This window comes from Narcine bancroftii, chromosome 12 (genome assembly GCF_036971445.1).
Source record: "Narcine bancroftii isolate sNarBan1 chromosome 12, sNarBan1.hap1, whole genome shotgun sequence".
NCBI classification, from domain to species: domain Eukaryota; kingdom Metazoa; phylum Chordata; class Chondrichthyes; order Torpediniformes; family Narcinidae; genus Narcine; species Narcine bancroftii.
This window is the reverse complement of record NC_091480.1, coordinates 52,273,800-52,417,978: the sequence shown is the minus strand read 5'-3', so window position 1 is coordinate 52,417,978 and position 144,179 is coordinate 52,273,800. Positions and strand designations below refer to the sequence as shown.

At 43.2% G+C, this 144,179-nt stretch overlaps 2 protein-coding genes across 7 annotated transcripts in view; both read left to right on the top strand.

Annotated features, from left to right (window-relative positions):
- LOC138746852 (receptor tyrosine-protein kinase erbB-4-like) overlaps positions 1-16,514 on the top strand; it is a 198,603-nt gene extending 182,089 nt beyond the window's left edge. For 3 of the 6 annotated variants that reach the window (XM_069905407.1, XM_069905408.1, XM_069905409.1), the window contains exons 23-28: positions 524-670; positions 2,686-2,783; positions 6,911-7,072; positions 9,642-9,704; positions 10,697-10,982; positions 12,582-16,514. In XM_069905407.1, coding sequence (XP_069761508.1) covers positions 524-670; positions 2,686-2,783; positions 6,911-7,072; positions 9,642-9,704; positions 10,697-10,982; positions 12,582-12,871 — 1,046 coding nt within the window. In that variant the 3' untranslated portion in view covers positions 12,872-16,514. Of the gene's footprint in view, positions 1-523; positions 671-2,685; positions 2,784-3,274; positions 4,085-6,910; positions 7,073-8,530; positions 8,643-9,641; positions 9,705-10,696; positions 11,024-12,581 lie in introns of those variants that run through there. The other 3 variants (XM_069905410.1, XM_069905411.1, XM_069905412.1) reach the window with 3 other exon arrangements.
- A 33,717-nt stretch (positions 16,515-50,231) lies between these two features.
- LOC138746803 (proliferation-associated protein 2G4-like) lies at positions 50,232-106,727 on the top strand. The gene is made up of 13 exons (XM_069905265.1): positions 50,232-50,357; positions 61,358-61,486; positions 73,564-73,669; positions 77,445-77,514; positions 85,843-85,935; positions 88,337-88,400; positions 92,206-92,284; positions 94,386-94,464; positions 95,351-95,484; positions 95,678-95,772; positions 97,086-97,213; positions 101,705-101,764; positions 105,733-106,727. Exons 1-13 carry the CDS (start codon positions 50,273-50,275, stop codon positions 105,796-105,798), a joined length of 1,188 nt encoding a protein of 395 aa, XP_069761366.1. The 5' UTR covers positions 50,232-50,272; the 3' UTR covers positions 105,799-106,727.
- Positions 106,728-144,179: the final 37,452 nt, after the last annotated feature.

Genomic DNA, 144,179 nt, shown 5'->3' with positions numbered 1-144,179 from the left:
TGTTTTTACGACAATCTCCACGTTCGGCAGACTTCTATGACCGTCACTCAGTGGAACGTTGCAGGACATGAATATTATTAATACAAGACACACAGCTTTTTTTTTAACCACGACTCCTACAAAGATTTGCCATCCTTACAAACAGGCATTGTCATAGGCTGCTGAGGACTGCCTCCTGATTGGATGCATTTTCTCCTATTTGTGGTGCATGAGGACCTTGAATATGCAACATTGTTGGGGCACCTACAGGGGCCAATTGAGGATATGGTACAAGTCATTAAGGGTTTTATCCTATACATGTTCTTTGCGCATTTCCAACTGTAAATGCTGCACATCTCCTAATGGTTCCAATTCAGATAAAAACATATATTCGTTCCGGGTATTTTATAACATGACTTTGTTTTACAGCTAATCATGTCTAATTGTTTAGCCTCTTCCAGTAGTCAATGAAGAATGTTGTTTGTGAGAGTTTTCTTGAGCTTGAACTGACTTTCAGTTTTGAAATACTGTGTACTCTTTGCAGGAGTCACCATATGGGAGCTGATGACGTTTGGCAATAAACCGTATGAGGGCATTGCTGTTCGTGAGATCCCCGGTCTCTTGGAGAAAGGCGAACGCTTGCCACAGCCTCAGATCTGTACCATTGACGTGTACATGGTGATGGTGAAATGTAAGTGTATGACTAAAAATGCTTGCTGGATGTTAAAAGGATTTAAAAAGAGTTAATCCGAGGGAATAAAATCAATGGGCCTACTTTTAAAATGGAGCTTGGCTTTGGAATATAATTTTGTAACTGATTAAATAACAGAGTGAATGGAGCTTCAGCTTATTCTATCATAGATTGTGACCTGTGTGACAGAGTATATAGATATGTGTTTGGGAGATAAATTGGGAAAGGTTTGTTAGAGTAGGTCACATACAAACACTTTAAAGCAGATCTGATTTGAAATACTGGAGCTCTGCCCCAAGCTAGACATATCAGCTACACAGCCTTTGCAAGAGCTTTGAAGAGTGCTCAACAGACTTCACTGATGTATTGTTGTTTATGAAAAGGCAACAGATGAAAGATCTTGTCGGAGCTGCAGATTGTTTGGAAAGGAACTTGCTGTTCTAAGAGGATCATGTGGCTTCGCAAGCATAGAGGGTCAAACAGGCTTTTTCTGTGTGTGTGTGAGAGAGAGAGAGATCAGTTCTACAGTTTTACAGTCAGGAGCAAGGCAAGCTGGCAAGCTTGTGGAAAGCCCCATTTGGAGACGGATTGTGAGTTCTTAATTCAGCCTGGTCAAAGCCCTTGTGGTTCATGCAAGAGGAGAGGACTGGCTGCATAATGTTTCACTTGGAATAAGAGAAACAAAAAAGAACTCTGTGGTGACCTGAAAGACAGAGGTTATCATCTGGAAAACCCTGAGGGGGCAAATTTCATCAGCAAGACACTGGAGTGGCTGATTAAAAAGGAACAACAAATCTCTCTCTGAAAACCGACAAGAACCTTCCTGAGCGGTAACCATTTACCTTTCAAGAACCAAAGCCTGGTGAACTTTATAAATGTTAAATTCTGTGCAGAGTATAAGAATTTCCTGCAATCAGTGAACTTGGAGGAATGAGAAGTGAGAGTGGACTGTGAATCAAAGAACTTTTCTGAACTTGAACACACATTACATACATGTGGACTTAGAATTAGAAGGGGGTCAAGTTAGGTTAGTTAAGTCGATAGTGATAAGTTAAAGTTAATTCTGTTATAATGTTTAAAGATAATTAAAAGCAACTTTTGTTTAAGTAACTATTTGCTGCTGGGTTTTGGGGTCCTCTGGGCTCTCGTAACACATGTCACTTGGAAATGCACAGAATACATGACAACTGCGTTATATGACCCTAACTGACAGCTTCAGTTGTCTTCTATTGTCTGCAATTCCCAAAAAAACATGGTAGCATCAAAAAGATTCTCCCATCGAGCCATAGAATGGGATAAAAAGACATAATTGCATGGTGAAGCAGGTTGATTTGAAAGAGCACCTTTAAAGAAGAAACAGAGATTTAGAGAGGGAAATCCAGAATTCAGAGTATTGTCAGCTGGAAGTAGTGGTATTATAGTGATCGAATTTTTATCTGTCAACACTAAATAAATGAAATGCTTGTTTTCAAAAGGTTTGCTTCCTGAAAGAAATTGGAAATTATGTTAGACATCTTCAGCCTGAACACAAAGATAATTTCAGATTTTCCGTATCACGTAGGAAGTTAGAGAAACATAACACATGCTAAATTCAATAAAAATTAATTTAATTGCATAATGATGGAGATGCTTTGGGTTGGTTCAACTGACCCAAGATTGTTTTGCCGCTGATTTTCATTTGTACTCAGCATCTGATGCCTCTCGTGTCAGTGTCCAACATTGACGAATTCCAGTTGCCCTGATACCATTTTATATCTTGGCACATCCATCCAGATGTGAATGTCTTAAACAGAAAACATAATATTAATTTCAAAATGCCTTGAGTAAAATTCCATGCACCATCTGTCTTTTCCCTCGCCCCTTAGATCTTTGAACTTCAGACTTTAAGGCCTTTGCTAAGATTCATAAAGATTGATGCTTTCCTGAATTATTTGCAAGCAAGAATCTATCTTCTATGGTCTCAATATACCAACAGGATGTGACAATATGTGATTGTCTTGATTTTTCTAAAACAGGCTGGATGATCGATGAAGACAGTCGGCCAACTTTCAAAGAACTCGGTGCAGAATTTTCTCGCATGGCCCGGGATCCAGCCAGATATTTGGTCATTGAGGTTTGTTCTTGTGGTGTTTCTTAAGAACGTTGAACTATGTTTGAGAACAGAAATATGAACATTGAGGAACTCCGGAAATGGAATTGGCCAAGGGACAGGCCATTTGAGCCAGTCAGTCGACTTGCACTCTGCTGGAGCTTTCCCTCCTCTAGCTCCTACCACCAATGTCTTCCAATCTCTCAATTCATCTCATTTCTCAGTTAATCTCTATATACTAAATATATAATTTTCCTATATTCTGATGAATTAATAGTATCATTTCCTTACTTGACTGTGCCCCAGTTCAAGATTATTTTGTTGTCATGTCATAAAACAGAAAATGTGATATAACACGAAATTTCCTTCAGTCTACTGTAAGGCAGACAAAAATTCACCATCAGCAGAAATTTCCCAGTGCCCCTTATAGCCAGAGAAAGAGAAGTAAATAAGTAAATGACAGTCCCCCCCAGGGCCACTGAATGTTAATTGCTTTGCCTCTGGTGTTCCCACAGCCTCTGTAGTGCACAGTCTTCAGTCTAAACCATCAGCGATCCGAGCCTCAGGTGTGCACCTCAGACATGACCATGAAGCCTCCAGCACCCTCTTGCATCTCGGGTCCGATACCTGACACCCCCTTCAGGCAGACTCCAGCAGTCTGCAGCCTGGTGGTGCGAGTCCTTTGACTGCAGACGCAAGCGGCCTGCGTGGGGTCCTACCTCGGGTCACCAACATCCTTGCTGGTGTTGGTTATTCCATTTTTAAGTTGATTAATACATCTCCTCTATGTGCCCGTCACTCACTACTACAATTTAAAATTGTGCATAGAACGTATGTCAAAAGTTGAATTAACTTGTATTTATGCTAATATTAGCTCTCTTTGTGACAGATGTAAGAATGAGGATGGTTCATTAATCAATGTTCTGATCTTATTGGACCCTGGTCAAATATTGGGAAGAGGTTTTCTGTACTTTCTCAATAATCATTAATGCAAACTTAACACCAGATCCGTTAATAGCCTTGTTTGGGATGGTTGAACAGAAGGTGGCGAAATTGTCTTCATCTCAACGTTTGCTTCCCTTTTTGCGAGACGGGTAATTTTGATCGGATGGAAAAATGCTGTCCTGCCCGCTCGTCATCCGTGGGCAAAATAAGATGTTCAACAAGTGTTTTAAATGTACATTTTTCTAATCTCTGGGGCTCCTTTTGGAATAACTCTCATAGCCTTTAATGGGAATGATAATTATGTGATTCTCGTGGATTGAGTCTCTTATTTTTACGAGTAGTGTTCTTTTTCTTTACATTGCCATGCAACTTTGGAATAGTTTAGGGCTTGAATTATATATAATTATATTTTTAACTTTTCTTTCTCTTTTTTTAATATATCCTTGAATCAATATGTTGCATAGGTAAAAAAAATTGTTCGCGTGTTTGCTTACTTTGTAACAGTTGTATCAATGCTATGAATCATTCTTTTTTCTGTATGTATGAATTATATAAAAACCATAAAAATCCTTTTTTTAAAACTTTATTCGTTCAAAATACAGATAAGTAACATATATAATAATAAACTAAACATGAACGATATATATTTTATATATATATATTATATATGTATATATGAAAGAAAAAAGAAAAGAAAATAACCCCCCCCCCCCTTTCAGCAAACTCTCCTAAGGAGAGCCATAAAGAAAGAAAAAGAAAAATTAAGCATATATATTAAGATCTAATCAATGTAAATCAAAATGTAAATATTCTGAATATAACAACCACTTATTAATAAAAAAAACTATAGTTATCACGCGAAACATACATATGTGATTTTTTCCATTATTAAACAATATTTCATCTCATTATGCCATCTATTAACATCAATCATATTCTTATCTTTCCACGTACTAACAATACATTTTTTTGCTACAGTTAATGCTAAATATACAAAAGCAAGTTGAAATTTATCTAATCCCAGACATTTCAAAGGTTGCAAACTACCCAATAAAAATACTGTTGGATCTAAAAGTATCTTAATCTTGTACAGATATTTCAGAAACAATTTTCTTCCAAAATTATTGTATATATATATATATACATAACCAAACCATGTGAAAAAAAGTTCCAACAGCATTACCACTTCTAAAACACAGATCTGATTCATGAAAACCATATTAAAAAAGCGACATAAATTTTTCTCTTTCTTAATATATGCCAAAATGCATTTACGCTTAATCGGTGTGTTTAAACCTCGAACATTAAAAGTAGCAAACCTCAACTTTGACATATCCACTAATTTTACTAAGAACTAATGATATCTATATATAAAAACTCAAAGTAGGCTCTCCAATAGGAGAAAAATAAACCATAAAATAAAAATTAAAAAAAAAGATAAAGTTAAAAAAAAAACAAAAAAAACTACCAAAAGGTAGTAAGCCCTAAACCAAACTTGGGTGTGGATCACCCACCAGTGGCTGATGACTAATAGAACATAGACCAAATCTCTCCCTTCCCAGCCAAACAAAAAATAACAAGATATCATCATGACATAAAAATAAAGTAAAAATAAGTAAGTTCTTCTATTCATCCAAGAGATTCCAAACTCGACGACCCCATTTCAGGAGAAATTAGACTCTTTCCATTCCCATTTCTCCCATTCTACCATTTCTTCCATTTCCAGAACAACCAAATTTTTCTTTAGGAGACAATGGTGGACTACGTCTTGGTCCCCGTACATCTGGCAACGAATCAGCAAAAATCATTGCTTCACGCTCATTTTCAAAAAACCGAGATTGAAAGTATCCACAAAACTCCTTCAACACTGCCGGAAAACGAAAAGTAGACTTATGGCCTTTACGCCACAGAACTTCTTTAACTGGATTAAATCGACGCCGATGCTGAATAACCTCTTGACTCAAATCGGGATTTTAAAAAACTCTACTATTCTGAATCATTAACGGAGCTTGTCATTGTCTAGCATTTTGCACTGCTAGACGAAGTATTGTTTCTCTGTCCAAATAATTTAAGCATCGAATTATCACGGGTCTCGGTGAATGATCAGGCGGAGGCCTTCTTCTGAATGCTCTGAGCTCTTTCCAATACCAAGCCTCCAGAGAAAAATTCTTGACCCAATATTTATGGGATCCATTCTGTAAAAAAACGAAGAGGATCTTTATACCTTCCGGCAAACCAACAATCTTCACATTGTTTCTTCTACTTTGATTTTCCAAATAATCTACTTTTCTCTATAACTCCTTCTCACGTTCTCGCAATTCTTTAATGGATTTTTCCACCTCCATCACTTTTTCTGTATTAGAGGCCACTTGCTGTTTACATTCCAAAAAAACAGACTGAAATTTTAAAAAATCTTCAGAAAATACTTCCATTCGTGTATTAACTGTAATGAATTCTGACCTCATACTATCTTTAATTTGAGCTAACTCTTGCAATATCGGCTGAGTAACGGTACTTAACAGGTTAACTTGTAGTTCAGAAAGCCCCAACCCTGTTTTATTTAACATAGTGTCAGAACCAGATAACTGCGCTCCTGCTGCAGCTCAACAGCAGGCATTTTAACAGTTTTACTGCGTGTTTGAACTCTCAATGACGACACCCTGACTTCCTCAGGGGGTTGATGCTAGTCTCCCCTCACAACTCACTGTTGTTTCAAGAACTCACGGATAAGATCAAGCTCTTCAGATTGAAGTACTGCCTGAGTGGTTTCTGCGAGCTCCGTCTGCCGTTGGCAGACTGCCAGAATCAGGATCCACTTCTTGGAAACACGCACTTTCTTCCTGAGAACGAATAATTACCGAGATATCCTTCTCCTGGTGAGCAGTAATCATTTTTTTTTCAGCTGCAGTTTTTCCAGGCTCTAAATCTTCAACGCTCCGAAAATGTAGTTTCTTCTGTACTTGAGGTTTAATCTTTTTGCCATTAGTGGCCATAACAACTCCTTAATACTTTAAACTAAGTTTTTAAAAAGTTTAAACTTAAAAACAAAAAGTTAAAGACGGGTTCTTAAAAGTCTGGCCAGAGACGTCGAGATTACACGTCGGCTCTACGCCATCTTGCCACGCCCCCACCATAAAAATCTTAAAAAAGAAATTAATGTTGATAGACTGCCAGTTGTATGTCTGATTTTCTGAATCTTCCTTTAGGGTGATGATAGGGTAAACAACACGCATGTTGGTGACCAAAGGAACCTACATGAATATGAGGAAGACCTCATGGATTATGATGAGCTAGATGAAGATATGATGGGAACGACATTGGAAAATCCGCCATCTGGTGGAGTAAGACTGAGGATTGAATCAAGCAGGGTATGAAGTGGATGAATGCAAACCAAGGGTTTTGTGCCAAGAAGAAATCACTTGGTGACAGTTACGGTAGTTCCCTTCCATTTTGCACAAGGCACCTGATGAATGTTTGTTTTTTTTAAACCTTTTTTTGTCTATTAAATGTAAAATTATGAAAGAGACAGATAAGAGAGATAGGAAAGTTGTTTCCACTGTTCTAGACTAGCACTTGGGGACACCGCCTCAAGATTCAGGAGACGTAGATATAAGATGGAGAATATTTGAGACCCAAATGGACAGAGTTTTGCCTAGTAGAGGAATTGAGGATTATTTGGGGGAATTGAGGATTATTGGTGGGGGGGGGGGGAGGGTGGTAGGTAGGTACACAGGTGGAGTGAGTCCACAGCCAGATCAGCCATGATCTTATTGAACTTGGAAGCTCAATGTTTTCATACATGTATTTTTTGCTCAATGGATGAGGGAGAAGAGAGTGTGACTGGCGTGGGCCCTTTAACATATTAGCAATTAATATATTTAACATGTTACTGTGTGTGAATATTGTAGTGACAGTAGATTCATCTGTTCAGCTTCCCCTTGCTCTCTGATCATATGAGTAGAGGGGAGGCAGGGGAACTACTTGCAAGTGCTTTGTTGGTTATTCCAGAATTGGCTGGGATCTTGGCACCTGAATTGATGCCCGAAGTTAGATATATATGAACCCCACACATAATAATCTAAAATAACATACTGTACAATTGTTCCCGCACTAAATGCTGAGCAGCACAGTTAGTGCAACACTGCTACAGCGCCAGCGACCCAGGTTCGAATCCGATGCTGTCTGCAAAGAGTTTGTATGTTCTCCCTATGTCTGCATGGGTTTCCTCCCACCATTCAAAACAAACGGTCGTAGGTGTAATTTGTAATAACAGGGCCTGTTGCTATGCTGTACATCTAAAATTAAAATTATAAACAAAGAACATGGTGGCAGCTCCTTCTGGTCTACGAGCCCGTGCCGCCAAACATAGAAACATAGAAGATAGGAGTAGGTCATTCGGCCCTTCGAGCCTGCTCCGCCATTCAATGAGATCATGGCTGATCTTAAAGTTCAGTACCCCGTCCCCTCCTTCTCTCCGTAACCCCTAATTCCCTTATACTGAAGAAATATATCTATTTCCCTCTTAAATATATTCAATGAACTTGCATATACTGCTCTCTGTAGCAATGAATTCCACAGATTCACCACCCTCTGGGAAAAGAAATTCCTTCTAATCTCGGTCCTAAATGGTTTGCCTATTATCCTCGAACCATGGCCCCGGGTTCTGGACTCCCCCACCATTGGAAACATCCCTTCCGCATCCATTCTGTCTAGTCCTGCCAGAATTTTGTATGTCTCTATGAGATCCCCTCGCAATCTTCTAAACTCCAGCGAGTACAATCCCAAATTGCGCAATCTTTCCTCATAAGTTATTCCTGCCATTCCAGGTATCAGCCTGGTGAATCGCCCTCCATTGCAAGAACATCCTTCCTCAGATAAGGCGACCAAAACTGCACACAATACTCCAGGTGTAGTCTCACCAAGGCTCTGTACAGCTGCAGTAAGGTATCCTTATTCCTATACTCAAACCCTCTTGATATGAAGGCCACATACCATTTGCCTTTTTAACCGCCTGCTGTACCTGCATGCTCGCCTTCAGTGACTGGTGCACAAGGTCTCTCTGCACTTCCCCATCTCCCAATCTATTGCCATTCAAATTGTAATCTGCCCTCTGGTTTGTATTACCAAAGTGGATAACCTCACATTTATCCACATTGTAGTGCATTTGCCATGTATCTGCCCAGTCCCCAAATTTATCCAAATCACACTGGAGCTTCCTGACCCCCTCTTCAATGCACACAACCCCTCCTAGCTTAGTGTCGTCTGCAAATTTGGAGATATTACATCCAATCCCCTAATCTAGATCATTAATGTAAATTGTGAACAGCTGGGGTCCCAGTACAGATTCCTGTGGCACCCCACTGGTCACCACCTGCCACTCAGAAAATGAGCCGTTTATCCCAACTCTGTCTTCTATCTGCCAGCCAGTTCTCAATCCACATCAATACCTTGCCCCCAATCCCATGAGCCTTGATTTTGCATGCCAGTCGTTTATGTGGGACCTTATCAAAGGCCTTTTGGAAATCCAGGTACACCACATCCACTGGCTCTCCCCCATCTATTTCACCTGTCACTATCTCAAAGAATTCCAATAGATTTGTCAAGCCAAAATACATCAATTAACCTACAACCAGCATGCATTTTGTAAGGAGTGGGAGGAAACCGGAGCCCCCGGGGAAAACCCACGCAGGCACAGGGAGAAGGTACAAACAGTCCTTACAGACAGCGTGGGATTCGAACTCAGGACCCGATAGCTGATGCTGTAAAGGCATTGCACTAACCTCTAGCCAACCGTGCTACCCCGTTTGTCTAATTTAATTTAAAATGTGAATAACAGTTGAATTTCAAACCATTTGTCTACTAATATCCCAAATGGGCTTCTAACTCGAGAATTCTTGATCAGTGTCCTTACAAATGCAGTTTTTCTCTCCTTTGCAGACCAACAGTTTGCCAACTGGGTACATGCCAATGAATGGGATTGGTCCAGATGGCTCTCGGCAGGTAGGCACAAAATTAGTTCTATTTGGAGATGTTGACAACAGCAGCAAATTTATCATTTTTTTTATAGCACAAGAAACAAAATTTTTTTTTGAGCAGCAAGCGCAAAGTAATATTACTTTTTTAAAAAGCAAATTCCCCTCTTTCCGTACTTAGTTGTGGGCATCAAATAGTTGATCAGTATATAATGCGGGAAAGGACCATTTAATTGATTTGTGCAATGATTCAGCTCAAAGGGGTGGCACGGTTAGCACAATGTTGTTACAGCGCCAGGGACTTTGGTTCGAATCCCGCACTGTCTGTAAGGAGTTTGTACGTTCTCCCCGTGTCTGTGTGGGCTTTCCCCCAGGGGCTCCAGTTTCCGTCCACCATTTGAAATGTATACAAGTTGGCCTCTTGGGGGGCTTTTATGCACTCCAACACTGAACCATGATCCTATCCTGCAGGGTTTTGGCAGCAATGTGAAAAATGTCATGGCAATATTTGAGTTTCATTACAGAGCTCAAATGCTGCAGATGCTGGATCTTGAGCAGACAAACAATTGCTGCAGGAATTTAGCAGGTCAACCAACCTTTGCCTGCATTTGAGTTTCATGTTCAGAAAGAAAGTCTGCAGATGCTGGGGCCGATTGCAATACTCAAATGTACCGGATAAACTTGGGTCACGCAACATTCATAGGAAGTAAAGGGTGATCAGCATTTCAGCCCTTTGTCAGGAATGTGACCTCAGGCCCAAAATGTTGATTGCCTTTTACTTTCTATGGATGCTGTGTGACCTGCTGAGTTTCTCCAGCACTTTTTATGTATTGACCTAAATTTCAGCAGCTGCAGAATTTCTATGCCATAGGTGCTCTGTAGTTAGTTAGGAATTACATTTTTTTTAAACAGATCTCATGGCCAGTGAATTGAGACTCTGAGGGAAAACCCAATAAATGTGGTGGGAAAAAATGTCAATACGCTCATGAAGTGACTTGTAACAAAGTGTTCATCTGTTAGACTGGGATGAAAAATGGAGACTTGGGATCGAAGCGCTCACTGAGGATACGGAATGAGTCGACGACGCGAACTATCTCTGAGTCATCAGAGGGTCGAGGTACAGCTTCCTCACTTGATCTGTATGAAGAAATATCTTTGAATGGAACCCTGCAGCTCCGTGGCCACCGCTCGCGAGACAGCAGTGCTCGTTTCTCCAATGGCACAAACATGATGATTTCCCCGTCTGATGAAGCAGAGGTGGATGTTAATGGATATGTGATACCAGAGCAGAAAAACATTACCGTTGGTGAGAAGCAAATCGACCCTGCTTAGATTTTGATGACAAAAGTAAAAATGAAATTTTGAAAATATAACCTTTCCAATAGAAGTAACTAAATTACCTTAATGAATCTGGTATGATTTGTGCATTTGAATGTCTGAGTTCAACTAGAGCACATAACCTATTCTGACAATCTATGACAGTTCTTCCCAAGTGACTGCAACTTGGATATGTGCCTGTAGGATCAGAAATTAAACCTACTTAATCTGTTGGATCCCATGGTGCTTTGAGACGAGCAAGACTTAACTTTTAACTTAATATCTTTGTCAACAGTACCAGGAACAAAATAAATTGCTATTTATCTAATTTTAAAATTGTGGGATTATCTGGGCCACAATTGGCTGTCCTATTTGCCAAAATAACAGTGGTAAAAACACGGAAATGCTGGCAGAACCTAGCCAGTCTTGCAGCATCCATAGCAGGTCAAGATATATTACTGACGTTTCAAGCCTGAACCCTTCTTCAAGGTATAAGCAAAGAACAGAAAGGCGTCAGAATAAAGACTGAAGACTGGCAGGGGGAGGAGGTCCGGACCAATAAAAGTTGTTAATTGGATATAATAGATTAAGGAATAATATAAATCCTTAAGAAGGGCTCAGGCCCGAAATGTAATTCTCTATCTTTACCTCCTGTGGACGCTGCGAGTCCAGCTGAATTCCTCCAGCATTTCTGTGATTTTACTACAATCACAGCGTCTGCAGACTTTCGTGTTTCACTCTTAAATAACAATGGTAACTGTGCTGTTGAAGGAATTAATTGGCTGTAAAGTGCATGCAGAATATGATAAATATACAATTAAGTGACAGAACAAGTTTGTGCTTGTAAATCGCACATTCATTTTGCTACTTAAGTATGCTTGATAAAATCATAATGCAGCATTGTAGCCCCATCTAATAGTTCAGGGTGTTAAGTACAATCATGTCTGGTCGAATAAGACCAAAAGCTAGACCCAGTTTCACTCCTAGGTCTATTCTGAGTTGCTTTGTTTGTCCCAGGACAGTTCAGAGGATAGATGTGTGTGTAAGAGAGAGTTGGGGACATACAAAATAATGCTCGGCTGTGCAGCCTATCTGTTAGGACTATCTGAGACTAAGGAATTTATTTATTTCAGATTTATTCTCAGAATATATACAGGACATCACATACAACCCTGAGATTCCTTTTCCTGCAGGTGCGACAGAATTTCCACTTATTGGCAGTGCCAAAAAAAACAGTACACAATGTAAACAAATAAAGAAATGTAAACAAACTGCGCAATACAGAATAATAATAATAAAAATCAATAAAGTGCACAAGTCAGTCTTTAAATGAGTCCCTGATGGAGTTTGTCGTTGAGGAGTCTGATGGTGGAGGGGGAGCAGCTGTTCCTGAACCTGGTGGTGCGAATCTTGTGGCACCTACACCTCATTCCTGATGGCAGCAGTGAGAACAGAGTGTGTGCTGGGTGGGGTGGATCCTTGATGATTGAACCCAAATACAAATCAGACAGCTAAGAAATAAAGATAAAATCTCACAGCATCTTGCGATCTTTCTAGTGACTTACAAATGTTTGTGCTTTGCTTGCAGAGAACCTGAAATCTGCCAATGATGAAGACCCCTTAAGCAGTAAGGTTGGTGTGGACGGTACCCAGTCACCTGACAATCAGAAGGAATTGAACTTGAAACCAAGTGATCACCAGGAATATGAGTACATGAACAAACGAGCCTACCTCAACGGCTGTGTGAGCATTGTGCAGAACCCAGAATACCTGGATGACAGTACTGTGTTTGTTACTGAGGATGAGATTCACGCCTTTGATAATCCAGACTACTGGCACAACAGCCTGCCAGCAAAGTCAGAAATGAAACGGACATAGAGGATCAACTTCCGGGTTCTATCCAGATCATTCGCAACTCAACAAGCGAAGAGTTGATTTCTGAACTTTGGAAGGTGTGGGGAGGGTGGGGGGTTAGGGTGAGAATGGGTGACCCTAAATTTCAAAATCAGCAGACTGACAATCCAAATGGAGGGAATGACTGGTTTACTGATGCCTCTGTGTGTGTCATCCAATTTGTGTCAGTCATGATAAATACACGCACTCGCAGAATGAAGCACTCTCAAATCCTGCCACTGATGTCCAGTTCAAAGGAGGGAGGGAATGATGTAATGCCATGCCTTTTCAGCAGTAACTGTTTTGTGCTGTTCCTTCAAAGCAAAATACAAGAAGGACCTAGGTATCTCTATGGAAATGTCCCTTGAAAGGAATTAGTGTGCTGTATCTTACGCATGGAGTTTTAGTATTGGATGTGCAAGATATTTTGGGAAGGATGCAGAGAATGCAAAACAAAACTAGGAATGCAAAGGTCATTGCCTTTATGGATTACATCTTTGTACCATTGATTGCAATGGTGCAACAGCTCAAATCTCTATATTTCTAATGATTGCAACAGCTGAAGAATTGCCAATTACACTGTGTTAATGAACAAGGAAAATGTAACATAAAAGGGTACACTGATTCAGGTAGTATATTCAAGTAGGAAGAATGAAGAATGATTTTATTTCACCTTGACAAGATTTGATTTGAGACATGAAGATTAAAAGACTCGAATTGGCTTGTTCATCTGACTCAGAGGTGAACATGAGTAATTTGGTTTTCAAGGCAGCTAATGGATTGTGATAAGAGGTTAATGCCTAGAAATTGGATGTCAATATTCTTATTTATGTAACTACTTTGTGGAATTGTGTTTGTTTTAAAGTGCTCCACTCCAAAATCTAATTTCTCAAAATCTTGCATTACCAGCATGCACAGAGAGAGAGATAATTCAAAGAACTTGGTTCAATCACTACCATGTATGGGATAAAGAGAGGGAAACATCAAGAGGCAGTCCTAGGACAGAGGGGAATATTATTCAAAAGTTGTGCAGAGGGGTAGTATAGAAAGAAGCATCTCACCCTCAACCCTAGTCTTGAGTAGTGACTTTGCTCAACTTCTAGTTCGGGTAATTTCTGACTGGAATAGGCTGAGCCGATTAGCTATGCAAAGCTGGAAGGAAAAATGTTTTCAGGGAAGTTTCAAATTAACATTACAATAAAATATTCTGAAAGTGAAGGCCACAAAAAGGGAAAGGAGATCAGGATCCATTAAATCCATAAATGGTTTTGATGCTTTGAGTATTGATGAACCAAAACTTAGCCTGAGTGACCACAAAATAAACACCATTCAGACACCACTCTGTGGTAAATTATAGGTGGGAAGAAGTACAAATTTGCATCTTTAATGACTTACCTTGATCTCTCAAATATGTACATAGATTTGGGATTTTTTTTGTGAGTCAGTAGTTCTCATTGAAGTTCGTGTTTGGAAAATTGGAATTGCATCTTCAATTATGTTCTTTGTTTAGCACTGAGTTTCAAAGTAACTCACTAATGGAAGCCACCATGATATCATATTGTGCAACTACTTCCTCATCACCCCACCAACCAAACAAAACATCCTTTATTGTTGCAACTAATACCATGAGGAAGTGTAGTAAGAGAAATTCTTTGTTTTATCTGTATATAAATGCCAAACCAGGATACTTGAACATAATGTGTGATCAGTGTTTTGACTGATTACAAATGCATTGATTTGAGGACCTATTGTGGGTATTTGTGGAATTTCATAAATTAAGTTCTATACTGTATTATGCTTTCATGTCTTTCTCAAATAAAGCAGCAGCAAAGAGTTTGAGCCCAATAATTTCAGACTCCTTTTGGCGTTACTTCCTACAAATTCCCCCAAAAATTTAGTGATCAAATTTAGTACTAACCAAGGAGTCTTTGATATTCTCATATGTGTACATATATTTATCCCTTTTTGTTGAGACTGTGGGGTATGGTTTCCTCTGATATGTACACTGACCATTCTTCATTTGAAAAAGGGAATGATTATTTATGGACTTCTCACTTTTTTTTCCCTGTGTGGAGGAGGGAAAGACTGGTTGCAGGAAGGGGTTTTCACCCAATAGAAATAAGCACTGATAAACCTGGCATGTGTCCTTCTCCACTTGCCAGCCAGAGCTGCTGAGATCAGCTGATTTAGATTTGGCTCTTGTGCTTTGAATGACTTGGAGCTTCAACAATTGGGGGAGCAGTGATTGCAAGTCATACAACCTAGAAATCTATTTGAATAGTGCAACATTTTTGTGCACCACTGTAATAAGTGTGCAAAACCCCAGAATTATACTATGCAAGACTTGCACACCAAAGCAGGTCTTAAATGGAGTGTTGAGGTGTTCTTCAGCTTTAAGCTGTTGCTTGGGCATCTGAAGTATCCACCTTCTCCAGGTTGGTGCCCTTCCATTAACAGAATGATTTCCCCCCCCTCCCCTTTGTTGCAAAAGTTCTAGGAACTTGTTGACCCTGTCCTCTCTACAATACTCTATTATCTTTCCTTATTCCTGGTGAGTTTCGGCTCGAAATGCCGACTTCTTTTTCTCCTACGGATGCTGCTCAACCTACTGAGTTCCTCCTGTGGATTGTGTTTAGCAGCACACTGACGGAATCTCATACGAAGAAAAGTTTAATGAAGGGCCACTGGGCCTGTATATCAAGACCAGCTGTGTCTTCAGAAGGTAAAAATATGGAGAAGGGAAAACTATTTCACTTTCAAAAAGAATCCCTTTATTTTGTTGCTGCTTGAGGACTAACATATTTTGGAGGGGTGTTTCATGTTGAATTAACCTCAGGGTTACTTCAAACTAATCATTTGTTGAAGTCTTCAAAATCTCTACCTGCAGAACTGACATATCTTCATTTTCTGGCACTGTGATGCCTTGTATATTATGTTGACTGGAATGAAGAAAACAGTGGTAAAATAAAACTTTCAATTTTTTCTATTTTTTGAAGACAAAAGATTAATGTGATTATGTTTTACAAAGTATGAGTTTGTGTCTGAACACTTGCATAGTATTAAATACAAAAATGATTGTAATGTAAAATAGGGGAGACTAGTAGGTATTGCTTGTGTAAATATTTGTTAATTGCTGTTGTGTACTTAGGGAAACTGGTTAGAAGCTGTACAGCTCCTTGTGTAAAATTAAAATACTTGTGTAAAAAAAAATCTGAATGCATCGTGTGGGACTGAAAATCCTTGAAGCTTTGATCAAACACAAAACCACACAATGTCTACTTTTTCTGGACTTGACAGAGGAGGATTGTTTTGGACAATAGGAATATCATCACCACACAAATTAAGCAGGTCCTTTCCCTTTGCTCTTTGGCAGGTTTCTCTAAACCCTGCACTGTTAAATTTTAAAATTTAGACAAACAGTACAGTAACAGGCCCTTTCAGCCCACGAGCCCATGCCTCCAAAACACCCCATTAACCTACAACACAACCCCACCCCCCTGTATGTTTGAACCGGAGCCCCCGGGGAAAAGGCTGTGAATTTGATAGGTGGGAGGGTAGGTTGCTGAGAAAACTGAAATTTCCAAGAGCTATGATTGAATTTACCCCATCACAAACTGCCATCCCTTTCTGAAACAAATGATTTGCTCAGGATCATGAACAAATGAATGACGATTGAATTTATTATATTAAAAAAAAGCCTTTAATTTCTTTCCAAGAGGTAGTTTCCTTGCATGTCAGTCTTAGTGGGATTGACTTCTGATTCAACTCAAAGCAATTTTTGCAAAGTATTGAATCTTTTGCGGTGAAACAGTGTTGGTCACGTGATGTGTAATTCTGAGTATTATGATTAATGGCACTGAGAGATGAGTAAAACTGATATAAAAATATGAAGATGAGGAAACTAGTATAGATATATGTGTAATGAATAAAGCCAGTATGAATATGATAAGAATAGATATTAGAATGTAGGAAGTAAAGTTAGTCTGAATAAGATAAGGGTCGTCTAGCCTTTTCGACAGAATCAGCAAGTTTACCAGTATGAATAAGATAAGGATAGATAATAGATAATAGAATGTAGGAAGTAAAGTTAGTCTGAATAAGATAAGGGTCTTCTAGCCCTAGACAGAATTAGCAAGTTCCGCATATGTAATTAGTAAGCCCTAGACAGTATTAGCAAGTTCTGCATATGAAGAGGTTGTAGCCCTGAGAGGTGTGAATTAGAACAAAGGCAGGTTTGTGAATAAGGACAATGACATGATGGGACACCGACAGGATACCCCTGGTCCTCCAAGTTCACAGAAACAGCACGTAGGCAGACAGGATTGCCTAATGCCAAACTCATCCAGGAGGCAGAAGAATGTAAGGGGGAGTGTGAGAGATGAGAAAAACTGACATTGCAATATGTACATGAAGAAATGAAGAAAATAAAATTGATACATAAGTAAATGAATGAAGCCAGTCCAAACAACATGAGACATGGATATTAGAAGGCAGGAAGCTGACACTGTCTGAGTAAGATAAGAATCTCCGACAGCAGCAAGTTCACTGAATGAAGGAGAGAAGGACAGACAATTGAGAATAGAAGTAGAGTTAGTCTGAACGAGATAAGAATCGCCAAGCCCCAGATAGAATTAGCAAGGCTTGCATAAATAATTAGAAGACCTTAGACAGTATTAGCAAGTTACACATATATAATTAGTAAGCCATACAACAGATTTTTCAAGTATGCATATTTAACTAGTAAACCCTAGACAAGATTAACGAACCCTGCAGATGAAGGGACTGTAGCCCTGAGAGTCGGGAAGGTGTGAATGGGGACAAGGGCTAGGATGTGAATAAGGACAATGGGAATAATGGCATAAGAAGACACCGACAGGATACCCCCTGGTCCTCCAAGTATACTGAAACTGCACGTAGGCAGGAAGGATTGCCTCTGCCAAACCCATCCAGGGGGCAGAAGAATGTAAGGGGGAGGGTATTCTGATACTGAAATTTACTGTATAAAAGTTGGGTGAGCCCCAGTGTATGTGTGTATTCCCAGGGTAAGGGGAAGCACCCAACTTTGCATTGTTGTTGTAATAAATGTTCTTTGTTCTCAATATTTGTCTCAAGCAATTTCTTTAAAGGTACTTCTATTTCTAACAAATGGAGGCTCGTCCGGGATCACACTCCCTCCACTGACAGAGTGCCCGATGACGAGAGTAGGTGCACACCAGCTGATTCAGCTGGACTCACGGACGACGGGTGGCTGGTCAGTGGAAGAAGCGAGTGATATCCGAGAAGAGGCATTGAGAACAAACGACGGAAGAACGTTAAGGAAGCGCGCTAGAGCCTTGCTACTGGAACCCGGTAAGAGGAATTTTACTTGCCTATCAGTATGGGAAATATGGGTAGCAAGGAAGAGAGTTCTGGTAAAGGATGTGAGGATCAGATAACTACGCACAGCCCGCTTGGGTTGATGTTATCTGACTGGGGCACGGGAAGGACCCGTGGAAAGAACAAACTGACCATGGTCAGGTATTGTTGTAGGGACTGGGTTAAATACCCGATAAAAGGGAGCTCCATGTACTGGCCAAAACTCGGATCCAAGGATGACTGGATGTGTCAAGCTTTGAACATCTGGCTCTATCAAAACCAGAGAGATAACCTAGAGAGCAGGGAATATGCAGCCTGCTGGCTTAGGGGATCGTGTGATCAATTGGTTTTGAAAGAAAAAGAGTACAGGGACAAGAGAGAGGAGGAACCTTTTGTCCCTGAATCACAAGGGTGGGATGTGCTACATTCCCTCCCTCCACCTTATGTTCCTCCTATGCCGGCTCCTATCTTTCCTTCCCCTCCTATAACCTACCCTTCTGCACCTTCCCCACCTCCCCCACCACTAGAGAAGAGAGAAGAGAGCAGGAGTGGTATGATGACTCGCTCACAAAGCACTCGATTACCACCCCCGTTGACAGGAGAGAGAGGAAATTTTAATTCAGAACAGTGTGAGACTCTTCAGGAAGAAAGGGCAGAGCCCCCCAATCCATCTCCCAGGGAGCAGGAACCCAGACCTAATAAGCCAGAAACCAACTGGATGCGACCCCTGCGGGAAGTTCCCGTAGGAGAGGGTCTCGGTTTCGTAAATGTGCCCCTGACCAGTACTGAAGTGCGTAACTTTAAGAAAGAACTCACCTCCCTGATAGAAGATCCCCAGGGATGTGCCGAACAGTTAGACCAATTTTTGGGACCAAATCTATATACTTGGGAGGAGTTAACATCTATCTTTAAGACCCTGTTTACTTTGGATGAGCGTGGAATGATCCGCCAGGCAGGGATTAAAGTCTGGGATAGGGATCACCAAGGGGGACCACATGCGGTACCAGGAGAAACTAAATTCGCCTTGGCAAGACCTAATTGGGATAAAAATACCAATAATGGTCGGGTATTGATGGAAGAGTACAGGGTTAATTTGATAAGAGGAATCAAGGAATCTGTCCCAAAGGGACAGAATTTCAAAAAAGCCTTTGAGGTTCCCCAAGGTCCCGACGAGACCCCCTCCGCATTTCTGAATAGATTGCGCACGGCAATACAGCAATATGGGGGTCTCGACATAGAATCCCCAGCAGGGCAACAATTGGTACTAACTGGTTTTGTTACCAACTCAGCCCCAGACATTAGAAGAAAATTACAAAAAACGGAAAATTGGCATGAGCAAGGAATTACCCAGCTACTACAGATTGCACAGAAAGCATTTGTCCAGAGGTCTGAAGATAAGCAAATAGGGAAGGCAAAAACATTAATCCAAGCAGTCAGAGAGGTAGTAGATGAGCGACATAAAAAGGGTAGGGACTGTGTGCCAGCTCCTGTATGCGGTGAGGGAAGCCACGGGTGGGGAAGTGCGGACCCCAGTGGATGGAGGAGTAGAGGAGGATTCCGGGGACGACGATCCTTCCCGGGGCACCTAAGAAACCCAGGTAGAGATTGGTAAACGGGAACATTTGTCTGTTTCCATTGTGAAAAGGAAGGACACTTTAAAAAGGATTGCCCACTGCGAGCCAGGGACACACGATCCTATGCCCTGATGGAAGCAGATTATGAATAGGGGGGTCACAGTTCTCAGTCAATACACACTGTGGGGCTGCACGGAAAACCATTAGTTAATTTATGCATAGGACCCCACAGTGACAACATGATATTTTTAGTTGATTCTGGAGCAGCCCGATCTAGTATTTTACACCAACCAAAGGGGGTTAAAATAGAAGGGACAATGATAGTTTCGGGGGTGGGAGGAAGAGACTTCACAGTCCCTGTATTAAGAGAGGTCAGAATCCAAATGGGAAATAAGGTAATAGTAGAGGATCTTCTACTACTTCCCCAAGCTGGAGTATGCTTATTAGGACGAGACTTACAGGACCAATTGGCTATCAGTACCAGACCACTAGAATCAGGCATCGTGGTTCAATTTTATATTTTAAGCGAGGAAGATCGAGAACTTATCAATCCAAGAGTATGGGCAGAAAAAGGCAATAGAGGAGTTTTAGACATTCCTCCCCTCCAAGTTACTTTAAAAGACTCGCAACAAACAATTAGAAGAAAACAGTATCCAATTCCTATGGCTGGCCGCAAAGGTCTGCAGCCCGTAATTGACCAGTTGCTTAAGGATGGTATACTCGAACCTTGTATGTCACCCTTTAATACCCCGATTTTACCTGTGCAGAAACCAGACGGTACCTATCGATTAGTACAGGACTTAAGGGAGTTGAACAAAATCATTCTCACCCTTCACCCTGTTGTACCTAATCCCTATACGATCATGAGTAAAATCGATCCCCATAGTAAATGATTTAGTGTGATTGACCTCAAAGATGCTTTCTGGACCTGTCCGTTAGCAACAGAAAGCAGAGACATGTTTGCCTTTGAATGGGAAAACCCTTTTACTGGATGTAAAAATCAATACCGGTGGACTGTCCTTCCTCAGGGCTTTACAGAATCTCCAAATTTATTTGGTCAGGTCCTGGAACAGATACTAGATTAGGCTCCTTGGAGAGACAATTGTCAGCTAATACAATACGTAGATGACTTGTTAATTACTGGAAGAACATACGAATTGGCTAAAGAATTTACTGTTGCACTTTTAAATTTTTTAGAAAAAAAAGCCTTAGAGTGAGCGAATCCAAATTACAATTTGTTCAATCAGAAGTTAAATACTTAGGTCATCTGGTAAGTCAGGGAACTAGGAAAATAAGTCCAGAGAGGATACGTGGTATTCTGCAGATTCCCCCTCCCAAAAATGCCAAGGAACTTAGGAAATTCCTTGGCTTAGTGGGATTCTGTAGAATCTGGATGGAAAATTATTCTAGCCTTGTCAAATTTCTTTACGATAAACTCACGATTATAGAGACCGAAGCTCTAGTCTGGACAGACGATGAGATTAAAGATTTTGACTTCGTTAAACATAGCCTTACGCGTGCCACAGTCTTGGCACTACCCGACTTAAATAAGCCTTTTGATTTATATACTAATGCCAAAGGAGGTGTAGCCACCGGAGTACTAACCCAGGACAGGGCAGGCTATAGACAACCAGTGGCTTTTCTATCAAAGATTTTAGACCCCGTTTGTCGTGGCTGGCCAGAATGTGTACAAGCCATCGCAGCCACTGCTGTTTTAGTTGAGGAAGGACGGAAAATTACTTTCGGCGCCCCTATGATAGTTCACACCCCTCACACAGTCCGCAATATTCTCTTACAACGTGCTGGGAGATGGCTCACGGACCCTAGAATTTTAAAATATGAAACGATCCTAATGGATAGGGATGATTTGACCTTGCTCACGACTAAAACCCTTAACCCAGCAGCCTTCCTCGTTGCTCCAAATTTGGACAATTCCACAAATGAATTAGAACATGAGTGCTTAGAAGTCATAGACCTACAAACCAAAATTAGGGAAGATCTAACTGATGTCCCTTTAAAAGAAGGTGAAAGATGGTTTATTGACGGCTCTTCACGATGCATTGAAGGAACTCGCTATAGTGGGTATAGTGTAGTGGATGGGAAGCAAGGACTAGTGATTGAAGCCGGTTGCCTTCCTGGTCATTGGTCAGCGCAATCCTGTGAATTATACGCCCTATGTAGAGCACTCCACGGCTTAGAGAACAAAATAGGCACTATCTACACTGACTCTAAGTACGCTTTTGGTGTAGTCCACACCTTTGGGAAGATCTGGAAAGAACGGGGAATGATAACTGGTAAAGGACAGAAGTTAGCCCATGAACACTTAATTGTCCAATCCCTAGATGCTCTGATGCTCCCGACTGAAATAGCCGTAGTACATGTCCGAGGACATCAAAGTGGTGACAGTCCTGAAGCTAACGGCAACAGACAGGCTGATGCAGCTGCCAAACAGGCTGCACTTGCGGAAAATATTCACATCCACCTATTACTGCCCACACCACTAGAGATTAAAAAAAAACCCATCTTTTCACGGGAAGAGGAGGTCTCAATGAAAGATCAGGGATTTCGCCAAACTGCCGACGGGTTGTGGTGGACAGCAGACGGACGTCAAGTCCTTAACAAAGCATTAGCCCGCCAAGTGGTAGATCAGCTACACCAACAGACACATTGGGGAACTCAGGCGCTTGTTGATGCCTTTCAACGATCTTTATACTGCTCCAGTATATATACAATTGCTAAACTTACTACTCGCAGCTGTCCGATCTGTCAGAGAATCAATAAGAAATTTATGCGCCCTGTACTGCCTGGCGGTCGCGACATCGCAGTTCGCCCGTTTCAACGCATACAAGTTGATTTTACAGAACTTCCTAAAATTGGTATTTACAAATACCTTCTAGTCATGGTAGATCATTTTACACGATGGGTTGAAGCTTTCCCCATCCCGAATGATCGAGCTATCACTGTAATCAGAATACTTATTGAATCTGTGATTCCAAGATATGGTCTGATTCAAACCATTGATTCAGACCGAGGAATACATTTTACCTCTCAGGTTCTCCAGGGTGTCTGCAAGAAACTGAGAATAGACTGGCAACTACATACCCCATGGCACCCCCAAAGTTCAGGTCGAGTTGAAAGAATGAAATCAACTCACTCGACTTCATGAAGAGACTGGCCTCTCCTGGATTAAATCTTTACCATTAGCCCTGCTTAGAATTCGCACAGCCCCTCGTAAAGACCTTGCAGTCTCACCATACGAAATGATGTTTGGACTTCCATTTATGGGATTCCACACTGATACCCCTATCCCTGAGGCTAATGATCAATACATTTCAAAATTTCTACAGGGTCTTTCTACTTCTATACACGACCTGAAACAGAAGGGATTATTAGCCCAAACTCCACCGCTGGAATTTCCTATCCATTCTATTAAACCTGGTTATTGGGTTTATGTCAAAGCATGGCAAGATAACCAACTGAAACCTGGCTGGGAGGGTCCCTACTGTGTACTTTTGATTTCAGACGCTGCCGTGCGAACAAGAGAAAAAGGCTGGACCCACATCCAACGGATTAAACCAGCTACCGAACCACAGGATCACGACAGTCAAACTCAACCCTCCACCTGGCGTGCAATGCCTCATCCTTCTGACCTGAAACTTACACTACGCCGTGAAAAAGTGCCGTAATGTTGTTTTTATTCTTTATTGTATTGTTTAATTGTTGCTTCTCCATTTCTGGGACATCACTTAATTACTCGCAATGTATTAAGTCCTCCTGGAATAGGGGCAGCAGAGGTCACAATTTTTTTCCTTTAGAGTTTAGACAAGGTGTAGATTTAGTTTTTAGCCATAGTAAGATATGTTTTAATAAGGGATTCCAATACGGACCAGGGGACCAGAACAGCTGTAGCGACCTTCACTTAACTTCCCACATAGATATTAAAGGTATGAGTTCTAAACCTGTAGCACAAAGAGAGCAATATGACACAGACACACTGAATGTTAGTAACCAATGCACCTGTCAGAGAGAGAGAGAGAAGACATTTGCTAATGTACACAGACAGGCTTCGACTCACAACTTCAATTATACTCATACTGTAACACACATCTCTAATCATAATGCACAATCCTCCCCAGACTGGTCTTTTCTCAAACATCCTTTGGGTTCCGCCGGCATTTACAATCCTTACTACTGCATCGTTAAGGGAAGTTCCAGTTATAAATGGCAACAGCGGCTACAGATCGCTAACGCTCCTTGCCATCTGAAACATCTAATCAGACTCCATGCAGCCTTGGGCATTATCATCCAACACAACACAATGGCCCTGAGGTTATGGGCTGAAGATAAACAACGTTTACCAGACACACTTCAACAACACTGCCTGCCTCTCGATTACAGCTTCGCTGCTGAACGCAGCACTTGTGAAAGACTCCTTAAAGACACTACTCACAACGGGCAGGCGGTTAAGAACACTTCTTCAGGACGTCGAAAAACTTCCCATGCCCAGGGACAGAATTTGCAACCTCGGTCCTCTGCGGGATGGACGTTACTTTTCACCGGTTACTGGAGTCTGATACTCGTAACCCTTTTAACAGCTGGACTCATTACTCTCACCATCTTACTGCTTCCCTACATACAGACTGGTACACATCGTTTAACTCATCAACCCTTTCGTCAGAACACTTACACCCAAAGGATGTACGATTCCCAACATCTTTCTGAGGACATGGAAACTGCTATCTGTTTATTGACCAGCTGGGAAAACCAACAAGTTCCACTTTACCGCATCAGTAATACTGATCTAAAAGAAAACGGAGGATTGTGAGAGACCAGTAACACTGAGATCAGTAACACTGATCATTGCGTGAGATCAGTATTACTGATCTAAAAGAAAAGTGAGGATTGTGAGAGATGAGAAAAACTGACATTGCAATATGAACATGAAGAAATGAAGAAAATAAAATTGATACATAAGTAAATGAATGAAGCCAGTGCAAACAACATGAGACATGGATATTAGAAGGCAGGAAGCTGACACTGTCTGAGTAAGATAAGAATCTCCTACAGCAGCAAGTTCACTGAATGAAGGAGAGAAGGACAGACAATTGAGAATAGAAGTAGAGTTAGTCTGAACGAGATAAGAGTCGCCAAGCCCCAGATAGAATTAGCAAGGCTTGCATAAATAATTAGAAGACCTTAGACAGTATTAGCAAGTTACACATATATAATTAGTAAGCCATACAACAGATTTTTCAAGTATGCATATTTAACTAGTAAACCCTAGACAAGATTAACGAACCCTGCAGATGAAGGGACTGTAGCCCTGAGAGTCGGGAAGGTGTGAATGGGGACAAGGGCTAGGATGTGAATAAGGACAATGGGAATAATGGCATAAGAAGACACCGACAGGATACCCCCTGGTCCTCCAAGTATACTGAAACTGCACGTAGGCAGGAAGGATTGCCTCTGCCAAACCCATCCAGGGGGCAGAAGAATGTAAGGGGGAGGGTATTCTGATACTGAAATTTACTGTATAAAAGTTGGGTGAGCCCCAGTGTATGTGTGTATTCCCAGGGTAAGGGGAAGCACCCAACTTTGCATTGTTGTTGTAATAAATGTTCTTTGTTCTCAATATTTGTCTCAAGCAATTTCTTTAAAGGTACTTCTATTTCTAACAGGAGGGTATTCCTATACTGAAACCAACTGTATAAAAGTTGGGTGAGCCCCAGTGTATGTGTGTATTCCCATGGTAAGGGGAAGCACCCAACTTTGCATTGTTGTATAATAAATGTTCTTTGTTCTCAATTTTTGTCTCGACCAATTTCTGTGAAGGTACTTCTGTTTCTAACAAATGGGGACTCGTCCGGGATCCCACTCCCTCCACTGATAAAGTGCCCATCCACGGGGGTAGGTGCACCCCAGCTGATTCAGCTGGACTCACAGATGGCGGGTGACATCCGAGAAGAGGCATTGAGAACAAACAACGAGAGGACGTTAAGGAAGTGCGCTAGAAATAGCTACTGGATCCCGGTAAGAGAAATTTTACTTACCTGTTAGTATGGGAGGTGTGGGTAGTAAGGAAGAGAGTCCTAAGGAAGGATGGGACAATCAGATAACTAAGCATACATAACATAACATACATAACAATTACAGCACGGAAACAGGCCATTAGGCCCTTCTAGTCCGCACCGAACCAAACACCCCTTTCTAGTCCATTTAACAAAGTCCATTAGGATTAATGCTATCTCATTGGGGTGTGGGGAGAACCCATGGGAAAGACAAACTGACCTTGGTCAGGTATTGCTGTCTGAAATGGGTTAAAAGTCCGATAAAAGGGAGTTCAGTATATTGGCCAAAGCTCGGATCCAAGGATGACTGGATGTGTCAGGCATTGAACATCTGGCTCTATCAAAACCAAAGAAATAATATTGAGAGCAGGGAATATGCAGCCTGCTGGCTCAGTGGATCGGTTGATCAACTGGTTTTGAATGAAAAAGAATGTAAGGACAAGAAGCATGAGGAACCTTTTGTCCCTGAAACACAAGGATGGGATGTGTTACATTCCCTTCCTCCACCTTATGCTCCTCCTATGCTGGCTCCTATCTTTCCCCTCTCTCCTATGCTCTACCCTTCTGCACTTTCCCCTCCTCCCCCACAGCTAAAGAAAGGAGAAGAAAGTAGGGGTGGTATGATGACCTGTTCACAAAGTACTAGATTATCACCTCAATTGAGAAGAGAGGGAGGAGACTTTGATTCAAAACAGTGTGACACCCTCCGGGAGGGAAGGGCAGAACCCTTTGATTCATTTCCCAGAGAGCAGGAATCTAGACATTATAAAGGAGAGGATAAGCCAGAAATTAACTGGATGAGACGTTTACGGGAAGTTCCCATGGGAGGGGGTCTCGGTTTTGTAAATGTGCCCCTGACTAGTACGGAGGTGTGTAATTTTAAGAAAGAATGCCCAATAAACAGAAAGGAAAGGCTAAGATTTTGATGCAGCCAGTCAAGGAAGTTGTGGAGGGACAGCAAGGAAAGGGTAGGGGCTGTGTGCCAGCTCCTGGACATTGGGAGGGGCTCCGGGAGTGGGAGAGTAGAGACCAGAGCAGGGGCAAGGGTAGAGGGGAATTCTGGGGACAACGACTGTTCCTGGGACCTTGTGGTAATCCCGGTAGGAATTGGGAAGCAGGAGCATTAGTTTGCTATCATTGTAAAAGGAGGGACATTTTAAGAGAGAATGCCCAATGCGAGCCAGGGAGACGCGATCTTACGCACTAATGTGTTGGAATATAGGGGTTAATTAATCATAGAAAATATGTAGAATATATGCTTATGTACTATTCAGTTTGTATACATGAATCCAGTACTATGTAACAATTTAATATGGTGAAGGGAAAGAGTAATGTAAGTAAGGGGCAGCCACAGTATGTAGCAAAGTTGGCTGATTACAGTAGGTTTAGAATTGCCTGCTCCCAAAATACAAAAGAGAGGATATGTATGAAACAATTTAGTAGGAAGTTAAGGCAAAAGGAGGTGTTGATTAGCACAAACAAAAAGAATCCTGACAGAGACTGTCAGAAACAAAAAGAATGGAATCAGTAAGAAGCTAAGACAGAAGGAGGTGTTTAGTAGAACAGAAGAATATGGCCAGATGAGAACAAAGAAATAATTAGAAATATCTGGGGTATGAATTGATTTCTGATCAAAACAACAGGATATTCTGACCTTGAGGATTAAGATGGGAGCTCTACATCCCAGATAACTGCAGAGCAGGAAATTACGTGATAAATCTTATGCAAGAAGTCTAGCAAAGGAAGCCAACTTTTGTTCTGTATGATAAGGTTGAGCTATATAAACTGTAGAGACTGGACACTAGAGGTCAGTCTTGGGGAATAGCTCACTGTGCAGGTGACCTATGAACTAACGACTGAACCAGAGCTCTGTTAAGCTTTATTCTTATGCTGTGTAATAAACTGATTCTCCTATCACTTCATTTAACAAACACGCTGGACTCAGACGACACAGACTAAATTAAGGGTAGGGTAAAGCCTACCCTGACAGACGGAAGCAGATTATGAATAGGGGGGGTCACGGTTCTCAGTCAATACACACCGTGGGGCTGCACGGAGAACCATTGGTAAATTTAAGCATAGGACCCCACAGTGACAAGATGACCTTTTGAGTAGATTCTGGGGCAGCCCGGTCTAGTATTTTACAACCACCCGAGGGTGTTAAGATAGAGGGGACAGTGATGATTTTGGGAGTAGGAGGAAGAGATTTTATGGTCCCTGTATTAAGGGATGTAAGAATACAAATGGGAGAGAAGATAGTAACGGAAGACATTCTACTAGTTCCCCAAGCTGGAGTTTGTTTGTTAGGACGAGATTTACAGGACCAATTGGCTATCGGCACCAGACCACAGGAATCGGGTATCGGGGTTCAATTGTATGTATTAAGTGAGGAAGATCGGGAACTGATAAATCCTGGAGTATGGGTAGAAAGAGGCAATAGAGGAATGTTAGATATTCCTCCCCTGCAAGTTACTTTAAAAGATCCTGAGCAAGTAATTAGACGAAAACAGTACCCAATTCCTATGGCTGGCCGAAAGGGGCTGCAGCCAGTAATTGACCAGTTGGTGAAAGATGGTATACTCGAACCTTGTATGTCACCTTTTAATACCCCAATTTTACCTGTCCAAAAACCAGACGGTACCTATCGATTAGTGCAGGACTTGAGGGAGCTGAACAAATTTATTCTCACCCATCACCCGGTTGTACCTAATCCCTATACAATAATGGGTAAAATCGATCCCCATAGTAAATGGTTTAGTGTGATTGACCTCAAAGATGCTTTTTGGACCTGTCCGTTAGCAAGAGAGAGCAGAGACATGTTTGCCTTTGAATGGGAAAATCCTTTTACTGGACGCAAGAATCAATACCGGTGGACTGTCCTTCCCCAGAGCTTTACAGAATCACCAAATGTATTCGGCCAGGTCTTAGAACAAATACTAGATGAGGCTCCTCGGAGAGAGAATTGCCAGTTGATACAATATGTTAATGATTTGTTAATTACGGGAAAAACGTATGAATTAGTTAAACAGTATACTGTTGAACTTTTAAATTTTCTGGAGAATAAGGGTCTCAGGGTGAGCGAATCCAAATTACAATTTGTTCAATCAGAAGTTAAATACTTGTGTCATCTGGTAAGTCAGGGAACTAGGAAAATAAGTCCAGAGAGGATGCGTGGTATTCTACAGATCCCCCCCCAGAATGCCCAAGAACTTAGGAAATTCCTTGGTTTAGTGGGATACTGTAGAATCTGGATTGAAAATTATTCTAGCCTGGTCAGATTTCTCTATGATAAACTCACGATTCTAGGGGGCGAAGCTGTTGTCTGGACAGAGGAAGAAATTAAAGATTTTAACTTGGTGAAACAGCGCCTTATTAGTGCCCCAGTGTTGGCTTTACCCGACCTAAATAAGCCATTTGACCTATATACCAATGCAAAAGGAGGTGTAGCCACCGGAGTACTAACACAAGAGACGGCAGGCTGTAGACAGCCAGTTGCTTTTCTGTCAAAAGTTTTAGACCCTGTTTGTCGTGGTTGGCCAGAATGTGTGCAAGCCATCGCAGCCACTGCTATTTTAGTTGAGGAAGGATGAAAGATTACGTTTGGTGCCCCGATGATAGTTCACACCCCTCACACAGTCTGCAATATTCTTTTACAACATGCTGGAAGGTGGCTTACAGATTCTAGAATTTTAAAATATGAAGCGATCCTAATGGATAGGGATGATTTGACCCTACGAATAAAGAACACAATCCAGCAGCTTTCTTGGTTTCTCCAAATTCTGACAATACCATAAATGAGTTAGAGCATGTATGTTTAGAGGTAATAGCAGGTATAGTGTCGTGGATGGGAAAGAAGGAGTAGTGATTGAAGCCGGTCGCCTTCCCGGTCATTGGTCAGCACAATCTTGTGAATTGTATGCCCTCTGTAGAGCTCTCCAGGGTCTAGATAACAAGGTGGGCACGATCTACACAGACTCAAAGTACGCTTTTGGTGTAGTGCACACCTTTGGGAAGATCTGGAAAGAGCGGGGAATGATAACTGGAAAAGGACAAAAGTTGATCCATGAAAACTTAATTGTCCAATCTCTAGATGCTCTTACATTACCTGAGGAAATAGCTGTAGTTGTGACAGTCCTGAAGCACAGGGGAACAGACAGGCAGATGCAGCTGCCAAACAGGCTGCGCTCACGGAGAAAATAGACATGCAGCTGTTACTGCCCACCCCTGGAGTATCCTATTCATTCTATTAAACCTGGTGATTGGGTATATGTAAAAGCATGGCAAGATCACCAACTAAAACCTGTCTGGGATGGCACCTATTGTGTACTTTTGATTACAGACACTGCCGTGCAAACGAAAGGAAAGGGATGGAGCCACATCCAATGAATTAAACGAGCTGCTGAACCACAGACTAACGACATTGATAATCTACCCTCCACCTGGCGTGCAGCTCTTCATCCTTCTGATCTGAAAGTTACACTATGCCGGGAAAAAGTGTTGTAATGTTGTTTTTACCATTTGCTGTTTTGTTTACTTGTTGGTTCCCAATTTTTGGGAAATCACCAAATTGCTCACAATGTATTAAGTCCTCCTGGAACAGGGGCAGCAGAGGTGACAATTATTTACCTTTAGAATGTAGACAGGGCGCAGGTAGAGAGTATAGTCATAGTGGGGTATGGGTTAATATAGGATCCCAACATGGACCAGGGGAACAGAACGGCCCGAGGGGAGTAGATTTGATTTGTATTTTGGCCTCTACAGGTATTAAAAAGAGGAGTTTTAAAGGGATAGACAATGACAGGCAGAATGTTAGTCAGGATTGTACATGTAGCAGAGATAGAGTGAATACATATGCTAATATTCACAGACAGGCTGCAACTCACAGGTTCAGTGATACTTATGCTAATGTTTGCAGACAAGCTGCAACTCACAGGTTAAGGGACAAGAAACACCCCTCCCCAACTTGGTCTCCTATAAATCATCCGTTGGGTCACACAGACATTCGGAATGTTAAGAACCACCACTGTAAGGGGAGTTTCAGTTGTAAATGACGTAAGCTGCTCCAGAACACCACAGCTGCTTGGCTTTTAAATCGTTTAATCAGACTCCAGCCTTGGAGATCATCACCGAACAGACAGTGATGGCAACCCCAGGGCCAGTTCTACTATCCACCTGGCCATTACCCCTGTGGTTACAGCTGGTGGCTATGCATCTGGCCAGGAAGTACTGTTGCAGTTCCTCACTCATGAACAAGGACCCCCAATTACAGTGGATATAATTGGGGTACCCGATATATATATATATATATCCGGGTAGGGAATAGCAAAGGGGAACCTGGAGAACTCATCCACCACCGTCAGGAAGTAGGCATTCCTATTTGCGGTGGGTAGGTGGTCCTTGAAATTGACACTAACCTATTCAAAAGGCCATGTGGCCTTAATGAGATGTGTCTTGTCAGGTCGGTAGAACTGCGACTTACATTCAGCGCAGATCTGGCAGCGTCTGGTCATGGACCTGACATCCTCAACAGAGTACAGAAGGTTCTGAGTCTTAATAAAGTGGTACAACCTTGTGACTCCAGGGTGGCACAGAATGTCGTGGAGGGCCTGGAGCTGGTCGAGATGCGCACTGGCGCACGTCCCCTGGGATAGGGCATCTGGGGATCACTGAGTTTACCTGGTCAGTACAAGATGTCATAATTATAGGTGGAAAGTTCGATCCTCCACCTAAGAATCTTGTTGTTTTTGATTTTACCCCACTGTTTAGTATGAAGGCCATGGCCCTCTGGTCTGTCAGCAGGGTAAACTGTTTACTGGCCAGGTAACGTTGCCAGTGACGCACCGCCTCAATGATCACTTTTGCCTCCTTCTCAACCTAGGAGTGCCGTACCTCGGGACCATGCAGGGTGTGCGAGAAAAATGCTACTGGCCTGCCTGCCTGGTTAAGTGTGGCGGCCAGTGCAAAATCAAAGGCATCACTCTCCACCTGAAAAGGGATGGATTCGTCCACGGCATGCATCGTGGCCTTTGCGATGTCTCCTCGGATCTGATAGCATGCAGCTTGGGCTTCCGCCCATAACTGGAAGGTTGTGGACTTAATCGGGGGTGGGCCTTATTGGCGTAATTGGGCACCCATTGTGTATAATAAGAAAACAGCTCCATAAGAGGTCGCATGCGGTCGGGGTCTGGGGCAATGACACCATGTGCTACGACACATCCGAGAAGGGCCAGGTGGTCTGTGTTGAACACGCACTTGTCCTTATTGTCCTTATTGAGAGACTTGGCTGTACGTAAGAACTTTGCGAGGTTCGCGTCGTGATCCTGCTGGCCATGGCCGCAGATGGTGACATTGTCAAGGTATGGGAATGTTGCTGTCATCTTGTGCTCCTCCACCATCCGATCCATAACCCTCTGAAAAGCAGAGACACCATTAGTAACACCAAAAGGCACCCGCAGGAAGTGAAAAAGTTTGCTGTCGGCCTCAAAGCCCGTGTAGAGCAGTCGCTCAGGCGAAGTTGTTGATAAGCCGACTTGAGGTCAATGATCAAAAAGACTCTGTATTGTGCGACCTTGTTGACCAAGTCGGCTATCCGAGGTAGAGGGTATGCATCCAACTGGGTGAAGCGATTGATGGTTTGACTGTAGTTAATCACCATCTGGGGCTTGCCTGTCCCTCTGACCAGGAGGACCTGTGCCCTCCAGGGGCTGGAGCTAGGGGCTATGATCCCCTTCGCCAAGAGTCGCTGAACCTCAGCCTGGATAAACACCATATCCTCAGCGCTGTAGTGCCTGCTCTTGGTGGCGATCGGTTTACAGTCTGGGGTGAGGTTTGCAAATAGTGACAGAGGGGACACCCGCAGGGTGGTGGAGGGGTGCGTAACCTGTGGATTGCAAACAGTGAGCCAGCAGACCCCAAGGGACTGCCTGCACAGCAAAGGTCACCGCCTCCATAGCCTACTGCTGCCACTGACTACAACTGGGTCCCGGCACCACATAGCGCAACCTTCACAGCTCGCCGCTGAACGCTGCCATCCCTGCAACTCACCACCGACGGCTCGCCCATGCCGATGACATCACCACGCAAGCATAACGTGCACCATGCCAAGGCCCTACGATGCTCCGCCCCTACTCCAGCGATGCGAGGATCCACTGGACGGCCAACCCAGCGATGAGTGACATCATCACGCCAGCCCCCACAGTCAACACCACAAGTAGCAGTCTCACTCCCTGTTTCAGTTGCTGCATCAGTGACATTAAAGGAGGACCAGCCGCACCCCCTAGCTAAGGCTATGGAAACGATTAAGGTGAACAGTCAATATACTAACTGTTTGATTCAGGTTCGACGGAGAGCTTCATTCATCCAGACCTGGTCCAACGAGGCTCTCTAGCAGTTCACCTGACAGACCAGAAGATCTCACTGGCCACAAGAGCCCACTCAACGGGAATCAAGGGGTATAGTGTGGTGACCTTGAAAGTTCAAGGCATCAAATTTACAGGGTTTAAATTGCTGGTCCAATCTCAACAATGTGCGCCTGTATTGTTGGGGTTGGATTTCCAATGTCATTTTAAATCGGTGTCACTGCACTATGGGGAACCCCACTCTCCACTCTCTCTCTGCCACTACTCCACCCCGGAGGCTGCCTGCCAGCGACAGTCCATGCCAGTCCCCGTGCCCCGACGCTCCACTTGCAGCCTCTCCACCCTCCAGATCACTCCTCCAGTGCTCTTGCCAACTTCACCCCTGGCTGGAAACCAATCGCCACTAAAAGCAGGCAGTACAGCTTTGGGAACAGGAAATTTATTGACAACGAAGTGCGCAGACTGTTGGACGAGGGCATCATTGAGCGCAGTGCAAGTCCCTGGAGGGCGCAGGTGGTTGTTGTGAAGAACGGGGAGAAGCTGCAGATGGTGGTTGACTACAGCCAAATGGTCAACCACTTCACGCTCTTGGACGCTTACCCTCTTCCGTGAATCAAGGATGTGGTGAATCCGATCGCCCAATACCATGTGTTTTCCACCATTGACCTCTGATCAGCCTACCACCAACTCCCAATCCGCATGGAAGACCACCCTTTCACGGCCTTTGAAGCGGATGGACGTTTGTATCAATTCCTCAGGGTTCCCTTCGGTGTCTCAAATGGCGTCGCAGTCTTTCAGCAAGAGATGGACCGGATGGTAGACCAGAACGGCCTAACAGCTACATTCCCCTATCTGGACAATGTCACCATCTGTGGCCACGACCAGCAGGACCACGACGCCAACCTTGAGAAATTCTTCCAAACGGCAAAAAGCTGAATCTTACCTACAATTTCGAGAAGTGTTTCTTCTAGACCACTCGCCTCGCTAGGTTGTATGGTGGAAAACGGGGTGGTAAAGCTGGACCCCGACCGCATATGCCCTCTCATGGACCTTCCACCGCCCAAAATCTAGAAGGCACTCAAACCCTGCCTGGGATTATTTTCCTATTATGCCCAATGGGTCCCACAGTATGCTGACAAGGCACTCATCAAGTCCATTTCCTGTCAGCGGAAGCCAGAGCAGCTTTCGATTGCATCAAGTCAGACATCGCTGCGGCCACTCTGCATGCCGTCAACAAATCCATACCCTTCCAGGTGGAGAGTGATGCATCTGACTTTGCCCTGGCAGCCACCTTAAATCAGGCCGGTAGGCCTGTCGACTTCTTTTCTAGGACCCTCCAGGGCCCTGAAAGCCAACACTCCACCATCGAGAAGGAGGCCCAGGTCATCGTAGAGGCCGTACGTCGTTGGAGACACTACCTCGCTGGTAGGTGCTTTACACAACTGACCGATATTTATGTTTAGTGGCAACCAGCGGGGTAAGATCAAAAACAACAAGATCACCAGGTGATCTGACATCCTGTACCAGCCTGGCAAACTCAATGACCCGCTCGATGCCCTTCCCGTGGGACATGCGCCAGTGTACAACTGGACAGGCTGCAGAGACTCCATGAGGAGCTCTGTCATCCGGGGGTCACCAGGTTTGCCCACTTTGTAAAGGCCCGTAACCTGCCCTATACAGTCAAGGAGATCCGCTCCATGACTCGAGCCTGCGCAGTATCCATTGAGTGCAAACCCAATTTCTTCCGGCCTGAGAAGACCCACATCATCAAAACCACCCGGCCCTTCGAATATCTCAGTGTGGACTTCAAGGGGCCCCTACCATCAACAAACCATAATACTTACATTCTCATGGTGATCACCGAGTACTCCCGCTTCCCGTTCGCTATCCCCTGCTCGGACATGACCGCTTCCTCAGTCATAGACGCACTGCATGGCATCTTCACCATTTTTAGGTACACCAGTTACATCCACAGTGACCAGGGGTCCTTGTTTATGAGTGCAGAGCTAAGGCAGTATCTTCTGAAGCGCGGTATTGCTTCGAGCAGGACCACTGCGCGGTAACGGGCAGATCGAAAGGGAGAATGCCACCATCTGGAAAGTGGTCACGCTTTCCCTCTGGTCGAAAGGCCTCCCCACCACTCGCTGGCTGGACTTCCTCCCAAACACCCTACACTCTATGAGGTCCCTGTTATGCACTGCCACCAATGCTACCCCGTACAAATGTATGTTCTCATTCCCAGGGAAGTCAGAATCGGGAACGACCACACCGGCTTGGCTGACAGTCCCTAGACCTGTCCTGCTGAGACGTCATGTCCGCTACTCGTAAAACGACCCCTAGTCGACTGGGTAACGCTGTTAAATGCGAACCCACACTATGCCTATAGCGAGTACCCAGACGGGCGGGAGGACATGGTCTCATTAAGGGATCTGGCCCAATCCAGGTCTAACATTGTCAAGTTCCAACCCCAATCTCCATCCAATCCTCCCCTAGGTTACATGCCGGGACAGCAGGACCAGCAGCACCTCACAGATGACAATGGCAGCAGATCGGACCAGCCCACGGCCAATGACGCCTGCGGACTAGGCGAAACTGTGCCCGCAGCTGGCGACCCCAGCGATGATACCCTGCCAGCTACCCCAATTCCAGGGCCACGGTGATCAGGTTGGACAATCAGGCCTCCTGATCGTTACAGCCCGTGAACACTGCATGCTACCTCACTATTTTTTTCTCTCTTCTTCTCTTTCTTTCCCTCTTACTCACCCCAGGGTCAGTTCCTAAAGAAGGGGTGAATGTGATAGTACAGGATACTATCACCAATGTATATATCTGTATATATTTACATATAGCAGTAGTGATTGGCTGAGAGCTGTAGCCACACCTACTGGCAGGTCATAAAGGGCTGCTCCTAACGAGACCCAGGTCAGTCTCGACTAGTTGACCTCGATGTAATACGCTCGTCTTTTGCTAATAAAAGCCGGTTTCAGTCAACAAGTCTTTGAGTCATTCGACGTACTACAGATCCCACTGCCTCAATCTCTCCTCACAACCTTGTATCAGTCCCCACACTGATCGTACTGCCCCACTCTCTCGCCACAGCCCTATATCGTCCACATACTGATCCCACTGCCCCAGACTCTCCCCACAGCCCTGTATCATCCACATACTGATCCCACTGCCCCAGTCTCTCCCCACAGCCCTGTATCAGTCCCCACACTGATCCTGTGATAGTACAGGATACTATCACCAATGTATATATTTGTATATATTTACATATAGTAGTAGTGATTGGCTGAGAGCCGTAGCCATGCCTACTGGCAGGTCATAAAGGGCTGCTCTTAACTAGACCAAGGTTAGTCTGGACTGGTCGACCTCGATCTAATATGCTCCAGTCTTTTGCTAATAAAAGCCTTGGTTTGATTCAACAAGTCTTTGAGTCGTCATTCGACACGCTATATCGGGGTGGATAAAACTTTTGGTATTGTCACTATCGAAGAGGCAGTTCGACTTGTGCCCATTCATCTCGATCTGCATCATGGAGTTCGTGATCGGATGAGGGCTGGTCTGGTTCAAGGTGATCGATGCCAGGATGGGTGCGTCATCTTCGTTGTCGGTGGGGAGGCCTGATGTCCAAGATGGCGGCCTCCATGTTGACCACGCTGCCAACGTCGATGAAGAAGGCGGATGTGGCGTCATCGGGGGTGGAATGGTGCCGTCGAAGAGGGCTGCGGCTGCGTAGAGGATGCGAGCAGCAGTAAGTAAGATGACGCCCCCTTTACAGCGCACGCTGCGCTGCTTTGGGATGAGGCTCTGGACCTACAGACCCGTTGATAATGCCCCTTTTTCCCCCAGCCAGAGCAGGTAGCTCCTTTCGTGGGGCAGAGACATCGTAGGTGTTTTGCCTGCCCACAGAAGTGGCATCTCGTGGATCTCGGTGCCACTGCAGCCGTGGTCAGGTCAGCCGTACCCGACGCTGACTCCCAGGATGGTGGCCCTCGCGGCGGCGTGTACTGGATAGTCCCGCTTCTGCCTCCGATCGACTCCGCGTGGGACTGGGCCGAGTCTAAAGTCCTAGCCAGTTGGATCGCCCGTTTCGGGGGGAGTTGATCCTCCTTGAGGAGACATCGTCAGATATAGTCCAACCTCAACCCCGCCACGCAGGTCTTCCATGCACTGGGCCTCTGGCACAGGGACTGCAGGGTTCCCCAGTGTTTTCCCAGTGTGATCAGGGCTCGGGCGAACTCTTCTACTGACTCACCAGGCTGCTGTTTTCTGGATACCAGGAGGTAACGGGAGTAGACCTCATTGATCTTGGGCTTGTATAGTGCCTGTAGCTCAGTCGTTGCCTCGGTGTAGATCGTGCAGTTTCTGATGGCCTGGAAAGCTCTCTGGCCGACTCTTGCCTGTAGAACCTTCAGCTTCTTCTCTTCCGAATCGACCACTTCAGCGGCAGCCTCGAGGAAGTTGTTAAAACAACTGATCCACTGTTCGAAGAGTTCCAATGCACCCGGGACTTGGGTATCCACCTCTAGCCGATCGGAGCGCAGCAACTTCTCCGTTACCGGAGATGTTAAAATTTTCTGTACAATAAAATCACTATCAGTTGCCCCAATAACCACAAAAACAAAGACTGAGGGGAACAATAGGCTTTATTGTACAGAAGACTTGAGCTGGCCTGAATCCAAGCTAAGGAAGTGCAGGGAAGGGAGAGGTGGCTCGACCTTTTTGGCCTAGGCTACAGGGGGCGTCCAGGGGAGTGTCATCAGGGGCGGGCCAGCCCATGCCTTTACCAGCCAATGACTATGTACAATCCATATCATTACAGTTTGAAAATCTGGTTGGGCAATGCCAGAACAACAATCTTGCTCTTAATTTCATTAAGTTTACAGAGCTTATTGTGGACTTTAGGAAGAGGAGGGCAAGGGACTATGTCTCTGTCTTCATTGGATGGATTGAGGTTGAGAGGGTTAGTTTGTTCAAGTTTCTTGAAGCCCACATCTCGAGGACCTCTCCCAGAGCCAGCACATTTTTTTTAAATTTTTTTTTATTTTTCACACTATAAACATACATACATTTTCATGTATGTACAAGATACATACATTTTCCTTCTTAAATACCCATGTATGTACAAGATACATACATTTTCCTTCTTAAATATATAGTGTCGTTTTCTCCCCCTTTCCCTCCTCCCCTCCCTCCCTCCCTCACCTCCCCTGCCATTTATTTAAAGTTCAAAATATAAGATACATTAAACCCGTCAAACAATGTTGTCACTCAATAAAAATAAACAAGAAATTCCACTGATTCAGTGGAATTACAGCATGGAAACAGGCCATTAGGCCCTTCTAGTCCACACCGAACTAAACACTCCTCTCTAGTCCCACCTACCTGCACAATGACCATAACCCTCCACCTTCTTCTCATCCATATACCTGTCTAGCTTTTTCTTAAATAATAAAATTGACTCTGCCGCCACTATTTCTCCCGGAAGCTCATTCCACACCGCTACCACTCTCTGAGTAAAGAAGTTCCCCCTCATGTTACCTCTAAACCTCTGCCCCTTAACTCTTAACTCATGTCCTCTTGTTTCAATCTCTCCTACTCTTAATGGAAATAGTCTATCCACATCCACTCTGTCTATCCCTTTCATAATCTTAAATACCTCTATCAAATCCCCTCTCAACCTTCTACGCTCCAAAGAATAAAGACCTAATCTGCCCAATCTCTCCCTGTACTCTAGATGTTTAAACCCAGGTAACATTCTGGTAAATCTTCTCTGCACTCTCTCCACTCTGTTTATATTCTTCCTATAATTAGGTGACCAGAACTGCACACAGAACTCTAAATTAGGCTGCACCAATGCCTTATACAATCTCAACATCACTTCCCAACTCCTATATTCCATTCAATGACTGATAAAGGCCAGCAAACTAAAAGCCTTCTTCACCACCCTATTCACATGAGTTTCTACCTTCAGGGAACGATGTACCGTTACTCCTAAATCCTTCTGCTCTTCTGTATTCATCAATGCTCTCCCATTTACTACGTATGTCCTGTTCTGATTCTTCTTACCAAAATGAAGCACCTCACACTTATCAGCATTAAATTCCATCTGCCATTTTTCAGCCCACTTTTCTAAGCAGCCCAAATCCCTCTGCAATCCTTGAAAACCTTCTTCATTATCCACTATTCCACCTATCTTAGTATCGTCTGCATATTTACTAATCCAATTCACCACCCCATCATCTAGATCATTAATGTATATAACGAACAACAATGGGTCCACTGGTCACCACTGGTCACCAGCCTCCAACCTGACGAGTACAGCCTCTCCCTTTCAGCCAATGTTCAATCCATTTGACTATCTCAAAATTTATACCTGAAGACTGCACCTTCCTAACTAACCTTCCATGTGGTACCTTATCAAAGGCCTTACTGAAGTCCATATAGACAACATCCACCGCACTACCCTCATCCACATTCCTAGTCACCTCTTCAAAAAATTCAATCAGATTGGTCAAACAGGACCTTCTGCCCACAAATCTGTGTTGAGTGCTCCTGATCAGACCCTGTCTATCCAGATATTTATAAGTACTATCTCTAAGAACTTTCTCCATTAATTTACCTACCACAGACGTCAAACTTACAGGCCGATAATTGCCAGGCTTCCTCCTTGAACCCTTTTTAAATAACGGAACTACATGCGCAATACATCTCTAATGACATTTGGAAAATTACCGTCAGAGCCTCTGCTATTTCCTCCTTTACTTCTCTCAATGTCCTGGGGAAGATCCCGTCTGGTCCCGGAGACTTATCCACCTTTATATTCTTCAAAAGCCTTTCGTAATCACTATATTCTCCATATTTACCCAATTTGCTTTTTTTATCTCACATATCCCAATATCCTTCTCCTTGGTGAATACCGAAGAAAAGAAACTGTTCAATATCTCCCCCATTTCTCTAGACTCCACACACAGTTTTCTGCTCTGTTTCTCTAAGGGACCAATTTTGTCTCTAGCTTTCCTTTTACCATTAACATATTTGTAGAACCCTTTTGGATTACTTTTTACCCTGCTTGCTATAGTCTCCTCGTACCTTCTTTTAGCTTTCCTAATTCCTCTCTTAAGATTCCTCTTACATTCAATGTATTTTTCAAACATCTCCTTAATTCCATGCTTCTTATACCTAATGTACGCCTCCCTTTGTCTTCGAACCAAGTTTCCAATATTTCTTGAAAACCACGGCTCTCTCAAACCTTTTGCCCCTCCTTTTAACCTAACAGGAACATAAAGCTTTTGCACTCTCAAAATCTGATCTTTAAAAGACTTCCATCTCTCTACTACATCCTGCCTATAAAACAAATTGTCCCAATGCACACCCTGTAAGTCCTTTCGCATCTCCTCAAATCTAGCTTTTCCCCAATCAAAAACCTCAACCCATGGCCCTGACTTATCTCTTTCCATAATGACATTGAAGCTGATGGCATTATGATCACTGGACCCGAAATGCTCGCCAACACTAACCTCCGTCACTTGACCCATCCCATTTGCCAACAGTAGATCTAACACTGCTCCTTCTCTGGTCGGCACCTCTACATATTGTTGTAAAAAACTATCTTGCACACATTTCACAAACTCTAACCCATCCAGCCCTTTCACAGAATGTGTTTCCCAATCTATATGTGGAAAATTAAAATCTCCCATAATTACAACCCTGTGCTTATCACAAATATCCACTATCTCCCTACAGATTTGCTCCTCTAGGTCTCGGTCCCCTCCGGGTGGTCTATAATACACCCCTACAAGTGTAACCTCTCCTTTCCCACTCCTCAGTTCCACCCAAATAGCCTCCGTGGACGAGTCCTCTAATCTATCCTGCCTAAGCACTGCTGTAATATTCTCCCTGACAAGCAATGCAACACCACCTCCTCTTGCCCCTCCGACTCTATCACACCTAAAGCAACGAAACCCAGGGATATTCAGCTGCCAATCACATCTCTCCTGCAACCATGTCTCACTAATCGCTACCACATCATACTTCCAAGTATCAATCCACACCTTCAGCTCATCTACCTTTTTTACAATACTCCTGCCATTAAAATATATGAATTTCAGAGATTTCCCAATTCTTAATTCCTGTTTTCCCTCATCTTTAATAACAACATTATTTCCTTTTCCTGCCAATTGCCCTTCATCTTCTTCCAGAGCATTTCCTTTCTCTATCACCTGCCCATCCATATTCAAATACTTACTACAAACTTTCTTTGTTTGCATTCTAACCTTCTCCTTACTGCTCTGTACTATTTTGCTCCCTCCCCCCAACCATTCTAGTTTAAAGGATCCTGAGTAGCCCTAGCAAATACCTCTGCCAGTATTCTGGTCCCCCTGGGATTTAAGTGTAACCTGTCCTTACTGTACAGGTCACATCTTCCCCAAAAAAGGTCCCAGTGATCCAGAAACTTGAAACCCTGCCCCTTACTCCACCCCTTCAGCCACGTGTTAATCCTCCACCTCATTCTATTTCTATTCTCACTCTCGTGGCACAGGGAGTAATCCAGAGATTTCCCCCTTTGCGGTCCTTCTTTTTAACTCCCTACCTAACTGCCTGTACTCACTTTTTAGGACCTCTTCTCTATTCCTCCCTATGTCATTGGTACCTACATGTACCACGACCTCTGCCTCCTGTCCCTCCCACTTTAGGATATCCGGGACATGAGCAGCAACATCCCGGACACTGGCACCAGGGAGGCAAACCACCATCCGGTTCTCCTTGCTGCGTCCACAGAATCCCCTATCTGTCCTCTTAACTATGGAGTCCACTACCACTATTGCCCTCCTCTTCCTTTCCCTACTTTTCTGAGCTACAGGGGCTGACCCCGTGCCAGAGGCACAGCCACTGCTGCTCCCCCCAACTTTGATGTCCTCGGTAGGTTTTCTCTATTGTGTTTCATGTATGGCTCCCATATTTGTTCAAATATTGTAATGTTATTTCTTAAATTATAGGTTATTTTTTCTAATGGAATACATTTATTCATTTCTATATACCATTGTTGTATTCTCAAGTTATCTTCTAATTTCCAGGTTGACATAATACATTTTTTTGCTACAGCTAGGGCTATCATAACAAATCTTTTTTGTGCTCCATCCAACTCGAGTCCTAATTCTTTGTTTTTTATGTTACTTAGGAGGAAGATCTCTGGGTTTTTTGGTATATTGCTTTTTGTGATTTTATTTAATATCTGGTTTAGATCTTCCCAAAATTTTTTCACTTTCTCACATGTCCAAATTGCATGAATTGTTGTTCCCATTTCCTTTTTACAGCAAAAACATCTGTCAGATACTGTTGGGTCCCATTTATTTAACTTTTGAGGTGTAATGTATAGCCTGTTTATCCAGTTATATTGTATCATACGTAACCTCGTGTTTATTGTATTTCTCATAGTTCCTGAGCATAACTTCTCCCATGTTTCATTCTTTATCTTTATGTTTAGATTTTGTTCCCATTTTTGTTTAGTTTTACCATTTGTTTCCTCATTCTCCTTTTCTTGCAGTTTAATATACATATTTGTTATAAATTTTTTGATTATCATTGTGTCTGTAATCACATATTCAAAATTACTTCCCCCTGGTAACTTCAGACTGCTTCCCAATTTGTCCTTCAAGTAGGATTTCAGTTGGTAGTATGCCAACACTGTATCGTGAGTTATATTATATTTATCCTTCATTTGTTCAAAGGATAATAATTTATTTCCCGAAAAACAATTTTCTATTCTTTTGATCCCTTTTTTCTCCCATTCTCTAAAGGAAAGGTTATCTATTGTAAAAGGGATTAGCTGATTTTGCGTCAGTATTAGTTTTGATAGTTGGTAATTTGTTTTATTCCTTTCCACATGAATCTTCTTCCAAATGTTGAGCAGATGATGCACTACTGGAGAATTCCTACATTGTACTTATTTTTCATCCCATTTATATAATATATGTTCAGGTATCTTCTCCCCTATTTTATCTAATTCTAATCTAGTCCAATCTGGCTTTTCCCTTGTTTGATAAAAATCTGATAGGTATCTTAATTGTGCGGCTCTATAATAATTTTTAAAGTTTGGTAGTTGTAAGCCTCCTTGTTTATACCATTCTGTTAATTTATCTAGTGCTATCCTCGGTTTCCCCCCTTTCCATAAAAATTTCCTTATTATTTTCTTTAACTCCTTGAAGAATTTCTCTGTTAAGCGTATTGGTAATGTCTGAAATAGGTATTGTATCCTTGGGAAAATATTCATTTTAATACAGTTTATCCTTCCTATCAGTGTTAGTGGTAAGTCTTTCCAATGCTCTAAGTTGTCTTGTAATTTTTTCATTAGTGGATAATAATTGAGTTTATACAGATGGCCGAGGTTTTTATTTATTTGTATACCTAGGTATCGCATTGCTTGCATTTGCCATCTGAATGGTGATTCCTTCTTAAATTTTGACAAATCCGCATTATTCATTGGCATTGCTTCACTTTTATTTGCATTAATCTTGTACCCTGACACTTCTCCATATTCCTTCAATTTCCTATGTAATTCTTTTATTGATATTTCTGATTCTGCTAAGTATACTATAACATCATCTGCAAATAGACTGATTTTATATTCCTTGTCTTTTATTTTTATCCCTTTTATTTTATTTTCTGTTCTTATCAGTTCTGCTAGTGGTTCTATGGCTAACGCAAACAATAAGGGAGATAGTGGGCATCCCTGCCTTGTTGATCTGCTTAAGTTAAATTGTTTTGATATATATCCATTTACTGTCACTTTCACCAATGGCCCCATATATAATGCTTTAATCCAATTAATATATTTCTCTGGTAAGCTGAATTTTTGCAGTACTTTGAATAAATAATTCCATTCTACTCTGTCAAAGGCCTTCTCTGCGTCTAAAGCAACCGCTACTGTTGGAGCTTTATTTCCTTCTACTGTGTGAATTAAGTTAATAAATTTACAGATATTGTCTGTTGTTCGTCTTTTTTAAATAAATCCAGTTTAGTCTAGATTACTATTTTTGGTACATAGTCGGCTAATCTGTTTGCTAATAGTTTAGCTATTATCTTATAATCTGTGTTAAGTAAAGATATTGGTCTATATGACGCTAGTGTGAGTGGATCTTTCCCTGTCTTTGTTATTACTGTAATTATTGCCATTTTGCATGAATCTGGTAAGCTTTGTGTTTTATCAATCTGATTGATTACTTCCAGAAGGGGAGGAATTAATTAATCTTTAAATGTTTTATAGAATTCTATTGGGAATCCATCCTCTCCTGGTGTTTTATTATTCGGTATTTTTTTTATTATCTCCTGTATTTCTTCTATTTCAAATGGTTCTGTTAATTTATTTTGTTTCTCTGTTTGTAATTTCCGTAGTTCAATTTTAGTTAAGAATTCATCTATTTTGTCTTCTTTCCCTTCGTTTTCAGTTTGATATAATTGTTCGTAGAATTCTCTGAAGTTTTCATTAATCTCCGTTGGATTATATGTGATTTGCTTGTCTTTTTTCCTTAATGCCAATACCATTCTCTTAGTTTGTTGTCTTAAGCTGCCACGCTAGAATTTTGTGCATTATTTCTCCTAGTTCATAATATTTCTGTTTTGTCTTCATTATGTTCTTCTCCACCTTATATGTTTGTTGTGTTTCATATTTTATTTTTTTATCTGCCAATTCTCTTTTAGTTGTGTCTTCCTTCATTGCTAATTCTTTTTCTATATTTGCTATTTCCCTTTCCAACTGCTCTGTTTCCTGATTGTAGTCCTTCTTCATCTTAGTTACATAACTTATTATTTGCCCTCTGATGAATGCTTTCATTGTGTCCCATAGTATAAACTTATCTTTCACTGATTCCGTATTTAATTCAAAGTGTCTAAAATCCTGCCTTTTAAGTAGCATGGAGTTTAATCTCCATCTATACATTCTTGGTGCGATGTCCTCTAACTCTATTGTCAATAACAGGGGTGAGTGGTCCGATAATAGTCTAGCTTTATATTCTGTTTTCCTAACTCTCTCTTGCATGCGAGCTGATAACAGGAATAGGTCTATTCTTGAGTATGTTTTATGTCTACCCGAATAGTATGAATATTCCTTTTCCTTTGGGTGTTGTTTCCTCCATATATCCAAAAGTTGCACTTCTTGCATCGATTTAATTATAAATGTGGTTACTTTGTTCTTTCTGTTAATTTTTTTTCCCAGTTTTATCCATGTTTGAATCCAAATTAAGGTTGAAATCCCCTCCTATTAGTATGTTCCCTTGCGTGTCTGCTATCTTCAAAAAGATATCTTGCATAAATTTTTGATCTTCTTCGTTAGGTGAATATACATTGAGTAAATTCCAAAACTCCGAATATATCTGACATTTTATCATTACATATCTCCCTGCTGGATCTATTATTTCCTCTTCTATTTTGATTGGTACATTTTAACTGATTAATATAGCTACTCCTCTGGCTTTTGAATTATATGATGCTGCTGTTACTGTCCTATCCAATCTCTCTTTAATTTCTTGTGTTCCACTTCAGTTAAGTGTGTTTCTTGTACGAATGCTATATCAATTTTTTCTTTTTTCAGTAAATTTAGCAGTTTCTTCCTTTTGATTTGGTTATGTATTCCATTAATATTTAAAGTCATATAGTTCAACATAGCCATTTCATACTTTGTTTACCTTTCCTTTCCGTTTCCTCATCATCACCTTTCCTTCTTATCCATTTCTGCTTTCTTTTTTTGAACACATTATAAGACAACATTTCTAAAACATAAAATATTTCCATTATTCTCCTATCTAAAATTCCTTTAACCCCACTATCCCCTCCCCTTCCTGAGTTGCCCTTTGTCCCTTGTCGGGCAACCACATCTCCCCTCTCCATTTGGATTTGCGAATTCACTCGTAAGCGTCAACTGATTTCGCAGTGACCGTAACTCTTCCCCACCCAGCCCCCCCAGAAAAGATTTTAATCTTCATATATAACAAAGTCACTCTCCTAATTCCCCCCATACTTCCTTTCTTCCCTTTCTTTCCCTTCTTAGTTCTTACCTATAGTCTATTTTTTTAATATATACACACACACATACATATAGTTTGTGGTAATATTTGTTCTCGTTACATATCTTCATCTCTCTGTCTGTTTTGTAGTTGTTCTGCAAATTTTTGTGCTTCCTCCGGATCCAAGAATAGTCTGTTTTGCTGCCCTGGGATAACTATTTTAAGTACCGCTGGATACTTTAGCATAAATTTATATCTTTTTTTCCATAGGATCGTTTTTGCTGTATTAAACTCCTTCCTCTTCTTCAGGAGTTCAAAACTTGTATCTGGATAGAAAACAATTTTTTGACCTTTGTATTCCAGTGGTTTTTTGTCTTCTCTTATTTTCCTCATTGCTTTCTCCAATATATTTTCTCTTGTTGTATATCTTAGGAATTTTACTAGAATGGATCTTGGTTTTTGTTGTGGTTGTGGTTTAGGGGCTAATGATCTGTGTGCCCTTTCTATTTCCATTTCTTCCTGTAATTCTGGTCTTCCTAGGACCCTGGGGATCCATTCTTTTATAAATTCTCTCATATCCTTGCCTTCTTCATCTTCCTTAAGGCCCACTATCTTTATATTGTTTCTTCTATTATAATTTTCCATTATATCCATCTTCTGAGCTAACAGCTCTTGTGTCTCTTTAACTTTTTTATCAGATTCTTCTAATTTCTTTTTTAAGTCATCTACTTCCATTTCTATGGCTGTTTCTCGTTCTTCCACCTTGTCCACTCTTTTTCCTATATCCGACATGATCATCTCTAATCTATTCATTTTTTCTTCTGTACTTTTTATTTCACTGAATTCTTGTGATTGCCATTCTTTTACTGATTCCATATATTCTTTAAAAAAATTATATCCATGTACTTGCCCTTCCCTTCATCTTCCATTTCTCTGTGTTCTTCCTCTTCTTCTTCTGAGTCCACTCCAGGATCTGTGTCCTTTACCTCTGTCTCTTCTGGTTTTCTTGTTGGTTTGTTTGTTTTATTTTGTTGGGTATTTTTGGTCTTCTTGTTTTTACTAGAAGTGTCTTGATGCTGGTCTTCTTCCTCTGGGTTGGTCATCTGTTGTTTCTTTGATTTCTTTTTACTCTCTTCTTTCTTGTTCTTGTTAGTTTCTATGTTTTCCTCTTGCTGCTTTGTTGTGGTTGTCAATTTCAGCTGTGGAGATCGACTCCTCACCTGGTCCCCCCTCCCGTCAGTGTTATTTTTGTCTTGCGCATCGCGCATGCGCGGTTGCGCACTTTTGTTTGACTCCGTGAGCCATTTTTGTAGTCCCAAGTTCGGGGCTTCAACTGACCTTAAGGAGCGGGCTTCTCTCTCTGCGGCGGGCCTCCTCGGACAGGTAAGGCCTTCACCTTCTTCTTCCAACGTCTTTTCTTCTTCTCTTCTTCCTATTGCTTTTGGCTTTTCTTTCTTCGCTGCCATTTTCTCCACACCTTTACTTTCACTTTATTTTGTTTTTTGTGTTTGTGCCTTTGTTTTTTCACTGTCTTTTTTTTACTTTTCTGGAGAGGGCTGGAGTTCCCCGACCGGCCACTACTCCATCACGTGACTCCTCTCCAGAGCCAGCACATTTGATGGAACTATGAAAGCACACCAATGACTCTACTTTCTAAGAAATCTGAGTAGATTTGGCATGCCATCAAAATCTATTGAACGTTTACTGTGGAAAGATTGCTGATTGCATCATGACCTGGTTTGGAAACTTGAAGTCCCAGGTACGCAGAAGACCGCAGAAAGTTGCAAACCTTACTAAGTCCATCACAGCCACTAACCTTTAAGCAATACACAAAAGTGCTGGAGTATCTCAGTAGGTTACAGCATCCATAAAAAAACAAGAGGCAGTCAACGTTTTGTGCTGCAACCCTTCATCAGGATTCCTTTGGCTCTATTCATTTACCAAGCTAGTTTAGACTTTCCCTGGCATGAATCAGAATTTATTGTCGTGAACATGTCATGAAATTTGTTGTTTTGCAGCAGCATCCCAGTGCAAACATTTTATATAAACCACTTTACAAAATAAAATAGTGCACGTAATGGTCAAAGTGAGGCTGTGTCCGTGGTTCATTGATTATCCAAGAATTTGATGGCCGCGGCAAAGAAATCGCTGAGTGCTCGTCTTTAGGCTCCTGTGTGAAGGGGGCATGGCCTGGGTGGTGGGGGTCTTTGAGGATAGAGGCTGCTTTCTTCTACCTCTTGTAGATGCCCTTGATAGAGTAAAGTCTGGTGCCTGTGATTTTGTGGGCCGAGTTAACAGCCCTCTGGAGTTTATTCTTGTCCTGTGCAGACGTGATGCAACTAGCCAGAATGCTCTTCACTGTACACCTTTAGAAGTTTTGACCACTGGTGTCACTAAGGAACAGTAACAGGTGACACCATCAGAGGGGGTGACACCAAAATGACTGTCTATAAAATTTTTGAGCAGTGTTTCAGCAGAAATTTATTATTTTTTATAAAATATCCCTGTAGTTAGTTATAACAACATAAACATTTTTCGTATCAATAGACCTACGAGGCTAAAACTTGGTGTTCATGTACTTTTTGTGTCTTCTAATGCGCTCCAGTCAGAGCTGTCATTATTACTCAATGACAAAGATGCTTCGAATCACATGGTTTCGTCTGCACATGCTACAAGGATGCGCTGTTGTTTCTGTTGCTGCTGGAGTTTTTATAGTTACTGCTTTGGTCAAATTTTCTGGTGTTTTAACTACAATATTGTGGTGATTGGTATATGTGAACCTATATCAATAACTTTTTTTGAGAATGAAGTCGTAATTAAAAGAAAAGGAGAATAATCAAAAAAGGTTTCTGCTCAATTACTAATAATGTTGTAACGAATAATGCTGTAATTCAATGTAGAAAGATTACACAAAACAACTTTGTTGTTAGTATTCATGTAATTGAAGAAATATTACATTTAAGCAATTTGTAACAGGTGAGGGTCAAGCCGGAATCGCCACATCAAGATCAGGTTTCGGGCGGCCAGGTGATTGGACGATGGAGGCAGATTTAGGCCAGATGTTCTGCTTCCCAAATGAAAATTGCGGAAACCAACCTCAAGCCAGGCCTTGGGCTGCGGTCGGCCTCTCTCCACCTCATTTGCCTCACTGAGCTTGCAGTGCCGGAGGCCGAGGAGCACAAGAAACCGAGGTTCGCTGAGCTTGCAGCTGATGCGCAGCCACGTGGCAAGAAAGCAAGGGTCCTGAGGAACCCAGAAGAGACGATCACTCACCCCACAGAGTCAAGGCAGCAAGTCTCAGGGGTGCAAGAAGGGGCATTAACATCTTTCTCACATATTATTCACAACTCGATATTATTATCCATTCAGCTCTGTGTATGATATTGTAATTTTAATTCTGCTCGCTGTTTATCTCACTACTTTGCCATCACATTCAGTGATCGACAGGAATTATGATTCACAAGTAACATTAGTACAAAAAACATTAGGGACACAAGAAGAGGTCCATTGGGGGGGGGGGGGGGGGGAAGGAGTGACGCCACTGGTTTTTGACCACACACAAACGCACCCGTTTGTAATTTTACAATTTTGCCGTTGATTTGTGTTCTGTTTCCTTTCGAGCGCGGAAAACCCCCAATCGACAGTTAGTGTGGGTTACCGTTCCAGTTCGCATGCGCGGCCGATCCCGCAGCCTTCTGGGTATTTGTAGTCCTCACTTACCGTACCTCTCGGTATCGTCGTGAACATGTCATGAAATTTGATTTGCAGCAGCATCCCAGTGCAAACATTTTATATAAACCACTTTACAAAATAAAATAGTGCACGTAAAAGTCAAAGTGAGGCTGTGTCCGTGGTTCATTGATTATCCAAGAATTTGATGGCCGCGGCAAAGAAGCCTCTGAGCGCTCATCTTTAGGCTCCAGTGTGAAATGGTGTTGCAGGACTACAATCTCCATGAGGCACCGCGGCCGCCGGGCGAACTGGTGACGCGGCGGCCGCGGGGGAAGGTGGGTAAGAGGAGGGGAAGATGTCGGACGATGAGAGCCCGGAGCAGACGGTCGCCGAAGACCTGGTGGTGACCAAGTACAAGATGGGCGGCGACATCGCCAACCGTGAGTGAAGGGAGGAAGGGCCGTGAGGAGTGGGCGGACGCTTGGGGGTGGCGGCGGTGGGCTGTCCGGCGCCGTCTATGGGGCAACCGGTGTGGGCACGTGGGAAGCGGGGTAGGCCTCGGCGGCTGGGCTGCGGCGTGGGGAGGCCTCGGCGGCGGGACAACCTCGCTCCCGGACCGCACTGCGCACGGTCTGTCTCCTGGGGCACGATCTGGCATCGCCAAATCCCGCAGTTTCATCAACTGTCTGGTCACGAGGTGATGGGCCGAAGACCCTCGATCGGGCTCCTTCGTTCACGTCACAAAGCGAATGAAAAAAAGGCCCGAACCCTTGGTCATCCTTTCGTTTCTATAGATCAGTGGCTTTCAAACTGCAAACACCCCCCCCCAAAACTCACATCCCACTTAAAGTAATCCCTCTGCCCTAGGTGCTCTGTGATTAGTAAGGGATTGATTAAGGTGGAAGGGGGTTGGGGGGAGGTTGGGAACCACTGGTCCAAACTCGAGTGAAGTATTCTTGAGAAAAATTGTCATTGGCACATTTTCTTTGGAGTTATGAAACCGTGCACATAACGAATCAATTAGGGACGATTAAAACAGTGGTTTTGAAACCTTTTTCTTTCCACCCACATACCACCCGAAGCTGTGCAAAATTGTTAATTTTTCTTCTTGCCTGCCATCAATGAGAATTCATAGTTCAATTATTAAGTTTATTGCCCTGCTGCTAATAAAGATATTTTCTGCAAAAGTAACATTCTTGTGTGCATACTGTTAGAAGGATTTTTTTTTCAGTCTTGAGGTTTGTTACAAATCTGTAACAGTTTACTAGATCCAATAATTAGGATACCAGAATCACATAAAACTATTGGATCCTCTAGTATTATCATGTGCCTTTTGCATTGGTGACCATGGTTTATTCTTGTTTCTAAAGTCTTTGGGTGGAAATTGTTGAGGTTGTTGCAGTCTGGATGCTCTGGGAGCCTGATTTCCTTGAATTTATTTGCTATATCCATAATTTGGTGGAAACATTATCACAATGGTAAATCTTTGCCTCTGGGTTACATGGGGGTAATTTAGTCATGAGCAGTATACATGTTCGTGGTCAAACAAGGAGAAGCTGGAGGGACCTGGGTGAAGCATCATGGAGAGAAATGGACTGTCAATGTTTTGGGTCAGGTCCCTTTGTTGAGACTAAGGAGGGAAATAGCAAACTAAAAGGGAGAGGGGGTGACCCAAGAGGTAATCTGATACTCGGCAGGTTTGAGGGATGGAGTGGTAAAATAGGTACTATAAGAAATGAGACACCTGGGGTTGGTGGGTGAAAAGCAAATGCTGGAATGGACTTAAAAATGGGAGCAGGTATAGGACAGATGTAAACATGGAACAGGATCTGGGTGGTGATACCTGAAATCAGAAAATTCAGTGATCATACCATAGGGTTGTAGGCATCACAGGTGGAGCATGATATGCTGTTTGTGTTTGGTATTGCCCTAGCTATGGATGAGGCAGAGACCAGACCTGTCTGTGTGGGAGTGGTAAGGGAGGATTAAAATGGTTGACAACCAATAGTTATAGAAGACATGTGAGGAAAAAGTGCTGGTGGTTGACAAAGTGGTTGCCAAATCTGTATTTGGATTCACAAATGTTGACGAGGCCACATCAAGTGCACAGAATGCAGTAGAGTATGCTGAAGGAGGGGCGTGTAAAACTTTGCCTCACCTGGAATGTGTTTACACCCCTGATGAAGGCGAGGGGAGAACAGTAGCGACTTCTTGCAACCTCCTGCGGTTGCAGCAGGAAGTGGTGGGGATGGGGTATGAGTGGGGAAGGAAGAGTGAATTTGGCAGTTGCAGAGTGAATGGTATCTTTGGAAAACGTTATGGAGGAGATGTTGCTGGTGGTGGGATCACATTGCAGTTGGTGGAAGTGTCAAAGGATGGTGCCGGATGGCATTAACATAAACCTCTGGTTCCTGATAAACCTGTTGGTCTTTCCCTGTTGCCTTTCCCTCAGCGTGTACATGCCTTTCTTTTGCCCTCCCCCCCACCTTCCCCCCGGACAGAGTAAAAAGATCAATTTTTTACACTCCCCTTATTCAGTTAACACCCTTTGTTGGTCTGGACTCCTTCCCCTGCCAGTCTTGTGTCTTTATTCTGACACCTTCCTGTTCTTTTTTTCCTATCTTGAAGCGGGCTCTGGCTCAACGCTGGTAATATCTTCCTGTGGATGCTGCGAGGCTGGCTGAGTTCCACCAGGATTTGCATTTTTACTGCAATCAAAGCATCTGCAGACTTTCATGTTTCACTGTTGGATGAGGAGGCTGGGTGGGTGAAAAAATGAGAACCAAAGGAACATATCCTTATTCTGTCTATGGGTAGTGGGTGAGAACGGAGTATGTGAAATGGGGAAGATGCACATGAGTGATGTATTAATGACCACAGTGGTGGAGGAACCATCTTTCTTAAAGAAAGAGGACATTTTCGGATGACCTTATCCTGGGAACTGATGAAGTGGAGACTGAGAAACTGGGAGAAAGGGATAGCATCCTCACAAAGGACTGTGTGGGAACAGGTGCAGTCCAGGCAGCTGAGAGAGTTTGTCACATGTTTTCAGAAGAGGATATAAAGAGAATAAGACATTCTTTTGGTTTAAGTCACAATAGACAGACATGCTGTTAGAAGTACTGTTCTTTGAGTGAAACATTAGATTGAGTGCAAGGTGCTCTTTTGGCTGTGCTTTATTTTAAACAAAGCTCTATTTCAAAGAAGAGTTTGGAGTTCTTGAGTGTCCAATCTAGAAGTTTTTATAACTAAAGACAGATTGTGTGGTCATTGCTCATTGTCGATGCAAACCTAACGTTCTTTCCTCCCCAGACCTTTGTCACTGTCTTATCTCATCTTGACGAGTTATTGCATGGCAAGGTACTGGAGGGCTGCCAAAATTTGGAAAATGTGGCAATTATTTTTTCACTCTTCCAGGGAAAATGGTGGAAGCAGATAGAATAGCAATGTTTAAGAGGCATTTAGAGAGACACAAATAGATAATGGAAAGAGAGATCACGTGCATTCAGATAGGATTAGTTTAATTTGGAGCAATATTTGGCATAGGCATTGTGGAAGGGCCTGTTCTGTGCCTTAATGTTCTATGTACTCTGCATTAGGAAAAGCTGCAGGAAAATTGGTAAATTGTGGCTACTTTTATGTAGCAGCTGTTAGTTATGTGATAACTAAGTATTAATTTCTTCATATAAAACCAGACGATGACAGCTCAGAAACTTGCCCTTTAGTCCTAGTCTCTGCTGAATTATTATTCTGCCGAGTCCTACAGACATACCCAGTCCATACCCCTCCATATCCCTCCCATCCTTGCACCTGTCTAAATTCTTCTTAAACATTCAAATTTGAATGTGTATTCACCACTTCAGCTGGCAGCTTATTCCACACTCCCACCACTCTGTAAGCTTCTTCAAGTGCATTCTCCACCAAGAATGCGCCTGTAGAAGCGGATTCAGACCTGTGGAATGGTTGTTCAGGTGGCAGTGCTTTCAGCACTGTCCATTTTGGCTGTCAAAGTTGGGATGGCTGGCTGTCAGAGCTGGGACAGCTGGTGTGGGCTGTTAACGCGGGGACGTCCCACAGTGTGGGGACTGATATAGGGCTGTGGGGAGAGAGCGGGGCAGTGGAATCAGTATGGGGACAGCCTGCACCGGGGGGGGCAGAGGCAGCTGAGAGGGGGGCTGTCAGGTGCTCACCAGCTGATTGTCATCCCCTTAGCAGCCGCTTTCGGGTGGCTGCATTCAGGTGCCGGGGGACCTCAGTGTTTCGTGATTATCCCTCCTGGAGGAGGGTTACAAAGTTTGTCTCGCATGCGCCTCCTGTGCATTCAAGTGGCCTCCTGACAGCCGCATGTGGGCATAATATGCGGCTTTACATCAGGGGATTTTAGCCAGCTGAAAGTGCCTTGTGAAGAAGTTTCCCCTAAACATTTTCTTTTGCCCTTAACCCATGATCTCTGCTTTGCATCTCACCTACCCTCAGAGGAAAAAACCTATCTATGTTTGCTATTGTCTGTACCCCATATAATTTGAAATAACTCTTTCAAATGTCCTCATTCTTCTACGCTTCAGGGAATAAAATCTGTTTAGCCTTTCCCTGTAACTCAGGCACTGAAGTCCGGGCAACATTCTCGTAAATCTCTGCACTCTTTCCATCTTATTCATATCTTTCCTGTAGTTAGGTGACCAAACTATACACAATACTCCAAATTTGGCCTCATCAATGTCTAACATGTACCATAACTAACATCCTGTACTCAATACCTTGATAATATGAAGGACAGTATGCCAGAAAATCTCTTTACAACCCTATCCACCTGTATCACCACTTTCAAGAAATCATTATAATTGTAGTGGCCCACACACAGAGACGCAGACGGGTCCATAAAATGGCCGATGAACGCAGCAACTGCACGAATCTGGGGATGGCGCTGGCCAATCCCAGACCAGCGCTGCGATGACATGGTGCCTTGACATCGGCACCTGGGGCCCATATAAACATGACGGCCAGAGCAATAAACTAGTCTCGACTTCAAGGCTTTGGTGTGCGTGTCGTGGAGAACCACGCTCAGGTAATACGAATGCTACGTTGGTGACCCAGACAGGTCTAACTGGCAGTTGGACCCAAAGATGACAGATCAGGCATAGCCAGTGACCATACACGCGGTCTCATTCACGCTCCTAACATTTTAGGTGTCGCAGCCACACGTGTGGTTCGAGTAGTCCAAGGCTTAATTCCAGCTACAACATATCATCACTGACGACACCTGCTACTTCTACGTTGTGAGTAGACTCGATCAAGACATAGCGACAAGGGTTGTAGACTTCCTATGACAGCCTCCGGAGCAAGGCCCTCAAAAAGCTGTTAACCTGTAATGAGCAAAATGCTCGCTTTGACTAAGGGCCACAAGCCTTGCCTGCTCTTCAAGCAGATCTTTCTGAAGCAACTGCCTGAAGATATGCAACTCTTGCTCACTGATGAGGACTTCAGCAAGCCTCGCTGCCCTGGCAGACATGCTCTGGAGAGCGAAGATAGATATCAGTGCCATCGTAGACCAGGTCAACAAGCACAGCCAAGACCAATGGAGAGGCAAATCAATACCCTGGGCCAATTGTGCTACTGTCATCAGCGATGGGGTGCAGAGGCCGTCGATGCTGGCCATCTTGCGGGTTTCTGATAGCTGTGGCGGTGGGCCCACATGATAGCCTCCCCTCCGTTCCAGACTTCTTGTCAGGCAGGCATTTCCTGGTCGACATCGGCAATGAGATAAGCATCCTGCCCACCGCAGGCTTCGATACTTGCAACAGCAAGCAGGGCCCAGCACTGAGGACAGCTAACAGCTCCTCCGTCCAAACTTTTGGTACCCATACCACCCCCCTTTGGTTTGGCAACAGCTGGCTTATGTGGACCGTCACCCTTGTGGCAGTGGCGCACCCGCTCCTGGGGGCCGACTTCCTTCATGCCCACTGCCTTCTCGTAGATCTCAATGAACGATGCTTGATGCACGCCGGAACTTTTCAAATTCTACCTCGGGGAAGCCAAACTACCCACCCTTCCATCTTGACTCTATAATGCTTCCTGACAATGAGTTTGCTCGCATCCTGGCAGAGTTTCCCTCAATAGTGGCACCACAATTCTCCGCGGCTGACCCAAAGCATGGGGTAAGGCACTACATTCTGACTGAGAGCTGCACGCCAGGGCACGCTGGCTCCCTCCCAAGAAGTTCAGCCTCACTAAGGAGGAGTTTAAGAAAATGGAGGAGCTAGGGACTGTGTGGCATTCCATCAACATGGTGCCAAAAACAGCAGGGGGTGGAGGCCGTGTAGCAACCAACGAGGCCACCACGCTCTCATCCGGGGTTACCACCAAGTCCCAGTTCACCCCCAGGATGTCCCCAAGACCGTGATTATAACCCCCCTTTGGCCTGTTTGAATTCCTACATGCCTTTGGGCTGAAAAACACGGCACAAACTTTCCAGCAGCTGATGGGTACAGTGGGCTGGGACCTCCAATTTGCATTCATTTATTTGGATGATATCCTCATTGCCAGCTGCAAAGACTCTGCCACCCACCTGAGACAACTGTGCTCCCGGTTGAGCGAATTTGGCTTAACAGTTAATCCTGCAAAGTCCCAATTCGGTCTAGACACCATTGATTTCCTGGGGCACAGAATAAACAAAATGGGGCAACACCCCTCCCCTAAAGGGCTACAGGAAATCGTTGGTATAAACTTTTACCACAGATTCATACTGGCAGCATCCCACATCATACACTAATGGGCAAGTCAAAGGACATTACCTGGGGCAATGAGTCTTTGAGGGTGTTCCAGAATGCCAAAGATGTGCTGGCCAATGCCACCCTCCTGGTCCACCCCAGACGAGAGGCACCTCTGACAGTCGACGCCTCCAGCACAGTGGTAAGATGCACACTGGAACAGCTTGTTGAAGGCCAGTGGCAACTACCCCTGGCATTTTTCAATAGCCATCTCTGTCCCCAGAACTCAAATACAATATCTGAGAGCAATTGGTGCTGTACCAGGTGGTCAGACGTTTCGTTACTTTTTGGAAGGTGGGCAGTTCAAGGTTTTCACTGATCACAAGCTGTTGACTTTTGCCTTCCATAAGGCATCAGACCTGTGGCCGGCTCGACAGCAGGGACACTTGTCCTACGAGTCCAAATTTACCATGGACATACAGCACATTGCGGGGAAAAGCAATGTGGTAGTCATTGCTCTCACGCCCTGCGATCGAGTCAGTCCACGCCCTTTCCCGGGGATCGACTACGTGGCCCTCGCAAGGTGCAGCAGCAGGACCCTGCGATCTCTGTACAAAACAGCCGTCTCAGTGGAAAACGTCCCTGTTGGCCCAGGTAACCTGACACTCCCGTGCAACGTATCCACTGGCAACGGGACAATGTCCTGATCGCCGGTTCTGGCTGGGGTGGGGGGGGTTGTGTAGCAGAGATGCAGACCAGCCCACAAAGTTGCCAACGACAGCGCGGACCTTGGGGGCCAGGGGGGGGGGGGGTGATGTGACACCGGCCGTCGTCCCAGGTGATCTGCATGGCGGGAAGACAGCGAGCTGTGGTGGGAACGCCAGCCAATCCCAGGTTGGCGCTTGAATGACGTGGTGCCCTGATGTCAGCGCCTGGGGCCCGTATAAATGCAATGGCCAGTGCAATAAGCCAGTCTTGACTTCAAGGCTTTGGTGTGTGTGTCCGTCTTCTCAACACTGGCAGTACACAATATGTGTATTCCCAGGTCCCTCTGTTCTGCCGCATTCCTCAGTGCCTGATCATTTACTGTGTATGTTCTTTCTTTGTTTTACCTTCCAAAATGCAATACCACCTCACACTTGTTTGGATTTAATTCCATCTGCCATTTTTCAACCCATTTTCCTACTGTTCCAGATTCCTCTGAAAGTTTTGAAAACATTTCTCACTGTCCACAACACCTCTAATCTTTGTTAGGGGAACATGATCCAGTCGTCATCAAGGGCTCAGTAGTGGAGAGGGTCAAGAACTTCAAATTTCTTGGTGTAAACATCTCTGAGGATCTGTCTTGGAGCCTCCATGTCAATGCAATTACGAAGAAGGCACATTCTGGCTAGTTACATCACTGCCTGGTGTGAGTACCCCAACTCTCCAGACAAAAACTCCAGAGGGTTGTTAACTCAGTCTGTGACATCACAAGCACCAGACTTCACTCCATCGAGGATATCTACATGAAGTGATGTCTTTTTTTACAAAAAAAAAGCAGCCTCTCCTCAAAGACCCCCACCACCCAGACTATGCCCTCTTCACTCTGTTAACATTGGGGAAAAAGTACAGGAGCCTAAAGATGGGCACTCTGGCACAAGGACAGGTTCTTCCCCTCCGCCATCAGATTCCTGAATAGTGAGTGAACTAAAGACACTGCCTTACTTTTCATGCTGTATTATTTTTAATTTTTATGGTAATGTCATAATATTGTTATAATATGTATGTTTGTATTGTGATGCCACTGCAAAAAATCGAATTTCACCATGAATACTGAGCATCTGTACCTTCCTGACTAACCTCCCATGTGGGATCTTGTCAAATGCCTTACTAAAGTCGATGTAGACTTCAAGTTTCCTGGAACCTCCTCGAAAATCTCTATAAAATTGGTTCAACATGACCTACCACTCACAAAGCCATGTTGACTATCCCTAATTAGTTCCTGGCTATTTGTATATCCGATCACTTAGAATACCTTCCAAATATTTACCTACTACTTTTGTCCAGCCTTTTTTAAACAATGGAACAATGTGAGCTACCCTCCAATCCTTGTACCACACCCATGGCTAAAGACATTTGAAATATTTCTGCCATAGCCCCTGCAACTTCTACACTAGCCCCCCTCAAGGTCCAAGATAATATCTTGTCAGGCCATGGGGATTTATCAGATTTCAGATTTATTGTCAGAGTACATAACCTACATCACATACAACCCTGGTTCTTTTTTCCCTGCGTACGTGGTAGAATTCCCACTAATTGGTAGTGCAAAAAAAGTGTGAAGATGTAAACAAATAAAAGAACTGTGATAAGATAATAAATGTTAATAACTGTGCAATACAGAGAGAACAAAAAGAAAATCAATAAAGTCCTTAAATGAGTCCCTGATCGAGTTTGATGTTGAGGACTCTGATGATGGAGGGGTAGAGCTGTTCCTGAACCTGTTCGTGTGAGTCCTCTTTCCTGATGGCAGCAGCAAGAACAGAGCATGTAGATCCATGATGTCTACTGCTGCTCTCCGACAGCAGCATTCCCTGTAGATTTACTCAATAGTGGGGAGGGTTTTGCCTGTGGTGTCCTGGGCTGTGTCCAGTACCTTTTTTGAGGGCTTTACACTCAAGGGTATTAGTGTCCCCATATCAGACCATGATGCAGCCGGTCAGCACTCTTTCCACCACACCTCTGTAGAAATTCATCACTGTTTCTGATGTTGTACCAAACCTCTGCAACTCCTGAAGAAGTAGAGGTATTGACATGCTTTCTTCAAGATGCCATTGGTGTGTTGGTTCCAGAAAAGATCCTCCAAGATAGTGACTCCCAAGAACTTAAATTTACTCACCCTCTCCACTTCTGATTCCCCCAGTGATCACTGGATTGTGAACCTCTGGCTTTCCTTTCCTGAAGTCAACAATCGGCTCCTTAGTTTTGGTGACATTGGTGGTTGTTGTTGTACCATTCAGCCAATTTTTCATTTTCCATCCTGCATGCTGACTCATTACCTTCCTTTATACAACCCACTTCCATTGTATCATCAGCAATTTGTAGAAGGTGTTATTGTTGTTTTGAGCAACGTGGTGTTAGGAGCCCAGAGGACCCCAAAATCCAGCAGTAATAGAAATTCACCAAGACAAATGGTTACTTAAACAAAAGTAATTTTTAATTTTCTTTAAACATGAAAACAGGTTCAAACTTTAATTTATTACTATTTACTTAACCCCCTTCTAATTCTAAGCGCAGGAGTATGTAATCTGTACAAGTTCAGAAAAGTTATTTGATTCACAGTCCAGTCTCACTTCTCACTCCTCCAAGTTCACGGGTATCAGGCAATTCTTTTACTGTGCACAGAATTTAACATTTATGAATTTTCGCCAAGCTCTGGTCTTTAAAAAATAATTGGTTACGGTTCAGAGAGGTTCTCGTTGATTTCAGAGAGATTTGTTGCTCATTGGACACACACAAACTGATTCCCTCTGATCAGCCACTTCAGTGTCTTCCTGAAGAAACTTTCCCCATCAGGGTTTTCCAAAAGATAACCTCCTCTTCTGCAGGACCCCTATATCAGGGGAAATACTTTAGCCAGCCATTTCCTCTTGTATGGAGTACATGGGTTGTTTCAACAGGCTGACCTCAGAACTCACAACCCATCTTCAAAATGGGGTTTTTAAACAAGCTGCCATGCTCCAGACTGACTGTCTGACAGTCTGTCTGACAGAGAAAGCCTGTTTGGTCTCTCTCTCTGCTTGCAAAACCACATGACCTTCTTAGAACAGCAAACTGCATCAGACAGATTGTGCACTGGACCCAATCTTCTGAGTCCATTCATCTGTGGCTTTCAAAACAATAATCCATTACTGCACAACATGTCCAATTAACACCTACTTGTTAAATCTCTAGGCATTCTTCAAAGTTTTTGCAGAGGCACCCGGAGCCTGGACTGTCTGGCTTGAGCAGAGCTCTGGCATTTTAAATGAGGTTTGTTTTTGACCTACACTACTCCCACAATCTGTCTCCTTCAAAAACTTTTCTATATAAAATAAAATATAATCCATCACAATAATCTTAGATGTAAAGTGAGTAGACCAGAGAAGAACATAGCCCTGTGGTGCTCCAGTGCTGATGGAGATGATGAAGGAGATGTTCTCACCAATCCTCTATGATTGAGGTTTGAAGGTGAGGAAATCCATGATCCAATTACTCAGTGGACGGTTGAGTCTCAGGTCTTGGAGTTTGCTGATCAATTTTGAGATGATGGTGTTAAATGCTGAACTGTAGTCGATACAGAGTCTTTGCTGTCCAGGTGTTCCAGGGTTTAGTGTAGAGCAGTGAGATGGCATCTGTTGCTACGATACGTTTGACAGTACAAGGCCTTGGATAGACATGTCAGTGCAGTAGAGGGGTGCAGAATTGATATGAATGGCCACGAGAAGATCCCTGTCACTGATGTGGGCAGAGCTAAGGTGCTCAGCGAAGCAATCTCGTCTGTATCCAGTGTTTTATTTTTGTTATTGATTCCTGCTTTTCAATCCAAGCTTCTATGTGTATTGGTTAGTATTGGTTAAGACAATGCAGGCCAGATTCCAGGTGTGGTTTTTGCACGCTGTGCTGAATTTGATACATTTTGGCATTAATGCTTAGTTTTCTAGAAGTTAATGAATTGTGCTCAATTGCTGCTGTTGCATTCCCTCCCATTTTAGGTGTTTTGAAGATGGTGGTGGATGCAGCAAGGGTGGGTGCGTCTGTTGTCGGCTTGTGTGAGAAAGGAGACGAAATGATCATGGAGGAAACGGGGAAAATATTTAAAAAGGAGAAAGAAATGAAAAAAGGTAAGTGATACTTGACCCTGAGTTTATTTTTAAAGTGCATGTTATTTGAGACAATACATCAGTTTGACATTGTGGGTTTTTTAACATTTAGACTTCCAGCATGGTAACAGGCCCTTCCGGCCCATGAGCTCGTGCAACAAATGCCTCTGTTAACTTATGACCCCTGTACATTTTGTATTAATATTTTCAGTAAGTTTTTCTTTGAGGCAAACCTTCTATAGATTTCAGATTTATTGTTAGTACGTACGTGACATCACATGCAACTTTTCCTGTGGGCAAGGCAGAATTGCCACTTTTTGTAATGCAAAAAAAAGCACGTGCAAACAAATGAAGAAATGTAAACAAACTGGGCAATACAGAGAGAGAGGAAAAACAAATCAATAAAGTGTAAAAGAGTTCTTAAATGAGTCCCTGATTGAGTTTGTTGTTGAGGAGTCTAATGGTGGAGGGGGAGCAGCTGTTCCTGAACCTGGTGGTGCGAGTCTTGTGGCACCTACACCTCTTTCCCGATGGCAGCACAGAACATGTGTTGGGTGGTGTGGATCCTTGATGATTGCTGATGCTCTCCGACGGCAGCGTTCCCCATAGTAGTTCTGGGCTGTGACCACTACCTTTTGCAGGGCTTTACGCTCAGGGTATTTGTGTGCATACCAGACCATGATTCAGCTAGTCAGCACATTTTCCACTGTACATCTGCAGAAGTTTGCCAGGGTTTCTGGTGTCATACCAAACCTCTGCAAACTTCTGAGGAAGAAAAGGTGATTATGTGCTTTCTTCACGATGCCTTTGGTATATTGGCTCTAGGAAAGATCCTCCGAGATAGTGACGCCCATGAACTTAAATGTGCTCACCTTCTCCACTTCTGATCCCTCAGTGATTGCTGGATTGTATACCTCTGGCATTGCCTTCCTGAGGTCTATCTGCTCCTTGGTTTTGGTGATATTGAGTGCAAGGTTGTTGGTGCACCATTCAGCCAACCTGTATGTTGACTGAACACTGTTTTATGCAATCCACTACCTTGGTTATTGTCAGCTAATTTGTAGCTGCTGTTGTCTTAATGAGCTGCACAGTCATAAAGCTTGAAGTTGAATATTTAGCCAATTTCAACAAGGCTTGGGTGCCAAATGATTACGTAAATTGTGCACTGGTTAGACCAAATCAAAACTGGAATCTTCACAGCTTAGTGCATGGCCATTTACTGGCATGTTTTATGAATTATGTTACCCATTGCACTTTCTCATGCATATTATAAGCAGTTTTAAGCATAACAAATATGATTGATAAAGCTTTTTATGATACTTGGGGATCAGAAGAGCAAAGTGTTACCAGAAACCCAACTCAATTTTTATAGAAGGCCAGTTCGTTTCATAGTTAACACAATGCTGTTGACAATGTGGGTTTGAATCTGCTGCTGTCTCTTTTTCTTTTTTCAATCTTTTTATTATTATTATAATTTATAAACACATACAGTTCAAAGAGATATATTAAAAAAAACATAGTAAGTAATGAATTAATACAGAGATATTAAACAATAATATTACAGAATAAAAATATATCATAAAAAAAAAAATTTTTGATCAGTTTAGGGTGTGAACTATCTCTAAAAAAAGATATAATTAATAACAATATATGAAAAAAGAGAAAAAAAACCCCAAAAAAGAAAAAAAAAATCTGAATTAAAAAAAACTTAAAAAAAAACTTTAAAAAAAACCTACAGATATAGCTAAACCACGCCGATCACTCCGATCTCATCTTACAGCCGAATTATCATACATAATCATAGAAAGAAAACAGAGCCAGATCAACTCACCACAAATGAAAATATTGAATAAATGGTCGCCAGGTTAACTCAAACTTAGAAGGGGATTCATAGACAGAGTTTCTAATTTTCTCTAAATTTAAACATAGTATAGTTTGGGTAAACCATTGGAAAACAGTGGGAGGATTAACCTCTTTCCAATTTAATAGTATAGATCTAGCTGCTGTCTCTAAGGGGCTTGCATATTGTCCCCATATCTGCATGGGTTTCCTCTGGGTGCTCTGATTTTTCGCCCACATTCCAAAGGCGGTTCTGGTTTCATAGGTTAATTTGGTCACGTGGGTGTGTTCAGGAGGTGTGCGGAGGAAGATCTTGTTACTGTTTATTAAAAAATTTAATGCTAAGATGTGGTGGTTAAATTTAATTGAATAATCTTCATAATGATAGCGTATTTATGTATCCTTTTTTGCTTAGAATTGTACTTGTAAACGGACATGTGAATTTTCCACATTTTTAAAATTCACATCCGCGTTTTATCAGTGCCCTCCTGGCTCCTTCTGCATATTCTGTTCAGTGCGAGGATCTTGTTCTGCTGACTTACTTTGGCTGCCTGCCAAACTTTGGCTGTTTATGCCAGTGGCACTTCCTTGTGTTTCCTTGTGTTTTTACCCATATCTCAAATACCTCGTGAAGAAACAATTGGGAAAGACTTCTTGCTTTTAAAGTTAGCTAAAGAAAAACACTGAGTAATTGATGCTGCAAAGAAATGATTATGGATTGGGCAGGGGCCCTGCCTGAGGATTGGGTGCAGGGTAGTACAGTGAAACCTTGTTAGAATACGATTTGTAATCCGCGGAATCGCTTATAGCGTGGGTGTCTGTGGACCCCAAACTGCTAAGGGGTGGGCTGATGACAATCAGCTGGCGAACCAACTCCCCGCTGCCTGACCGCCCCCCTCCCCGCTGCCTGACCGCCCCCCTCCCCGCTGCCTGACCGCCCCCCTCCCCGCTGCCTGACCGCCCCCCTCCCCGCTGCCTGACCGCCCCCCTCCCCGCTGCCTGACCGCCCCCCTCCCCGCTGCCTGACCGCCCCCCTCCCCGCTGCCTGACCGCCCCCCTCCCCGCTGCCTGACCGCCCCCCTCCCCGCTGCCTGACCGCCCCCCTCACCGCTGCCTGACCGCCCCCCTCCCCGCTGCCTGACCGCCCCCCTCCCCGCCGCCTGACCGCCCCCCTCCCCGCCGCCTGACCGCCCCCCTCCCCGCCGCCTGACCGCCCCCCTCCCCGCCGCCTGACCGCCCCCCCTCCCCGCCGCCTGACCGCCCCCCTCCCCGCCGCCTGACCGCCCCCCTCCCCGCCGCCTGACCGCCCCCCTCCCCGCCGCCTGACCGCCCCCCTCCCCGCCGCCTGACCGCCCCCCTCCCCGCCGCCTGACCGCCCCCCTCCCCGCCGCCTGACCGCCCCCCTCCCCGCCGCCTGACCGCCCCCCTCCCCGCCGCCTGACCGCCCCCCTCCCCGCCGCCTGACCGCCCCCCTCCCCGCCGCCTGACCGCCCCCCTCCCCGCCGCCTGACCGCCCCCCTCCCCGCCGCCTGACCGCCCCCCTCCCCGCCGCCTGACCGCCCCCCTCCCCGCCGCCTGACCGCCCCCCTCCCCGCCGCCTGACCGCCCCCCTCCCCGCCGCCTGACCGCCCCCCTCCCCGCCGCCTGACCGCCCCCCTCCCCGCCGCCTGACCGCCCCCCTCCCCGCCGCCTGACCGCCCCCCTCCCCGCCGCCTGACCGCCCCCCTCCCCGCCGCCTGACCGCCCCCCTCCCCGCCGCCTGACCGCCCCCCTCCCCGCCGCCTGACCGCCCCCCTCCCCGCCGCCTGACCGCCCCCCTCCCCGCCGCCTGACCGCCCCCCTCCCCGCCGCCTGACCGCCCCCCTCCCCGCCGCCTGACCGCCCCCTCCCCGCCGCCTGACCGCCCCCCTCCCCGCCGCCTGACCGCCCCCCTCCCCGCCGCCTGACCGCCCCCCTCCTCGCCGCCTGACCGCCCCCTCCCCGCCGCCTGACCGCCCCCTCCCCGCTGCCTGACCGCCCCCTCCCCGCCGCCTGACCGCCCCCCTCCCCGCCGCCTGACCGCCCCCCTCCCCGCCGCCTGACCGCCCCCCTCCCCGCCGCCTGACCGCCCCCCTCCCCGCCGCCTGACCGCCCCCCTCCCCGCCGCCTGACCGCCCCCTCCCCGCCGCCTGACCGCCCCCTCCCCGCCGCCTGACCGCCCCCTCCCCGCCGCCTGACCGCCCCCCGCCCCGCCGCCTGACCGCCCCCCGCCCCGCCGCCTGACCGCCCCCCGCCCCGCCGCCTGACCGCCCCCCGCCCCGCCGCCTGACCGCCCCCCGCCCCGCCGCCTGACCGCCCCCCGCCCCGCCGCCTGACCGCCCCCCTCCCCGCCGCCTGACCGCCCCCTCCCCGCCGCCTGACCGCCCCCCTCCCCGCCGCCTGACCGCCCCCCTCCCCGCCGCCTGACCGCCCCCCTCCCCGCCGCCTGACCGCCCCCCTCCCCGCCGCCTGACCGCCCCCCTCCCCGCCGCCTGACCGCCCCCCTCCCCGCCGCCTGACCGCCCCCTCCCCGCCGCCTGACCGCCCCCCTCCCCGCCGCCTGACCGCCCCCCTCCCCGCCGCCTGACCGCCCCCCTCCCCGCCGCCTGACCGCCCCCTCCCCGCCGCCTGACCGCCCCCTCCCCGCCGCCTGACCGCCCCCCTCCCCGCCGCCTGACCGCCCCCCTCCCCGCCGCCTGACCGCCCCCCTCCCCGCCGCCTGACCGCCCCCCTCCCCGCCGCCTGACCGCCCCCCTCCCCGCCGCCTGACCGCCCCCCTCCCCGCCGCCTGACCGCCCCCCTCCCCGCCGCCTGACCGCCCCCCTCCCCGCCGCCTGACCGCCCCCCTCCCCGCCGCCTGACCGCCCCCCTCCCCGCCGCCTGACCGCCCCCCTCCCCGCCGCCTGACCGCCCCCCTCCCCGCCGCCTGACCGCCCCCCTCCCCGCCGCCTGACCGCCCCCCTCCCCGCCGCCTGACCGCCCCCTCCCCGCCGCCTGACCGCCCCCTCCCCGCCGCCTGACCGCCCCCTCCCCGCCGCCTGACCGCCCACCTCCCCGCCGCCTGACCGCCCCCCTCCCCGCCGCCTGACCGCCCCCCTCCCCGCCGCCTGACCGCCCCCCTCCCCGCCGCCTGACCGCCCCCTCCCCGCCGCCTGACCGCCCCCCCCCCGCCGCCTGACCGCCCCCTCCCCGCCGCCTGACCGCCCCCCGCCCCGCCGCCTGACCGCCCCCCGCCCCGCCGCCTGACCGCCCCCCGCCCCGCCGCCTGACCGCCCCCCGCCCCGCCGCCTGACCGCCCCCCGCCCCGCCGCCTGACCGCCCCCCGCCCCGCCGCCTGACCGCCCCCCGCCCCGCCGCCTGACCGCCCCCCGCCCCGCCGCCTGACCGCCCCCCGCCCCGCCGCCTGACCGCCCCCCGCCCCGCCGCCTGACCGCCCCCCGCCCCGCCGCCTGACCGCCCCCCGCCCCGCCGCCTGACCGCATATCGTCCACATATTTACTCACCTAATTCACCACTCCATCATCCAAATCATTAATATAAATGTCGAACTACAAGGGACCCAACACCGATCCTTGAGGCATACCGTTCGTCACTGGCCTCCATCCTGACAGACAGTTATCCACCATGACTCTCTGGCGCCTATCATCTAGCCACCGGTGAACCCATCTGACTATCTCAACATTAATCCCTAGTGCCTCAACCTTCCTTCCCAACCTTCCACGTGGAACCTTATCGAAAGCCCTTACTGAAATCCAGATATACTATATTTACTGCTCTACTCTCATCAACCTTTCTAGTCACCTCCTCAAAAAATTCAACAAGATTTGTCAAACATGACCTTCCCCTCACAAACCCATGCTGGGTGTCCATGATCAATCCCTGCTCCTCAAGAAACTTATACATATTATCTCTCAGAAAACTTTCTATTAGTTTACCAACCACCGATGTCAAACATACTGGCGGATAATTGCTGGGCCTACACATGGAGCCCTTTTTAAACAGAGGGACCACATTTGCAACACGCCAATCCCATGGCACCACACCTTCCTTAAGTGATTGTTGTAAAATCACTGTCAGAGCCTCCACTATTTCCTCCCTGACTTTCCTCAAGTTTCTGGGGAAAATCCTGTCAGGACCCGAAGACTTATCCACCTTTATGTACCTCAGAAGTTCCAACACACCCATCTTTCCTAATCCCTATGTTTTCCATAATTACCTCTTTTGCCTCTCCTATCCTACACAATTCCATATCCTTTTCCCAAGTGAATACTGAAGAGAAGAACTCGTTCAATATCTCCCCCATCTCATTTTGCTCCTCATACATTTGTCCACTCTGATTCTCCAGTGGACCAATTCTGTCCTTCACTCTCCTTTTGGTATTCACTTATTTGTAAAAACCCTTTGGATTTACTTTCACCCTGTTCGCTATAGCCATCTCATACCTTCTTTTTGTTATCCTAATTTCCTTCTTAAGCTTTTTACAATCCATGTATCTTCCAAGCATCTCGTCCATACCATGCTTCCTGTATTTAATGTAGGCCTCCCTTTTATCTCGAATCAACTTCCTAATCTCCCTTGAAAACCACGGCTCCCTTTAACTTTTGGCCCTGCCTTTTATCCTAACAGGAACATAAAGAATCTGCACCCTCAAAATCTCACCTTTAAATGCCCTCCAATTCTCCTCCACCTCCTTCCCAAAAAACAAATCAGCACAAACCACTCCCTACAAATCCTTTCTCATTTAATCAAATCTGGCTTTCCCCTACTCAAAAACCTTCATCGTCAGACCAGACCTGTCCCTTTCCATAATTATGTTGAAACCAATGGTATCATGATCACTTGATCCAAAGTGCTCCCCAACACACACCTTATCCAGTCCATCACTGCCCCTTTCTTGTGGGTACCTCACCATATTGCTGGAAAAAACTATCCTGCACACATTTTACAAATTCTAAGCCATCCAGCCCTTTCACTGAATGCATCTCCCAATCTATGTTAGGAAAATTAAAATCCCCAACAAACACAACCCTGTGCTTATTGCACATCCCAGCTATTTCCTTACACATTTGCTGCTCTAGTTCTCGCTCCCTACTCAGTAGTCTATAATACACCCCTATAATTGTAATCTCACTTTTTCTATTTTTTAATTCCACCCACACTGCATCTCTTGACGAGCCCTCCAATCTATCATGCCTCAGCAGCATGTAATATTTTCCTGACAAGTAATACCTCACCCCTTCAATTCTATCACACCCAAATCAGCAAAATCTTGGAATATTTAACTGCCAGTCTCGTCCCTCCTGCAACCAAGTCTCACTAATCGCCACTGTGTCATGCTGCCAAGTGCTTATCCACACCTTCAGCTCGTCCATCTTCCTTATAATACTCCAAGCATTAAAGTAAATGCATTTCAGAGATTTCCCACATCTTACCTTTTGCTTATCCCTCTCTTTACGGTCCACTCTACTATTTATTATCATTATTTCCCACTCCCCCGCCCCCCCCACATCATAGCACCAAACCCTTTCCTCCTTGATCATCTGCCTTTCCACCACCAAATTTTCTCTTTGCCGACAAACTTTTTCTCTGCTGTTCTCCCTTATATGGACCCCTTCCTCCAACCATACTAGTTTAAAGCCCCCTTAGTAGCCCTAGCAATGACGCCGCCAGGATCCTGGTCCCTCTTGGATTCAGATGCAATCCGTCCATTCGGTACAGGTCCCACCTCCCCAGAATAGGTCGCAGTGATCCAAGAATTCGAATGCCTGTCCCCTACTCCACCCCTTTAGCCACGCATTTATCCTCCACCTGGTTGTATACTTGCGCTCACTATCACGTGGCACAGGAAGTAATCTAGAGATTACCCCTTTTGTGGCCCTTCTTCTTTGCTTCCTATATTCATTTTTCACGACCACTTCCTCCTTCCTCCCTATGTCGCTGGTACCAATGTGCACCACGACCTTTGGTTCATTACCATTCCCCTTTAGGATGTCATGGGCATAAGAAGTTGCAACATGGACCCTGGCACCAGAGAGGCAAACAAACCTTTATCGCATCCACAGAATCCCCTATCCTTCCTCCTGACTGTCGCCCTCCTGACTGTCGCCCTCCTGACTGTCGCCCTCCTGACTGTCGCCCTCCCGACTGTCGCCCTCCTGACTGTCGCCCTCCTGACTGTCGCCCTCCCGACTGTCGCCCTCCCGGCCGTCGCCCTCCCGACTGTCGCCCTCCCGGCCGTCGCCCTCCCGGCCGTCGCCCTCCCGGCCGTCGCCCTCCCGGCCGTCGCCCTCCCGGCCCTCGCCCTCCCGGCCCTCGCCCTCCCGGCCCTCGCCCCCCCCCGGCCCTCGCCCCCCCCCGGCCCTCGCCCCCCCCCGGCCCTCGCCCCCCCCCCGGCCCTCGCCCCCCCCCCGGCCCTCGCCCCCCCCCCGGCCCTCGCCCCCCCCCCCCCGGCCCTCGCCCCCCCCGGCCCTCGCCCCCCCCCCCCGGCCCTCGCCCCCCCCCCGGCCCTCGCCCCCCCCCCCGGCCCTCGCCCCCCCCCCGGCCCTCGCCCCCCCCCCCGGCCCTCGCCCCCCCCCCCCGGCCCTCGCCCCCCCCCCGGCCCTCGCCCCCCCCCCCCCCGGCCCTCGCCCCCCCCCGGCCCTCGCCCCCCCCCCCCCCGGCCCTCGCCCCCCCCCCCGGCCCTCGCCCCCCCCCCCCGGCCCTCGCCCCCCCCCCGGCCCTCGCCCCCCCCCGGCCCTCGCCCCCCCCCCGGCCCTCGCCCCCCCCCCGGCCCTCGCCCCCCCCCCCGGCCCTCGCCCCCCCCCGGCCCTCGCCCCCCCCCCGGCCCTCGCCCCCCCCCCGGCCCTCACCCCCCCCCCGGCCCTCGCCCCCCCCCGGCCCTCGCCCGGCCCTCGCCCCCCCCCGGCCCTCGCCCCCCCCCCGGCCCTCGCCCCCCCCCCCGGCCCTCGCCCCCCTCCCCGGCCCTCGCCCCCCCCCCGGCCCTCGCCCCCCCCCCGGCCCTCGCCCCCCCCCGGCCCTCGCCCCCCCCCCGGCCCTCGCCCCCCCCGGCCCTCGCCCCCCCCCCCCCCCGGCCCTCGCCCCCCCCCCCCGGCCCTCGCCCCCCCCCCGGCCCTCGCCCCCCTTTCTTAATTTAAAAGTTCCAACTTGTAAAAGAGTATATCATCTAAGTAAACTTTCATCTTTTATTTTATTCCAGATGTTAACCAAATGTTTCAATAATGATGTATCTTTATCACCAACCATTAATTTAGTTCTCACTTGTATATAAATTCTTCTACTTTTCTCTCTCCTATTCAATTCTATATTAACCCATGCTGATTTTTTTTCCCCCCTTTCCAGAAAAGAAGCAAGAAATCTCATTTGGGCCGCTCGATAATAATTTTTAAAGTTAGGAGGCTGTAGGCTAATTCATTTTATATAGATTTTTCAAATTATTATCCGTGCAAATACCTAAGTATTTAATACCCTCTTTTGGCCATTTAAACTGAGTATCCCTTTGACATTGAGTATAATCACCTTCTGTTACTGGCATAATTTCACTTTTAGCCAATTTATTTTATAACCCAAAACTTATCCTCTTCTTCTCTTTGGCTTGGCTTCGCGGACGAAGATTTATGGAGGGGGTAAAAAGTCCACGTCAGCTGCAGGCTCGTTTGTGGCTGACAAGTCCGATGCGGGACAGGCAGACACGATTGCAGCGGTTTCAGGGGAAAATTGGTGGGTTGGGGTTGGGTGTTGGGTTTTTCCTCCTTTGCCTTTTGTCAGTGAGGTAGGCTCTGCGGTCTTCTTCAAAGGAGGTTGCTGCCCGCCAAACTGTGAGGCGCCAAGATGCACGGTTTGAGGCGATATCAGCCCACTGGCGGTGGTCAATGTGGCAGGCACCAAGAGATTTCTTTAGGCAGTCCTTGTACCTTTTCTTTGGTGCACCTCTGTCACGGTGGCCAGTGGAGAGCTCGCCATATAACACGATCTTGGGAAGGCGATGGTCCTCCATTCTGGAGACGTGACCCATCCAGTGCAGCTGGATCTTCAGCAGCGTGGACTCGATGCTGTCGACCTCTGCCATCTCGAGTACTTCGACGTTAGGGATGTAAGCGCTCCAATGGATGTTGAGGATGGAGCGGAGACAACGCTGGTGGAAGCGTTCTAGAGCCGTATCTTATCCATATTTTTCTAATTTAACATTTTTTGTAAAGATGACTCAGGCTCAGTCAAGTATATTAAAACATCATCTGCAACTAAACTAATTTTATGTTCTTGACCTACCCTAAATTCCTTAATTTCCAAATCACTCCAAATTGCTTGAACAATAGGTTCTATAGCTAAAATAAACAAAGCTGGAGAAAAAGGCATCCTTGTCTCCTTGATCTTGCTTGTTGAAATAGTGCAGATATCTGTCCATTAGTCAGTATTTTAGCTTTAGGATTATTATACAGTGCCCTAATCCAATTTACAAAATTCAATTCAAATCTGAATTTTTCCAACAATATAAACAAAAATCCCATTCTAATCGATCAAACGCCTTATCTATCTGAAGCCACTGTAACACTCAAATCAGCTCTTATTTTGTGCTAAATGAATTATACTAAGTAATCTAGCTACATTTTCTGACTACTTTTGTTTTACAAAACCTGTCTAATCCATATTTATTAATTTAGGCAACAATTTAGTCAATCTACTTGCCAAAATTTTGCAACAATTTTATAATCCATGTTTAATAATGAATTAGCTAAATAAGATGAAGGTTTAAAAGATCTCCCTTGTTCTGAGAATCACTGTATTTATTGGCATTGAAAATTATTTTGGAGAGTATGGGTTTCCAAAGCCTGATCTAATACTTCCATAAATATAGGAATTAATAAATCTTTAAATTCTTTATAAAATTCAGACGAGAAACCATCTTTATCTGGAGATTTATTACTCTGTAATGAACCCATGCCTTCCTCAGCTCTACCTCTGTAAAAGGAACATTCAGCTCAGTCTGCTCTTCCAAAATTAGTCTAGGTAGCATTATCAGTCATAAATAACTATCCTCTTGTCCTTACTTGAGGAAGGGTTTGGAGGCAGTGCTGAAGAGGTTCACCAGGTTGATTCCAGGGATGAGGGAATAAGACTATGTGAATCGCCTGGGACTGTACTCATTGGAATTTAGAAGAATGAGAGGGGATCTTGTAGAAATATATAAAATTATGAAAGGCATTATGAAATTAAGATAGAGGTAGGCAAGTTGTTCCCATTGGTGGGGGAGACCAGAAGTAGGGGACATCGCCTCAAGATTCAGGGTAACAGATTTAGGATGGAGATGAGGAGGAACTGCTTTTCACAGAGGGTGATGAATCTGGAATTTGCTGCCCATTGAAGCAGTGGAGGCAACCTCAGTAAATATATTTAAGACCAGGTTGGATTGATTTTTTACAAAGTGAGGGAATTAAGAAATTTGGGGAAATAGGCAGCCAAGTTCACTGGTTGCGGGCAATTCTTATACTGTGCACAGAATTAAAAATTTATATAAAGTTCACCAGGTTTTGATGCTTGAAAGGTAAATGGTTACCGCTCAGGGAGGTTCTTGTCGGTTTTCAGAGAGAGATTTGTTGTCCCAGAACGTCCACAACTGATGAACTTCCATCAGTCACCTCAGTGTCTTTGCTGATGAAACTTTCCCCGTCAAGGTTCTCCAGTTGATGACCTCTTTCTTTCAGGTTACCACAGAGTTCCTTTCTGTTTCACTTATTCTATGTGAAACATTCGACAGCCAGTACTCTGCTCTTGACCAGGCTGTCTTCCAAAATGGGACTTCTTGCCAGCTTGTCCTGTTCCAGTTCCAGCTGCTCTTGCTGGCTGTAACTCTGTCAAGTGATCTGTGTGTGTGTCTCTCTCTCTCTCTCTCTCTCTGAGAGAAAGCCTGTCTCTCTGCTTACCAAACCACATGACCCTCTTACAACAGCAAGCTCTCCTGCAGACAATATGCGGCTCCAACAATCTCTTTCATCTGTTGCCTTTGGTAAACAGCAATCCATTAGTGAAGTCTCGAGCACTCTTCAAACCTCTTGCAAAAGCTGAAAAAAGCCACTACGTCTTGCATTAGCAGAGCTCCATTATTTCAAATAAGATCTGTTTTAAAGTATGTGACCTACTCTAACAAACCTTTCCCAATTTATTTCCCTAAACATTTCTATATACTTTGTCACAGTACATTAACGGTATTACCGTGAGTAAATGGTTTGCACCTCTTTTCTTTAAAGGAATTGCCTTTCCCACATGTGTATCAGTGAACAACTGCGTCTGCCACTACTCTCCTCTCAAGAGTGATCCTGACTACATCTTGAAGGAGGAGGATCTTGTTAAAGTGTAAGTACAGTTTCAAGCATGCATGCAATCATTAATTTGGCAAATAATCATAAAATAATTATGACCAATAAACAGAAACCTGGATGTCATCAATTAAAAAAAAAATGAAATTGCGTTTCTCCACTTTTTAAGACTGAAGTTGTGATGGGTTTGGATTAATATTCAGCGGGAATTGGAGCATTCAGCTGCAGAAGACATAAAGTTGTGTTATTAGGATATTTTTAACTATCCACATATTTTAAATTTTTTGTGTATTTTATTTTTTTAAATGTAGCCATTTTGGCCCAAGAGTCTGTGCCACCCAATTAACCTATGTTTCAAAGGGTGGGAGGAAACTGGAGTCCCTGGGGAAACCCATGCAGACACGGGGAGAACATATGGACTCCTTATAGACAGTGTGAGATTCAAATCCCAGTCTCAAATGTTGATGTTTCAAAGGCATTGCGCTAACCGCTACACCAACCATGCTACTCCTTTGACTGGGTCTCCCATAATGCAATAGGGCTGGATGGCTTCTAGTTTATTAGAAGTGTTTGGGAAAGTTTCCTAAATTAAAACTACCAACTAGAGAGTTGCATCTCCTATTAAGATATGAAACAGGACAGGTGACAGAAGTTTTTGTAGGGAACATTTTGAGTCCAGTGATCATAATGCCATTAATTTCCATTGAATTATTGAGAAGGATAGGACTGGGCCTCAGGTTGAGATTCTGAATTGGAGAAAGTCCAATTTTGAGGAAATGCGAAAGGATCTAGACTGCATGGATTGGGATAAGTTGTTTTTGGGCAAGGATGTGCTAGGTAAGTGGAAGACTTTCAAAGATGAAATTTTGAGAGTGCAGAGTCAGAATCCAGTCAGGATTAAAGGAAAATTTAACAGGCATAGGGAACCTTGGTTTTTGAGTGATATTGGGGATCTGGATCAGAAGAAGAGAGAGGTGTATAACAGATAAAGATGTTATGAACCCAGAGGACCCTATTGCTAGCAGCAATAGGTATTCACCTAAGACAAATGGTTACTTCAACAAAAGTTGCTTTTAATTATCTTTTAAACATGAAAACAAAATCATACTTTAACTTATCACTATTGATTTACTTAACCCCCTTCTAATTCTAAGCACACATGTATGTAATGTGTGTGTAAGTTGAGAAAAGTTATTTGGTTCACTGTTCAATCTCACTTCTCATTCCTCCAAGTTCACTGGTTGCAGGCAATTCTTATACTGTGCACAGAATTTAACATTTGTAAAGTTCACCAGGCTTTGGTGCTTGAAAGGTAAATGGGTACTGCTCAGGAAGGTTCTTGTCAGTTTTCAGAGAGAGATTTGTTGTACAGTTACTTCCATCAGCGACTCCAGTGTCTTGCTGACAAAACTTGTCCCTTCTGGGTTTTCTCGATGATAACTTCTTTCTTTCAGGTCATCACAGAGTTCTTTTGTGTTTTTCTTATTTCAAGTGAAACATTAGACAGCCAGTACTCTCCTCTTGTATGAACCACAAGGGCTTTGACCAGGCTAAACTAAGCACTCACAACCCTTCTTCCAAATGGGGTTTTTCCACAAGTTTGCCAGCTTGTTATGTTTCAGTCCCAGCTGCTGCTGCTGACTGTAGCACTGCAGAACCGATCTCTCTCTCTCAACCGGTTGTTTTACTCCCTCTGCTTGCAAAACCACACGACCCTCCTAGAACAGCAAGCTGCACTCCAGACAGCCTGCGGCTCCGAACTACTCCTCCAATCTCTTTCATCTTATGGTTTTCAAAACAACAAGTGAAGTCTCTTGGGCACTCTCCAATGTTTTTCCAAAGGCCCCCAGGAGCTGCCCTGTCTGGCTTGAGCAGAGCTCCAATATTTTAAATGAGATCTGTTTTGAACTGTTTGTATGTGACCTGCACTAAAAAACCTGCCCCAATTTATCTCCCAAATACAGATCTATATACAATACAAACACAACATTATGTGTGACAAAGGCAACGTGGAGCAAATGAGGTTCATGAGCATAAAAAATGCAAAAAAACCTCGAGCTAAATCGAAGGCTGAAAGAAGACATGAGGTTTCTTTGGGAGACAATGTGAAGAAAATTCTAAGTGTTTCTATAGGGATATTGAGCAAAAAGATAGTAATGGACAAAATTACTCCCCTCAAAGATCAAAGTGGTTGGCTGTGTATGGAGCTAGAAGAGATGGTGGAGATATTAAATGGGTATTTTTGAATCGGTGCTTGGGAAACTAGTAGAGTCCAAGGAAGTTGAGGAAAGCAGGTAGTGAGGTCATGGAACCTATACAGATTAGAGGAAGAGGCGCTTGCTGTCTTAAAAGAAATAAGGGTGGATAAATCCCCAGGTAATGACAAGATATTCTTTCAGACCTTGAAAGCTAGTGCGAATTGCAGGGGCTCTGGCAGAAATATTTAAAATGTCCTTAGCTAATGGTGTGGTGCCGGAGGAATGGAGGCAGATCAAGTTTAAAACTTGTTCCAAAAGTAACCCTGGAAATTATAGGCCAGTGAGGCTGACATCAGTGGTAGATCGATGATTGGAAGGTGTTCTAAGATATCTGATTTTCAAGAATTTGAATAGGCAGGGACTGATTAGGGATAGTGAACGCGTTCTGTGCATGGTAGGTCGTGTTTAACCAATCTTATAGGCTTTAGAAAAGTTTACCAGGAAAGTTGATAAAGGAAAGGCTGTGGATGTTGTTTACGTGGACAAGGTCCAACATGGAAGGATAGTCAGGAAGGTTCATACTCTCTATTCATGATGAGGTAATGAACTGGATTCAACATGGGCCATACAGGAGAGAGAGTAGTGGTGGATGATTGCTTCTCCGACTGGAGGCCTGTGACTAGTGGTGTACCTCAGGGATTTGTGCTGGAATCATTGTTGATTGTCATCTATATCAATGATCTGGGTGATAATGTGGTAAATTGGATCAGCGGGATTGCGGATAACACAAAGATTGGAGGCTTTGTGAACAAAGAAGAAGACTTTCAAAACTTGCAGAGGGATCTGGAGGAGCTGGAAAAATGGGCTGAAAAATGGCAGATGGAATTTAATGCAGGCAAGTGTGAAGTGTTGCAAATGATAGGGCACAGGAGTGAAGTAGAACAGAGGGATCTGGGAATAGAGATACATAATTCTCTGAAAGTGGTGTCACAGGTGGATAGGGTTGTAAAGAGAGCTTTTGGGATATTGGCCTTCATAAATCAAAGTATTGAGTATAGGAGCTGGAATGTTTTATGTTAATGTTGTATAACCTGAATACAGGAAATTTAACCTGAATACAGGAAAGATAACAACGTGATTGAAAGAGTGCAGAGAAGATTTATTGAGATGTTGTCAAGACTTCAGGAACTGGGTTACAGGGAAAGGTTAAACAGGTTGGACTTTATTCCCTGGAGCATAGAAGAATGAGGGGAAATTTGATAGAGGTATTTCAAATTGAGGGGGATAGACAGAGTAAATGTAGGTTGGCTTTTCCCACTTAGGGTAGGTGAGATACAAACCAGAGGACATGGGTTAAGAGTGAAAGGGGAAAATTTTAGGGGGAACTTCTTCACACAGAGTGTGGTGGGAGTGTGGAATGAGCTACTAGCTGAGGTGGTGAATGTGGGTTCAATTTTAACATTTAAGAAGATGGATTGGAGAGGTATGGAGGGCTATGGGCTGGATGCAGTTCATTGAAACGAGGCAGAATAATAGTTTGGCGCAGACTGGAGGGGCTGAAATGTCTGTGCTGTAATGATCTACGGAGATTTATGTTTTTTTTCCTCCCAACAGCGATCTGGGTGTCCATGTGGATGGATTCATTGCTAATGTGGCACACAGTTTTATCGTTGGTGTCACTAAGGTATGTTCATTTTGACAGCACAAGCATGCTCTATCTGTCTGGAGAGGAATATTCTCAACCTTCTGGTGAATGAGGCTACTTAGATTAATGAGCCTGAGATTTTAGCAGCATGAGTATTGATTCATTTTTATGAATTTAGGCATCCAGGACAGTAACAGGCCTTTTCGATCCACGAGCCTGTGTTGCCTGTTGTGTACTAGACCAGCAGCAATAGAAATTTACCAAGACAATGGTGTCTTCAAAACAATTTTTATTAATAACTATTAATAATCTAACACTTCTTAACTGTAAACTTAACTCTAGCTTAACCACACCATGCGGAAATGTGTGTGTGTATTGTTATGAGTCCAGAGGACCCCAAATCCCAGCAGCAATAGATATGCACCATGACAAAGGGTTACTTAAACAAAAGTTGCTTTTAATGATCTTAGAACATGAAAATAGAATCAAACTTTAACTTATCACTATTGACTTACTTAACCCCCCTCTAATTCTAAGTGCACGTGTGTGTAATGTGTAATACAAGATGAGAAAAGTTCTTTGGTTCTCAGTCCAATCTCACTGGTTGCAGGCAATTCTTGTACTGTGCACAGAAGTTAGCATTAATAAAGTTCACCAGGCTTTGGTGCTTAACAGGTAAATGGTTCTTGTTGGTTTTCAGAGAGTTTTCTCGTTCCAGGACAGCCACTCCAGTGTCTTGCTGACGAAACTTTCCCCCTTTCAGGGTTCTCCAGATGATAACCTCTTTCTTTCAGTCACCACATAGTTCCTTTCTGTTTCCCTATTCCAGGGGAAACACCAGACAGCCAGTCCTCTCCTTCGACCAGGCAGTCTTCCAAAGCTTGCCAGCTTGTCCTTGTGGAACTGAAGTCTCTGTCTCTCCTTTTTCTCACTCCCTCCCAATCTGAGAGCAAAGCTGTTCTGCCTCTGCCTGCAAAGATCACATGCTCTTCCAGGCAGCAAACTGTTTTCCAGGCAGCAAACTGTTTTCCAGGCAGCAAACTGTTTTCCAGGCAGCAAACTGTTTTCCAGGCAGCAAACTGTTTTCCAGGCAGCAAACTGTTTTCCAGGCAGCAAACTGTTTTCCAGGCAGCAAACTGTTTTCCAGGCAGCAAACTGTTTTCCAGGCAGCAAACTGTTTTCCAGGCAGCAAACTGTTTTCCAGGCAGCAAACTGTTTTCCAGGCAGCAAACTGTTTTCCAGGCAGCAAACTGTTTTCCAGGCAGCAAACTGTTTTCCAGGCAGCAAACTGTTTTCCAGGCAGCAAACTGTTTTCCAGGCAGCAAACTGTTTTCCAGGCAGCAAACTGTTTTCCAGGCAGCAAACTGTTTTCCAGGCAGCAAACTGTTTTCCAGGCAGCAAACTGTTTTCCAGGCAGCAAACTGTTTTCCAGGCAGCAAACTGTTTTCCAGGCAGCAAACTGTTTTCCAGGCAGCAAACTGTTTTCCAGGCAGCAAACTGTTTTCCAGGCAGCAAACTGTTTTCCAGGCAGCAAACTGTTTTCCAGGCAGCAAACTGTTTTCCAGGCAGCAAACTGTTTTCCAGGCAGCAAACTGTTTTCCAGGCAGCAAACTGTTTTCCAGGCAGCAAACTGTTTTCCAGGCAGCAAACTGTTTTCCAGGCAGCAAACTGTTTTCCAGGCAGCAAACTGTTTTCCAGGCAGCAAACTGTTTTCCAGGCAGCAAACTGTTTTCCAGGCAGCAAACTGTTTTCCAGGCATTTTGCTACATTGTTGCCTTTTGCAAATAGCAGTCCATCATGAATCTGTGAGCACTCTGCAAAACTCCTGCAAAAATTCTGTTTTGAAGTGTGTGTGACCTGCTCTAACAAATCTTTCCCAATTTATCTCCCAAACGCCTCTGTCACAGTATGTATTTGTGTGTCTGTCTATCTATCTATCTATCTATCTATATATATATATATATATATTTATATACATATACACACACACACACACACACACACACACACACACACACACACACACACACACACACACACACACACACACACACACACACACACACACACACACACACATATATATATATATATATATATATATATATACACACATTTATTTATATATATATATATGTGTGTGTGTGTGTGGCAAAACCTAAATCATTGCAGTTTAAACTTAATTCTCAAGAGATGATTTTAAAGTTCAGTCTCAGAAAGCCTTTGTGTTGAAACCCAGTCTTTATTTGCTGTTCAAAAGCAATTACGGAGTAAGTGCAAGGCATCAGACTTTTCAAAACTCACGAATTTCTTGGAGAGTTGTTTTCAAATAATTGTTTCTTCTTTTGCATGAAAATTACAGAACTTGTTTTTCATCCACAATGATTTCACAAACCCAGTCAAGCTAAAGTGGCAAAATTCTTCAAAACCACTTTTGTGTGTTCCGACATTTCATGAGGAAAACATAAGCAGCCTTCCTTCTCCAAAGGATTGTTACTGCATATCAATCCTGTGTGACTTACAGGACGGTCAACCACCTTCTTCTGTTTTCAAATGTCCTCAATCATGTGCCATAACATCATTCCTGTCTTTAGCTGTGTTTATACTAAGGACACCTCGCATCACCCCGCATCACCTCGAATCACTGCGATTTTTTTTGTCGTTCGCATCACTGCACATTTTTGGACTACCTGAACTGTTTCTACCGAGCGATTCAATACGCGGTGATGCAGGGCGATGCGAGGTGATGCGAGGAATGCAAGGTGATGCAGGGCGATGCGAGGTGACCAGGAAGTCCGATGATTCCACTGTGAGGTCGTCCCTTGTATCACCCCGCATCGACCACCTCAAAAGTAGGACGCCGGAGCACCTCGAATCGCCGCACATCGGCCACAACCGGATGTGTTTACAGTGCGGCCAGATTCGAGGTGTCACCGCGCTTCACCTCGCATTACCTCGCATCACCGCGCTTTTCCCGGGTCAGTAGAAACACCCCCTTTGAAGTTTCATCTCTTCCAGAAGAGTGGATATGACTGAATTGTTTGCTGAGACCAGCCAACAGATTGGATGTGTGTGCACAGATGCTTGAGTTTTCAATGGAGAACAATCATAAGACTTTTATGACTGTTTACAGCTTTGAATTAGCAGTCACCCTGTCTCTAAGCAAACAGGTTTTCAGCCAAACAATGAATAAGCAGACAAACGATCTCTGAGATCTGCCAGCTGCAATTTCAAAGGTCTCTGAGTGTAATTATGTGTGTCTGTAAGTGTGCCCCTGAATCCAACTCACAAAATAACTTTACTAAGAAATAGATATAATATTATATACTTAAAGATTAATATTAGGACAAATCCATCACATCACCAATTGACTTGTAACCCCAGCCCCCCAGTACATTTTTGAACAGTGGGAGGAAACCCACGCACATGTGGAGAACATACAAACTCCTTACGTACAGCGACTGATTAGAACCTGGATTGCTGGCGCTGTGTAACTACGTCACACTAACCTTTCTGTTCAGAATTTAAAAAAAATCTTTGTAAGTTGAACCGCTCGACTCTTAATTTATAAAAGAAAAACCTTTGTTTACAACATAAAAAGCAAATGACCATTTTCCAGGCCATTTTGCAGAAGCCTAAACTAGGGATTAACATGTGACAAGCACTGGCCTGTCCGTACAAAGAAGAGGTGGGTTAATTGGAAATGGGACCTCTTGCCTTCCTCAGAGCTTCTCCACAACCAAGTTCAGTTGCTCAACATGATTTTGGGTACAAGTATGATTTCTGCCATCTCTTGGTATGAGAAGGTGACCCTGAATCTGTTCCACAATGAATTAACATATTAATGACTCCACAATTATTTCAAAAATAAAGTGAATTATGATCTGATCTCCATCCATAAAACCAATTTTTGCACTGACTGAGGAGTTAGTCTTTTGGAATAACCCACTCTAGTCTGTGATCATCATTTACCTTGCTGTCTCAAATAAGATGCTGTCTAGGTTATTAGAAAGGCAACTGGAATTGAATTAAAGAGGAGGGAGGTCATACTGCAACTGTACAAGGTACTGGTGAGGCCACACCTGGAGTACTGTGTGCATTTCTGGTCTCTGTACTTGAGGAAAGATATACTGGCCTTGGAGACAGTCCAGAGGAGGTTCGCCAGGTTGATCTACGAGGAGAGACTAAATCGCCTGGGATTATACTGAATTCAGAAGAATAAGAGGAGATCTTACAGAAACGTATAAAATTTTGAAAGGGATAGATAAGATAGAGGCAGGAAAATTGTTTTCACTGCTAGTTGAGACCAGAACTAGGGGACACAGCCTCAAGATTCAGGGGAGTAGATTTAAAATGGAGATGAGGAAAAGCTTTCCAAGAAAGTAGTGAATCTGTGGAATTCTCTGCCCAGGGAAGCAGTTGAGGTCACTTCATTAAATACATTTAAGGTTCAGTTAGATTTTTCATAAAAAAGGAATTAAGGAATATGGGGAAAAGGCATGTAGGCGGAGTTGAGTCAATGATCAGATCAGCCATGATCTCATTGAATGACAGAGCAGGCTCGACGGGCCGGATGGATGACTCCTGCTCCTATTTCTTATGTTCTCATGTACATTCTCTGAAGCACAGTTATGTGTAGCACGTGCAATATTTGACTCTGTATTCCATTTATCCCTTTGCTAATACAGCTGGTTCCCAACCATCCTCCACGTCCAATATATCCTTCTCTCCCATTTCTGTCACTGACTACGTGATCCCACCACCAGGCATGTTCTCCTTTCCGCCTTTGGCAGGGATTGCTCCCTCCATGACTTCCTTATCCACTCCTCCCTCCCCACCAATCATACCCTTGGGATCTACCCTTGTGGCCACAGGAGATGCTCCACTTGTGCCCATTCTTCCCTCAGCACCATTCGGGGCTTCAAATAGTCCTTCCAAGTGAAGCAACTCCACTTGTGAATCTGCAGGGTTTGTTTTCTGGATCTGGTGCTCCTATTGTGGTCGTCCTTTCATCGGAGAGACTGGGCGATCACTTTGTGGAGCACTTTGGCTCTGTCCACTGCAATAATGTGGATCTCCCAGTGGTCACTTATTTCAGTTCCCTGCCCCATTCCCTTGCTGACATGTTTGTCCATGGTCTCATCCACTTCCAGACTGAGATGACCCGCAAATTGGAGTAACAACACCTCATCTTCGGTCTGGGCACCCTCCATCCGGATGGAATTAACATCAACCTCTCTGGTTTCCTGTTGCTTTTTCTCCAGGTTTGTGTCTCTTCCATTTTTCCTCTCTCTCCTTTCACAGAGCCAAAATCTATTCTCACCTTTCTTTTCATATCAATTAACATCTTTTGGCTCTTGGTCTGAACTCCTGCCATTCTTTAGACTTATTCAGATGTCTTCTGTTTTTTTTTGCTTCTACCTTGAAGAAGGGTTCAGGCCCAAAATGTTGGTAATATATCTTTACCTCCTATGGATGCTGAGAGACTGACTATTCCTCCAGCATTTCTGTCTGTTTTTACTGCTTTCCTTGATGTTACTGAGCAAGCATCAAGATTCACAACAGCTGTCCATTGAAGCAGATTTATCAAAAAGTGCATACAGGGCATCACATACAACCCTGAGCTGCTTTTACCTGAAGGCGAGGCAGAATTACCAGTTTTTGGCAGTGCAGAAAAACTACTTAACGTAGACATAAAACAAAGAAATGTAAACAATCTGTACAATACAGAGAGGAAAAAATTCAATAAAGTGTAAAAGTAAGAGTCATTAATGAGTTTCTCAGTTTGTCGTTGAGGAGTCTGATGGTGAAGGGGTAGACCTGTTTTTGAACCTGGTGGTGCAGGTCTTGTGGCACTTACACCTCTTTCCTGATGGTAGCAGCGAGAACAGAGCATGTGCTGGGGGGTGTGGATCCTTGATGATTGCTGCTGCTGCTCTCCGACAGCAGCGTTCCCTGTTGATGTTCTCAATAGTGTGGAGGGTTTTGCTTGTGATGTCCTGGGCTGTGTCCACTACCTTTTGAAGGGCTTTACGCTCAGGTGTTTTGATGTCCCCACACCAGACCGTGATGTAGCTGGTCAGCACACTTTACAGATGCGGCAGAGAGACCCCTCCATGAATGCTTTGTGCATGCATACAGCCATTTATCTACTGCATGGTATTCTGAGAGGGCAGGTCCACATCGCTTTTTCCCCCATGGTATTTATAAATTGTATGTGATAGTGCTACCAACTTTCCCACACTGTTTAAAAATTGTCCACTGTTGCTATTTATTGCTAGCACTTACCCACAGTCCCTTATGATGGTTTATATAATGGGCTGAAGGGCTCATACTGTGCTGTACATAAAGCTTAAATATGTTATAATTAGGCATAATTAATTCTATTCAAATATAAGATCATAATACATTGATCAGGATTGGGGTAGGTTCACCATCACTCGATGTGTCATGACGTCACCTGGAGAAGGTAGTACAGTCCTAACCCTGGGGGTGCCTCCTTGCAAGTGTGAACTCGTTCAGTGTCCAAGTTAGGAGTGGTCAAGTGTGAAAAGCCAAACCCTCATTCCAATCCCAGGACACTGAACAGCTGATTGAGTGGGATGGAAGTGTCAAAGGGGCTTATCACTTGTAGTTTCTGCATAGTAGCCTTTTACAAATCACACATGAGGGATTTCTGCAGCTCAGAGATCTGTGATCTTTTGCTATTTAGATAGTATGCTATTTTTTCTTGCCAAAATCGACGTCATTTGCCAGATTTATGCCATATTCTGTAATCTTTAATTTTAACCTACTTGTGCCCTTTTCGCAATTTGGTTTCAATTGTGTAAGTACAACTGCATGAAACAACATGCTCTGGTCCTTCGTGTAAAAGCACGCAAACAGGTTAAACGCTGCAGCACAGTACCCTTTGGCCTCGATGTTGTGCTGACCCATATATTCCTTAAAAAATAAAAAAAACAAAACCCTTCCTACCCCGTAACCCTCTATTTTTCATCCATGTGCCTGTCTACGAGTCTCTTAAATGCCCCAATATTTTAACCTTTGCCACCATCCCTGGCAAGGCATTCCTGGCACCTACAAATGTGTGCGTGTGTGGTGGTGGGTGGGGAGGGAGAAAACTTAACTCTGATATCTCCCCTAATCTTTCCTCCCTTCATTTTGTACAGATGTCCTCTGATGTTCGCTGTTCTTGCCCTGGAAAACAGATGCTGACAGTCCACCTTATCTTTACCTCTCAGAATCTTGTAGATCCCTACTAAGTCATCTGTTATTCTTCTTTCCAATAAATCTTCTTTGCACCCTCTTCATAGTTTCCACTTCCTTCCTATTCTGAGGTGATCAGAAGTGAACACACTATTACAAGTATGGACATAGCACACATATTTACAAAGGATTTATATGCAGTACATATGCATATAACCATAGAATATAACAGCACAGAAACAGGCCCTTTGGCCGTTCTAGTCGGAGTTAAACTATTATTCTGCCAAGTCCCATTGATGTACTTAGTCCATAGCCCTCCATACCTCTCCCATCCATGTACCTGTCCAAATTCTTCAATGTTAAATTGAGTCCACATTCACCACTTCAGATGGCAGCTTGTTCCACACTCCGACCACTCTCTGTGTGAAGAAGTTTCCCCCTAAACTTTCCCCTTTCACCCTTAACCCATGTCCTCTAGTTTGCATATCACCTACCCTCAGTGAAAAAGCCTACTCTGTCTATCCCCCTCATAATTTTAAAAACCTCTATCAAATCTCCCCTCATCCTTCTATGCTCGAGGGAATAAAATCTGAACCTGTTTAACCTTTCCCTGAAACTCCGTTCTTGAAGTCCTGATAACATCCTAATAAATTTTCTCTGCATTTATTCTATCACATTGATGTCTTTCCTACAGTTAGGTGACCAAAACTATACTCTAAATTTTTCCTCAAGAATATCTTGTGCAACTTTACCATAACATCTCAATTCCTATACTCAATACTTTGATTTATGAAGGGCAATATTCCAAAAGCTCTCTTTATAACCCTATCCATCTGTGATACCACTTTCAGGGAATTATATATCTGTGTTCCCAGATCCCTGTGTTGTAATGTTCCACATTCTATATTTTAGTATGCATTTATTGATAAAGCCTATTGGTGCCATGCAGGGTCTCTTTGTTTTGTTAATAAATAAGGAACCCGCCTCATGTTGGTTAATGTTTTTGGCCCTGGATCGACCAAGCCAAAATTACAAAGCCCAATTTTAATTCTGCTGAGACTTGGCAGATTTGAGGAAAGAATACTGGGGTAATATTGCCTTCAAACTAGATGTTTTTTCTTTGATCTGACATTTTCTTTATCGTCATGCCTTATTTTCTAGGATCGCCCTGTAGCTGGCCGGAAAGCCGATGTTATTAAAGCTGCCCATTACTGCGCGGAAGCAGCTCTGCGGTTAGTGAAACCTGGCAATCAGGTAAGGTATCTGGAAAAAGATTAAAAAAAAACCATCGCTTGTCCCAGTAAATCTAATTAACTAGGAAGAAAAAAAATCGAAGAACAGATAACACTGGACAACATTTTTTCAAAAGGTTTGCTTCCTGAAAAAAAATTATGATAGACACCTTGAAGCTGAAGACAAAGATGGTTTCAGATTTGCTGTATCACGTAGGAAGTCGAAGAAACATTAACTTTTATTGAATTTAGTGTGTTTAATCGCATAATGATTGCAATTATTGTGTTGCTAACATTGCGTTAGTTCAACTGACCTAAAAATGTTTTGCCGCCGATTTTCGTTTGTACTTAGCATCTGATGCCTCCCGTGTCAGTGTTCAACAATAGTTGGCCAGCATTGATGGGTTTCATTTGCCATGATACTCCTTTTCCACGGTCGCTATGTCCGTCACTGACTGCACCAAGATCAGCAGGAAAGAAGTCCAAGTACAAATGCAGAAAATGAATTTTCAATGACATGTTGCAGTTCATCGTTTTGTATGCTTGAAGTAGATATCACAGGAAATCACAAAAATAGGTTTTATCTTTAACGGCACGAGATGAGAAAATTTTAACGTGATTTTTGTGATCAGCAGCTGAAAATCCATAAAATACACCCAAAAGTGTTCAGGAAGCAAAATACTTGTTGTCCAGTGTTGTTATTTAAATGGCAAGTGATTGCAGAATGCTGTTGTGCAGGAGAACTTGGGAGTGCTTGTTTGTGAATTGCAAAAGGTTGGTTTGCAGGTGCAGCAGGCTGTCAAGAAGGCAAATGGAAAATTGGCCTTCATTACTAGAGGGATTGAATTTAGGAGCAGGGAGGTTGCATTGCAATTCTGGTCTCCATACTTGAGGAAGGGTGTACTGGCTTTGGAGATGATTCAGAGGAGGTTCACTAGGTTGGTTCCAGGGATGAGGAGGAGAATATGAGTTGTCAGGGACTATAATCGCTGGAATTTAGAAGAATGAGAGGGGTCTTACAGAAATGTATAAAATTATGAAGGGCAGATAAGTTGTTTCCATTGGTGGGGAGATTAGAACTAGGGGACATCTCCTCAAGATTCAGGGAAGTAGATTTAGGACGGAAATGAGGAGGAACTACTTTTCCCTGGAATTTGTTGCCCGTTGAAGCAGTGAGGTGTCCTCAGTAAATATATTTAAGACGAGAGTTGGATTTTTACAGAGTAGGGGACAATTAAGGGATATGGGGAAAGGCAGGTAGGTGGAGATAAGCCCATCATCAGATCAGTCACGATCTCATTGAATGGTGGAGCAGGTTTGATGGGCTGGATGGCTGACTCCTGCTCCTATTTCCTTGTGTTTATTGAAGTTGGTTAATACAGTATCATTTCTTTGGAGTTACATCAGATGTTCTGTGGCAGTCATCACAAAATCCTGCCCTGACCCCTATTTAGACTATCTATGAACTGCTTACTCTAATTTTAAGGTCACCCCCTTGTTCTTGAATTCTCTTCTCTCTCCTGCCACCCCCCCCCCCCCCCCCACAACTTCCCACTGAAAATTACTTCTTTGTATCCAATCAACCCATTGATGTTTTAAACACTATTAACAGGGATACAAGCCACAATCATATATGTAGTCTGATTTTGCAACTTAACCATTTCAATGTGATGCATGCAGACATGGAAAAATGCATCCTATTCAAAATGTAGTGCATGAAACTGAGCAAGGTTGGATCAAAATAATGTAAAATGAGGCCATGATTTCCTTTTGTTGGTGTTTCAACTTCTTCAGATGTTAATGTCCGATTTAGAACATAGAACATGACAGCATAGTACAGGTCCTTTGACCTTTGATGTTATGCCGACCCATATATTCCTACTTTTTAAAAAAAAACCCTACCTCTTAACCCTCTATCTTTCTCCATTCATGTGCTTGTCTTAGTTGCCCCTAATGTTTCACCCTCCACCACTACCCATGGCAAGGCATTCCAGGCACCCACAACTCTTTTTTTAAAAAAGAAAGTCTCAGCTCTGCCAACCTTGCCTCATAAGACTTGTTTCCAATCCAAGCAATGTCCTGGTGAATCTCCTCTGCACCCTCTCCATAGCTTCTGCATCCTTCCTGCAATGTGAGGACCAGAACTGAAAGTGTGACACTTTTTGAACTTTTCACCTGTGACCATTTAAAAGCCATTCATGGTGCACATGTTACTTATTTTTCTTCCTATGAGTAATATGTATGAGATTTCATTAGGCATTGTTTGTTCACACTTGTGTTTTATTCCATCTATTTGATAATTTCTCATTTGCCTTTGAGAGGTTTTACTTGGAGAGCAATAAATTATCAGAAGCCCGTGTATTGTTTCTTTAAAAAAAGAATATTAATTAAGTGGAATTTTCATGATTTCCTTTTAATCCCAGAACACTCAAGTGACAGAAGCCTGGAACAAGATTGCTCAGTCCTTTAATTGCACTCCAATAGAAGGTGAGGTGACCAATTCTGATCAGATAGAAAACTATTTTTTAAATTTTCAATCCTTAAAAACAAAATCTAATTTTCCTTCAATATTTTAAATTGGCAATGGATTTTGCTGTGAGGAATTCCATATGCCAGGGGTGGCCAAATGTTTTTGGTTGTGGGTCACATACAGAAAAATATAGAGGTCATGCTCATTAAGCCCGGCAGTTTTCAACCAGTTCCACTTGCAAGAAATATGGTGTTTTTAAGACCATAAACCCTTGTGTGCATCAAAAATTAATTTTCTATCAAAATAACCATGACATCTTTTGAACAGTTTATCTTTTGACATTATGACAGTTTATTGATGTTCTCAGATATTACAGTAGGCATTTCTATATCTGCTGCTCTTTAAATGAATACAATTAAACTTTTTAAAACTCATTCAAAAATCAGTGCAAAATAAAAAGCTGGGTGAAAAGTAAGAACAGGAGAAAAGTTCAAGAAAGGGACAAGACCATCTCCAACATTCCTCCATAACTCTCAGTGAATACAAGTGTCCCCCTTGATGATGATGCAATGTGTAGATAGTTTATTAAAGATTGGATATTGAAGTTAACAGATTCCTTGCACATCAAACAAACTCACTTCCCCTTGACTTCTGTGGAAAAACTATTCATTTTCTCACCATGTTTGAAATTTTTGGCATTCCCTTGCGATTTCCGTCTTTTCGGTTCCACTATGCTTTAATCATTTGTTTTAGCTGAGATAAACCTATGTTTAAACAGGTTTAAAAAAAAATTTAACTGGAGGTAAACGTTTTCATTGAGTCTTATTGCAATAGTTGTTCTAGTAGTTTTTCAAAATGGCACTGACGTTTTGTGTTGAAACTAAGAAGGAGAATGTATATGCAGTGCAGTTTATTGTTAACTGTTCTAACCGGCCATATTTTATTTTATTTTTAAAATTCACCCTGGATCACTTAAAAATGGGCAACAGGCTGCAGTTAGCCATATGCCACCCCTGCCATATGCAGTGAATACGAGGAACATCCTTACTTTGCAGTGGGAACGGGTTGTACTTGAAGATAGATCAGTCATGCTGCCAGCTGAGCTTATCTACCATGGCATTTAAAACGTGGACAATTATGAATTTTGAATTAAAGACATGTTAACTCAGACCCCAAAATGTTCATCTGCCCGGATCTTGTGCCTGTGTCTCTATGCAGGCTTTAAGCAGCCCGCTAAAGGAGCTGAACGGGCTACCAATGGAACGAACAGGAGTCTGTGTGGCTGCAGAGGCTGCAGGAATGCTGGAGGTGAATCCGTGGACACTCAGTGTACTGAAGGGACTCTCTTGCTCCTCTTTCAGAATTTATTGTCATGAAAATGTCACAAAATTTGTTGTTTTGTGGCAGCATCACAGTGCAAACATTTCTGTACACCACCTTACAAAATAAATATAAATAGTGCAAGAAAGGAAAAGTCTAAGTAAGGCAGTGTCTTTGGTTCATTGGTCATTCAGGAATCTGATGCTGGAGGGGAAGAATCTCTCCTTGTGCTGCTGAGTGCTTGTCCACAGGCTCTTGTATCTTTTCCCGATGGTAACAAAGTGAAGAGGGCATGGCCTGGGTGGTGGGGGACCTTGAGGATTGAGGCTGCTTTCTTAAGATGCCGCCTCTTGTAGATGTCTCGATGGAGTGAAGACTGGTGCCTGTGATGTTGCAGATGGAGGTAACATTCTTCTGGATTTTTTTTCTTGGTCTGAGCATTGGTCCCACTGTACCAGATGTTGATGCAACCAGCCAGGATGCTCTCTACAGTACACCTATTGAAGTTTTCGAGAGTCTTGGGTGACATACCAAATTTCAAACTGCTCACAAGCTATAGCTGCTGGTGAGCCTTCATTGTGATGGCATTAACATTGAGGTTCCAGGACAGATCTCGGAAATGTATTGCTGGGCAATACTCACGGCGACTCTTGACTGCCTTATGGCAGACAGTAGGCAATTTTGTGTGATATTACACGACAATAAAGGAATTTTGAATCAATTCTAAAATTATTGAATGGTGAAGATCTTCTGGTGCCATTCAAATGCCAGTAACTGAATAATATTCCATCATTGCACAATGCCACCCATTGCAAATTAATTGTTCATTCATTTCATTTCCCACTTGTTTTTATTTTTGTTCCTGTTCCTTAGCTGCAGTAGAAGTCCAAAAATTCAGATGCCAGAAATCTGGACCACTTGAGAATCTGGAGTTTTTGAAAACTCTCAAACTTTTTAATTTAGCAGGCTTTTGCGTGCGTGCATACATAAGCGCCACAGATTCACAGCGCCAACTGTACAGCATGCATATTTATAAATAATGAATCCTAAAGTAGATAAACTTTGTGGTGTCAAGAGAAAGAACATGTTGAAAATGAGTGACAATCTTCAAGTGACACTGGACAACAAATTTTTTCAAAAGGTTTGCATCCTGAAAAATAAAATGGGGATTATGATAGATAACTTCAAGCTGAAGACAAAGATAATTTAAGATTTGCTGTATCACATGGGAAGTTGGAGAAACAAATTAATTTTTTATTAATGTTTAATTGCAAAATGATGCTCGCACATTGCGCTAGTTCAACTGACCTAAAAACGTTTTGCCGCTGATTTTTATTTGTACTCAGCATCTGATGCCTCTCGTATCAGTGTCCAACAACAGTCGACCAGCATTGACAGATTCCAGTTGCCCTGATGCTGCTTTTCCACGGTCGCCATGTCCTGGTGAAAGCTTTCGCCATGTTTGTTACTGACTGCACCAAGATCAGCAGGGAAGATGTCCCAAGTGTGACTGCAGAAAATGAATTTTCATTGAAATGTTGCAATTCTTGGTTCTGTATGCTTGAAGTAGACTTAAAATATGACAGGAAATCACAAAAATGTAAAAATAAAACTGTACACGATAGAAAGATTTTAAGGTAATTTTTGTGACCAGCAGCCCAAAATCCATAAAATACACCCAAAAATGTTCAGGAAGAAAAGTCTTCAAGGTCCAGTGTAATTAACAAGCTAGAACGTGGTGTGAGCAATGCTGTTCTATGGAAGCATACGATATTGGAAAGTCTACAACTTATGATATTAAAAAGGCAACTGGAGAAAATTTGTGGAACAGAACCATAGCTACTGTCTTTAAGACATCATGCATGCGCAAATGCTGCAGAATAATCTTTTCACAAAGAAATTACCGTTGTAAATAAGGGCGGCACGGTTAGCGCAATGCTGTTACAGCGCTACAGTGATTGGGACCGGGGTTTGAATCCCGCAGTGTCTGCAGGGAGTTTGTACGTTCTCATGTCTGTGTGGGTTTTCTCCAGGTGCTCTGGTTTCCTCCCACCTTTCAAAAACGTACCACTTATTGGTTGTAGATCATTGGGTGTAATTTGGCATTATGGGCTCGAGGACGGAAAGGGCCTGTGACTGTTTTTCATATCTAAATTGAAAATTTAGGGTAATATACAAAAGTATTTAAAGCAAAAGAAGCGACAAGCAGTGTAGCAGATACTGTAGAAGCTGGGAGTGTTCCATCTACCAGCAGCACCTGCAGCTTTATTCCTCTTCAAATTAGAATTTTAAAAGTACTGCCAGAGAATCTGGGACATCCGAAAATCTGGACCAACAGACCCGATTTTCGGACGCTGCTGTATAATTCTGACATTCATTGTAATTGAACATCCTGCGTCATGTGGAGTTGTTCCACTAATACAGGATAGTTTAGTTGGCATTTTAAGGATTGAGTAATATCGGTTTCATGTTAGAAACTGAGTTCTAATTATTTCTGTTCAGGTATGCTCTCACACCAGCTCAAACAACACGTTATTGACGGGGAGAAAACGATCATTCAGAATCCCACAGATCAGCAAAAGTAAGTCTTTTTAGAAAGTTTAACTTTTCATTAAAAATTACATGTACTTTCCCTTTCTGAAAGAGTTACCAAGGCTAAAACAACAGTTATTAATTCTTTTCGAGAAATCTTTTAATTCCCCCTTTAAAGTTTGATTTTTACGCATCTTTTTCAATTTATTGTCAAGAGTACATACATGACATAACGTATAGCCCTGAGATCCTTTTATCTGTAGGTGAGGCAGAATTGCCACTTATTGGCAGTGCAAAAAAAACTACTCAACATACACATGGAAACAAATAAATAAAAGTAAACAAACTGCAATACAGAGAGAAAACAAATCAGATGTGAGAGTCCTTAAATGAGTCCCTGATTGAGTTTGTTGTTGAGTCTGATGCTGGAGGGGGAGCAGCTGTTCCTGAACCTGGTGGTGCGAGTCTTGTGACACTTTCCTGATGGCAGCAGTGAGAACAGAGCGTGTGCTGGGTGGTGTGGACCCTTGATGATCGCTGCTGCTCTCTGATGGCAGCGTTCCCCATAGATGTTCTCAATGGAGGGGAGGGTTTTGTCTGTGATGTGCTGGACTGTGTCTACTACCTTTTGTAGAGCGTTGTGTTCAGGGGCATTGGTGTCCCCACACCAGTCCGTGATGCTTGAGACTCACTTTTACAATGCCTAACTAATACACCTGCATTATTATTAAACAGTTTAAAAGGCAAAAATGCCAAACTGAACTGACCTTACACTGAATAAACTTCACTTACATGAATATATAAACCTTAAAACATTTTAATTTATTTTCAGTCATATTTCACAGTTGATGGACCTGCAGGTTTCTCCCCATCCACGGAGTTGCTCCAAAGACAAATAGTAACAATATAGATAATTAACCCACCCTTCCTCCAAGTTTACAGATAAAGCCTTACTAATATCAAATTTCAGATTTATTGTCTGAGTACGTACAGGACATCACATGTACGTATATACTCAATAATATACTCATAAAGATAAAGACTTACTAAACAGGGATAAGGAGACATTTTAAGAGAGTCACCCCAATGGGGAGTGGTGCCAGTTTATTCAAACAGCTGCTACAAGCAAAGCACAACCAAGGCACTCCGCTGGCTGGATATTTGCTCCTATTGTCACCAAAGGTTTATGTGTGACTTCAGAGAATATTTACTTTTACAATTTTAAGTTTTTATTTAAATATCTAATCTTCTTTATTGGAATCTTTCTATTTATTTATTTTTCTCAATTTTTACTGGTAGCTTGTTGTAGCCAGTTGGTTGAATTCCTGATTACAAGGGTTTTACTGTATTTCTTTATCATTCTGCTTTGGATGGTGTCTGCTCATTCTTCTGGCCCTGTTGTAGCCTGAAAAATTCTGGAATCCTCATCGTAGTTTGTTATGTGGGGTGTCATTGTATTGCTTCTGCAGATTTCTAGCATATTTCTACAGATGTTAGGTGGAACATGTGCAGACTGGCTGCATCATGGTCTGGTATCGGGACACCAATATCCATGAGTGTTAGGCCCTGCAAAAGGTAGTGGACACAGCCCAGGACCTCACAGTAAAACCCTCCCCATCATCAAGAACATCTACAGGGAACACTGCTGTTGGAGAGCAGCAGCAGCAATCATCAAAGATTCAACCACTTAGCACATGCTCTGTTGTCTCTGTGCCATCAGCAAAGGGGTATCGGTGCCACAAGACTCGCACCACCAGGTTCAGGAACAGCTGCTCCCCCTCCACCATCAGACTTCTCAACAACAAACTCAATCAGGGACTCATTTAAGGATTCTTACTTTTGCACTTTATTCATTTGTTTTCTCTCTGCATTGCACAGTTTGTTTACTTTTATTTATTTGTTTCCATGTGTACGTTGAGTAGTTTTATTTGCACTGCCAATAAGTGGTAATTCTGCCTCACCTGCAGATAAAAGGATCTCAGGGCTGTATGTTATGTTATGTCATGTATGTACTCTGACAATAAATCTGACAATTGTTGTACGTGCAACAGCCGGTCTACTGAATCTGGGCAGTCTGGTGGTGATGAGTGTCGATAGATTTTAAACTCTTCCATTGGTGATTGTCTGACTGTAGTTCGTTTCTTGTAAAGGAAAGATCATGAAAAGACGGCATTCGAAGTCCATGAAGTTTATGCCGTTGACGTATTAATCAGCACTGGAGAAGGCAAGGTAAGGAGTTGGTACATAACACTGAATTTGTGTTTCCAGTTGGGGTGAGTATGGAAAGTTTGCTGATAAGGGTATACTTAGCCATCTGATGTCCATCGGGATTGGGAGAGGTGCTGGGACCAAGAGAATTGCGCAAAACAAACATTACATCATACACGAGAACAGTAAAGACCTCTGTATCCGGCACCTAGGGGGATTGCGGATGCTGAATGTGCACATTTTCCGGTTGACTGAGATTTAGTCTTACAATTGCCTATCTAATACATCTGCATGAAGAATAAGCAATTTAAAAGACAAAAGACAGTGTAAAATGTAAAGTAATTTGTGTGGGGGGGGGATCAGTACAGTCCTAAAATCCAGACTGCTCGGGGATTGGGTTGGTTTGGATTTTCTGGATTCTCCGGCAGTACTTTTGAAATTCAAATTTAAGGAGAATAAACAGGTAAATTATGATAGTTTATGAACAATTTTTTTTCAAATAAAATACAAAGTACAAAAAAAACCGAATAAACACTTTCTCTCACATTTCCATGACTTCTGGTTGGTTGCCTGATGCCGCTGTACATCTGTGGCGCTAATGCATGCATGTGCGCGCGCGCAAAAGCCCGCTAAATTTAAAAAGTGAGAGTTTTTGAAAAGTCCTGATTCTCATATGGTCCGCATTTCTGGCATCCGGGATTTTTGTACTTTTACTGCATTGTCCTTAACGGAGTTCTCACACATTGCAAAATGATTACATTCTGTTTGTACCGTTGTATTTGTGTTGGTTTTCAAACAACCCAAGGTCCACTTGAACAGTGAATGAGGTGTTCAATGGATTTGAACTGTTAAAGTGAATCTGAATGTGCATGTGTGTAAAAACTCCTTAACTTTGATTTGCCTTCAGGCAAAGGATGCTGGCCAGAGGACAACTGTGTACAAGAGGGACCCAACCCAACAATATGGTTTAAAAATGAAGACTTCGCGTGCCTTTTTTAGTGAGGTGGAAAGGCGGTTTGATGCTATGCCTTTCACCCTGAGGTAGGGCATCTGGTTGTTATTTCACAGAACCTTTGGTTGGTTTGATGTTAATTGGACGCAATGTAACGTGAAGATTTCTCTCTACTATCTACATTCAGTGTTAAATCATTGGATTTTTCCTCCAACCTGAGGCACAGTGTTTTCAATGGTAGTGACTTTAGAATGCTGGTAAAGTGAAGGTTTCTTTTTGCAGGGCGTTCGAGGATGAGAAGAAAGCCAGGATGGGGGTTATGGAGTGTGCAAAACATGAACTCCTCCAACCGTTCAGTGTTTTGTATGAGAAGGAAGGTAAGGCCTTGACGTGAACTGAGGCACTGAAGAATTTATGTGGAAATTTGCTTCTGGTCTTTTTCAATGTGTCGGTTGTGCTGCCTGTTTTCAGGATCAATTTATTATCATGAACATGTTACTCATTGACACTGAAGGGACTCTATTTTGCTTCTATTTTAGAATCAAAATCAAGATTTATTGTCATGAACGTTCACAAAAAATTTAAATTTAGACATTCAGCATGGCAACAGGCCATTTTGGCCCTCGAGTCCGAACTGCCCAATTTACACCCAATTAACCTGCATCCCCTGTACGTTTCGAACATGTCATAAAATTTGTTGTTTCGCAGCAGCATCACAGGGCAAACATTTATATGAACCACCTTATAAAATAAATTAAAATAATGCAAGAAAATGTCAAAGTAAGGCAGTGTCTGTGGTTCATTGATCATTTAGGAATCTGATGGCAGCGGGGGAGAAACTGTCCTTGTGCCGCTGAGTGCTCGTCTTCAGGCTCCTGTACCATTTTCTGATGGTAACAGAGCATGGCTTGGGTGGTGGGTGTCTATCCTCGAGGCTGAAAAACAAGACTCGCAACCCTCTGGCTAAAGAAATTCCTTTGCATCTGTTTCATCCTGAATTTATGCCAAGAATTTCCTTGCCACATTACTCTGTCCAGGCTTTTCAGCATTCAAAATGCCTCTGAGGTCCCCTCCTCAACCTCCTGTACTCCAACGAGTACAGTCCAAGAGCCGATTAATGTTTTCATTCCAGTAAATCTCCATTGCCAGCATATCTTTTCTGGGACAGTGAGTACAGTCATATCAATAAGATTGGCAAGGATGCTGCTGGGGCTTGAAGAACTGAGTTACAGGGATAGGTTAAACAGGTTAGTACTTCATTCCCTGGAGGGTAGAAGAATGAGGAGATATTTGAAGTATACAAAATTATCATGGAGTAAAGGCAAGTGGGCATTTTCTGCTGAGGGTAGGTGAAACAAGAATGAGAGGACATGGGTTAGGAGTGAAAGGGGAAAAGTTTAGGTGAAGCATTAGGGGGGATCTTCACATAGAGAGTACTGGGAGTGTGGAATGAGTTGCCAGCTAAAGTGGTGAATGCAGGCTTGATTTTAACATTTAAGAATTTGGATAGGTATGTGGATGTGAGAGGCTATGAACAGGATGCAGGTCATTGGGTCGAGGCTTGAAGGGTCTTTCTCTGTGTTGTGTTCTATAGTTAAATGCATTGACATTGGATTTACTGATATCTGAAATGGCATTTGTCGCTCATTGACACCTGAATCTGAAACGATGTGGTTTTCTTCCCATCCAGGAGAGTTTGTTGCTCAGTTTAAGTTCACTGTCCTCCTAATGCCAAATGGTCCAATGAGAATCACCAGTCGAACATTTGAAACGGAACTTTACAAGTCTGAATTGGACATCAAAGACCCGGATTTAAAGGCAAGTTATGGAAACAAACCCATGTTTGAAATAAAACAGAAAACTGGAGAAACTCAGGTCAAACAGTCTACTGGAGACTTTATACAGCAAAGAGATATATAACCCATGTTTCGGGCTTGAGCCCTTATCGAGGTATGGACAAGACGTTGGCAGGTGCCTGAATAAAATGGTGAAAGGTCCCATAGGTAGGAGGTAATAGGTGGAGAAGGGAGGGAGGGCACAGCAGCAAACATGGGGTGGGGGGGATGGCTCAGTGAATGGAGAGGGAAGGGGATGGAGAACTGGAGGAAAGGAGACAGGGATGGGGAAGGGAGGGAAGCTAGCGGAAACCCGAGAATTTGATTTAATACCATCTGATTGGAGAGTGCCCGAGTGGAAAATTAGGAGTTGCTCCTCCCAATTTATGGGTGGTCTTGGTTTGGCGGTGCATGAGGCCATGGACAGACGTGTCAGTATGGGAGTTGGGTGCAGAATTGAGTCGAGGAAAACATGAAAAGTCTTCAGGCGCAGTGGTTGAAGTAAAAGCAATGCTGAAGAAACTCAGCAGGTCAAACAAAATACTTTATAGAGCACAGATAAAGTTATAAGCAGAATATAGGCAGGTGCCCAAAAATGGTAAGGTACTTAACAGTGTGGGGGAACAGAGGGACCTTGGGGTCCAGTTTCATAGCCAGTTGACAAGATGGTTAAGATGTGCTAGTCTTCATTAGTCAGGGATTGAGCTCCAGTGTCATGAGGTAATGTTGCAACTTTATATAAGAATCCTGTAAGTCAAGTCAATTCAAGTTTATTGTCATCTGACTGCACAAGGTAATCCCAATGAAACAGCGTTCTACAGTCCTTGGTGCAAAACACACAGACACACAACCATACATAGCACATAGACAAGTATTTCATCTCAACAATAAATAAATGTTGTTTCATGAATATGAAAGTCTCGGATGGTCAGTGTGAGCAGTTCCTTTGGTCGTTCAGCATTCTCAATGCCTGTGGGAAGAAGCTGTTCCTCAGCCTGGTGGTGCTGGCTGTGATAATCCTGTGTCTCTTCCTTGACAGGCGCAGCTGGGTGGAATGGGTCCTCAATGGTTTTGCGTGCTTTCTTCAGACAACGATCCCAGAAGATCACATCGATAGTGGGAGGGAGACTCTGCCACTCTTGTGGTCTTGTAGATTGACCTCTGATCCATTCTTTTGCAGCAGGTGTACCACACTGTGATGCAGCCAGCCAGGACGCTCTCGATAGAGCTCCTGGAGAAGATTTACATATTGGTGGCCGGTAGCCTTGCCTGCTTCAGTCTTCTCAGAAAGTCCCGTCACTAGGCCCTTTCAAATTGCCTTCTAAAATGGGGTTAAATGGGAAATTTATTAGGTTGAAGATCCAGGTACAGGGCTATTTGAAAGGGCTGAACTGGGCAAGCCTGGTCAAAGTCTGCCTGGGTCCCAGACCTTCCTCGGAGGTCTATTTGAAAGGGAAAATGGCTCACCCGGTTACTCTAGAACTTTAAACAAAAAGGGAACTGCATGACATGTCACCATGTCATCGCAGGGGTGGGATCTGCCTTAAATCGCCAGGTTGATTATTTAACAGGTAGGTTAGGCTGCCATTTGAAAGGTGCAGGAGGCACACATGACCCAGTCATCTCACCTGGGTCCCAGGAGGGCTACCCAGGTGCTGCAATTTGAAAGCTCCAACAGTTGCACTTTCCTGACAAATGAGGAGATGGAGATATATATCCACGCTAGGTCATTAGTTAAGTGAACTCCAAGGAAATCTCTAGTGAGACCACATTTAGAATACAGTAGCTAACCATTTCAATTCTTGCGCTAACATATCTGTCCATGGCCTCATGTATTGTCAAACCAAGACCATCCGTAAATTGGAGAAGCAACACCTAATTTTCTGACTGGGCACTTTCCAACCAGATGGCATTAACATTGATTTCTCTGGTTTTTGCCAGATCACTCCCCATTCTCCCTCTGTTCCCCATCCCTCTCTCCTTTCCTCAAGCTCCACCTCATTCCCTCTCCATTCACAGCCATTTTCGCCCTCTCCCTGTTTCTCCCTTATCCACCGATTACCTCCTGCCTGTGGGACTGTGCTCCTCTCCCAGCCCACCTCCATTTTATTCAGGTGCCTGCCTACATTTTGCTCATTATTAGGAACATAAAGCTGGGAAACAGCAGTTCAAACAGCATACTTTATATGGCAAAGATAAATGTACATAACCAATTTGTTTCTGGCTTGACCCTTTCATCAAGGTGTCATGGTATCTTTATCTTTGCTACATAAAGTGCACGGTTTGGCCAGCTGAGTTTCTCTAGCATTGTGTTTTTATTGCAATCAGCGACTACAGACTTTTATGTTTTATTTCTGTTAATATGCACAAGGTTAGTTTTTCAGTTCTTGAATCAATCTTTTAAAAAAAAAAATTACACATGCTCTTAACAGGCTCTTTCGCCCATCACCATCAGTACATTTTTGAATGGTGGGAGGAAACTCGAGCCATGGGGGGGGGAAACCCACGCAGATGAGGGGAGAATGTACAAACTTCTTACAGACAGCGTGGGATTTGGACCCCAGTTCCAATTGCTGTCACTGTAACAGTGTATCCGCTATGCTAACCATGCTGCTCTCTTATCTAATCAATAATTTCCCTGCTCCACTCTGATTTTCCCTCCTGATCACCTGCACAAGCGGGAATATGCAGTGAATGGTTAACTGATTAATAGGCGGCGTACCCAGGAAAATATGAGGTACCAAAAAAAAAGTGCAAATACAGAGCTTTCTCACACCAGTACTACTCAGGCCAGTACTAGGCTTAAAATTTCTTTCTCTCTTCTCTCTCCACCCCCCCCCCAACAAACCATTGACGTGATGTACCGGGATCATTGCCCGAAGAGGGCACACAAAATCATTGAGGACCCCTTCCACCCCGCTCGCAGCATCTTTCAGCTGCTCCTGTCGGGGAAGAGACACAGGAGGATCAGAGCCAGCACCACCAGGCTGAGGAACAGCTTCTTCTCACGGGCAGTGAGAATGGTGAACAACCAAAGGAACTGCTCACACTGACCATCCGAGGCTCTCATATTTATGATGGGGGTTGGAGGGGGGGGGGGGGGGGGGGGGGAGACAGGGAGACTCCAGTAATCCTCTCTGTCACTCTTATTGTCCAGTGGATTGACCTCTGATCCATTTCTCTGCAGCAACCGGACCACGCTGTGATGCAGTTGGCCAGGATGCTCTCAATAGGGATCCTGTAGAAGGATGACATAATGGTGGCTGGTTGCCTTGCCCACTTCAGTCTTCTCAGGAAATACAATCACTTTTGCACCTTCCTGACAAGTAAAGAGATGTTGAGTGTCCTCGATAGGTCACTAGTTAAGTGAACTTGACTCTCTCTATTTGTTGTTGATGTGTAGTTGAGGGTTGTCATTCCTGGTCCTCCTGGAAAATGATCATTTCCTTGTGGCTTGTCCATGTTGAGACTCAGGTTGTTGCTCTCGCACCATTTCACCAGATTTTCCACCTCTTCTCTGTAGAGTGACTCATCCTTGTTGCTAATGAGGCCAACTACTTTGAATCATTTGCAAACTCGATGTCACTGTTGGAGCTGGTTCTGGCAATGCAGTTGTGGGTCAGTAGCGTGAACAGGAGCGGGCTGAGAACATAGCCCTGAGGTGCACCTGTGCCCAGCATGTTGGTGCTTGACTATCTTCTACCAATCTGGACAGACTGGTCTTACCATTAAGAAGTCCAGAATCCAGTTGCAGAGAGGGGAAGTTAAGTCTAGGGAATGATCGTATTAAGCGCCAAGCTGAAGTCAATGAACAACAGCCTGGTGTATGAGGCGTTGTTCTCTTGGTGGGCTAGGATGGAGTGGAGTGAAGCGACAAAGCTATCACATCATCTGTGGAACGGCTTGTTGTATAGGTGAATTGAAATGTATCTAGCATTTCTGGGAGGTGTGTTTTGATGTGTTCCATCATCAGATGTTCAAAGCATTTAATAATGGTGGAGGTCAGTGCCCCAAGGCAGTAATCATTGAGGCCTGTTATTGTTGCACACCACAGGCACCAGTTTCCACTCCATCATGGACTCTACAAGAGGTGGTGTCTCAAGGAAGTGTGCTTATCCCATTGCTCTACTCTCTGCCCACCTGTGACTCTATGGCTAGGCACAATTCAAAAGATGGCAATGAGGAAGCGTACAGGAGGGAGTTAGATCAGCTGATTGAGTGGTGTCACATCAACAATCTTGCACTCAACATTAACAACACGAAAGAGATGATTGTGGAATTTAGGAGGAAATCAGGAGAGCACAAACCTCATTAAGGGGCCAGCACTGGCGAGAGCATATGAACATGTGCTAATGCCCAATACTTGTGCAATTGAATGAATATAAACTTGAGGTGACTACACAAGGCGAGTCTCCACCTTTTACTTTTTTTCTGCCGCTTAATTTCATTATTTTTTTTTAAATACCCGTTTTAGGTCCTACTACAAAGTTCTGTGAGCCGAAGGAACCAGAAGAGGAGGAAGAAAAAAAAGATGGTGAGCAGGGTGCATCATGACTGCTTCCATTTCTGTTCCTGCAAATGGGTTTTGTCCTTGATCAGAAGAAAAAGGAGCAGGAGTCGGCCATCCGGCCCGTCAAGCCTGCTCTGCCATTCAATGAGATGGCTGATCTGATGATGGCCTCATCTCCATCGACCTGCCTTTTTCCCCATATCCCTTAGTCCCCCTATGATGTAAAAATCTATCCAACCTTGTCTTAAATATATTTACTGTTTCAATGTGAAGTGAATTCCACAGATTCCCCACCCTCTGGAGAAAAGCAGTCCCTCATCTCCATCCTAAATCTACTCCCATGGATCTTGAGACTATGTCCCCTAGTTCTGGTCTCTCCCACCAATGGGAACAACTTACCTACCTCTATCTTATCCATGCCTTTCATACTTCTATGTTTCTACAAGATCCCCTCTCATTCTTCTAAATCCCAGTGAGTACAGTCTTCTCATTAGCCTTATCCCCTCATCCCTGGAATCAACTTAGTGAACCTCCTCTGCACCACCTCCAAAGTTTGTACATCCTTCCTCAAGTAAGAAGACCAGAACTGCACTCAGTTCTCCAGAATGCAGCACCACCTCCCTCTAGCAATTAAGGCCTTCCTGATAGCCTGCAAACCAATTTTTTGTGATTTGTACACAAGCACTCCTGTCCTCTGCACAGCAGCATGAAATCTACTTCCCTGAATCTTGAGGCTTTGTCCCCTAGTTATAGTCTTCCCCCACCAATGTAAACATCTTGGATCATAGAAGAACACCTAGTGCAGCACACAACAGGCCCTTCAGCCCTTGATGTTGTGCCGACCTATATATTTCTGCTAACAATAAAAAGAAACATTTACCCTGTAACCTTCTATTTTTCTTTCATCCATGTGCCTGCCAGAGTCTCTTAAATGCCCCTAATGTTTCCGCCTCCACCACCTCTCCTAACAAGGTATTCTCGGCACCTACAACTCTTTTTAAAAAAAAACAATTTCTCTGACGTTTCTCCCAAAATTTTACTCCCTTCCCTTTGTACACATGTCACCTGGTGTTTGCTGATTCTGCCCTGGGAATAAGGTGCTGGCTGTCCACACTATCCAGACCTCTATTAAGTCTCCTCTCATCCTTCTACGTTCAAAAAAGAAAAGTTGCAGCCTCTGCTAGCCTTGCTTTATAAGACTTATTTCCAAACCAGGCAACATCCTGGTGAATCTCCTCTACACCCTCTCCATAGCTTCTGAGTAATGAGGTGACCAGTACTGAACACTATACTCCAAATGTGGTCTCACCAGAGATTTGTAGAGTTCCAACATGACCTTTCAACTTTTGAACTCAATCCCCAGACTAATTAGACCCTGCATCCCATGGGCCTTCTTAACTGCAGATAGACTCCAACTTACAATATTTCAAAGTTACGATGATCAGAATAGGTTTTGAATGAAGGTAAGTCAGGGTCTACATGTATCGTGCTTTGACAGACCCAGTGCCATTTTAAAAAAAAAAGGTGATTTGGAACACGTTGCCATATCTGGGGAGGGAGAGAGCGACGGCAGTCTACGCATGCATTCCAAATCACAACATAGGTTGTGAAGTGATGCCACTGTCCCTAGTTACCCGGTGCCACCATGGCCTCCCGGCAGCAGCGGGGACATTGGCCTCTAGGAAACAGCAGGGACATTGGCCTCCTGTTAGAGACATAATGAAATGCTGCCAGTACAGGTAGACCCTGACTTACAATAATTTCACCTTGCAATGTGATAATTTTACCTTGCGTTGTGAGTCCCGGGTTCTACCTGTATCCTATCAACCTGCACAGCAACCTTGAGGGATGTATGGATTTGAACCCCAAGGTCCCTCTGTTCATCCATACTCTTTAAGTTACCGACCACATGTTGTGAGTAAGGAAACTGATTTGGTAGGTCTCAAAGGCAAGGACTCTGAACACAGGTTTTTGTAGTGAAGGACTTTATTTATAGAAGGCAAATGTGGGAAATGGTAACATATGCAGCACACGTGCATGCAATTTACAGCAGTTGTGGGATAAAGGTAGTGGCATTGAAACCACATATAGTTTATTAGCGATTGTGGGGAAAAAGTCGGTAAGCGATTAAACACACGCAGGCAACTAATAATGAACGTGGGAGCAAACTGCATACACACACAAACAACCAAGGGAAAAGTCAATACGATGCCTACCACCCCATGACTCTGCAGATACAGCTCTATGCTATTTAGGGACAATAATCAATGTTCCCAACCCTATTCAGTGCACAGCTCACTAACAGTTTCTCCAGCGCTGTTCCACGTTCCTCAGCCTGGAAAGGCAACCTGGAAGCAGGGTGGTCCCTCAAAGATGGCAAAAGAGGGGGACAGCCCAGATTGTTAGCAGGGTCCAATGGCTTGGAACCAGGAGGGTTTATTCAATTATAGCAGCCAATGGCCCAAGGCCAAGTACAGGCAGGCTGGAGAGTGCAGTCCAGGTGTAAGTTACATGGGTCCAACAGCAAAATGTGCACTAATTAGGTGGGGCGGAACTAAACCTTGATTGGCAGCTCATGTCCCCCCCGACTAGGTAGGGGGCAGTGCTGTCACATGACAGCCACAACCCTTCCCAGTACACCATAAACCCTTAACTTCTCTTTCTGGTTTGTCTTTCCAAAATGTATCACCTCACACTTCTCACTCCTCACAGTTTGAACTCCATCTGCTACTTTTCTACCCAAATCTGCATCTTATCTGGCCCTTTGTAACCTACATTCAGCACCATTCACAACTCCTCCAACATTCGTATCATCTGCAAACTTACTGATCCATCCTTCCGCCTCTTCATCCAGGTCATTTATAAAAATCACAGGGCAGGGGTTCCAAAACAGATCCTCGTGGAACTCCACTAGTCACCAACTACCGTCCACTATTACTCTGTTTTTTACAGGCAGGCCAATTCTGAATCCACACAGCCAAGTTTCCATGGATCCTATGCCTCATGACTTTCTGAACAGGTCTCCCATGGGGGACCTTGTCAAATGCCTGACTAAAACCCATATGCACCACATCTACCACCTGACCTGCATCAATTTCTTTTTACCTCATCAATTAGGCTCATGAGGCACGACTTTCCCCTCAAAGCCATGCTGGCTATCCCTAATTAGATTGTACTTCTGCAAATGCTCAGAATTCTTAGCCTTCAGAATCCTCTCCAATAGTTTGCACTATTGTGGAAGCATACAAGATTGAGATCCATCAGCTAGCTGAGTGGTGTCACACTCAATGTTAGCAAAACCAAGGAAATGATTGTGGACTTCAGGAGGAAATCAGGAGAACACGATCCAGTCCTCATTGAGGGGTCATCAGTGAAGAGGGTCAAGAACTTCAAATTCCTGGGTGTTAAGCATCTTCAAGGATCTGTTGAGTCTCCATGTTGATGCAATCACAAAGAAGGTTTGCCAGTGGCTTTTCTTCGTGAGGAGATTTGATACATCGCTGAAGATTCGAAAATATCTACAGGTGCACTGTGGAGAGTATTCGGTCGGGTTGCATCACTGCCTGATATGGAGGTGCCAACTCTCAGGACAAGAATAAACTCCAGAAGGTTGTTAACTCTCCCTGTGACATCACAGGCACCAGACTTCACTCCATCGAAAACATCTACATGAGGTGGTGTATTAAAAAAGCAGCCTCTATCCTCAAAGATCCCCACCAGCCAGGCCATGCCCTCTTCACTCTGTTACCATCAGGAAAAAGGTACAGGAACCTAAAGACAAGCACTCAGCGGCACAAAGACAGCTTCTTCCCTGCTGCCATCAGATTCCAGAATGATCAATGAACCAAAGACACTGCCTTTGACTTTTTGTGCACTATTGTTATTTATTTTGCAAGGTGATTTATAGAAACGTTTGCCATATGATACTGCAAAATGATAAATTCTGACTCTGATCTTGGTGTCTAACCCAGTTGTATGTCTTTCGTTGACAGGCCTCGCATAGTGGACTCTCTGCTGCCACAGGCAGCACCAATGAGGAGAATGGGAATGGAGACTGACCTGTTGAAACCAGAGCCCTGGGACTGACCTGACCTTTAACCCATTGTCTGCCTGATGGCTGGATGCAGCCCCAGTGCTGTTCACTGCGTGGCTCATGGAGCCGTTTTCACCAGCTCCTTGATTCTTGGTGGGGGGGGAGGGTGGGGGGGTGTCCTCAGGACTCACAATGGTGACTGCAGATGACTTAAAAAAAAATAAAAAAAAAAACAAAAATAAGATCCTTGTGCGATTTGTATGGTCATATAGTCTTAATGCAATATAGAGCACATGGCAATGAGCTTATTGCAGATGGAACAAGACTTTTGTATTTCAGCAGTGTGTTTCAGTTATCTTGGGCAAGGAAAAATTTGCTTCCTTAACACTTTTGGGTGTATTCTATGGATTTTGGGCTGTTGATCTCTGAAATCACCATAGAAGTTTCTTATCATGTATCTTTTTAGATACAACCTGTTCTTGTGATTGCTTGTCTTAAGTCTACCTCAAGAGTGCAACACATCATTGAAAATTCTGCCCTGCTGATCTTCGTGCAGCAGTGACGAACATGGTGAAAGGTTTCACCAGGACATGGCGACCATGGAAAAGTGTCATCAGGGCAACTGGAATCCGTCAATGACACAAGAGGCATCAGATGCTGAGTAGAAATGAAAATCAGCAAAACATTTTGGGGTCAGTTGAACTAGCGCAATGAGTCATCATTACACAATTAAATATGCTAAATTCAATAAAAGTTTGTTTCTCCAACTTGCTATGTGATGCAGCAAATCTGAAATTATCTGTGTTCAGCTTGAAGGTGTCTTATAAAAGCCAGATTTTTTTCAGAAGCGAACCTTTTGAAAAATGTTCAGTTTTATTACTGCTAATTGAGACAGTGTTGGAATGGGGTAGAATGGAGCAGGAAATCCTGATTAAAACTTTTAGATTATTAGAAGACTGTTTCCATGATTTTATACAGTTTTGAAGTGATTGCTAATCTCCCCAGTTGCATATTATGGTTATAAATAAAATTGCAGTCACTGTTAGTAGTCTTTACTCCAGCAGAGTAAGAAGTTCCCCCCAATGTTTCCCCTAAACCTTTCACCCCAAAGCCATGTCCTATCGTATTTATCTCTCCTTACCCAAGTGGAAAGACCCTATTCACATTTACTCTGTCTATACCCCTTATCATTTTGTAAACCTCTATCAAATCTCCCCTCATTTTTCTACGCTCCAAGGAATAAAGTCCCAACCTGTTTAATCTTCCCTGTAACTCGATTCCTGAAGACTGGCAACTCTTTCAATCTTACTGATGTCCTTCCTGTAGTTTAGCTACCAGATCTACACACAATACTCCAAATTTGGCCTTGCACAACCTCACCATAACATCACAAGTCCTGTACTCTATACGTTGATTTATGAGGCCAAGATGCCAAAAGCTTTCTTTACAACCCTGTCTGGCAGTGACGCCACCTTCAGAAAATTATGTATCTATTCCCAGATCCCTTTGCTCCTCAGTGTCTGACCATTTATGTTTATGTCCTACCTTGGTTTGTCCTTCCAAGATGCAACACCTCACACTGATCTTCATTAAATCCATCTACCTTATACTGGTCCATTTTTCCTCACTGTCCACAACGCCTCCAATCTTGGTGTCATCAGCAAACTTGCTGATCCAATTTCCCAGATTATCATTTAGATCATTGATAATGATCAATGGTCCCAGCACCGATCACTGGGTCACACCAATAGTCACAGGCCTCCAGTCTGAGAAGCAATCATCCACTACTGTTTTGTCTCAAACCGTGTAAGTTCCCAGCTTCTAATATTTCTGAATCTCAAAACATATCAGCTTCCAAGAGAAGTAAGCCTCGATATTCAGAATTGTATCTTATTCAAATAAATCAAATTTCATAATTGCAGCTGTAAATAGCTTTCATTTTTCATTGATAAAAGCAAATAAACATTTTCATAGCTTTGCACTTCATAACAATGAGTAAAATAAAGCATATTGTAAATGATAACGATACTCAAGTTCAAACATAAATTAAAATGATAAATGATTAAAAATGAATTATAATGATGAATAATAATGATAACTTCAAAGAAAATTTTCTTGAGTGCTCACGTTTCTTCCATGGTCATTCTAAGAATGAAAAAAGAGCTCCCAGTCTGCTCAGATATTACGACATATGACATCATAGTGATGTCATATGGTAACTACAAAAATTAATCCTTAAAGAGAAAGTCATAAAACAACCATAAATAATAAACACAAGGTTTTAACCTCTACAGACAGCAGCAATCGAAATTTGCCAAGTAAGTGTTATATTTAAAATAATATTAGTTACTAATGATGGTAATTACATTCTGTAAACTTAACCCCCAACTAGGTGCGACTATACTTATCTGTGTGTGTCCATTGCAGGTTAGGCACAATTCTCGTAGATCAGTCCAAAGTTCATTCTTACAAATCCAGTGTTGAAATGCAGGCTTTAAGTTGATGCAAAGAAATGATCATGAAGTAGGTGGGAATCTACCTTATCCTTATCAAGTTGCTTCCAGAGAAATATCCTTTCAGGCAATTGGTAGTCATAACTCCCCTTTTCCTTGCATAGGGGAAACGAAATGAGTGACTTTCACAATGTTTCCAGATGTGTGTCAAATGAAATGACAGTCCTGATCCTGGGGGTCATGTGATAGGTGTGGAGGAGAGAGATTCCAAAGCTCCTGAGGGAAAAGAAGAAAAGACTATAACTGAAGATAAGTAAAAGCATCACTGCTTAATAGTTAAAAATCCAAATGACTACAAGAGATGTTGACGAAGAAAAATCAGGCACGAGGGGCTGCTGGAGCCATGAAGACCTCAGAGGCCCGCAGCACCTTGCGTATCATAAAAACGATGGCAGACCCGACAAAAGGCCCGACCTTAAGAAGAAGTTGGGGTAGAGACCCAACCCATCCTGAGTACCAAGGGTTCACTGATGAGACAATGAAGGTGAGGGACCCTCCCATGAATGGGGGAACTGACCAAAAGAATGCTCCTGTAAAGAGAAACGCTCCCGGAAGGATGCTGATGAAGTGGGCGACTCCACTAGATGTCTGCAGAGTTAGTTCAGTTTGAGTGCAAAACTGAAAGCTTAACTAACAGACAGCGAACAGGAAGACAGCAGCAACCCCGAGTTTTTGGAATGTGAGGGTGTTACTGTATAAGAAGTAAGAAAGGAAAAGTAAGAAGACCTCTGGACTTACAAAGCAATATTAAAGCTATGATCATGGTAGACAGCTGAATAAAAGATTCAACTCTACAACAGCTAAAATGGAGAAGGTTTTTGAAAAACTGGCTGGTAGGGTGAGTGAAATTGAAGAAAGAGTGGAAGACGTTTCTGACTGAATGGATAGAATAGATGGACAAGATAAAACCAAGACATGGGATAAATTAGATACATTAGAGAACTTTAGTCAAAGAAATAACATTAAAATTGTAGGTTTAGAAGAAGGGATGGAAGGGAATGACTGGTTGTGCTTTTGTTTCAAGAATGGATACCGGGGGTCTTAGGTCAAGCCAAAATAGGTCAAACTAGAAGTAGAAAGGGCTCATAGGTCTTTAATACCCTGCCCTGGGTAAGACCAGAAGCCTCATACTATTTGGTGAAATTATTGAGATATCAAGATAGAGAAAAAAAAATGAACTGCAGCAGCGATAAGGGCTAAAACTTGCGGTGGCCCACTGGAGATGGGGGGGGGGGAGGGGGGAAATGTCCTCTTCTATTTGGATATGTGCTGCTTTACTTAAGCGGAGGAAAGAATTTGATCTTAAAAGATCGCTGAGACAAAAATGTTACACTTTTGTGTTGAGGTATCCGGCAACTTTAAAAATAATGCTCCCAGAAGGGAGAAGAAAAAATTTCTTGGATGTTAAGCAAGCAACTGATTATGTAAATAGTCTTCTAGAAGTTAATCAGCAATGAAAATTGATACTATTTTATTTATTTAAAGTATTAGAAAGATTTGAATTGAGACACAATTTTATAAATTGGATAAGGGCTTTATATCATGAGCCTAGGGCTAAAGATGTAACCAATTACCATATTTCTTCAGCATTTCCATTAACTAGATCTAGTAGGGAGGATCTCCAGCTCTTCATTTTGACTATTAAAACCACTGGATTAAGCTATACATCAAGATCCAGATATTAAAGGTTTCAGGGTTAATCAAGTAGAACACAAGATCAACTTGTTTGCTGATGATGTCTTAATATAACTGACCGAACCAGAAAATTCAATAAGGGAACTGTACTGTATATTAGAAGATAATGGGAAGATTTCAGGCTGTAAGATAAATTGGGAAAAAAGTGAGATAATGCCACTTTTGGGAGGGGATTATAATTGATTTAAAAGAAATAGTCAATTTAAGTGGCCGCTAAATGGGATAAAATATCAAGGAGTTAGGATAGATAACAATTTGGAAAATTTATATAAATTAAATCATCCCCCTTGCTGAAGGAAATAGAAGAAGACAAATGGATGGAAAAACCTGTGAATGGCTGGTAGGAACGGTTAACTGTATTAAAATGAATGTGTTACCAAGACTCCAGTGATCTTTTAAAATCATTACCTATACCTTTACCACAAAGATTTTTCAAGATTTAAATAAATACATTTGGAAATTCCTTTGGAATGATAAAGTGGCAAGAGTTTGGAAAAATTAACATGGGAGGACTTTGACTCCCAGATCTTTAAAAATATTACTGGGCAGCATAGTCTAGGTTTATCTCCTCTCTTTTTAAGTGGGGGGGGGGGTGGTGTGGAGACAGGCCTTACTGGGCACAAATTGATCAGCATAAGGTAGGTGAAAAGATAGCAGAGGACTTTATTTATAAATGGAATATAAAATTAATATCTGGATCTAAAGATGCCCCACTATTAAAACATATAATTAATGTTTGGCATAAAACAAACAAGAAAATTGGTATTAAGGTGGGGTTGTCACCTACAAATCCCCTATTTAATAACAAATTAATACCACTGACATTAGATAATAGAATCATGGATACCTGGTCCTGTAGAGGGACTAGGTGTATCAAGGACTGTTTTGATCAAGGAAAATTCATGACATTTGTGACATCTGAGGCGCCTGCAAGCTCACACCAAGACACAAGAGCAACTTGTCCGTGAACTACTCTTTGCAGACGATGCCGCTTTAGTTGCCCATTCAGAGCCAGTTCTTCAGCGCTGGGCGTCCTGTTTTGAGGAAACTGCCAAAATGTTTGGCCTGGAAGTCAGCCTGAAGAAAACGGAGGTCCTCCATCAGCCAGCTCCCCACCATGACTACCAGCCCCCCCACATCTCCATTGGGCACACAAAACTCAAAACGGTCAACCAGTTTACCTATCTCAGCTGCACCATTTCATCGGATGCAAGGATCGACAACGAGATAGACAATAGACTTGCCAAGGCAAATAGCGCCTTCGGAAGACTACACAAAAGATTCTGGAAAAACAACCAACTGAAAAACCTCACAAAGATTAGCGTATACAGAGCTGTTGCATACCCACACTCCTGTTCGGCTCTGAATCATGGGTCCTCTACCGGCATCACCTACGGCTCCTAGAATGCTTCCACCAGTGTGGTCTCCACTCCATCCTCAACATTCATTGGAACGACTTCATCACCAACATCGAAGTACTCGAGATGGCAGAGTCCGCAAGCATCGAATCCACGCTGCTGAAGATCCAACTGTGCTGGGGAGGTCACGTCTCCAGAATGGAGGACCATCGCCTTCCCAAGATCGTGTTGTATGGTGAGCTCTCCACTGGCCACCGAGACAGAGGTGCACCAAAGAAGAGGTACAAGGACTGCCTAAAGAAATCTCTTGGTGCCTGCCACATTGACCACCGCCAGTGGGCTGATATCACCTCAAACCGTGCATCTTGGCGCCTCTCAGTTCGGCGGGCAGCAACCTCCTTTGAAGAAGACCGCAGAGCCCACCTCACTGACAAAAGACAAAGGAGGAAAAACCCAACACCCAACCCCAATCAACCAATTTTCCCTTGCAACCGCTGCAACCGTGTCTGCCTGTCCCGCATCGGACTTGACAGCCACAAACGAGCCTGCAGCTGATGTGGACATTACCCCCTCCATTAATCTTTGTCCACAAAGCCAAGCCAAAGAAAAGATATTGATACGTTTTGGGGAGATAAATTGGGAAAAGTTTGTTAGAGTTTAAAACAGATCTGATTTGAAATACTGGAGCTCTGCTAATGCTAGACATATCAGCTTCATAGCTTTTGCAAGAGCTTTGGATAGTGCTCAAGAGACTTCACTAATGGATTGCTGTTTACAAAAGACAACAGATGAAAGATCTTGTTTGAGCCGCAGGTTGTCTGGAGATGATCTAAGAGGATTATGTGGTTTTGCAAGCAGAGAGAGTCAAACAGGCTTTCTCTCACAAAGACACACACACACACACACACACACACACACACACACACACACACACACACACACACACACACACACACACACACACACACACACACACACACACACACACTGATCACTTCTATGGTGTTACAGCCAGTAACATAAGCTGGGACTGGAACAGGACAAGCTTGTGAAAAGCCCTTGTGATTCATGAAAGAGGAGAGGACTGGCTGTCTAATATTTCACTTGGAATAAGCAAAACAGGAAAAAGAAGGAGGTTATCATCTGGAGAACCCTGAAGAGGCAAGTTTTGTCAGCAAGACACTGAATTGGCTGATGGAAGTACATCATTTGTGGATGTCCTGGAACCACAAATCTCTCTCTTAAAATCGACACGAACCTTCCTCAGTGGTAACCATTTACCTTTCAAGCACCAAAGCCTGGTGAACTTTACAAATGTTAAATTCTGTGGACAGTATAAAAATTGCTTGCAACCAGTGAACATGGAGGAATGAGAAGTGAGATTGGACTGTGAACCAAAGAACTTTTCTGAACTTAAACACGCATTACATACACGTGCGCTTAGAATTTGAAGGGGGTTAAGTTAAGTTAGCTAAGTCAATAGTGATAAGTTAAAGTGTGATTCTGTTATAATGTTTAAAGATAATTAAAAGCAACTTTTGTTTAAGTAAACATTTGTCTTGGTGAACATCTTTTGCTGCTGGGTTTTGGGGTCCTCTGGGATTGTAACATTTTATTGGGGCTCGTCCTTTCGGATTAAAAATTGGAACTTTTGTGGTTTATTAGTTAATTGTTTATTTTAAGCTAATTTAATGCTTGTGTGTGGAAAAACAACAGCAATGGATGTTGATACATTTTTGTCACAACCATCCCCTGCAGAGCTGCAGAGCAAGAGATAAGAGGTACCGAAGGTTATTTCTAAGGCATTAAAACTGACTGAAGTCAAGCATTGGATGAGGGGGCGTGGCAAGATGGTGTAGAGTCTAGACGTGTAATCTCGACATCTCTGGCCAGACTTTTAAGTACCCGTTTTTTAACCCTTTGTTTTCAAGTTTAAACTTTTTAAATTTTAGTTTAAAGTATTGAGGAACTATTATAGCCATTAATGGTAAAAAGATTAAACCTCAAGTGCAGAAGAAGTTACATTTTCGAAGTGCTGAAGATTTGGGGCCTAAACGACTTGATACAGCTTCAGTTTTAATTTCTTCAGTGTCTAAACCACAAAGACTGCCTGTGGGAGCTGAAAAAAAAATGTCTACTACTCACCAAGTGACGGATGGCGCTGGAATTACCCGTTCTCTGGAAGGAGGTGCGTATTCCCAAGAAGTGGATCCCGATTCTGGAAGCCTTTCGATTTTAACGGAGGGAGCACTCAGGAAGACGACTCCATTGTTGGAAATGCATCAGGAAGCATTTCAACCTGAAGATTTCGCTTTCCTCCGTGATTTTGCGAAAAAACAACGAGCTGTGGGGGGAGACCAGCGGCGACCCCCTGAGGAAGTCGGGGTGCCGTCGCTGGGAGTCCAGACCCGCAGTAAAACTTTTAAAATGCCTTTTGTTGAGTTGCAGCAGGAGCTGCAGTTACCTAGTTCTGCCACTACATCAGAGAATGCAGGGCTGAGCTTTTCTGATTTACAGTGTAAGCAACTAAATGCAGTTATTCAGCCTTTAATGAATGAGATGGTTCAAATGATAAGTTCAGAATTGAATACAGTTAAAGCACGTGTGGATGCATCTTATGAAGAATTGAAAAAAATTTCAGACTGCTTTTTTGGACTGTAAAAAACAAGTGGTTTCTAACACAGAGAAAGTGTTGAAGGTTGAAAAATCAGTCATAGAATTGGGAGAACGTGAGAAGGAGTTAGAGAGGGAAATAGACTACTTGGAGAATCAAAGTAGAAGGAATAATGTGAAAATTGTTGGTTTGCCAGAAGGTATAGACTGGTCAGCCACAAACGAGCCTGCAGCTGACGTGGACTTTTTACCCCCTCCATAAATCTTCGTCCGCGAAGCCAAGCCAAAGAAAAAAAAAAAATAGAAGGACAAGATCCTCTTCGTTTTTTTAAAGACTGGATCCCACAAGTATTAGGGCAAGAATTTTTTTTCTGGAGGCTTGGTACTGGAAAGAGCTCATAGAGCTTTGAGAAGAACATCTTTACCTGGTCAACCACTGAGGCCAGTAATAATTCGATGTTTGAATTATTTGGACAGAGAAGCAATACTTTGACTAGCAGTGCAAAATGCGAGACAACGACAAACTCCGCGATTGATTCAGAATAGCAGAGTTTTTTTTAAATCCTGACTTGAGTCAAGTGGTCATTCAATGTCGACGTCGATTTAATCCAGTTAAAGAAGTTTTGTGGCGTAAAGGTTATATGTCTACTTTTCGCTACCCGGCAGTGTTGTTGAAGGTGTTTTATGGAGACCATCAATTTCGGTTTTTTGAGAATGATCGTGAAGCAATGATTTTTGCTGATTCATTGCCAGATATAAGAGGACAAAGACGTAGTTCACCATTGTCTCCTAAAGAAAAATCTGCTTGTTCTGGAAACGGAAGGAATGGCAGAAATGGGAAAAATGGGAATGGAAAGAGTCCAACTTTTTCTGAAATGGGATCTCCAAGATTGGAATCTCTTGGATGAATAGAAGAATTTTCTTATTCTACTTTTTTTTGTTATTATGATATTTTGATGTTATTCATTGTTTGGCTGGGGAGGGAGAGATTTGCTCTAAGTTCTTTACTAGTCATCAGCCACTGGTGGGTGACCCACACCCAATTCTTGTTTAGGGATTACTATCTTTTGGTAGTTTTTTGGGGAGGGATTTTTTTTATTATTTTTTTAATTTTCATTTTAGTTAGCTTTTAATTTGTGATTTATTTTCTCCTACTGGAAGGACCTATATACGTTGATTTGAGTTTTTATATAAAGATATTATTGGTATTTAGTAACAATATTAGATATGTCAAAGTTGAGGTTTGCTACTTTTAATGTTCGAGGTTTAAACTGTCTGATTAAGCATAAGTGAGTCTTGGCGTATATTAAGAAAATGAAAATTGATGTTGCTTTTTTACAAGAAACACATTTGAATCTGAAGGAAAGTATGAAATTAAAGAGGGACTGGGTTGGGCATGTATATTCTTCTTCATTTAATTCTAGGGCTAAAGGCGTAGCAATTTTGATACATAAAAATTTATCTTTTGAATTACAATCAATGGAGGAAAAGGCAGGATGTATTCTTAAATTGAATTGTAAGATTTTTAGCGAATTTTGGACTTTACTTAATATTTATGCCCCAAATGTAGATGATGAAGTATTTATTTCAGATGCATTTTTATATTTGGGTCAGGCTAATGATAATATTTTAGTTGGTGGTGATTTTAATTGTGTTTTGGTACCTTTATTAGATAAATCTCCGAAGAAAGTTAAGAAATCTAAGATGGCAGTTCAGGTTCAAGCATTGATGAAAGATCTTAATTTAGTAGATATTTGGAGATGTCTTAATCCAACAGAGAAAGATTTCTCCTTTTATTCATTTAGACGTGAATCGCTTTCAAGGATTGACTTTTTTTTAGTATCGGCACATTTACAAGGGAAGATACAACAAGCGGAATATAAAAGTAGGGTGATTTCAGATCATTCTTTGTTATATTTTACATATGCAACTTCTGAGAAAATTCAAGTGGCCTATTGTTGGAAGTTTAATACTATGTTGTTAAAAAATATGGAATTTATTGATTTTTTTGAAAAAACATTAATTTTTTTTAAAGAAAATTCTAATTTTGTTCAAAGTAAGTTTGTATTATGGGATGCTATGAAAGCTTATTTGAGAGGACAAATAATTAGCTATACTTCTAAAATAAAAAAAGAATCGATTAAATCAGAGTCTTGAATTAGAGAAACAGATTGATGAGTTAGAAAAGGAATTCCAGAAAGATGCTACAGAAGATCAGAAAATAGAATTATCTAGGTTGAAATTGGAATATAATACTTCGCAATCTTATCAATTTGAATGTGTGATTAATAGGACTAAACAACAGTGAATGGGGAGAGAAAGCACATAAGGCACACATGTCAAACTCTGGCCCGCGGGCCAAATTTGGCCCGCGATATAATTATATTTGGCCCGCAAGATCATTTCAAAAATGTATTAGAGGTGGCCCGCTGGCCGCGGCGGCAGTATAGCGCATGCACAGCTAATACTATAAATCCCAGAATGCATTGGCATCAGCCCGCTAATCGCCCCCACCTCCTCTGTTTACGTTGCAGGGTCTCACCGTGGACTCTGGTTTTGGGGCCTGGCCGGTGTCAGGGGAAGTCAAGGCCGCTTCCCAGCGCCCGGAACCGGAGGCCTCGGGCCTGACCTCGCCAGGACCGTTGCCAACTCCCCCTCCCTGCCGCAGGCCGACCCGCGACTCACGGTGACGGGGCCGCTGATCCGCCGAGATGCCGCCCTGCAGCGAGAGCCGATGCCCCCGCACTGTCGTTGTCCAACCTGATCGCCCGCAAACCCCGCCCTCCCACACACAGGCCTGAGTAAGGATTATGAACTTTAATCTCAGGATAAAACGATCTTCCAATAGTTTCATGTCACAGTGATAAATATATTCCTGGTTAAAAATGGTCCTGCACCTGGATACAAGCTCATTAGGCATAAAACTTGAAAAGTGTGTAAATCAAAGGATATCTGTACCAATGGAAAAAGGGCATGGCAAATAACCCTGCTAGAGTTCATGCCCACAATCAGTCACCCATTTGATTGTTTCAGGAATCATGTTATTCTCCCACATTCTCAATAGCCCTCAGATTTTACTATTCGACAGAACACTAGCAACATTTGACAAATCCTCTATAGAGAAATATTATTTATTGAATATTTTATTTCTCATTTGTTAATGCTTCTGGAAAGAGTTTATCCAAAACTATTATTAAACATTTATTTTAATAAGAAAAAGTTTAACATTACATATGTTGAAAGAAGAGAAAACATGCAGATGTTGTTGAAAATTTTCAATAAATATTTAGTTCGGCCCTCGACTTAGTCCAAGTTTTTGATTTTGGCCCTCCGTGAATTTGAGTTTGACACCCCTGACATAAGGTATTGGCATGGGAATTAAAGAAAGAACAGGTTTCGAGGACTATTAATGCTGTTAGACGGAATTCTCTTATTACTTATAAACCTCGTGAGATTAATGATGAATTTTGTTCATTTTATAAAAAGTTATATACATCTGAAGAAAAACAAGAAACTGGATCGATTGATCTTTTTTTAGTCACAGTTGAATTTACCGATATTAGAGGATGGAGATATACAGGAGTTAGAAGAACCATTTACTGATTCGGAAATTAAAATGGCTATGATGGAAATGCTGAACGGTAAATCGCCTGGTGATGATGGATTTTCAGTTGAATTTTATAAAATTTTTTATGATGATTTCTCTACAATGTTTGGGGATGTATAACGTCAAGTTGGAGAACATTATGAATTACCCGAGTCTTGTTCTAGTGCTTTAATTACAGTAATCCCAAAAAAAGATAGAGATACTTTGAAAGTATCTTCATATAGACTAATTTTGTTCTTAAATGTAGATGATAAAATTATAGCTAAAATATTAGCGAATAGATTGGCTAAATTTTTACCAAAGTTTATTCATATGGATCAAACAGGTTTTATAAAGAATAGATATGCTTCAGATAAAATTCTGCGTGTGATTAGTTTGATTAATAGATTTCGACAATCTTCAGATCACCCGATGGTGATATCTTTAGATGCAGAAAAAGCATTTGATAGAGTTGAGTGGAATTTTTTGTTTAAAGTTTTGGAGAAATTTAAGTTTGGTCCTTTCTTTATTGATTCGATTAAGGCTTTATATAGTAAACCGGTAGCTAGAGTATTGATGAATGGCTTGATTTCGGAACCTTTTAAATTGACTCGATCAACTCGTCAAGGTTGTCCTTTATCACCAGCTTTGTTTGTGTTAGTGATTGAACCTTTAGCACAGCTGATATGACAAAATACACAGATACAAGGTATGAAAGTTTTAGATGAGGAGTATAAAATTAATTTATTTGCTGATGATGTATTGGTGTATTTAATAAACCCTGCTCAGTCACCTTTGCACTTGAAGGAGTGTTTAATACAATATGGATGTCTATTAAGTTAATTGGGGAAAAAAAGTGAAATATTACCGGTAAGTGAAGGAGATTATTCAGTTTATAAGAATATTATTAATTTGAAATGGACTGATCGAATTAAATATTTGGGTATAATTTTGAATGTTAATTATCAATCCTTATATAAATAAAATTATGTTCTGTTAATAAAAAAATAAATAAAAACTGATTTGATTAAATGGAAAGATTTACCTATTAATTTATTGGGTAGGATAAATACAAATTAAGATGAATATTTTTCCACATATGCAATATTTGTTTCAATCTATTCCATATTTACTTGATAATATTTTTTTTTGAGATTTGAATAAAATGGTTAGGGAGTTTTTATGGAGAGGTAAATTTTTGAGAGTAACTTTGAATAAATTAACTTGGAAATATGAGTTAGGGGGATTACATTTACCATATTTTCAAAATTATTATGAAGCAGCCCAACTTAAATTTATTAGTTCATTGATGGATTTGGGCCAAAATTGAGATGGCAAATATTTCTGAATTTGAAATACATCAATTTTTGTTTAGATGGAATATAAATTTGTTACAGCAATGTAATGTGCCTATACTAAAACATTTAATGAAGTTTTGGATTAAGAAAAATAAAATGATCGGCTCTAGGGGTGAATTATCGGCTTTGACTCTGTTGTATAATAATCAACTTATTTCTTTTTCAATACATAATCGAAGTTTGTTGCATTGGAGATTTAAAGGTGTGAAAAATTTGGGAGATTGTTTTAAATAGGGTAAATTTTTATCTTTTAATCAGATGAGGGACAGTTTTGGTATTGATAAGGATTCTTTGTTTCTCGATTATCAAATTCGATCTTTGGTAAAATGTACATTTGGTTGAGATATGATTTTACCTGAAATGACTAAATTTGAGATTTTTCTTATGAAGGTACCAGAGAAGGGTTATATTTCATCTATGTATCAAATATTACAGGATGGTATGGATAAAAAGGGTTGGGATAGGTCTAAAAGTAAATGGGAAGCGGATACTGGTTTTATTTTTTCTGAGGATGATTGGTTAGATATTTGTTATGATAGTGTAACTAGATTGATAAATGCACGTTATGCAATGATTAACTATAATTTTTACATCAATTATACTTAACACCTGAAAAATTTAAAAAGTATGGTTTTAATGAATCAGATTTGTGTTTTGGATGTGGTAATTCTGTTGGAACTTTTTTCATGCGGTTTGGTCATGTATACATATACAATCTTTTTGGAAGAAAATTCAATTGTTTTTAGAATACCTGTATAAGATTAAAATACTTTTAGATCTGACAGTGTTTTTATTGGGTAGTTTGCAACCTTTGAAAGGTTTGGGATTAGATAAGTTTCAACTTGATTTTGTATATTTAGCTTTATCTGTATTGAAAAAATGTATTGCTAGTACGTGGAAAGATACAAATATGATTGATATTAATAGATGGCATAATGAGATGAAATATTGTTTAATAATGGAAAAAAATTACATATGTTTCATGTGATAATTATAGTTTTTTTATTAATAAGTGGTTGTTATATTCAGAATATTTACATTTCAATTTATATTGATTAGATCTTAATATGTATGCTTAATTTTTTTTAAATATTTTTTCTTTATGGCTCTCCTTAGGAGAGTTGGCTGAAGGGTGGGGGGTTCTTTTTTTTTTCTCTTTTTATAAAAAATAACGTTCATGTTTTGGGTTAATTGTTGTATATGTTACTGTTGTTTTTTGAACAAATAAATAAAGTTTTTAAAAAAAGCATTGGATGAGGAAAATACAAATACAGAGGATTATAGTGAAATATATAGGTGAGGGAAAATTGGTTGAGAAAGACTTAGAAATTTTTCCAGAGGATAGATCTGTTGAGTTGCAATAGGAATTGGAGAAATTGAGGGTGGAAGAAGAAAGAGAAAAACGGAAGGTGGAAGAAAAAAGAGAAACTAAGGCTGTTGGAGGCTGAGAAACAGAGACAATATGAGGCAGAGGAAGCTGAAAAATGGACAAAATATTAGTTAGAGGAAGCTGAAAAATAGAGGAAATGTGAGTTAGAGGTAGCTGGAAAATGGAGGGAGGATGATGAAAGACTTTGAAAATATTGAAAGGGTCAGACAGTTTCAATTAGAGAAGATAAAAATTAAGATGGAGTGAAGTAAGAGAATTGATGCTGTAACTCTTGGGGAGAAATCTAATTCCTCCTTTTGATGAGGGAGATATAGATACATATTTTCAGCTTTTTGAAAAGGTTGCTGAGAGCTCAAGATGGCCAAAAGAAAAATGGCCTCTTATGCTCCAAAATATATTGAAAAGAAAAGCACAAATTGCATCCTCTAGCTTGACTATAGAGCAAGTGGCAAATTATGATACGGTTAAACATGCAGTATCGAAAGCTTATGAGTTGGTTCCAGAAACATATAGACAAAAATTTAGGAGTTTGGTAAAAACATGGAATCAATCTTAGAGGGATTGCTCTGAAAAACTCTGAATGTTTTGAGCATTGGTGCGCCTCAAAAGGAATAAATAATGATTTTAACAGATTGAGAGAATTGAAATTAATCGATGAAATTAAAACGTGTGTTCCAAATGAGATTAAATTACACCTGGATGAGAGAGACATGGAGATGTGGCAGCAAATGGCTAGGTTAGTGGATGAATTTTCCCTGATTCACAAAAATAAATTTCAGAATATTAAGCATTTTCAGAAAGTTAATATAGAACAGAGTCTCTTCTCTCTTTGGCTTGGCTTCGCGGACGAAGATTTATGGAGGGGGTAAAATGTCCACGTCAGCTGCAGGCTCGTTGGTGGCTGACAAGTCCGATGCGGGACAGGCAGACTCGGTTGCAGCGGTTGCAGGGGAAAATTGGTTGGTTGGGGTTGGGTGTTGGGTTTTTCCTCCAAGCCTGTTAATGTGGAGTAGACTAGTAGGCTTGAAATTAAGTCTGCGGAGAGTATTAAGAGAAAAGATGAAGGTAAGGTGGGAAAAGACAGAACCTCTGGATTTGTATGTCATTTTTGTAAAAAACCTGGTCATATGATTGTGAATTGTCTGGTGTTGAAAAAGAGATGAGAAAAGGAGGTTTCAGGAGAGCAGATGTTCCAAACCTGGTAAGGGTGTCATGGATGTTTTAAAAACTTTTGTGTCAGAGGGTTTGGTTTTAGTAAAGGAGGGAGAATCACACGTTCCTGTTAAAATTCTTAGAGATACTGGAACTGTTCAGTCACTGTTGTTGGAAAATGTATTAATCTGGATTAATGGACTGACACAGGGGAGACAACTTTGATTAAAGATGTTGGAGGTGAGGTAGAGTCAATATCGCTTCACAATATTGTGCTAAATTTAGAATTAGTTAAAGGACCTGTTGTAGTAGGAGTAATTTCAAAGTTACCCATGCAAGAAGTCTCATTTTTATTAGGGAATGATTTGGTAGAGGATAAAGTTGGGTCAATTTTGAGATTAACAAATTGACCTAGTAAGGATGAGGTTGAAGAGGATTGTGAGATATATCCTGCATGTGCTATAACAAGGTCTGTGACTAAGAAAATGATGAGAGCAGAGGAAGGTCCAGTTGATAGAAACTTGCCCAGTGCTTCTCAAATAGTTTTGAAAGAGCAGGTTAATTGTGAGAGTGAGGATTTCTCTTTGTCAAGGAAAGAGTTAATTCAGCAACAGTGGACAGATACAGATCTTATTGACTTGAGGGACAAAGCAGTAAATGAACAGGAGATTAAAATGGCTTGTGGATATTACTTGAAGGGTGAATTGTTGATGAGAAAATGAAGACCTCTTGATATTCCTGATAATGAAGAGTGGGGGTAAAATGAAGTGTTTATTTGACAGGAAATCTCAAGTGATGAATTTTAGGACAGAAAGTAAAGTTTTGATTTTGTTTCCAACACATGAAAATCTTTTGAGAGCTACATTTTCGAGACCGTACATAGTTAAATCAAAACTGAATGATGTTAACTATGTTGGTTAATACACCAGATCGAAGGAATAAAACTCAGGTTTGTCAGGTATGTTGAAACCTTATTATGAGGGTAAGGGTAGTGGAGAACAATCTGTATCAGAAGTGTTAGTTGTTGACAGGGTTGAGGAAGTTATGGATCATAAGATTATGGAAACAGAATCTTGTGAGGGTAACCTTAGAGAAACCATGGTTCCTATGCACCTGTCTAACTCAGCAATTTTGGACAATTCTGGCCATCTTAAATCACAAGAACAAATGCAGTTGAAATAATTAATTTTGAAAGAGACAAATTTGTTCCCTAATGTGTCAGTGATTTATCATGATGTAGACGTGGGAGAAGCAAGTCCCATAAAACAACACCCATATAGAATAAACATTCAGAAGAGTAAAATCATGGATCAGGAGGAGGAATATATGTTGAGAAATTATATTATTAGACCTTCGAGATTGGAGTTCTCCCTGTGTTCTGGTACCTAAACCAGATGGAACTGCTCGGTTCTGTATTAAGGTTAATTCAGTAACTAAAACAGATGCTTATCTTATTCCGAGAATAGATGACTGTATTGATAAAATTGGGAAAGCTAAATTTCTTACTAAGTTGGATTTGTTGAAGGGTTACTGGTGTGTGCCTCTAACTGAGAGAGGAAAGAATATTTTGGCTTTTGTAACTCCATCCAATTTATATAAATATAATGTGTTATCTTTTGGTATGTAAACATGCCCCTGCAACATTCCAAATGATGATTAATTTGTTAATCCAAGGGTTAACACATACAGATGCTTATATTGATGACTTGGTCACAAAAAGTGACACATGGGAAGAACATCTAAGGGAATTGGACAAATTGTTTGCAGGATTATCCAATGAAAACTTAACTGTTAAGTAAGCAAAAAGCCAATTTGCAAATGCCACTATAACATACTTGGGTCATGTAGTTGGTCATGGCAAAGTTGGTCAAGCTAAGGTGAATGCAATTTCTGAGTTTCCTATTCCCAATGGCAAGAAAGCAGTGAGAAGGTTTTTAGGAATGGCAGGATATTATTGGAAATTTTACAGAAATTTTGCTGAGGTTGCTCTTCCTTTAAGAAGAAACAGGAGAAATTTGAGTTAAAATTCCTTTAAAAGGGGAAGGTGTGACAGAGTATAGGATATGTTTTTGGGAGATAAATTGAGAAACACTTTAAAACAGATCTTATTTGAAATACTGGAGCTCTGCTAAGGCTAGACATATTGGGGCCTAACAGCTTTTGTCAAGAGCTTTGAAGAGTGTTCAAGAGACTTCACTAATGTTTACCAAAGGCAATAGATGAAAGAGAATGCTGGAGCTGCTGCTGTCTGGAAGGAGAGCTTGCTTTTGTAAGAGGGTCATGTTGTTTTGCAGAGAGAGTCAAACAGGCTTTCTGTGTGTGTGTGTGTGTGTGTGTGTGTGTGTGTGTGTGTGTGTGTGTGTGTGTGTGTGTGTGTGTGTGTGTGTGTGTGTGTGTGTGTGTGAGAGAGAGAGAAAGAGAGAGAGAGAGAGAGAGAGAGAGAGAGAGAGAGAGATCACTTGTACAGTGTTACAGCCAGCAAGAGCAGCTGGGATTGGAACAGGACAAGCTGGCAAGCCTGACTGGAAGACGGCCTGGTCAAAGCCCTTGTGGTTCAGGCAAGAGGAGAGGATTGGCTATCTAATGTTTCATTTTGAATAAGTGAAACAAAAAGGAACTCTGTGGTGCCCTGAAAGAAAGAGGTTAACATCTGAAGAATCCTGATGGGGCACATTTCCTCAGCAAGACACTGAAGTGACTGATGTAATTACATCAGTTGTGGATGTCCTGGAAAAACAAATCTCAACCGACAAGAACCTTCCTGAGTAGTAACCATTTACCTTTCGAGCACCAAAGCCTGGGCAGTCTGGGCAGTCTGGCTGAGAGAGGGCCATCGAGCCCGCGATGTTGTCGGGTGGGCTGAAGATACGCAGTGTTGCATCAGAGGACGCACCTGCGCAGTTGCTGGTCCTACTGGGCATGCGCAGTGCTTTGAGGGTTCGGAATTTATTAGAACGGGTGTGGGCTGTGGGGGGGCCCGAGTGGCGGCGCCCCGACGAGGTCGGAGTGCTGACATCGGGTGTTCAGACCCACAGCCGCACCAGAAGAGGACCAGCGGTGCCTGAAGAAGAAGAAGACTTACCTTCACTGGGCAGCACACAAGAACAAATGGAGGTGGAGACCAGGGAAGGTAGGCCTCAAAGAGAGGTGATGGAACCCGGAATAGAATATATGTGTGCTGTTTTGGAAGGGATTGCCTATGTTTAAACAGATGTCTCGAGGATTCCTGGAAGTAAAAACTAAAATGAGCAATATGTGTGAAGACATGACAAATATGAAGCAAGATATGTCTGTAGTTAAAAGTGATGTTAATAGATGTATAAAATCAGTTGATACAGTACAAGATAATTTTTTAAAAATTGAAGCAGCTTTTTTTGAATGTAAAAATGAAGTTGAATGTAATGGGGAAAAAAATTGAAGATTCTTTTGTGGATTGGGGAATTCAGAAGAAAGAATTATTGAAGAAAATTGATTCATTGGAAAATCAAAGTCAGAGGAATAATGTGAAAATAGTGGGTCTTCCAGAAGATATTGAAGGTTCCGACTCGATAAAATTCTTTAAGAAATGGATTCTTGAGATGTTGGGCAAGGAGTTTTTCCTGGAAGGTTTGGAGTTGGATCGAGCACATAGAGCATTAAGGAAGAAGCCATTTCCGGGACAATCACCACGGGCGGTTTTAATTCATTGTTTGAAATATCAAGATAGAGAAATTATATTACGACTGGTGGTGCAGAAGGCCCAACAAAGTCAATCTCCAATGATGACTCAAAATAATAGAGTATTTTTTAAGGCAGATTTGAGTCAAGAAATTATTAGGCGACGTCGGGAATTTAATTCAGCTAAAGAAGTATTTTGGTGGAAGTGTTATAAATTTGCTCTTTGCTACCCTGTGGTGTTAAAAGTTTTTTTATGGTAATTTTCAATCTCAATTTTTTGAAAATGACCAATGTGCATTAATTTTTGCCAATTCATTGCCAGATTTGTGATGAAATGGCCGATCTCCATTGTTGTCACCTAAAAGAAGGGCAAATGGAAATGGGCATGGGAATGGGAAGAATGGAAAGAAAGAAGAGCTGACACAAAGTCTTCTTGATATTGAAGACCCGGAACAATCATTGGGACTGGAATCAGTGGGTTGAATATATTTACTGTATTTGATTATGTTTGATAGAATAATGTATGTATGTCTGGCTGGAGGTGAGGAGTGGATGGCACTGAAATCTTTGACAGTCATCTGCTGCTAGTGGGGTTTACCACACCCAGATTTTTAGGGTATTACTACCTTTGGGTGTTTTTTTTGGGGGGGGTGATTTTTTTCTTTAATTTTTTTCTTAATGTTTTATAGGGGAGGGATTGTGATTTTAAGGATTTATAAGGGGAGCAATATTTAGTAGTGTGTGATCATATTGTTAGTTTGTAGAAATGTCTAATTTGAAATTTGTAACTTTTAATGTTCAGGGGTTGAATAATCCAATTAAGTGGAAATGGGTTTTGGCCTATATTAAAAAAAATGAAAGTTGACATTGCCTTTTTGCAAGAAACACACCTGACTGAAAAAGAACACTTGAAATTGAAGAGACATTGGGTTGGTCATGTGTTTTCTTCTTCTTTTAATTATTCTAAGGCAAGGGGTGTAGCGATTTTAATTCGTAAGAGTTTGCCTTTTGAATTACAATCTTTGGAGGGAAATGCTGGGAGAGATTTGAGGGTGAATTGTAAAATTTTTGCTGAATCTTGAACTTTACTTAATGTTTATGCACCTAATATAGATGATGAACATTTTATTTTAGAAGCTTTTTTGTTGTTAAATCAGGTTAATGCAAATATCTTCGTTGGGGGAGACTTCAACTGTGTTTTGGACCCTTTATTGGATAGATCTCTGAAAACTATAAGGATGGCGATACAAATTGGGGCTTTGATGAAAGATTTAAATTTGGTGGATATTTGGAGAAGAGTTAATCCTATGGAGAAAGATTTTTATTTTTATTCATCTTGGCATGATTAATTTTCCAGACTAGATTTTTTTTTGGTATCGGCACATTTACAGGGTAGAGTACTACAGGTTGAGTATAAAAGTAGGGTTAAATCGGATCATTCTTTATTGTTTTTTTCTTGTGCAAGTTCCGAAGTGGTACGTTCATCTTATAGATGGAGGTTTAATGCAATGTTACTGAAAAAACCAGAGTTTGTTACTTTTGTTAAAGAACAGATAACTTTGTTTTTGGCTGAGAATGTTAATTCTGTAGATAGTCATTTTGTATTATGGGATGCACTGAAAGCTTATTTAAGAGGGCAATTATTAGTTATACTACGAGAGTTAAGAAACAATATATGGCAGAGAGTTTAGAATTGGAGAAACGAATTGCTGAGTTAGAAAAGGAATTTCAGAACGATGTGACAGAAGATAAAAAAGCGACTCTGGCAAACTTGAAATTATGTTATAATACATTGCAAACGTATCAATTTGAGCATTTAATTAATCAATCTAAGCAGCGTTACTATGAAGTGGATGAGAGGACACATAAGGTACTTGCATGGCAATTAAAAACAGAACAGGTTTCATGGAAATGCTGTTAAAAAGAATTCAATAGTTACTTATAAACCTCAGGAAATTAATGACCAAATTTTTTCATTTTATCAAAAATTATATACTTCTGAGGGGAAACAGGATAATGATTCTATTGAATCTTTAATGTTACAGGTATTGGGGGAGGAAGATGGTATGGAATTGGAATCTCCATTTACAGATTTTGAGATGCCAAATGGAAAGTCACCGGAGGATGATGGATTCTCTGTGGAATTTTATAAAATTTTTAATGAAGACTTATCTTCTGTATTTGGGGATGTATTACAACAAATAACTGAAGAGCAGGTGTTACCAGAATTTTGTTCGAGTAATTACTGTAATTCCGAAAAAAGATACAGATTCGTTGAAAGTGTCTTTCTATAGACCTATTTCTTTATTGAATGTAGATTATAAAATTATAGCAAAAATGTTAGCAAATCGGCTTGCCAAATACTTACCTAAGTTGATACACATTGATAAAACAGGTTTTATTAAGAATAGGAATGCATCAGATAATATTCTTTGATTGATAACTTTGGTCAATCATATCGAAGGCAGCTTGATGTGCAAAAAGCCTTTGATAGGGTTGAATGGGATTTTTTATTTAAGGTGTTAGAGAAATTTAAATTTAGCCATTTTTTTGGGTCTGACTTTAACAGAATTAAAGCTTTATATACAAACCCAATTGCTAGGGTGGTGACAAATGGTCAAGTTTCCTTACCATTCAAATTGACACGTTCGATGCGCAAGGGTGTCCATTGTCACCAGCCTTGTTTGCATTAGCTATTGAACTGTTAGCTCAGACAATAAGACAGAATGAAAAGATAGAGAGATGAGAGTTATGGATGAGGACTATGAGGAATAAGATAATCTACATCCTAGGGTACTTAAGGAAGTGGCCATTCAGATAGCAGATGCTTTAAGAATTATTTTCCAGAACTCGATAGACTCAGGATCTATTGGAATTCTTTGAGATGGTGACAGGTAAAATAGATGGGGGAGAGCCAGTGGATGTGGTGTACCTGGACTTCCAAAAGGCCTTCGATAAGGTCCCGCATAAACGACTGGCTTCCAAAATCAAGGCTCATGGGATTGGGGGAAAAGTATTGATGTGGATTGAGAACTGGCTGGCAGGTAGAAGACAGAGAGTTGGGATAAATGGCTCATTTTCTGAGTGGCAGGCGGTGACCAGTGGGGTGCCACAGGAATCTGTACTGGGACCCCAGCTGTTCACAATTTACATTAATGATCTGGATGAGGGGATTGGATGTAATATCTCCAAATTTGCAGATGACACTAAGCTAGGAGGGGTTGTGTGCATGGAAGAGGGGGTCAGGAAGCTCCAGTGTGATTTGGATAAATTGAGGGACTGGGCAGATACATGGCAAATGCACTACAATGTGGATAAATGTGAGGTTATCCACTTTGGTAATACAAACCAGAGGGCAGATTACTATTTGAATGGCAATAGATTAAGAGATGGGGAAGTGCAGAGAGACCTAGGGGTACTTGTACACCAGTCTCTGAAGGCGAGCATGCAGGTACAGCAGGCGGTTAAAAAGGCAAATGGTATGTTGGCCTTCATATCAAGAGGGTTTGAGTATAGGAACAAGGATACCTTACTGCAGCTGTACAGGGCCTTGGTGAGACCCCACCTGGAGTATTGTGTGCAGTTTTGGTCACCTTATCTAAGGAAGGATGTTCTTGCAATGGAGGGAGTGCAGAGGCGATTCACCAGGCTGATACCTGGAATGGCAGGAATAACTTATGAGGAAAGATTGAGCAAATTGGGATTGTACTCGCTGGAGTTTAGAAGATTGAGAGGGGATCTCATAGAGACATATAAAATTCTGGCAGGACTGGACAGAATGGATGCAGATGGGATGTTTCCAATGACGGGAAAATCCAGAACCCGGGGCCATGGTTTGAGGATAATAGGCAAACCATTTAGGACCAAGATGAGGAGGAATTTCTTTACCCAGAGGGTGGTGAATCTGTGGAATTCATTGCCACAGAGGGCAGTAGAGGCAGGTTCATTAAATATATTTAAGAGGGAATTGGATATATTTCTTCAGTATAAGGGTATTAAAGGTTACGGAGAGAAGGCGGGGACGGGGTACTGAACTTTAAGATCAGCCATGATCTCGTTGAATGGCGGAGCAGGCTCGAAGGGTCGAATGACCTGCTCCTGCTCCTATCTTCTATGTTTTCTATGATTAATCTATTTGCAGATGATGTTTTGATATATTTGACAGAACCAAAACAGTCATTGTCACATTTGCAGGAATGTTTATTACAATTTGGAAAATTATCTGGATATAAAGTTAATTGGGATAAGAATGAAATTTTGCCAGTTGGGGAAGGTGATTATTCAGAGTATAAAAATATTACAAAATTTAAATGGTCCAATAAAATTAAATATTTAGGAATAACTGTAAATGTAGATTATCAATAATTATATGTTAAATTATGTTTCTTTATTAAAAAAGATTAATGCAGATTTAAGTTGTGAGGGAATTTTTATGGAAAGGTAAATTACCGCGGGTAGCATTGTATAAACTTACATGGAAATATGCATTAGGTGAACTCCAGTTATCTCATTTTCAAAATTATTATGAAGCAGCTCAGTTAAAATTTATTAGTGGATTGATGGACTTGTTTCAACCTCCAAGTTGGGCGAAAGTGGAGATGGCTTGTATTTTTGAAGTTGAGGTGCATCAATTTATATTTCGATGGAATATGAATTTGTTGCGGGAATATAGTATGTCGGTATTAAAACATTTGTTACAGGTATGGACGAAGAAATAAGGTTCTAGGATCAAAAGGTAAATTATCAATTTTAACCCCATTATATAATAATCACCTTATTGCTTTTTCAATGTTTAATAATAATTTAAAGAGTTGGGATTCTAAGGGTATAAAGATATTGCAGGATTGTTTTGAGGAAGGACAACTTCTTTTAATCAATTGAGGGAACAATTTGATATCTCTGAAAATTCTCTGTTTGTTTATTCCCAACTTAGAGCTTTGGTAAAAGATATCTATGGTAAAGAGATGATTATACCTGTAATGATGAAATTTGAATCTTTGATTTCCTCTATTACCAAAAAAGGGTTATACTTCAGTTATGTATCAAGTGTTACAAGATAGTATGGATAAACTGGACTGGGAGAAGTCTAAGCTTAAATGGGAAAATGATTTAACTTTTATTTTTCCAGAAGATTACTGGGCAGATATGTGTTATGATAATGTAACAAAATTGACGAATGTACAATATGGAATGGTTAATTATAATTTTTTACATCAGTTATATTTAACTCAGGAGAAATTGAAAAAAAATATGGTTTTAGTAATTCGGATTCTTGTTTTAGATGTGGTTTATGTACTGGAACTTTTTTTTACATGCTGTTTTGTCCTGTGTTAAAGTACAACCATTTTGGGAAGAAATTAGGTCATTATATAATATTGTTACCATTAGACCCATCTATTTTTCTAATGGGCTACATGGTTCCTTTAAGGGGATTAGGGTTAGATAAGTTTCCAATTGCATTTGTACGATTAGTGTTGTTTGTGGCACGAAAATGTGTAGCTAGTACATGGAAAGATAATATAGCGATTAGTATAGTACGTTGGCAGAATGAATTGAAAGCTTGTATTATTATGGAAAAAATTACATATAATCTGCATGATAATTATTCTTTTTTTGTTAATAAGTGGCTACCTTATTTGGAATATATGCATTTGGATGTACTTTGATTTATTAAGTACTTTTAGTTTTTTTTTGTTTATATACTTGGCTCTCCTTGAGAGCTGGCTGGTGGGGTGGGGGGGAGGGGGGGTTGTGTTTTCTTTTTTATATATATATGTACTTATACAAAGTTGTTCTTATTGGATTGTATACTGTTTTTCTTAATGATCTTTTAAATAAATAAAGTTTAAAAAAAAGAATTAGAAGGGGGTTAAGTTAGATTAAGTAAGTCAATTGTGATAAGTTAAAGTTTGATTCTGTTTTCATGCTTAAAGATAATTAAAAGCAATTTTTGTTTAAGTATCCATTTGTCTTAGTGAATATCAATTGCTGCTGGGTTTTGGGGTCCTCTGGGCTCGTAAGAGTACTAACACAGGAACAGCAATGAAAGATTCGCTAGACAGTGGTAAATTCAAAATAATAGTATTTTTATTAAACTATTCACAACATTAACAGTTCTCATTTAACTCTAAACTTAAACCACAAGGTGCGAATGTATAAATGTGCGTATTGAAGCCCAAACTATTTCAGTTTAAACTTGTGTCTGAAAAAATATTAAGGTCCAGTATTTTTGTCTTCTTGAACTTGAAAGTCTACTAAATTGAGTTTAGAAGATATTATGACACATCGGGTTATTTTAAATTGTTGCTTTAAGCAGCATTCGTTAATACTGATGCATTTTGTATATTGTTCAAACTCACACATCTTGTTGAGAATTTTCCCAAGAAGAGATTTCTTCTTAAACTCTCACACTGGTGATCTTAACCAGCCATGATGAGGATGCCCTGTGAATGTGTGTGTGTGTGTGTGTGTGTGTGTGTGTGTGTCTCTCTCTCTCTCTCTCTCTCTCTCTCTATATATATCTATATATATCTTTATATATATCTATATATTTTATATAGATATATATATATATACACACACACACACACACAGACCCTTGAAATCATATGAAATTACATCAACAATGAGGTCAGTCTTCTTACCCTGAATACACCAGATCAATTAATAGGATTCTAAACAGTTGCCAACCCCATTTATTTGTAATCAATGTGACCTTCCTACTTTGGATTACAGACGTCACTACTCCAAATAATTCTGCTTCAGAGACTTAAGTATATCACTCAAATATCAGTTCTCTTGTTCCAGACGCCTTGCATGGTTTGGTTTAAAAACAGATGGCTCCCATCAGCAATTTGCATTGAGTACTTTGATATTTTAGTTTTTAATGAACCAAACACTCCATTATTCTTGAATAATTAAGACCTACTTCAGTTCAATTAGCTATAATTTACTAGACTCTGCTACTACAACTGACACTTTGCTCTGAATGCAATGGTGTATTTGCAAACATGCTGTGAACTGTGTGTAACCCTGTTCCAAAGCCACTACATAACTTAAGAAATATTTATAAGAAATGTAGTTTAAACTTCACCTAAATATAACTATTAACACAGATCCATTATACAACTACTTTTCTGCTTTTTCTGACAGTGTAAAGGAACCCTTCACCACTGATAATTCCCCAGAAATTCTCTGAAGTTTACACACTCCACCTGCATTTCCCATCTTCAGCAACAAGATGTTGGTAATTTTGTTAACATTCACGTTGACCAACATTAGTGATGGTCAACTCGTGATGATTCAATGTTGATATAGCCCAGTGAATCAGAAAAGGGGAAGGAGGCGGATTCAGCCAGACAATCAGTCAACCCCGCTCTGATTTTCAATCACATGCAATGCAGTCTAAGGATCCAATCCATTGTAGCACATCGAGTGTTCAAAGTCCTGACTGCAATTTATATGCTTCCTTCAAATGCGTCTGCTTCTGATGATTTAGCCTCCATTTTAAATGATCCAGGGATACAATACTGCAAGAGGTTATTTTCATGCACCTTTGCGTCAAACGTTTGCTTTGTTGGAGATCCCCAAACTGCTGACAGATATCTCCCCTGTTCCAAAAGGCCTTGTATGTCTATATAAGGTCACACATCATTCTTCAAACTCTAGCCTACTTGGTTCGGGCTGAGTTGGAGGAGGCGGCGACTGGAGTTCGGGCGGCTATCTGGAGGAGGAGGAGCTTGGAGAGAGTGGGGGAGGTTAATTGGTCAAGGGGCCAATAAAAGGAGGGTAAGTATAGGGGAGCGACCAGCGAGGAGCAGCTGAGGACGAGTGTGCAGGACTAAGGTAAGACATTCACAGTTAATATAATATCTATCTGTTTATTTTTTACTTTGTAAGGTGTGAGGAGAAGGAGAAAAGATGAGTGTGAGGGCACTTTTCTGCTCTCAGTGTCACATGTGGAAAGTCATGAAGTCTTCACGTCTCCCGGACATCCACGTGTAAACAAAATGTACTGAGCTCCAGCATCTAAGGGACCGAGTCAGGAAATTGAGCTGCAGCTCGATGACCTCACTCTGGTTAGGGAGAATGAGGCTATCGTAGACAAGAGCTACAGGCAGGTGGTTGGGATAGGGGCTATGGGAGGAGGGGCAGTGGGTTACCGTTAGGAGGAGGAAAGGGAAGGGTCAGGTTCATGTGCAAGCACCCGAGTCTGAAATCTTCAGAAATCGGTACTCCACCTTGAGTACTGAGGAGGGGGATAGTCAGACTATGGTGGACAGAGGTGTGGTATCAACCTCTGTGACCCAGAAAGGTAGGGATAAATGGAAAAGGGCGATAGTTATAGGGGATTCAATGGTTAGAAGGACAGACAGAGGTTTTTATGGATGCGATAAGGAAAACCAGTTTGCCTCCCTGGTGCCAGGGTCTGGGATGTGACTATGAGCATTCAGCACATCCTAAATGGGGAGGGTAAAGAGTCTGAGGTTGTGGTACATGTTGGTACCAATGATGTTGGAAGGAAGGAGAAAGTGTTCCTGCAGAATGAGTATAGGGAGTTGGGGAGGGAGCTTAAAAGGAGGACCACTAAGGGGGTCATCTCTGGATTGCTTCCTATGCCATGTGACAGTGAGGGCAGAAATAGAATCAGGTATTGGTTAAACATGTAGCTAAAGGGGTGGAGTAAGAGACAGGGTTTCATTCTTGGACCACTGGGACCTTTTTTGGGGAAGATGGGACCTATACCGTCATGATGGGTTACATTTTAATCCCAGAGGGACCAGTCTCCTTGCAGGGACATTTGCTTGGGCTGTCAGGGGGAATTTAAACTAGTATGGTTGGGGACAGGGTTTCAAGTTAGACAGGACAGCAGGGTGAGGGTTTGTCTACAAAGGAAAGAGACTAGTTTAAATAATTTGAGGGAGGAAAAGCAGGAAGTAGAAAAAATATGTAGTGAAGATTGTAAGAATGGAAGAGAGGAGGATATGCAAAAGGTAGGATGTAGGAGATCCCTGAGATGTATTTATTTTAATGTGAAGAGCATAGTAAGGAAGCTGGATGAGCTAAAGGTGTGGATTGACATGTGGCATTATGATGTTGTGGCCATTAGCGAGACGTGGTTGAAGGAAGGTTGTGACTGGCAGTTGAATGTTCCAAGATTTTGCTGCTTTAGATGTGACAGAGTTGGTGGATTAAGAGGGGGGGGGGGTGTGGCATTACTTGTCAGGGAGGATATTACAGCAGTGCTGAGGCAAGTTAGACTGGAGCGCTTGTCGAGGGAGGCAGTGTGGGTAGAGCTGAAAAATACGAAGGGTGAGGTTACTATTATGGGGGTATATTATATCCCTCCAAATGGGGATAGGGAACTAGAAAAACAAATGTGCAAGGAAATAGGTGAGATGTGCAGTAGAAATAGGGTGGTATTGGTTGGGGATTTCAATTTTCCAAACATAGATTGGGAAATGCAGTCAGTAAAAGGACAGGATGGCTTATTGCAGGAGCGGTGTTAGATGTATTGTTTGGGAATGCAATGGGGCAGGTGACGGAGGTAAGCATTGTAGAGGACTTCAGATCCAGTGATCATGGGTCCATTATCTTTAGTTAATGATGGAAAGGGATAGGTCAGGTCCGAGGTTGAAAGTAATCGAGTGGGGGGAAGGCCAGATTTGGAGAAATGAGAAGGGATTTGCAGAGAGTTGTGTGGGCTGATCTTTTTTCCGAAAAGGATGTAGAGGAAATTTGGGGGGCATTTAGGGGTGAGACTTTGAGAGTACAGGATCTTTATGTTCCAGTCAGACTAAAGGGGAAGACTAAAGTTTTGAGGGAGCCGTGGTTTTCTGGTGAAATTAAGAAGTTGGTTCTGGACAAGAGGGAGGCCTATACCAAATATAAAAAAACAAGGGATTTAGGAGATGTATGGTTGTTACTTAGATTTCAGGAAGAACCTTAAGAGGGAAATTAGAAAGGCAAAAAGAAGGTATGAGGTGTCCATAGCTAATAAGGCAAAGGTGAATCCTAAGGTACAGATATATGAACAGTAAAAGGAGGGTTAAACATAGAATAGGTTCACTGGATGATGGGACTGGTGAACTATGTCAGGAACTGGATGAGATGGGGGAAATGTTGAACAATTTTTTCTCGTCCGTATCACGAGGGAAGGGGACATTGGACTATACAAGATAAGAGAGACAAAGGGCTTAGTTATGGAAAGGATAGGTGATTAGTAAAGTGAGAGTTTTAGAGCTTCTAGGGTCAATTAGGGTGGATAAGTCTCCTGGTCCTGATGAGATTTTTGCCAGGACTTTAAGGGAAGTCAGGGAACAAATAGCGGGGACATTGACAGTGATTTTTCAAAGATCACTGGAGGAGGGTATGGTGCTGCAGGATTGGAGGGTTGCAAATGTAGTTCCATTGTTCAAAAAAGGCAGTAGGTGTAGGCCAAGTAATTATTGGCCAGTAAGTTTGACTTCGGAGTAGGGAAGGTTATGGAGGGTATCTTTGGCTTGGCTTCACGGACGAAGATTTATGGAGGGGTATGTCCACGTCTGCTGCAGGCTCGTTGGTGACTGACAAGTCCAATGTGGGACAGGCAGGCATGGTTGCAAGGGAAAATTGGTTGGTTGGGGTTGGGTGTTGGGTTTTTCCTCCTTTGTCTTTTGTCAGTGAGGTGGGCTCTGCGATCTTCTTCAAAATAGGTTGCTGCCCGCCGAACTGTGAGGGGCCAAGATGCACGGTTGGAGGCAATATCACCCCAATGGCGGTGGTCAATGTGGCAGGCACCAAGAGATTTCTTTAAGCAGTCTTTGTACCTCTTCTTTGGTGCACCTCTGTCTCGATGGCTAGTGGAGAGTTCACCATATAACACGATCTTGGGAAGTCGATGATCCTCCATTCTGGAGACGTTACCCACCCAGCGCAGTTGGGTCTTCAGCAGTGTGGATTCGATGCTTGCAGACTCTGCCAACTCAAGTACTTCGATGTTGGTGATGAAGTCACTCCAATGAATGTTGAGGATGGAGCGGAAACAGCACTGATGGAAGTGTTCTAGGAGCCGTAGGTGACACCGGTAGAGGACCCATGATTCGGAGCCGAACAGGAGCGTGGGTATGACAATGGCTCTGTACACGCTGATCTTTGTGTGTTTCTTTAGGTGGTTATTTTTCCAGACTCTTTTGTGTTGTCTTCCAAAGGTGCTATTTGCCTTGGCGAGTTTGTTGTCTATCTCGTTGTCGATCCTTGCATCAGATGAAATGGTTCAGCCGAGGTAGGTAAACTGGTTGACCGTTTTGAGTTCTGTGTGCCCAATGGAGATGTGGGGGGGCTGGTAGTCATGGTGGGGAGCTGGCTGATGGAGGACCTCAGTTTTCTTCAGGCTGACTTCCAGGCCAAACATTTTGGCAGTTTCCGCAAAACAGGACGTCATGCGCTGGAGAGCTGGCTCTGAATGAGCAACTAAAGTGGCATCATCTGCAAAGAGTAGTTCACGGACAAGTTTCTCTTGTGTCTTGGTGTGAGCTTGCAGGCACCTCAGATTGAAGAGACTGCCATCCGCGCGGTACCGGATGTAAACAGCGTCTTCATTGTTGGGGTCTTTCATGGCTGGTTCAGCATCATGCTGAAGAAGATTGAAAAGAGGGTTGGTGCGAGAACACAGCCTTGCTTCACGCCATTGTTAATGGAGAAGGGTTCAGAGAGCTCATTGCTGTATCTGACCCGACCTTGTTGGTTTTCGTGCAGTTGGATAACCATGTTGAGGAACTTGGGGGGGCATCCGAGGCGCTCTAGTATTTGCCAAAGCCCTTTCCTGCTCACGGTGTTGAAAGCTTTGGTGGGGTCAACAAAGGTGATGTAGAGTCCTTTGTTTTGTTCTCTGCACTTTTCTTGGAGTTGTCTGAGGGCAAAGACCATGTCAGTAGTTCCTCTGTTTGCATGAAAGCCACACTGTGATTCTGGGAGGACATTTTCGGTGACACTAGGTATTAGTCTATTGAGGAGAATCCTAGCGAAGATTTTGCCTGCAATGGAGAGCAGCGTGATTCCCGTGCAGTTTGAGCAGTCTGATTTCTCGCCTTTGTTTTTGAACAGGGTGATGATGATGGCATCACGAAGGTCCTGATATAGCTTTCCTTGGTCCCAGCAGAGCATGAAAAACTCATGCAGTTTGGTATGCAGAGTTTTGCCGCCAGCCTTCCAGACTTCTGGGGGGATTCCATCCATACCTGCTGCTTTGCCACTTTTCAGTTGTTCAATTGCCTTATTTGTCTCTTCCCGGGTAAGGACCTCATCCAGCTCTAGACTCAAGGGCTGTTGAGGGAGCTGGAGCAGGGCAGATTCTTGGACTGAGTGGTTGGCACTGAAAAGAGATTGAAAGTGTTCTGACCATCAATTGAGGATGGAGATCTTGTCGCTGAGGAGGACTTTGCCGTCTGAGCTGCGCAGAGGGCTTTGGACTTGTGGTGAGGGGCCGTACACAGTGTCTCATAAAAACCCCTGAAATCGCCAATGTCGGCGCTAAGCTGGGTTAGTTTGGCGAGGCTAGTCCACCACTCAGTTCGGATCTCCCGGAGTTTGTGCTGAAGATGGCTGCATGCAAGACGGAAGGCTCATTTTTTTCTCTGGCCAGGAAGGCTTTACAACGTGAGCCTGATGGGCAGATCGCTTCTTTGCCAGCAGCTCCTGGATTTCCTGGTTGTTTTCGTCAAACCAGTCCTTGTTTTTCCTGGAGGAGAAGCCCAGTACCTCTTCAATGGATTGCAGTATGGCCGTTTTCAGCTGATCCCAGAGGGTTTCAGGAGACGTGTCCGTGAGGCAGTTTGCATCCTCGAGCTTTGTTTGGAGGTTTGCCTGGAAGTTTCCTCTCACTTCGTCTGACTGCAAGTTTCCAACATTGAACCTCTTTCTGGGGGCTCCACTGTTCTTGAACTTTGGCTTGAAGTGAAGGTTGAGCTTGGAGTGAACAAGCCGGTGGTCAGTGTGGCATTCCGCGCTGGGCATGACCCTGGTATGGAGCACATCTCGTTTGTCTCTTCCTCGCACCAGAACGTAGTCCAGGAGGTGCCAGTGTTTGGATCGGATGCATCCAGGTAGTCTTCAGGCTGTCCCTCTGCTGGAAAAAGGTGTTAGTAATGACAAGCCGCTGTTCTGCGCAAAGCTCCAACAGGAGGCGCCCGTTGTCATTGCACTTGCTGACACCATGGTTGCCAAGGATTCCTGGCCAGGTTTCTGAGTCTTTGCCGACGCGAGCGTTGAAGTCGCCAAGGATGACAACCTTGTTGGCTGTAGGGGTGCGTTGGATGAGGTTGCGCAGATCAGTTTAGAACTTGTCCTTTTCTGCTGGTTCCACCTGAAGGGTTGGAGCATAGACACTGATGAGAGTGATGCTTCGCTTGTTTTGAAGGGGGAGTCACATGGACATGATCTGGTCAGAGTGGCCTGTCGCGAGGTTTTCGAGTTTGGAGGCAATGGAGTTCTTGACCATGAAGCCAACACCAGATAAGCGTCGTTCAGCCTGTGGCTTGCCAACCAGTAGAGTGTGTAGCCCGCGCCGTGTTCTTGGAGGCTGCAAGGCGGACTTCGCTTAACTCCTCAAGTCTGAGGAGTTCATGTGTGATGAGGGCAGACCGACGTTCAGGTCAGTGGCTGTCAGCCTTGTCTAGCATGGTTCTGATGTTCCAGCATGCTAGCTTGAGTTTGTGTGCATATTTTGAGGGGGAGGACGTGGACATGTCCTCGGGCCTGCGCAAAGGAGCTTTTAGGTGGAGTGCAGTGTGTGCAGTACTGGCCCCACCCTTTACACCCATGGATCGTGTGCCGTGGCCTAGCAAGCTGGGACATGGCAGCGAGGTCCTTGAGTCATAGGTTTTATATCGGAGTGTCCTTCTCCTATGCAGGTTGCTTAACCGGGCTGAAGAGGCCTGCCTCCCCTTTTAGGTCGAACCATTTCTGGAAATCTACGACCACTGTCCACAGTTATGGAGTGGTGCGCCCTGGAATCGGCCTGCGTGCGTTTACTCCTGCCGCGGCCGAGTGCTGGCGGTGCGGGTAAGCCTGTAATAGAATACATCGAATCACACCTTCCAGCGACAATCGACCATCCAAACTGGTCCTCCTATGATGTTAAGGCCTTGACCTTCCACTCCGCCCTGACCCAACTAGAAAATGATGTTCATTGTCTTCAGTTGGCGTTCAACAAAGGAGGGTATACTTTGAGATATCTGGAGAGCCAGGGATTGATCAGGGGCACCCAGCATGGGTTTTTGAAGGGAAAGTCATGTTTGACGAATCTTGTTGAGTTTTTTGAAGAGGTGACAAGAAAAGTGGATGAAAGTAGGGCGGTTGAAGAGATCTATTTGAATTTTAGCAAGGCTTTTGATAACGTTCTGCATGTAAGGTTAGTTAAGAAGGTTCAGTCACTAGGTATTAATAGATAGTAAGATGGGTTCAGAGGTGGCTGGGAGATAGACAGCAGAGAGTCATGGTGGACAACTGTATGTCAGGTTGGAAGCCTGTGGCAAGCGGGGTGCCTCAGGGATTGGTGCTGGATCCCTTGTTGTTTATCATTAATATTAATGATTTCGAGAAGGGCGTGGTGAACGGGGTAAGCAAATATGCAGATGATACGAAAGTAGGGGGAGTGGTGGATAGTGAGGTAGATTTTCTTGGATTACAGAAGGATTTGGTTTGTTTGGAAGAGTGGGCTGAAAGATGGCAGATGGAATTCAATGTAGACAAGTGTGAGGTGTTGCATTTCGGTAAAAATAACCAGAATAGGACATATACAGTTAAGGGAAGGGCATTGAGGCACATAGAGGATCAAAGGGACCTGGGGGTTATGGTACAGAGTTCACTGATGGTGGATTCCCATGTGGACAGGGTGGATAAGAAGGCATATGGTATGCTGGCCTTCATAAATCATAGTATAGAGTGTAGGAGCTGTGAGGTGATGCTGCAGCTTTTTAAGGCATTGGTGAGGCCGGGTTTGGAGTACTGTGCTCAGTTCTGGTCTCCAAATTATAGGAAGGATATAGATAAGGTGGAGAGGGTGCAGAGAAGATTTACAAGAATGTTGCCTGGTTTACAATATCTAGAGTACAGAGAAAGTTTAAGGAGACTGGGACTTTATTCATTTGAACATAGACAGTTGAGGGGGGAATATGATAGAAGTATTTAAAATTATGAAGGGAATAGATAGGCTAGACGTGAGTAGACTCTTTCCCCTGAGGGCAGGGAAAGTTGGAACAAGTGGCCATGAGTTAAGGGTAAGAGGGCAAAACTTTAGGAGAAATATTAGAGGATGCTTCTTCACTTAGAGAGTGGTGGCAGAATGGAATAATCTTCCGAATGAGATAATTGCGGCAGGGTCCCTTCTATCATTTAAGAGAAGGTTGGATGTGTACATGGAGGTGAGGGGGTTGGAGGGATATTGGCGGAGAGCGGGAGGATTGAGATAGTGGAGTTTTTCTAGTGAACCGGTGCGGCCTCGAAAGCCGACATAGCCTGTTTCCGCTCCGTAAATGGTTATATGGTTACATGGTGACATAGTTTTGCATTTCATTGTTCCATCCCTTGTTACAAAATTCTCTGCTCTCCACGTTATTACTGCATATTTCTTCACTGCTGCTATTGCTAGACTCAGAAAGTTTGTTTGATATTTATCCAACTTCAGTTTTGTATCTGCTTCATATATATGACCAAGTACAAATATTCTCACATCCTTTTGTATTTTTTTCTTCATAATTTGTCCTAATAATATACTGAAATCCTTCCAAAATTCTTTCACTTTTACACAGGTCCAAACCGAAACGAAAAAAAAGTCCCGATCACCTCATTACATTGAAAACATTTCTCGGAATAATTGGAGATGTCCATTTAATTTATATGGAGTTTTGCAGAATTGATGTAGAAAATTGTATTTTATATCTGGCATTAATCATATTTGTAACACTCTTGACACAATCTTGACCCTATTTCTTCTTGAATTTGTATATTTAAATCTTCTTTCCACCTTTGTTTCGATTTATATAAATCCTTTTCCCCATATTATATTTTATGTCTATAAAATCTCTTTATAGACATAAATCACATTTCGAGAAAGGGCGTGGTGAACGGGGTAAGCAAATATGAAACACATTTCTGATATTTAGGTCATTTCTCTGGGGTAAGATAGAATTGGTGTAAAATATTAGACTGAACCAGTCCATATCCTGCATTTCTAATTGATGTCGTGCTGTCCTTACTGGTGTAAGGACACCAGCTTCTTTCTGAAATTGTCACATCCAAGTCTTGCCCACCCCATACAGTTAACCCAAACCCACTGGATCAAAGAGTTTTGGTAGGCAGTTCATCTGAGAGTCATCCAGTCAGATGGGGTGAGTGGTAATGCTTGATTGGTGTGTGCTGGAGTTTGGACACAGATCCAGCAGTCCGATCTCTTCGTGATGGTGGCGAAATCATATATAAAGCAGAGGAACGTCATCACCGATCTGACATTGCCAATGGTTGCTGCAAGCAGCAGGGTTAGAAGTGGGCTTGCATGTTCCTGTGAGGTGGAAAAGAAAAAACAGAGGGGGGCTAAGAACTCATTGTCTCTTTGTGAGATGGTGGGTGTGGAGACAGGAGAGGGTGGTTTGGCCCGGAAGTGCGACCCATTGGGTATCTCCTGGACCGAACACGACAATCTCCCCCTTTTGGGCGGACTTTGTGGCTGTTGTACCCATACTCTCCCCAAGTCCTCAGTCTCGGGGGGATTGGGGGTCTCTGGTTCCAGGGATGGGGAGTGTGAGAGGTGACAAGATATGGGGGTGTCTCCTTGGCCAGTGGGGCATGAGTTAAAGTGATTCACAGCCTGTTGCAGCATGGTCAGCCCCCCCCCCCCCCCCCCCCTTGATGTATGCAAGGGGGTCAGAGTGCAGATGCTCTTCGTGAACTGGCTGATCATCCTTTCAACCGACCCGGATGCCTGGGGGTGATAGGGAATGGGGAGCAGCCAGGAGATCTCCACCTCAGGGGTCTTTAGACCCCAGAAAGTGTGAGCCCTGACCGGATCGCACCTCCCACGGGATTCCGTAAATGGAGGAGAGGGGCTGTAATCCTTTAATGGTGTTTTTCTGATTGGCTTTCTCACAGGGGACTGCCACCAGTGCACCAGAATACGTATCCACCATGGTCAGGATATAATGTTTTTTTAATCTTGACGTGGGAACAGTCCGATATCGTCGATCTGCCATACACGACCTGCTCCCATGCCATGGTGAATGTGTCCCGGAGGCAGTCGAGCACGTCGATTTAGCGCTGATCGAGGGCGAGGGCAACTCTGAACTGTCCTGTCCATCGTCATGTGCTGTCAGCCTCTAGGTGGCTTTTGCGGTGTGCCCAGGTGGCCAGTGTCCCATTGTCAATGTTTGGTGGGGAGGTGGAGGCAGTGCATCTTTGGGCAACTTGGTCCATGGCCATGTTGTGCGCTGCCTCCTCTGTGGTGTTGCGGGTGTGGGTGTCTACGTGGTGAACTGTGATCTCCCTGTGGGGGATTGGTCCCAGAGCAGCTGCCCGTGGTGCTGTCTGTGGATTTCTCACCCTGTCTCATGCCATCAGGCCATCCACACTGCCATGCCATTGGCCATTGCCCATGAATCGGGGTAGATGTTAACAGGCCCGGTGGTGTCCTGAAGGGTGAGTCCTACTGCCGCCAACTCAGCAAGCTGGCTGAAGCCCCCCCTCTCCCTCTTTGGTGATGACTTTCCCCGTGGCAGAGTGGAGAGCCGCTGCCTTCCAGTTGTATGCAGGCTTGTGTCCTTTATTGGGGATTGAGGGAGTCAAAGGGGCATGGGGGAGGGTGGGATTTTGGCCAGTTCCGGAGCTTGCTCCTGGGTTTGTGGGAAGGACATGATCTGCTCATGGAGCAGGCTGACCCCTTCTGTGCCAGGCTCAGTGCAGTCCACAATGTGGGTGAAGGCCAGGGCTAAGTCTGGCTGGGCTGCCTGGACTGCAGCTCCTGGTGATTTCGGTGGGCCGATTGCAAGGGTCACCTTGATGGCTTGGGGTGACCTTGATTGGCAGGTAGTCTGTCCTCCGAACATGAGCGCTGCCTCTCCATTACACACACACATATGTGAAAGCATAAATGCGCACACACAAACACACACACAATCATACAGATGTACACATACATACACGCATACACACTCACCCACTCCTGCACACAGGCATGCAGGCTTATGCACACACGCACGAGTGCATGCATGCACACATGCACCCACATACAAACCTGCACGCACACATTCATGTGCACATACAAATGAGCAGACACACACACACACATACGTGCACACATGTACAAACGCACACAAGTACTCCTGCATACTCATGAACTTGTGCACAAACACGTGTACCCATGCACATGCACTCACTAATGCACTCACAGACTCTCACACACAATTGCATAGATCAAGATGAAAGTAGGAAAATGTTTGAGGCAGAACAATAGATCAAAATGATTGGAAAATGATACGTAAAAATAATGGTGGCCCACAACTGCGGAGATCAGGACGGCACAACGTGCGGTAATAAACAGCGGCATAACTCACTAACGTGATCCTCAGCATCGCGAACCAGTGCGGTTGGAAACTGGGACAGTACAAGACCGGCTGCCCTAAAATTGGGCCTGGCCAGGCTGCCCAGCTAACAGAGCAACACCAGGCTGGGGAAGAAGGGGGATTCGTATGCAAGAATGTTCCCGCGGGTGGGAATCCCGTTTATGTTATTCATGCAGGTGATGTCAGGCAATCAACTAAATGGCGGGAACTCCAACTGTATAAAAGGAGCCTTTCCAGCCTCAATAAAGTGTGTGTGTTTCTTCATAGTAGACTCTACAATCACCTTACAATCAACCTGGCCAAATGCCAGTTTAGACTGAGCACGATTGTCTTCCTGGGTCACAGGATTACCAAAGATGGGGCCATACCCAGCAAGGCAAATTCCTGAGGCCCAGTACGACCAGAGGACTACAGGAGGTGGTGGGGATGGTCAACTTTTCTCACAGGTTCATCTCTGCAGCTGCTTGAGTGATACGCCCACTTTTCACCCTGAT

Excerpts from the sequence above, each read along its gene's own strand:
- LOC138746803 (XM_069905265.1), top strand. The coding sequence starts at position 50,273 with ATGTCGGACGATGAGAGCCCGGAGCAGACGGTCGCCGAAGACCTGGTG. Across the intron at positions 88,401-92,205 it reads TAATTGCACTCCAATAGAAG|GTATGCTCTCACACCAGCTC; the intron begins GTGAGGTGACCA and ends ATTTCTGTTCAG. Across the intron at positions 97,214-101,704 it reads TCAAAGACCCGGATTTAAAG|GTCCTACTACAAAGTTCTGT; the intron begins GCAAGTTATGGA and ends TACCCGTTTTAG.